This window comes from Elgaria multicarinata, chromosome 11 (assembly GCF_023053635.1).
Source record: "Elgaria multicarinata webbii isolate HBS135686 ecotype San Diego chromosome 11, rElgMul1.1.pri, whole genome shotgun sequence".
NCBI lineage: Eukaryota > Metazoa > Chordata > Lepidosauria > Squamata > Anguidae > Elgaria > Elgaria multicarinata.
In genome coordinates this window covers 45,584,415-45,721,310 of record NC_086181.1, presented here as the reverse complement: position 1 = coordinate 45,721,310, position 136,896 = coordinate 45,584,415, and the positions used below count along the sequence as shown (strand labels likewise).

The following is a 136,896-nucleotide window of genomic DNA, read 5'->3' as shown; positions in this document are numbered from 1 at the left end:
CCGTCGTTGCCCGTAGAGGCACAGGCTCCCTCCGTGGCTCAGAGTAGCTTTCCATCAGCTTAGGCCAGGGAGGAACAGCTGCAGTTGTTTTGGCCTAAAACTTCCATGATCCCCTGCCATCAGCGACGCTGGCTGGAGCTGATGGGGGTTGTAGTCCAAAACAACTGAAGTCACCGTTTTTTTAATTTCCATTTGTATTTTAGTTGTGTTTTATTTTACTTTAGTTCTTTTTTTTTCTTTACTGCACCCAATCCCAAAGTTCTTCAAGAATTTAAAATAATAAAAAATTAATACAGAATAAAACTAGCCAAGATTCAAACCATAGAAATAATTATACTAAACTGAAAACCAGCGGGATAGAAAAGTACTAAAATTACTGTCTAATAATATTTAAAATAACTAAAAAGAACTAAAAACATCCCTTTAAACAGGAGGTGCTCTCAGCCCCTGAGGGAGCCTGAGTCTCTACGGACAATGACGGATCTGTCATCGTCCCCAACTGCAGACCTCACCCTTTAGGAAGCCTGTAACCCCCTTCCAGAACAGGGTGACTGACACTTAACCGGATAGATGAGCCACCCACAAACAGTATTTCTGTCTTGTCTCGATTGAATCTCAGTTTATTGGGCCCTCATCCAGCCCACTCCTCTGCCCCTGCGCTGGTTCAGAGCTTCAACTGCCCCACCTCTGTTTAGCTGAGAAGGAGAGGTGGAGCTAGGTGCCATGGGACATGCCTCAGCCCGTGCTCCTGGTTAACATCTCTCGGTGGTTTCATGCAGATGTTGAGAAGCTTGGGGGTCAACTACAGCCCTGAGGCACCCTGTAGCAAGACTGCCATAGGACAGACCCATTATCCCCTGCCACCACCTTTAAGGGGCATTCTAGGCCGGAGCGGAACGGTTGCAATACGCGACTTCACATCCCAACCCAAGGCAGCCTTCCCAGAGGGATAGCCTAAGAGGTCCAAGAGAGTCCATGGGGTTGCAGGTCCTTCTCCTGGCAAAGGACACAAGCAGGCTTGCACGTCCCTCACCTGGCTCAGGTCGACCTAATTGTTTCATAGCCTAGTCATGTTTTATTGGGTTGTGCCAGGTGGCACAATTTTGGGGATTGCTTCAGGCAGCAAAATACCTTGGGCCAGACCTGGACTTAGAACTGTGTTACACACAGCCTGCATCCCCTTTATGGGATACCTCAGGTTAGCCATGGTGCCCTTCCAAGCACTGGCGGTCCCTCCTTTATGGAGAACGTTATGGTCTAAGTGCCGTAACTTAGCGGACTTCTTTGCCTCCTCTTCACAAGGACCGCTGACTTGGGCCTGTGTTACACACAGGCAGCGTTCCCTTCATGGGAATGTCTCAGGTTAGTGAAGATGCCCTAGGAAGCATGGCAGCTCCGCCTTCATGGAGAATGCTACACTTGAAGTTCAGGGATTTAGCTGTCTGGCCTACCTCTTCATGGGGATGGCTGACTTAACTGACAGGCACGTTCACGAACATGTTATTTGGAATTAACAGGACACAGGCTTCTAATATGGAAGGCTGAGTTCAGAATGTATTTAAATAGTTCTCACAGAAAAGAGACATTTGCACTGAGATTGTTTACTTGGCGGTATAAAAAGGCTGCAGTAACTGTTCTCTGGGCGTTCCCTCTCTTGTTGGGGTCCAGCCCACTGCTGTGCTAACTCTCTTTTGCTGTGGGAAATAATTCTGTTGCTAGTGTCTCACTGGTCTCTTTGTCCATGTCTTTCAAATCCACAATACCTGGGGGAGCCTTGTCTGGGATTTGACAGCGCTTGTCAGAACCACACCGGCAGAAGCTCTCTGGGGACCACCATTCCAGCACGCACCCAAGGTAAGAAACCTTTTGAAATCCCTATTGGCTTAGCCTCCTGTTTCAGGTGACAGCGTGGGTCTGGATCCCACTGGACTCCCAGCCCAAGACTTCTGTGAGACCCAGCAAAACAGACTTAGAAAAGTGGGCCTGGTCCATTGGAGGGGCAGATGAGGTTTGACATGGCTGGGCCCAGCGCAAAAGACAGGTCAGTAAAACAGGTGCCTGAGGAAGCAAGTGAGCAGAGCTGTTGCTGACACCCATAGTGTATATGTACAAAACTTATGGGCCAGGACCTGCAAATTCCAGAATGTTTAAAATGTTCAGATTCTGTTTAAGATAACTAGGAAGAAGTTGAATGATTTGTGGCTTAGAGACAGGTAGAAGAAGAGTTTAAATATGGCACATAGCAAAAGGTGCTGTGGAGCCTAGAGACAAGACCTGCGAAAGAAAGGGGAGGGAGTTTTCTCCTGCCAAAGAAAGAAAGAAAGAAATTTTAGGCTGTTGTATATTTAAGCTTCCAACATGATTATTTTTAATGCATCACTAGTATTGAATTGTAGAAGGAGCAGAAATGTCCGTCTCTGAAGAGTTAAATTGCATTTAGAGTTCAAGCAATTAAGAAAGAATCTCATTTTTTAAAAAGCCCACAAAGCAATAACAATGCAGAATCCATGGTAGATTCAAGGGCAGAGGCAATGGATGAGAACATGGTGTGAGCAAAAAGCAAAATCACCCTAGAATATGCCACTATTGTGGTCAAATTGGTCACTAGAAAATGAGTGTCCTAATAAGCCTGGCCAGCTTATGCAGACACCTCATAAAGCTAGCTGATCTAGACTAAAGTTTCAAGATTTTCTTACAGCTACAATGTCTGCTAAAAAAATTACAACTGTTGTAGCCATGTTTCTTAACTAACTGCCTCACTATCCAGACCAACATGCTTTGGTTAAGTCTTTCCTCTTTAAGCAGAAAGCTATTTGTAATAAAGATTTACTCACCACATGAAGCATTTCTTGATGCCCTAACTACGTTGTGACCTTGCTGCAAAGCATGGTGTGTGTGATCTCCTGATTCCTCTTCATGAAATCCAAACTTCCAGCCTGATCACCTGGGGGTCTTGGAATTTGATGAAATCCCTTTTTTGCAATTAAGAAAAGGGAGTATCAAGGATATCAGGGCACACCATGTTTCCAAGGAAGGGCAAGCTCATACCTTGTGTATGGTCTGAGCTATATGCAGTTGATAATGCATAATTACTCTAGTTGGCAAACTTTATGATGTGTGGCCAGCCTCTGGCACTTATGAACAAGATTTTAGTCCTTATGGAACCCTCACGGGTAAACCAGTGACTCTCCCCTTAATAAAATTCAGGCCACCAAACTCCAACTAACAGATGATCAAGTGTTAAGACTATGGTCGTGCATTAATGCGGTAGTTTATTATTATTTACTTATTTATCATATTTATACCCCGCTCCTCAGCCAAAAAAGGCTCTCTGAGCGGCTTACACTTAGCAAAAAAGACAGTCCCTGCCCGCAGGCTTACAGTCTAATAAAAACATGACACATAAGGAACAGGAGTTCAGGAGGGAGGAGAGAGAGAGAGAGAGTCCAACAGGAGCAGGCCATGATGTTTCTTCTGCCTGCTCCTGTCCCCTTGCTCTTTCTTCTTCCCCACAGGGCCAAGATGACAGTTTGCCCTGTGGGGGTGGGGGAAGAGTCCAAAAGGAGCAGGCCATGATGTTTCTTCAGTTTAAGGTTCTCATTCACAGATTAAAGACACCCAGACGAGCCCTGCCACGACCACCGGCCAAAGTCTGCATCTGCATCAAGGTTCTTCAGTGGACAAGAGGACCCTGGCGCCCAGGTGGAAAGGTCCCTTCCAGATCTTCCCGGATCCACACATCATGCTGCAAGAGGGCCGTTGACCCAGACTTCGCCGGTCAAGTGCAGACAGCAACCGAGGCGGCGCTCTCAAGGACAACGCAGGCGATTTCTCCCCGAAGCCGCCAACAGCAGGTGTTGACTGCTTCTCCCAAGACCCAGCGGATCATGCCCCTCTACAAATGTTTAAGGGCCATAATAATGCCCAGCCACTCGCCAGAAACCAAAACGGTTTCATCCTACTGGTAGAGTTGGCAAAAGTCCAGCAAGAGCCAAATGCCAGCTGCACGAAGACAGACTTAGCCAGGCAGCCAATGATGACTGAGATGGCCGCCCTGTTCCAGTACGGTGGTCTTGTTCTTTTTGAACTGTGCTTTATGGGAAATAAAGGAGGGTATAGTACAACTAAGTAGCAGTTGTACTGTAGCAGAAATAGATAAACTTACCAAACTGTTAGATATGTGCTTTAATTGTTTTAAACATTAGCTGTTTTTATGCTGCACCCCCAGAACTCACCCCTTGCACCCCCGTTACACCTCTGCAACCCTAACACACACCCATTCCGGCCCCAGAACCTGTTTTCAACCCCAGCAAACGTGTGGTGTAGAAGTAATGATGAGAGTGCCTCTGAGCATCTGCAGAGTGCTTTCAACACCCACCCTGTATACGCTTGGGAAGCGGCATTCTTCGGCGGACTTCACTTCTCAGTGCCTTTGCAGGGGACTGAGCGGCTCCCTTCCTCAACTATAGGCAGCCTTAGCTCAGCTGCAGAGCATAACCTTTGTCCGCACAAGATCCCAAGTTCGATTCCTGTCCGGTCCAATTCAAAGGGTCTGGTAGCAAGCCAGAGGAAAGATGAGAACTTGCCAGTCAAAACAGATGGCACTGTGCTAAAGTGGATGGACTAAAAAGGCGGTTTCATATGCCTGCATGTTCATTTATTTAGGGTGACCATCTGAAAAGGAGGACAGGGCTCCTGTAGCTTTAACAGCTGTATTGAAAAGGAACTTTCAGCAGGTGTCATTTGTATGTATGGGGAACCTGGAGAAATTCCCTCTTCATCACAACAGTTAAAGCTGCAGGTGCCCTGCCTGCTTTTAAATCTAGTATAGCTCCTGCACCTTTAACTGTGGTGATGAAGAGGGAATCTCACCAGGTCCTCCTTTTCATATGGTCACCCTAAAATAGTACATAATCATAGAATCATAGAATAGCAGAGTTGGAAGGGGCCTACAAGGCCATCGAGTCCAACCCCCCCTGCTCAATGCAGGAATCCACCCTAAAGCATCCCTGACAGATGGTTGTCCAGCTGGTCATTTTAGAGTGACCATATGCTACGAGGTTTGGCAGTGCTAAATGATATTACCCCCATATCCCTGGGTTAAACCATGAAATGGGTCACTTTAGGAATCCTAAACAAGGCATTATTAAGAGAAAACCTTTTACATTATTATGGACAACAGAACAATGGAAAAAATCGGGTTCACTTTGAATGCAACAGCAATGGTTGAGTTAGTTGGTTGTAGGGTTATACTGCTGGTTGATAACTTATATTTTTACATTATTGTAATTATTAGTTTACCTTTATTGTTACATTTACAGTGTTTTTATTTATTGAGATATCAAGATGTATTCTATTCAAATAATGTGACCAAGCCCCAGTGAAAACTGTTCTAATCTCACCACTAAGGCCATATTGTGGATGCTCTCCAAATAGTGTACACATAAAAATCTGCAAACGGCTATGCCCGGAGTAAGACCTTCAATAGAAATTGACTTGTGAAAATCTAGTTTTATTTATTTATTTATTGCATTTCTATACTGCCCAATAGCCAAAGCTCTCTGGGCGGTTTACAAATTTAAGGCAATTCAAAACAAAACAATAGTATAAAACCATAATATAAAATACAATATAAAAGCACAACCAAGATAAAAACAGCAGCAATGCAAAAATACAAATTTAAAAGAGCAAAGTTAAAATTAATTTATAGACTGTTAAAATACCGGTAGAATAAAGAGGTCTTCACCTGGCACCTAAAAGAATATAATGTAGGTGCCAAGCGAACCTCCTTAGGAAGCTCATTCCACAGCCGGGGTGCCACACCAGAGAAGGCCCTGCTCCTGGTAGCCACCTTATATTACATCTCAAGTGTTACAATGTTTTAAAGAGAGCTGCATTTTCTTTCTTAATATTAAATCACACTGAATAGGCCTGAGAAAAGATTGCTTCAGTAACCCAATCATTCCTCTCTTCTTTCTTCACTCTTACCTGGGCGTAACTCCTGTTATTGAAAGATGCCTTTTTTAATGGTCCCTCCTCCTCCCTCCCAATCCCCTTTCCTTTTGTGTCGTGCCTTTTAGATTGTAAGCCTGTGGGCAGGGACTGTCAAGAAATACTTCTGTAAGCCGCCATGAGAGCCTTTATTGGCTGAATGGCAGCATTAAAATGCTTAAATAAATAAATAATGGTGTGCTGCTTTTAATGATGTACTAGTTTTAAATGTTTGAATTAGTTGTATGTATTTTAATGGTGTTTTTATTTGTGTGGTGCCCCGCCTCGATCCAGAAGGAGAGGCGGGTAAATAATAATAATCTCAGTGAGGCTTGCTTCTGGTTAGGGCACGATCCTATTCTGGCAGTTGTAGGACTTTTTTCTGGCTAGAGAATTGCACCTTTTGCCTCCCTGTTTAATCTTTCTTTACTGCATATTTCCCATTTTCTGTTTAGTCTAGCACTAAAACATTTGGATAGGAGCATTTCCCCTCCTATCTACAGTGTTCTTTAGCCATTTGTTTTTAACTGTGTATATTTATTGTTTTATACTGTATGTTTTTATCTGTATGCCGCCCTGACATCTTAGTGATATAGAGCGGGATGTAAATATTTTAAATAACTAAATAAATAATAAAATATTTCTTTTTCTAATCCAGGACCTTTTCCTTTTAAAACAATGGAAAATAATAATTGTCTTTTCTACTGGTCTTGAATGAGGACAGCAAAAAGAACTACCATAAAGAAATTTGTACAGCAACTAAAAATACATGTTGATTTCAGATACATTGAATGTCTCACTTGTTCTTTATTTCAGCGATTTTAACATTAATGTATTTTGTAGGACAGGTTGGTGTTACTTGTGAGCTGTAGAGCTTTTAAAACTTGATTTTGATCTGACTTTTATACTGTTAGTTTTACTCTCCCCTGTGCCTGTTTGGTGCATTCTCTTCCCCTACTTATTGTTTTATTATGATTTTATTAGAATGTAAGCCTATGCGGCAGGGTCTTGCTATTTATTGTCTTACTCTGTACAGCACCATGTACATTGATGGTGCTATATAAAATAATAATAATAATAATAATAATAATAATAATAATAATAATAATAGAACCAGACATGTGGCCAAGGCCACGCCCCCTTGGGGGGCAGATGGGGCCACCCGTTTGGGGGGCAGGCATGATGTTGGGGTGGGCATGTCTCCTTGAGAGCAGCCGTATCGTCCTCCTTTTTGGTTTCCAAAATATGGTCAGCCTATTTAATAGTACTGTAGAAAAGGGAATTGCAGCAGGTGTCAATTGAAGTAGGTGAACTTCCCTCTTCATCACAACAGTTAAAGCTACACTAGCTAGATACAAAAGAGGGCAGGGCACCTGCAGCTTTAACTGGTGTGATGAAGAGAAAATTTCCCCAGATTCCCGATATATACAAATGACACCTGCTGAAATTTCCTTTTCAATACAACTGTTAAAGATACAGGGGCCCTGTCCTCCTTTTCATATGGTCACCCTATCTGTGGTCACAAGCCACGTAAACCAGCACTTTGAATCGCATCCAGAACCAGGCAGCCAGTACAAGTGGGCTAGAATCAGTGTTATACATTCAGATCTTGTACCTGTGATCAATTGCAGTCCCCACCATGCCCCCAAGGAGAGTCGAAAAATTGCAGGCAACTGTGGGTGACCCTATGGAAAGGTCCTCCTTTCCATATGGTCACCCTATGCGAAGTATTCCTGCTCTTTCTAACTCTCAGATCCTATTTCGTGTGGAAAATGTGTTTTTAAACATTTACCCAAAGAGCAAGCCATTTGCATGCAAGCCAGGGAAGCATGACGCAAACTGGCTTTGGGCCTGGATTTGGCCTGGGAGGTGTGTGTGTGTGGGGGGGGGTGAGTTGGGGGTGTAATTGAACTAGGTTGCACTTTGCTACAATGTGAGGAATCTTTTCTGGTTGAAAGTCCTGTCCTAGGATCCACCGCACCTGCAATATGAACTAGGTTGCACTTTGCTACAATGTGAGGAATCTTTTCTGGTTGAAAGTCCTGTCCTAGGATCCACCGCACCTGCAATATGATCAGTAGACTACATTGCAGGGTAGTTGTAAGCCATTCGCACCCAGACACATCCTCCCAGTACCGTGAGGATCATGTCTGGTATTTGCACTGGAATTTGCAGAGCTGGCAGAGGCATTTAAAAAAGCATATATTTTAAAACTGGGAAATATTGGATTCTTCACATGAAATAAGAGCTGACCTCAGGTAGCATCCAATGTTAGTCCAATGTAGAGGAGACCCGTTGTAATGAATGAGACTTAACTTAATTCTCATTCATTTCAGTGGGACTACTGGACTACTCTATGTAGGACTGGCATTGAATACTAACGCTAGAAACAGCATGAACTTCCAGCAGGCCTACCCAGATGAATGTTAAACCAAGAATGTTTAAGATCGGTTTATTGTTATTTTAATAATAATAATAATAATAATAATAATAATAATAATAATAATAATAATAATTTCCTACCCGCCTCTCCCTTTGGATCGAGGCGGGGAACAACATTAGTACAATAATCAACACATCTTAAAAAATTCTTGATTTAACATTGATCTGGATAGGCCTGCCGGAAAAGGCTAGTCTGTAAAGCTGCCTTAAAACCACACGGAGAGTTAATTTTACGAATCTCCTCTGGCAGGCCGTTCCACAATCCAGGGGCAACAGAAGAAAAGGTCCTCTGGGAAACTGATGTCAGCCTAGTTTTGGCTGACTGAAGTAAGTTCACCCCATAGGACCTGAGTGTGCGGGGCGGACTGCATGGGAAGTGGTAATGATTTTATATCCTCTTTTAATTAATTTTATATGTCTGATTTATACTGTATTGTACTAAAGTTGTTACCTGCCTCGATCCAAAGGGAGAGGTGGGTAAGAAACAATTATTATTATTATTATTATTATTATTATTATTATTATTATTATTTCCGAGGATGGCAACAAGGGAGAGGGCCTTTTCAGTGGTGGCCCCTCAATTATGGAATAATCTCCCCGACGAGGCTCGCCTGGCACCAACATTGTTATCTTTTCAGTGCCAGGTCAAGACTTTTCTCTTCTCCCAGGCATTTAACAGCATATGCTGGGTTTTTTAACTGACCCCAGAACAGAATAGTGTCTGTTTTTGTTTGTATTTTATGCTTTTTATGCTTTTAAATTTTGTATATTTGTTTATAATGTTCACTGTTTTTAACTTTTGTAAACCACGCAGAGAGCTTCGGCTATGGGGCGGTATATAAATGTAATACATAATATAATAATAATAATAATAATAATAATAATAATAATAATAATAATAATAATATATTTGGGGGTATTGCAGGCAGCGGGGGAGGGAGGCATGCTACTGGTTGCTAGGGTGACCGTATGAAAAGGAGGACCGGGCTCCTGTATCTTTAACAGTTGTATTGAAACGGGAATTTCAACAGGTGTCATTTGTATATATGGGGAACCTGGTGAAATTCCCTCTTCATCACCACAGTTAAAGCTGCAGGAGCTATACTAGAGTGACCAGATACAACAGAGGGCAGGGCTCCTGCAGCATTAAATGTTGTGATGAAGAGGGAATTTCACCAGGTGCTGGATGCATGCAAATGACAACTGCTGAAATTCCTTTTTCAATACAACTGTTAAATAGGATGACCATTTGAAAAGGAGGACAGGGCTCCTGTATTTTTAACAGTTGTATTGAAAAGGGAATTTCAGCAGGTGTCCTTTGTATATATGGGGAACCTGGTGAAATTTCCTCTCCATCACAACAGTTAAAGCTGCAGGTGCCCTGCCCTCTTTTAAATCTGGCCACTCTAGTATAGCTCCTGCAGCTTTAACTGGTGTGACGAAGAGGGAATTCCACCAGGTTCTCCATATATACAAATGACACCTCTTGAAATTCCCTTTTCTATGCAACTGTTAAAGATACAGGAGCCCTGTCCTCGTTTCCACATGGTCACCCTACTGGCTGCTGCCCCCTCACAGCTCAGCTAAAATCCTGGGTTTCTCCTTTGCTTGCTTTGGGCAATTGCTCTCACTTCGATGTGGAAATGGGGTGCCCGGATGCGTTTAAAGTCAGCGACCCGGAAGTTCCCTGCTCAAACAGCAAAGCGGCCTATTCTACAATTTTCTTATCTCTGTGGGTGGGACCCAGGGAAGCGGGCGAGAATTGCCGCGCCTCCCGCTCCAAATCTCGCGAGATGGAACTGGGGGAGAAAGGGGCGGAGCCTGAGGTGTCATGGCTGCCCCCAGCTGCTGCCCATGAGCTGCTGCTGGGGAAATACTGGCAAGGCAGCTGCAGGCCCCGATCCCGGAAGGTAATGGGCGTCCCTTTCTCTTTGCACCATGGAGGAAATAAGGGGAGCTTATGGGATTTCTCCTGCACTCGCAAAGCACAACCCTGCGTGCAAATAGGTGTTTATTTAACAACAAAATTATTATTATTATTAATTATTATTGTTATTATTATTATTATTATTATTATTATTATTATTATTATTATTATTATTATTGGGCTTGGTGCGTTAGAGCAACTTTCCCTAGCCTGGTGCCTTCCACATGTGTTGGACTACAATTCCCATAATTCCCTGGCTGGAGGATTCTGGGAGATGTAGTCCAACGTGTCTGGAGGGCGCTTGGTTGGGGAAGGGGGCATTAAGAGAGTATAAGAAGACAGGTCTCTGCCCCAAAGAGCTTACAATACAGGAGAAATAGTGGTATGGGGTGGGTAGCAGTGGTGGCCGGGATAAACAGGGAAGTCACATGCAGTGGTTTCATTTCCATGTATTTAAGACTGAGCTACAGTAGAGCATGGGAAGATCTAGGGCGTTGGGCTGTATGAATTATGAACTGTATGAATTATGAACTGTCCAGAGAGCCTTGGCTGTTGGGCAGTATAAATATGAAATAAATAAATTCGTAAAGTTTTAGGGTGACCCTATGAAAAGGAGGACAGGGCTCCTGTATCTTTAACAGTTGCATAGAAAAGGGGATTTCATAGAATCATAGAATAGCAGAGTTGGAAGGGGCCTACAAGGCCATCGAGTCCAACCCCCTGCTCAATGCAGGAATCCACCCTAAAGCATCCCTGACAGATGGTTGTCCAGCTGCCTCTTGAAGGCCTCTAGTGTGGGAGAGCCCACAACCTCCCTAGGTAACTGGTTCCATTTATTTATTTATTTATTTATTTAAGGATTTTTATGCCGCCATTCAGCCAAAAAAGGCTCTCACGGCGGCTTACAAAAGTATTTCTTGACAGTCCCTGCCCACAGGCTTGTCGTACTGCTCTAACAGTCAGGAAGTTTTTCCTGATGTCCAGCTGGAATCTGGCTTCCTTTAACTTGAGCCCGTTATTCCGTGTCCTGCACTCTGGGAGGATCGAGAAGAGATCCTGGCCCTCCTCTGTGGGACAATCTTTTAAGTATCTGAAGAGTGCTCTCATGTCTCCCCTCAATCTCCTCTTCTCCAGGCTAAACATGCCCAGTTCTTTCAGTCTCTCCTCATAGGGCTTTGTTTCCAGACCCCTGATCATCCTGGTTGCCTTCCTCTGAACATGTCCTTTACCTGCAGAAACTTCGCTCCCCTTTGACTCCCCCCATTCTTATGCTGGGATGAATAAAGCACCTGAGGCCCACTCAAGCTGTACTCGGAGGTCTGGCTGGAAGCAGGACAAAAGCTTGCATAAACACTTCCCTAGTAGTGCCTCTTAGAAACTGGGCTCCAGGGGACTCTTTGAGGCGTGTCTGATGGAGGCTGAGCCTCACCTTGATGCTCAGGTTGTGCTGAAACTGGGACAACCAGCCGAGAGTGACGTGGAAACCGGAGGAGTTTCTGGACTTGCTGCGAAGGTGCCGAGGCTAAATGGGGGTCAAGAAGAGGAAGAGGCTGCTGGGGAGACAGTTCCTGGACCGGAAGTTTCAGGAGAAGAGCTGAGGTTAGGGGAGGCCACGCAGCTTTTCGAGGAAGAGCCGGAAGAAGGAAAGAAGAAGGAAGCAGATGGCGGAGGGGAAATGTCAACAGAAGGAGGAGAATATTAGTGAGTGTGGACGTTGTTGTGTTGCACTCCGCTGGATGGAACTCCACACCAGCTTGGTCAGAAGACCTGGGTCATTTGCGCCATTCTGGCAGAGGGAAGAACTGGGAGCCAAGGCCTCAGATTCTCTTCCTGGTGTGGGAGAGGGCAGGGAGGCCGCATTTCTGGTGCAGCGTTGGTCGTGGCATTTGGGCTGCAGCCTGGAAGGGGGTAGGGGGTGTCCCAAGTTTAGGTTGGGAGGTGAGTGACGGTTCACTCTACGAATGACTTGCCTTTTCCCTTCTCTCCTAGCTTCCCTACGTATGACTTCTTGCAGCCTCCCAAGCTTTTGACGGGCTCTTGGGCAGAGTACAGTCACGTTCCGGAGAACTTCCTGAAGGGCTGCAAATGGTGAGTGGCCGGAAAGCCACCTCGTTGGCTTCGTCTGATTGCCTCACCTTTGTCTGGGGGAGAAAAAACATTCCCCGTCGCTATGAATCTTGTTTACAACCTTGTTTCCTGGACATCAGGAAAAACTTCCTGACTGTTAGAGCAGTATGACAACAACCAATTACTCAGGGAAGTCGTATGTTCTCCTACACTAGAGGCAGCTGGACAGCCACCTGTCAGGGATGCTTTAGGGTGGATTCCTGCATGGAGTGGGGGGTTGGACTCGATGGACTTATAGGCCCCTTCCAACTCTACTATTCTATGATTCTAAGTCAATGTGCAGCTCCTGGACCTAGCATTGTTTGCAGCAAGGGTGGCAATGATAAGGATGGCGTTTGAGAGGCAGGACGCCTACCTTGGATCTCAGAGCGGGAGATGCTGGAGAAGCCTGCTATCTGCATTGACGAAGCTCCTGTCCCTCCCGGACGTTACTGGGCTAGGCGTTGTGCAGGACTGTGCAGAAGAGGCCCCGCCGCTGCCTGAGGGGTTTGCAGATTGGCGTTAGCCGCAGTGCACATCCTGTGGCAGCCAGAGACAGATGGTGGGGAGAGGGAGGCGTGAGGTGGGAAACCGGGAAGGTGATGGCCAGGGGAGGCTCAGGAAGGACTCTGCAAAGGCATTCGGTCTTGAGGAGAGGCTCCAAAGCAGAGACTGGATGGCTAGGGAGGCTATGCCAGGCCCAGAGACAAGTGTGGGAGGCAGGGGAATGCAGAAAGAGAGGTGGAAAGGCTGAAAAGGAAGAGACAGTCCTCAAAAATAGAATGAGAGAATTCACAGGGGCAAGGGGTTGGTCTGGAGGGGGAAGAGCAGGACTGGAGCGGGGTTGTGTAACAATCTTATGCCTTGTGCTTCCTTTCCCTGTTGCAACAGGACTTGGCTTGCCCGATTGGTGAAATGATGGCCCAGGCACCTCGTTTGCTTGTCCCCTGCCATGGGAGGGGGGCATGGGTTGCTTAAGGAGGTGGTCCCTCCCCCCACAGCAGGTGGGCATTCGGAGTGTTTACGCCACGCCCCCTCCCCTCTCTCTCTCGTTCCAGGGCTCCCGACGGGACCTGCCTGGTCACCAATAGCGCTGACAACACCCTGCGAATTTACAACCTTCCTGCGGAGCTGTACGCCGAGGAATGGGGCGCTGTGGCTGAAATGGTACGAAGTGCAGGCTGTGTGCGGGGTGGGAGGGAGAAAGAAAGAGACGGATGTCTCCCTGCCGCTTCAGGCTGAAGTCACCCTGATGCAAACAGTGAACGTCCGTTTTACAAATCCTCAGTGCACTTTAACCCCTGTGCTGAGGGCTGAAACACATGTTGCTCACTTAATGTGGAGGAGCAAGGGATAAAGCTTCCTTTGCTGCTGCTGCCACCACTGCAGGGACAATAAATAGAAATTGTATAGAATGTATTAAGACCTTTGCTATTGCGTAACCTCAGATACAGAAATGTTTCTAATATTTCTATCTCTGCACTGCCTGTATCAAGTCTGCAAGGAGGTGGTTGGCACGGGTTTGGTGGCAGTTGGAGAATGCTTCCAGTACTTGGAGGAGGAGGAGGAGGCCTGGTTAAGAACATAAGTGCCATGCTGGATCGGACCCCATTTTGGGTTATTAAGGACGGCAGCATGTGAACCGATCCAGCCGCACGGGCTGTCATTTAAAGAGGAGTCCATATCCCAACTCCTGATCTGTTTGTATGTTGCCAAAGAAGCCCCTTCTGCAATGTGCTCGTGTCAACCATGGGGAGACGGGCTGCTTCCTGTCTTTACTGCAGAGCAGAGAAGGATTCTGGGACGGACTTATTTATTTATTATTTAGAATATTTATATACCGCTCCCCATTGAAAAATTTCGGAGCGGTGTACAAGATAAAATGAAAAATAAAAACAGAATAAAACAGTGAAAACAAAATTTAAAAGAAGCCAAAACAGAGATTCAAAGCTGCGTATTAAGGAAAGGCTTCTTGGCCGAAAGGAGTACAAGGTTGGCGCCTGCCTGACCTCCAGAGGCAGGGAATTCCACAGGAGGGGGGCCACCACGCTGAAGGCTCTTCCCCTGGTGGATTCCAATCGGAGGATGGATCTAGGTGGAACCACCAGGAGCAGGCCCTCGGATGACCTCAGTGACCGGGCAGGTTCATAGAATCATAGAATAGCAGAGTTGGAAGGGGCCTACAAGGCCATCGAGTCCAACCCCCTGCTTTAGAATCCTCACTAAAGCATCCCTGACAGATGGTTGTCCAGCTGCCTCTTGAAGGCCTCTCGCGTGGGAGAGCCCACCACCTTCCTAGGTCACTGGTTCCATTGTCGTACTGCTCTAACAGTAAGGAAATTTGTTAGAGCTAAGGGACTTGCATGACTTCACCAAATACAAGTCCTCCTTGGTAAGGAACGTACTCCTGTACGGCAAGGGCCTGTGAGCAGAGAAGAATCCAGGCTGGCTCTCCAAAATGACCTGTGTCGGAGTCCTCTTCTTCTGAAGACAACCCCAGAAGCGACCTCCACGCCAGGCATGTCACTCTGTTCTCTCCTCCTGCACAGAGCCCCGTGCTGCGCATGGCGGAAGGAGACACCGTCTACGACTACTGCTGGTTCCCGTTGATGAATTCTTCCGACCCGCAGACTTGTTTGTAAATCCATCTCCCCTCCCTCCCCCGGTCCCAACCTTTTCCTGCCTCTCTCTTTCCCCCAGCCGAATGGGATTAAGAAAGAAAGCTAAACCGTAGCAGGTTCCGGCTTTGAATAGCCTTTGAGAGAAGTCAGTAGCTGAAAGTTGGGCAGCTGGCTGTAAGAAATGAGCTTCTAGACCCAGCTGGCTCCAGGTCATGGAATTTGTCACGTAATCCAGGACCCTAAATTGAGGGTGGACCGAATATCGCTAACTGATAGGGGTTTGGGTGTGGGTGTGTTGCGTTTTGTTCACCGTGCATTAAAAAGGAAAAATCCTGTGCTAAGGAAGTTAAATTTTACAGCCTGTAAAAATGGTGCAATTGAGGAAATCTACATATTTGTTCTGCATCATTCTTGGGGCTCACCTACACCAAGCAGTGACGATGAAAGCGATATATAAAAGGCAGGAGCCACACAACTGCTTTATGGCGGTACTGAAGTGCACCAACAACCGTTGGGGCCCATTGGCACATTTACACCAAGCAGGATATCTATCTATCTATCTATCTATTTATTTATTTATTTATTACATTTTTATACCGCCCAGTAGCCGAAGCTCTCTGGGCGGTTCACAGAAATTAAAACCATGAAGAACATAATAAAACAACCAACGATCTAAAAACACAAATGCAAAATACAGTATGAAAAGCACAACCAGGATAAAACCACGCAGCAGAAATTGATATAAGGTTAGAATACAGGATTAAAACAGTAAAATTTAAGTGTAAGTTAAAATTAAGTGTTAAAATACTGAGAGAATAAAAAGGTCTTCAGCTGGCGACAAAAGGAGTACAGTGTAGGCGCCAGGCGGACCTCTCCGGGGGGCTCATTCCACAGACGGGGTGCCACAGCAGAGAAAGCCCTGCTTCTAGTAGCCACCTAGGGAGTAAAAAATAGCCAAAGGTAAGGGTGGAACCAAGTAATCTTGTACAGTAATATTATTAGTAAAAGTTTTATTGAAGTGCCAGGTGCCTGCGCGTTTCGAACGCGGTTGCATTCTTCCTCAGGGCTTTATAACATTCGTGAAGTTGTCTGTAGAAGCTGCTAGCACGAATGTTATAAAGCCCTGAGGAAGAACGCAACCGCGTTCGAAATGCGTAGGCACCTGGCACTTCAATAAAACTTTTACTAATAATATTATTGTACAAGATTACTTGGTTCCACCCTTGCCTTTGGCTATTTTTTACTCCCCTACGTGCTTTTGCACTAGTAGCCACCTGCCTCACTTCCTTCGGCAGGGGCTCACGGAGAAGGACCCCTGTGGATGATCTTAAGGTCCGGGCAGGTACATATGGGAGGAGGCGTTCCTTCAAATAACCTGGCCCCAAACCGTTTAGGGCTTTGAATGTTAGTACATATAACACTATGAAAGGGGTATGAAAGCTGTATATGGAATGCGTCTTATGGGCCCCAACAGTTGTCAGTGCACTTCAATACTGCTACAAAGCAATAGCGTAGATCTTGCAGTGCACTTCAATACTGCTATAAAGCAGTCATAGAATCATAGAACAGCAAAGTTGGAAGGGGCCTACAAGGCCATCGAGTCCAACCCCCTGCTCAATGCAGGAATCCACCCTAAAGCATCCCTGGCAGATGGCTGTCCAGCTGCCTCTTGAAGGCCTCTAGTGTGGGAGAGCCCACAACCTCCCTAGGTCGCTGATTCCATTGTCGTACTGCTCTAACAGTCAGGAAGTTTTTCCTGATGTCCAGCCGGAATCTGGCTTCCTTTAACTTGAGCCCGTTATTCCGTGTCCTGCACTCTGGGAGGATCGAGAAGAGATCCTGGCCCTCCTCTGTGTGACAACCTTTTAAGTATTTGAAGAGTGCTCTCATGCTTCCCTCCATCTTCTCTTCTCCAGGCTAAACATGCCCAGTTCTTTCAGTCTCTCTTCATAGGGCTTTGTCGTGTGGCTCCTGCCTTTTATATACGGCTTTCATGCCACTTTCATAGTGGAATATCCTGCTTGGCGTAGACCAGCCCCTGGTCTGCTGCTGAGGGAGATTTTTCTCGGTGCTGTACAGGGTGCCCATACCTTGACGGCTGGAAATGCCCACTCGGGCCCTGCTTCTACGTTGAAGGCGCGTTGACTGCGTGCCTTCAAGGCTGTCCTCTCAGCCTTGAGAGAGAGAGAGAGAGAAGTTTGCTTTTGCTAAAATATATGAGCTTTCAGGCTACTGGATTTTGGGCTGGGTAACATGTTCAGGGCAGCGCAGTCCGTGGAAGCTGCAGCGTCCTGGCTTAGGTGTGGAGAGGGAGAGGGGGGGGCTGCTAGCCCTTTCATGTCCACCTGCTCCTTTTAGTGCTCTTCTTCCTGGACTCGTCCAAGCCCCTGCCGTCCCTGATGGCTCCTTCCCTCCGGCTCTCTCCCCTTGCAGCATTGCCAGCAGCAGCCGCGACAACCCCATCCACATATGGGATGCTTTCTGTGGAGACCTGCGGGCCACCTTTCGCCCCTACAATCACCTGGTGAGTGCACGTGGAGTGGGGAGAACCGGCTTCGTCGGGTAGGTGGCCGTTCTCCTCCTGGGATCAAAGCCCGGCTGTTAGCTGTGTTTTCCTCCATTCCGAGCCAATTCCTCCTGGAGCTGTTTCCCCGCTGACTCTGCTCTCTTGCTGCAGGATGAGCTGACCGCCGCTCATTCGCTGTGCTTCACTCCAGACGGCTCCCAGCTTTTCTGTGGCTTTGACAAGACCGTGAGAGTGTTCGAGACGTCGCGCCCCGGCCGGATGTGTGAAAATAGGCCCACCTTTGGTAAGCCTTGGTTGAGTTTCAGAGTTTGTGGGTGAGTGAACGCTCCCACCTCTGTTTCCCTTTGCAGATGACGTTTCTTTTGGGGCGGCTTGATTGTGTGTGTGGGGGAGCAAAAATCCTTTGAAGGAGGGGCCTCTTCAGCCCCACTCTGTAGCAACACCCCTCCTCCTTCTGTAGGCCTCAGTGGGATCAATAGCATGCAAACGATGATGCTGATTAGAATATTTTAACATGAATGTTGTGTTAGCTCTCTGTATAGCAGGGGCGCATAACCTCTTCCTGCCCGTGGGCCAAATTGCATTTCAGAGTAGCTTTTGGGGGCCGCATTCTCATAGTGGGCGTGGCCAAAAGCAAAGGGGCGTGGCCAAAATACCAGCTTCTTCTTATTATTATTACCGTATTTCTTCGATTGTAAGACGCCATCGATTGTAAGACGCACGCTAATTTCAGTACCACCAACAGGAAAAAAAAAACCTAAGACACATCCGCGATTCTAAGACGCACCCCATTTTTTGAGATGTTTATATGGGGGGAAAAGTATGTCTTAGAATCAAAGAAATACGGTATTATCATTATTATTATTATTATTATTATTATTATTATTATTAAATTTATTTATTACCTGTCTCTCCCTTTGGATCAAGGCAGGGAACAACATTAGTACAACAATACAGTATAAATCAAATGCACACAATTAATTAAAAGAGCATATAAAACCAATACAATATCATAATATATTTATTTCTGACTCGCCTCTCCCTTTGGATTCGAGGCGGGGAACAACGTTAGTACAATACAGTATAAATCAGATACATAAAATTAATTAAAAGAGCATGTAAAACCAATATAATATCAAAATAACAATCAAGATTCTTGGTTTTAAAATTCGTCTGGTTAGGCCTGCTGGAAGAGACTATACATGTCTTAAACTCGGAGAGAGAGTTAAGGTGATGAATCTCCTCCGGCAGGCCATTCCACAGCCTGGGAGCGGCAGAAGAAAAGGTCTTCTGGGTAACAATTGTCAGCCTATTTTAGCTTATAGTTCTTTACTGCCTGTCACTAACCGTTTAGAAGCAGGAGGGGAGAAAACTGCACAAAAGCTTGGGAACCATCTAGTGATTTGGGGGTTGGGGAAAAGGGGGTGGGGCTAAAGTAGGGTAACCCTATGGAAAGGAGGACAGGGCTCCTGTACCTTTAACAGTTGTATAGACAAGGGAATTTCAGCAGGTATCATTTGTACATATGAAGAACCTGGTGAAATTTCCTGTGTCACAATAGTTAAAGCTGCAGGTGCCCTGCCCTCTTTTAAAACTGGTCACTCTAGTATAGCTCCTGCACCTTTCACTGTTGTGATGAAGAGGAAATTTCACCAGGTTCTCCATAGAATCATAGAATAGCAGAGTTGGAAGGGGCCTACAAGGCCATCGAGTTCAAGCCCCTGCGTAGTGCAGGAATCCACCCTAAAGCATCCCTGACAGATGGCTGTCCAGCTGCCTCTTGAAGGCCTCTCGTGTGGGAGAGCCCACAACCTCCCTAGGTCACTGATTACATTGCTGTACTGCTCTAACAGTCAGGAAGTTTTTCCTGATGTCCAGCTGGAATCTGGCTTCCTTTAACTTGAGCCCGTTATTCCGTGTCCTGCACTCTGGGAGGATCGAGAAGAGATCCTGGCCCTCCATATATACAAATGTCACCTGCTGAAATTCCCTTGTCTATACAACTGTTAAAGATACAGGAGCCCTGTCCTCCTTTTCATATGATCACCCTAGCATGTGGTCACCCTAGGCGTGGTCTTCTGGGGGATCTCAGATGCTCCGATCCATCCTGAGGCCTGAAGTGATAGATCCTTGCCATACCGTCATCTCTTGCTTTAACATAAATGGCAGGCATATTTGCAGTGGCTTCCAGGTCCCTTATTTTTTGTCTACAAATATTCCAGAAAACCAAAGTGGAGTCAACTATTTCTTTTTAACTTAAAACACTTTCCTCTCCAAACGTTCAGAATAGATTACCAACCATTGAGCAATCTCACACCGTGTCATAAAAATCAGTAAGGCAGAAAGCAGCAGCAGATGGTGCAACTAAAAGCCAATTTTGTCATTAAAAACAACAACACAAAAACACACACTGTTTGCCGTTATTATTAATTTTATTTGTGCCCCTCTTTCTACCTAAAAACGACACCCGAGGCAGATTTCAGAACAAATAAAATGAATTAAAACCATAAAACAATACGTTAAAGCGCCATAAAAACTTACCAATTACAGGTCATTGTTAAGTTATATTACGCACATCGGAGTTTTTCTCACTCTCAGCCCTGAAACAAGTGATGGGAAATTCAGGACAGATTGGACTATCAAAGGCTACTAGTCCTGATGGCTACTTTGCCAACTGGCTGTACATCAGGAAAAACTTCCTGACTGTTGAAGCAGTAGGACAATGGATCCCATGACGTAGGAGGCTTGTGGGTTTTCCCACACTGGAAGCCTTCAAGAGGCACCTGGACAGCTGCCTGTCAGGGATGCTTTAAGGTGGATTCCTGCAATGAGCAGGGGGTTGGACTGGATGGCCTTATAGGCCCCTTCCAACTCTATGATTCTATGAACTCCAGGAACTCGCTACCACAAGATGTGGTGATGGCCACCAATTTGGATGGCTTTAAAAGAGGTTGGATAAATTCCTGGAGGCAAAGGCTCTCAATGGCTACTAGCTCTGATGGTTGTGTGCTATCTCCAGTATTCGAGGCAGTAAGCCTGTGTGCACCAGTTGCCGGGGAACATGGGTGGGAGGGTGCTGTTGCACCATGTCCTGCTTTGTTAGTCCCTGGTCGACAGCTGGTTGGCCACTGTGAGAACAGAGTGCTGGACTAGATGGACCCACAGTGTGATCCAGCATCAGGGCTCTTCTGATGTTCATGTATGTATGTATGTATGTATGTATATAAGAGCACGCAACCCAACAGTTACAGATTAACGGCCTCCTTAAATAAAGCGGACTGTGCCTGCTTCTGGCAGAAGGACAGCAGAGTGGGAGCACATAAGAACATCTAGCCTCCCTTGTACAGAGTTCCCCAGCCCAGGACCAGCCACCAAGAAGGCCCTCTCTTGGTCACCCCCAAACGTGCCTTTGAGGTCAGCAGTCTCAAAAGAGAGGCCTCTCCAGAAGGTCTTAAGAACCAGGCAGGCTCGGATGGGAGAAGGTGGTCTTCAAGACCTTGCATTGCTTTGGGAAAGCTTAAAGGGGTGTTTATTGCTATGCCTTTTCGGGAAGGTCATTCGTAACAGTAAAGCATACGAGCCAGGCCGAACCAAAGGCCTTTCTGGTCCAGCGTTCCGTTCGTGCAGCGTTCCAAACAGCCGCCCACCCTGGGGCGGCGGAACAGGCCATGCGTCTTGACACAGTGGATCTCATGGGGGAATGCCGTGGGTGCTAATCCCAGCTCTCTCCTCCCGTCTCCCAGTGAAGAAGCAAGGGCAGAGCGGCATCATTTCCTGCATTGCCTTCAGCCCCGTGCAGCCGCTCTACGCCTGCACTTCCTACTCCAAGACGGTGGGCCTCTACTCCCGGGCCGAGGGCGACCTCCTGGCCTTGCTGCACGGGCACCATGGGGGTGTCACCCATGCCCTGTTCTCCCCGGACGGCTTTCGCCTCTTCACCGGCGGCCGCAAGGTAAGTCCGTCTCTTTGGAAGGGGGACCGAGAGCTAGGAGGAGCGGAGAAGGGTCTAATGGGCTGGCCGGCACTTAGCCAACACAGCGTGGGGTGGGTGGGTGTGGATCAGGCCCCAGCCTTGCCTCCGCTTCCGGCTCAACCCGACAAGCACGGATGCCGGGCTTCTTTCACTGAGGCAGGCTAGGAACGGGAGTCCAGGGCCGCCATCTCCTTTAGGTCCGGGGCAACCAGCTGTGACGGCCCTTCTCCTCCCAGGACACGGAGATCCTCTGCTGGGACCTTCGACAGCCGGGTGATGTGCTCTTCTCCATGTGCCGGACAGTTGCCACCAACCAAAGACTCTATTTCGACTTGGATCCGTGAGTGCTCGTCGGTCCTTCCGGCCCAAGCCCAGCGCTGGGATATATTTTCCTTGATGCTCCTTACAAAATGTGCCCAGGGGGAGGTTGGTGTCGAAGAGGGGTCGGATTTGAGCTTCTGGGTTCCCTAGAACCCATCGAGGTCATGCCATGAAGCTGATGGGTGGGAGATTCCGGACGGATCAAAGGAACGACTTCTTCACGTGATGCAGAGTGAAACTCTGGAATTTGCGACCACAAAATGTAGTGATGGCCAGCACTGTAGGTGTCCTTAAAGACGCACTGTGCAAATTTATGGAGGATAATGGCTCCTATCCCCAGTTGCTGGAGGACAGCTGCGTGGCCACTGCGTGAACAGAGTGCTGGACCAGATGGACCCTCGGTCTGATCCAGCATCAGGGCTCTTCCGATGTTCTTATGACGTGTACCCCAGCAACTGTCAAACCAATATTGGAAGCAGTATAAAGCTACAATGACTAGCACCCATTGACTGTCATGTTATGTCACAGAATCATAGAATAGCAGAGTTGGAAGGGGCCTACAAGGCCATCGAGTCCAACCCCCTGCTCAAGGCAGGAATCCACCCTAAAGCATCCCTGACAGATGGTTGTCCAGCTGCCTCTTGAAGGACTCTAGTGTGGGAGAGCCCACAACCTCACCAGGCAACTGATTCCATTGTCGTACTGCTCTAACAGTCAGGAAGTTTTTCCTGATGTCCAGCCGGAATCTGGCTTCCTTTAACTTGAGCCCTTGATTCCGTGTCCTGCACTCTGGGAGGATCGAGAAGAGATCCTGGCCCTCCTCTGTGTGACAACCTTTTCAGTATTTGAAGAGTGCTCTCATGTCTCCCCTCAATCTTCTCTTCTCCAGGCTAAACATGCCCAGTTCTTTCAGTCTCTCTTCATAGGGCTTTGTTTCCAGACCCCTGGTCATCCTGGAATGCTGGACTAGAGAGAAAGGCCGTTGGTCTGATCCATCATGACTTTTCTTAACTTTTTTTTTTAATGCAAAAGCTTTCGTCCTGCCCGTGAGAAGGCAGCCCAGAGGCAACGATCTCAGCAAGGCTTTGGGCAATCTCTGTGGGAAAGGAGGGCCCATCTCTTTAGGGAAGGTCCCTTTTCGGAAGTGCCTTGTGCTTTGAACTTGGCCTGCAAAGTCTGATGCGGGGGGAGACAGTTTGGGACAGGCGGCGGGTCTCTGGGGGCCTCGGAGGCCTGTGCCCACTTTGCCGCCCCGTGCAGCTTGATGTCTCGTGTTTCCTTCCGCAGGAGTGGGAATTATTTGCTGAGCGGAAACACGGAGGGGCTCGTCACCGTCTGGGACACCACCCAGCCTCCCAGCAGTGACCCCTGCCCTGTCCTGCAGCCCATCTTGCAGTTCCAGGCCCTGCAGGACTGTGTCAATGGGATCAGGTACTCGTGTGTGTGTGTGTGTGGTGGATATTCTGAGATTGGCGCCGCGGTCTAGAACCCTGCGGAGGGAGTGTAACCTTGAGGCTTGCAGGCTATGGATTGTTACGGGAAGGAAGTCGGAGCTGTTGTGTAGACACACACTGGTAACAGACAGTCCTGAAGTCTGCGAAAAGGCACATAGTCAAGAAGTTGTCCTCCAGATGCGTTGGGCTACAATTCCCAGAATCTCCATATTGGCTGGGGGATTCTGGGAAGTGTAGTCCAACACATAAGTGGGACTGGAGACCAGCACACAGCTCGAATTGTGGATTGTGCCAGACCACTGTCCTGCACATCTGCAGCGGGAGGCCCCGACTTGTGTAGCCGGCCAGCCGGCCTGCTGCTCCCAGGGCCTGAGGGTGCCTCTTAGCTGCCCTGCCCTGTTGTTGTGCAGGAGATCTGCCCCTGCCCACAGCCGCTGAAGCAGGGGTGGTGTTGCTCGGTTGGCTGCCCATTGGGGGGCCTGGGTTTGGGAGTTGGTGGGTAAGCCCACCCATTTTTCTGTCCTGACCTTCTGACCCCTTTGCTCAGCCTCCACCCCAGCTTACCCTTGCTGGCCAGCGCCTCCGGCCAGCGCAAATTTCCAGACCTGTGGGACAGCGGGGATGAGGAGGCGGAAGGGGACGTCCCGTCCAGTCGCCGTCAGGCCCGGGGCGACAACTCCCTGCAGCTGTGGTGGTGCTCCGTGGCTGCTGGAGCGGAGCTGCCCAAGACGGTTTCGTGACCTGCCACCTCCCTCAACGGAGCCGTGAGGACGAACACTGCCTGGGCCCCCTGCCTGGGCCGTGATGCCAAAAGCCGCTGACCAGGGGGCTGTGCTTACACTGCCATGGAGTGTGTGTTGAGGTGCCTGTGAGATATGCTGGTATTCCGGCATGTTCCAGGCCTTTGCCTGTGTCAATGGTGCCAGGCGTGTGTGTGTGTGTGTGTGTGTGTGTGTGTGTGTGTGTGTGTGTGTATGTCCACTTGTGTGTTCGTGGGAAGATCGTACCAAAGAGAGGGTGTGCATTTGTGCGAAGCTACAACTGAAACATGGCTGGTACTCCTTGCTGCTTCTTGTTTGTCCAGGAACGATGGAGCTTTGTACCCCAAATTTCCTAGTCCTTGGCTACTAGCTTGACAGCCAGGTATTACACGCCCTGGCTGGAAAAAAAAGTAGAAGCAAATTGTGTGTATGTGGGGTGTTGATCTGAATATTGTGTCCTGGAACTGTGCGTGTGTGTCCTTTTCTTGAACTAAGTGAAGACCATTGGTTCTTTCAGGGTTTTTTAAAAAAAATGCTTTCTCTTCTCTGCGATGTAAATAGTTTATTTTTATTTTTCTACTCACCTGCCTGGCAGGTGGGCTGTGGTGCTGGCTGGCCTGAGGGAAGGCAAAGGCTTCTGCCGTGGAATTTCTGAACCTTCATCTTCAGTATCTATTTCTAGACTTTAAAAAAAATACATTCACTCATCTTGTACTAGATGTTTAATAAAAGATTATTACGTTACAGTGGTGTTTTTCTAAGAACTTCTTTCTAAGGGGGCACTGGAAAATATATCACGTACATTTTAAGAAACATTTGAAGACTTTTACTTACCCATCCTACAGGGCGTATTTAACATTTTTTTTAGGGTAAACAGCCTTGTTTTATACAAACATTGGCTGTAAAACACTGTATTTAAAATGGATCCCGCGGAATGAGAAATGCAAAGAACTTGAAATAGTGGTCTTTTAATTGCAGGTTTTCAAGTTACACAAGACTTTGTCAGGCAGAGGGGTTGGGGAATTGGATACTGCTGATCTTTGCTTGCTTTACAGAATCATAGAATAGCAGAGTTGGAAGGGGCCTGCAAGGCCATTGAGTCCAACCCCCTGCTCAATGCAGGAACCCACCCTAAAGCAGCCCTGACAGGTGGCTGTCCAGCTGCCTCTTGAAGGCCTCTAGGGTGGGAGAGCCACACTAGAGGTCCTGAGAATGATTGAGGAAACTGAAGCAGAAACTGAACGGGGGTTCACACCAGGGATGTGCTGATGAAGTTCAGAGCTGCCCGTGTTTTAAATTTGCGAATCTGGATTAGAGGAAGGGAGCAAAGTCTTAGCACTCTGAATTGTTCTGTGTGTTTTCTGTTTTTCCCTGACCCCATTACGGAAAGGGCTTACGTAGCGCCACAAGAGGGCAGGCTCTCCCCATACATGCCTTCCCTGCTTGTAAATCTTGAGTTCCACCCTTGGGTGCTGTGGTGGGAATGCCGCCTCCTTACCCTGTCCGCTCTCTCTGGGGAGTTAGTTCAGCCAATTTGTCTGCTGTCGTCACAAAAGGGGTTGGGGCACAGAAGGAAGAAATTCTGCATGTGTGGGATAACCCCAGAAGTCTTGCGCGGGGGTTGGGGGAAGATATTCAGGGGAATTTTTAAAGGGTGAACAAATGCTAGGACGTTCGGGAAACCATGGAATAAGCTGACTCAACTGCTCGTACCAAACAGGGTTAGTTTGTCTGCACTCAGAATCGAAGTCTCTTTGCATCTCCCTGAACGACCGTTGAATAGCCACCCTGATGCCCTCCAGATGTGTTGGACTACAACTCCCAGCATTCTGTCTGGGGGTTATGGAATTTGTAGTCCAAGACATCTGGAGAGTGCCAGGTTGGGGGAGGCTGATTTAGTGGATTACGTGTGTGTGTGTATGTGTGTTTGAGAGAGAGAGAGAGAGAGAGAGAGAAGGGATTTGTGTAATAAACTGAACTCCTTAGTCCTTTAGAATGGCTCAAAGAGGGGACCAAATGGGTTGGCACAGAAGGGGAAGGATATTCCAGGATCCCTGGGTTCCCTGTGATGGATGGGGTGGTGGTCTCCTGCCTGCGCTCTCCCCCTTTCTATTTGCAAATGGCCTCTTTGTTGGCTTCCCCAAGGTATCTGGTTGGCCATGGTCGAAAACAGGACGTTGGAATAGATAGGCCTCCGGTCTCCAGGAGGCTCTTCTTACACCTCAGAAACGGAAACAGCTTATATTTACAGTGATGATGATGATGATGATGGCGATGCTTTTTCTCAGTTTCCCTTCCAGCTTCCAACTTTGCTTTATTGGCAGATAAGGCAACCCTACGGACCTTTTACGGAGATGGTTCGTTCGTCCCTGCCTGCTCAACAGCCCTACTTCGCTCGCTCCGCCTCTCCCGGGGTTCCCCTTGCTTAGAATCTTAGAATCATAGAATAGCAGAGTCGGAAGGGGCCTACAAGGCCATGGAGTCCAACCCCCTGCTCAATGCAGGAATCCACCCTAAAGCATCCCTAACGGATCACCTTTGTGTTTGTAGCCGTATCTGCAACGCTCAGAGAGAGGAAGCGAGTAAGATTTGAAGCACCGTACACAAACTAAACTTTCCTGTTACAGAGTGACTGATGAAGCAATGAAACGTGAATATTTATTTATTTATTTATTTTATTACATTTTTACACCGCCCCATAGCTGAAGCTCTCTGGGCGGTTCACAAAAATTAAAACCATAATAAAACAACCAACAGATTAAAAACACAAATACAAAATACAGTATAAAAAGCACAACCAGGATAAAACCACGCAGCAAAAATTGATATAAGATTAAAATACAGAGTTAGAACAGTACAATTTAAATTTAAGTTAAAATTAAGTGTTAAAATACTGAGAGAATAAAAAGGTCTTAAGTTGGCGACGAAAGGAGTACAGTGTAGGCGCCAGGCGGACCTCTCTGGGGAGCTCGTTCCACAACTGGGGTGCCACAGCGGAGAAAGCCCTCCTCCTAGTAGCCAATACAATACTCCTCCTAGTAGAATACAATCCGGAATAGTTGTTCCACTCCCTATGGTGTTTTTATAACAGCAAATATGTGCTTTACAAGAATATGTCTCACTTTGTGCAGGTTTTTTTTTTTTACTGCAAACATGTTGCTTGACAATTATATATCATCTGTGCATTATATTCATAGTAAATAAGTACCTTTGATATTTCTATACAGCCTAATAGCCGGAGCTCTCTGGGCAGTTCACAAATATTAAAACCATTCAAAGTATAAAACAACAGTATAAAACCATAATATAAAATACAATGTAAAAGCTCAACCAGATAAAAACAGCAGCAATGCAAAATTACAAATTTAAAACACCGAGTTAAAATTTATTTATAGGCTGTTAAAATGCTGGGAGAATACACCTTTTTCATGTATAAAAAATTCTATAACAATTTACGGTCATACATATACTATAAGTGTTGTGACAGTAAAGAATTAGATGTTTAGCTAATTCAGTTATCCGGTTGTACAGGTCTATATTCACACTATCAGTGTAACGGTCTCCTGTTTTGTGCTTGTTAATGGTGCGGGCTCCTCTCTGTCGCTGCGCTTTTGGCAAGGATTTGGATGTGATATTTTGAGGTCCTTCCAACTCCGGGACATTTCTGTAAGTGATGCTGAACAGCCCCTTTTGACCCCTGGCGCACGATCCTGGTGCACGTGGAAATGGCCACGATCCAGTTCTGACGCTGCAGGCGTCCAGTTTTCAGACTGATTTGGGGGCCTTCCCTGGAAGCTAAAACTTACAGTTTATGTTTTGATTTGTCCTTTTCCAAAAGGTGTCAACCTGGCGCACAGCAGTTAGAACAACCAAATAAAAATATTTAAGGCCGTCAGAGCCAGAAAGATAGTCGAGTGAGACCACAAAAAGCCTCAAATAGCAGCATAAATCTATCCAGTGTTTAACGGTTGGACAAGTGAAATCAGGGGCCTAAAATACAGCCAGGAGCATCCAAAAACAGCTGCGGCGTCACCAAAGCAACGATCCTTTCTTCTTGTGACCACCAGCAGTGGGAGGACCTGGGGTCGGCGCTCAGGGGATTTGTGTTAATAGGTGGGCAGGTTCAAGGGGGGCCAGGCAATCCTTTTGGATTATCTTGATCCATTTCAATCTGGCTTCAGGCCTGGTTATGGGACGGAAACAGCTTTGGTCGCCTTGGTGGATGATCTTCGCCGGGAACTGGACCGGGGGACGGTGTCTGTTGGCTGGTTCTGCTGGATCTTTCAGCGGCGTTCGATACCATCGACCATGGTGTCCTTCTGGGCCGCCTTGTTGGGATGGGTCTTGGAGGCACTGTTTTACAGTGGCTCCATTCCTTCCTGGATGGATGGACCCAGAAGGTGGTGCTGGGACTCCTGTTCGACTCCTTGAGGGCCTGTGGAGTCCCTCAGGATTCTGTTTTGTCCCCCATGCTATTTAACATATACATGAAACCGTTGGGAGAGGTTATCCGGAGTTGTGGGGTGCGGTGCCACCAGTACGCTGATGACACCCAACTCTACTACTCCTTTCCACCCAGTTCCAAGGAAGCGGTTTCTGTGCTAAACTGTTGGCAGTAATGGACTGGATGAGGGCGAACAAATTGAAGCTTAATCCAGACAAGACAGAGGTGCTCCTGGTCAGGCGAAAGGCAGATCAGGGAATATGGATACAGCTTGTGCTGGATGGGGTTACGCTCCCCCTGAAGACACAGGTCCGCAGCTTGGGTGTACTTCTGGATTCAGCCCTGAGCCTGGATGCCCAGGTTTCGGCGGTGGCCAGGAGTGCATTTGCACTGTTCAAGCTAGTGCGCCAGCTGCGCCCGTTCCTAGAGATGTCCGACCTGACCATGGTGGCACATGCCTTAATTACATCCCGATTGGATTACTGTAATGCACTCCTCGTGGGGCTGCCTTTGAAGAGTGTTCAGAAACTCCAGCTGGTTCAAAGAGCTGCAGCCAGATTGTTGACCAGGGCTGATTACAGGGAGCAGAGAACAACTCCCCTGTTAAAAATGCTCCTCTGGCTTCCAGTCTGTTTCCAGGCACAATTCAAAGTGCTGGTTATGACCTATAAAGCCCTATATGGCTCAGGTCCAGGTTATTTGAAAGACCGTATTCTCCCCTATGAGCCTGCCTGCGCTATGAGATCTTCTGGAGAAGCCCTTCTTTCAGTCCCGCCATCTTCACAGGCGCGCTTGGTGGGAACATGGGAGAGGGCCTTCTCGGTGGCTGCTCCAGCTTTGAAACTCTCTTCCCAGGGAAGCTAGACTGGCTCCCTCCTTGATGGGCTTTCGGAAGCAGGCTAAAACTTGTTTGTTCAAGCAGGCCTTTGGAGAATAATCTGGGCCTCCATCTATGTTAATGTCTTATAATTTTGTTGTGTATTTTAAACGTTTATGGTTTTGTTCCCCCCACCCCACAATGTATGTTTTAAACTTTGTAAGGCCGCCTTGAGGCCCAGCATTGGGCAAAAGGCGGGATACAAATAAATAAATAAATAAATAAATAAATAATAATAATAATATAATTTAGCTGCTCACATGTCATGCTTCATGCGCATCTTGTATTCCATGTGAGTGGTTGCGCTCAACTTGAAATGCATTATTGGCCCCTCCAGTTATTTTTGCCACTCAAGAGCTGAATATTCGCTCTGCAAAGACGGAGGTGCTGGTCAGAGCAGCACACGCTCATCTTGATGGTGTGAGATCCTTCTTTTATTTTTAGTCTGCTTGTAAAAATGCCCTGCGTTCACGGATTCTGCCCTAACCTGCACGTAAGTTGAGTGCAAGGGCCTTCTGGTAAAAGGTTTTCGGGAGAGCAGGTTCTGGTCTCGCGCTCCTCCTCTATCCTACTGGCCCTGCGCGTGCGTGCACACACACACACACACACACACACACCACTCCATTGTGGTATAAATAGTTACTGTTAATGGCCCCAAAGTGAATTTTTGCACGGAGAGACTGTTGCCTGGCAACCATGTAAACTGAACGGGCCCTGGTGAGCGAGTGCGTGGCTTGCCTGTGTAGAGAGGAATATTTCCTCTTGTGCGTGCCGGAGCGTGATCAATGCCTCGTCCGGCCTGCCCACAAAGCCCGGAACCATGTCCGTAATAAAACAGTTAAATATAAATGCGGATTAGAACCCCCGCCTCTGTCTGGCCTAGCTACAGCGGTGTGGTCAGGCCTTACTGCCGCTCGCCCCAACCTGATGCTCTCCGGATGTGTTGGACTGCAACTCCCATCATCCCCAGCTGGTATGGCTCATGGGAGTTGCAGTCCAACGCATGGGGAAGGCGTCTTAGTTGCGTCCAAGTGATGCCTGTTGCTTTGGCGTGAGAGTCAGGCCTTCATTCAGGGCTTCGTCTGACTCAAAAGTGCCTCTGAGTCAAAGTGCCTCTGAGCATGTATGGAGTACATTTTTGGACTAATTAACCACTCCTTGTCTTAGTTGCATCCAAGTGATGCCTGTTGCTTTGGCGTGAGAGTCAGGCCTTCATTCAGAGCTTCGTCTGACTCAAAAGTGCCTCTGAGCATGTATGGAGTACATTTCTGGACTAATTAACCACTCTTTCTTTACTTTAGGCTTTAGCTGAATAGGGATTCCAGGAAGACGTGAAGCCCGCAACCTACAGTTTCAGAAACAATATTATTTATATTTTTATCTCTTCCCCCCCCACCCCAATTTCCAAATTGCACGGGGTTCACACCCCAATTCCCCTTTTTAACCCTCCTAACTCTGTGAGGTCGCTTATGCTAAGAAAAAAGGACCACCCAACCCAACATCCTTCAGAGCGTGTCCTTAACGTGCTTAAAAAGGACATTATGTTGGTGCTTAAATAAATCCTTGCGTGTCCTTGATATGGGAACACGCTCTGTCTGGTCCTCTCTCAACAGTTCACCTTCCTTTTTCACTTGTGTTGCCCTACATTGGGAGAGGCGGCTTTGCTTCCTATATGGGGCAAAAGAACAGGTGTGAGGAGAAGAACCCAGACACCAACTAAGACAGGGAGACATTTTTCTCCCTCTCCCATAATACTAGAACCCAATGGGGGTCACTTCATGTGGGAGATTCAGGGCAGATCAAAGGAAGCCCAGAGTTCAAAACTACAAGATGTGATGGCCACCAGTTTAGACGGCTTTAAAAGGGGGTGGATAAATTCTGCTGGAGAATAGTAGAGTCATAGAATAGTAAAGTTGGAAGGGGCCTCTAAGACCATCAAGTCCAACCCCCTGATCAGTGCAGGAATCCACCTTAAAGCATCCCTGACAGATGGTTGTCCAGCTGCCTCTTGAAGGCCTCCAATGTGGGAGAGCCCACAACCTCCCTAGGTCATGGTTTCCATTGTCGTACTGCTCTAACAGTCAGGAAGTTTTTCCTGGTGTCCAGCCAAAATCTGGCTTCCTGTCACTTGAGCCCCTTATTCCACATCCTGCACTCTGGGATGATGGAGAAGAGATCCTGGCCCTCCTCTGCATGACAACCTTTCAAGTCCTTGAAGAGTGCTATCCTGTCTCCCCTCAGCCTTCTCTTCTCCAGGCTAAACCTGCCCAGTTCTTTCAGTCTCTCCTCATAGGGCTTTGTTTCCCAGATCCTGATCCTCCTCGTTGCCCTCCTTTCAATCCCCTCCAGCTTGTCTGCATCAATGGCTACTGGTCATGGCGATGTGCTCCCTCCAGTATTCGAGGCAGTAAGTCTGTGTGCACCAGTTGCTGGGGAACATGGGTGGGAGGGTGCTGTTGCACTGTGGTCCTGCTTAGTTGGTCCCCGGCCGACGGCTGCCTGGCCACTGTGTGAACAGAGTGCTGGACAAGATGGACCCTCTGTCTGATCCAGCAGGGCTCGTCTGATGTTCTTAAATAAATTCCGCTAGTGTGGGGGAACTCAAACAGGGCCGGCGTCCAGGATAGGCATGAATGGGCACTTCTTGAGGGTCCACACCCCAGCAGGGGCAAACTAACAAGAGCCCCCTGGAACTGTTGCTGTCTCTTCCCCTTTGCAACCTGCTTGTTCACCTGCCTCTTGCTCCAGCCCAGACAACACAGGTGATGCAAAGCAGGAGTAGACGACACGGCCTACTCGCTCCCTGGCCCTCCGCCTGTCAAGCAAGCAAGGGGTGGCCATAATTTATTTATTTGTGGCCTTTATACACTGCTGAGTGTAGTATTGTATATTAATAGTTCACAATATTAAAATACAATATTAAAAACACAACGTTAAAACAACTTTGGTGAAAAGAACTCGAAGGAGCAGCAAACTGAGCGGCATGGTGAGTTTATTTACAGCCCGGGGAAAGCCTGGATGGAGACGTGCCTGTTTTAGAAGGCGTTTAAAGGACGTCACGTTTTCTGCCTCCCAGACTACATGAGGGAGGGTTTTCCAGGTGATGGGGGCAGCTACCGAGAAGGTCCCGGCGTCCAGGTATTTCACGACGACATTCCCTTCATTTCGGAATGACCAGCAAGGCCACCTCTGCAGATCTTAAAGGCTGCCTGGATATGCATAAGGAAAGACGCTCTGCTAGGTTTCCTGGTCCCAAGTTGTTCAGGGCTTGATAGGACACTAACATCACCTTGGTCGTGGCTCGGTCACTAACTGGCAATCCAAGGAGGCGGAGGAGCTGGTGACAATACTGATGCAAAGGTAGGCACATTAAGGGTTGTTGAAGGGGTCTGGGCCAAGAGGCCTCCAAAACCTAAGCCCAACCATGGGGGAAATGCCTGTGGCAGGCAGCCTCCCGTCTGCAAGAGGGCTCTCCTGTGCATCCTCACTCTGCCCCCCTCTTCCCCACGGCTGCTGGCCCTGCCTCAGCATGTTCCTCCACCCTTTGCAATATCACACTTTCCTCACTGCCCAGCAGGGCCTTCTCAGCTCCAGGGCCTCGTGTCTATGCGCTGTGAGCAAGTGCGTGTGTGCGCACGTGCGCGCACATGACGGAAGGACACGGGCAGCCTTCCCCAACCTCGTGCCCTCCAGCAGTATTGGACCACAACACCCATCACCCTGATGGGAATCGTCATCCAACACAACCAGAGGCCACCTGGGCCAGACTTACACCAAACAGGACCTAACACTTCGAAAACTGTATAGGGAGTGTGTCCTGGGCCCAAACAGTTGTCAGAACCATTATAAACCGTTACAGAGCAGTAGTGTAGCTCCTGCCCAGATTGAGGAAGACTGGGCTGACTTGCGGGGTCCAGAAGCGCTGGCACGGTTTTATCTGCTGGGTCGCTCTTTGCTTAAACGTCTGGCGTTGTTCCTCATCAGAGTGATGCAGTGACCGAGTGCAGATCTGATGAACTTTTGTGATGTGCCATTGTGAGAGAGCTCGAGTGTGGGGTGCGTTTCCCATAACTTGTCCAGTGCAGCCCTTCTATGGGTGGAATTCGGTTTCCAGACCATGTGATTATTGGCTGCATGTATGGATCCAGAGGGGGATAATTACTGTGGATGGGGTTAAACCAGAGTAAATTGAGTGTGTGTGTGTGTATGTGCCCTGGCTTATGAAGGTGGTCGTATATCTACTTCCTATGGAGATTTTCAGACAGAGGTGAGACGGGAGCCGAATATCGTCATGTGTTAGGGTTCACCGAAACCTACAAAGACTTCTTCCGCCTCTTGAGATTGCAATTTCTTTCCCTGACAGTTATCCTTCTACTAACATGCTTTCAGACATTCAAAGGAGATAGAGGAGAAACCTCGCTGCTTTGCTGTTGATGCTCATGAGTGAAGTGGGAAAATTCTAGCCTGCGATAGCCGTCGTAGGGATGGAAAGCGTCTTGTATCGGGGGCCGACCGCAAGAATTGAGAAGTTGCGGTGTGAGATACACTATTTTCGGAGAGTTGTGCCTCTAATTGGCAATGTTACTGCACACACTGCACACACTTATTGAAAGCCAGCTAGAGAGGTCCTGGGGCTTTTCTGACTTTTCTCCAAGGAGTCACAGATTTGGAACCAACAAGCTTCCGTGGTGACCTTCCAGACCACTCCACCCTTCCTATAGGACATTGCCTTGTACCCAGCCAAGCTAGCTGCTCACCAAAACTAGTTGTATTGTTTATTCTAGCAGGGCCCGGCCCTACCATTAGGTAGAGTGATGCGGCAGCCTCAGGCGGCAAATCTTGTGGGGCGGGGAGTGGCAGCAAGGTGTTGGGATTTAATTTTAACTTGCCTGTTTCAAATTTGGATTTTGAATTTGTATTTCTGCCCTGCTGCTGATTTTATCCTGGTTGTGCTTTTTGTATTGTATTTTATATCATGGTTTTATACTGTTTTACACTCAGGGGTAGTAGAGGAAGCCAGCATTGAAGTAAGATTCAGCTGCCAGGCTGGCCAGGTTATGTATTATGTACGTTTTATTTCCCTTCTATACCATCCAATAGCTGAAGCTCTCTGGACAGTTCACAAAAATTAAAACTTTAAAGTAGGGCATGAAATATAAACTGTGTACATGGAATTCTAGGGGCAGGGGGACACTCTGTCCTTTGCTTCAGGTAGAAAAATGTTTTGGGCCAGCCCTGTTTTCTAGCCTTCACCATAGAATAGTAGAGTTGGAAGGGGCCTATAAGGCCATCAAGTCCAACCCCCTGCTCAATGCAGGAATCCACCCTAAAGCATCCCTGACAGATGGTTGTCCAGCTGCCTCTTGAAGGCCTCCAGTGTGGGAGAGCCCACAACCTCCCTTGGTAACTGATTCCATTGTCGCACTGCTCTAACAGTCAGGAAGTTTTTCCTGTTGTCCAGCTGGAATCTGGCTTCTTGTAACTTGAGTCCATTATTCCGTGTCCTGCACTCTGGGAGGATCGAGAAGAGATCCTGGCCCTCCTCTGTGTGACAACCTTTTAAGTATTTGAAGAGTGCTCTCATGTCTCCCCTCCATCTTCTCTTCTCCAGGCTAAACAGGCCCAGTTCTTTCAGTCTCTCTTCATAGGGCTTTGTTTCCAGACCCCTGATCATCCTGGTTGCCCTCCTCTGAACACACTCCAGCTTCTCTGTGTCCTTGAATTGTGGAGCCCAGAACTGGACGCAACACTCTAGATGAGGCCTAACCAGGGCCAAATAGAATCATAGAATAGCAGAGTTGGAAGGGGCCTACAAGGCCATCGAGTCCAACCCCCTGCTCAATGCAGGAATCCAAATAGAGAGGAACCAGGACCTCACACAATCTGGAAGCTATACTTCTATTAATGCAGCCCAAAATAGCATTTGCCTTTCTTGCAGCCATATCGCACTGTTGCTCATATTCAGCTTGGCCATGATGGGAGTTGTAGTCCAACACATCCAGAGGGTGCCAGGTTGGGAAAGCTGGGCTATTCTGACTGATACTTGCTCTCCAGGGTCTTGGACAAAGAGAGATTTCCCCCCAACATCTTCTACCTGGCCCTTTATAGCTGGAGAGGCTGCCATGAGCTGAGCCTGCAATCTTCTGCCTGCAGAGCAAGAGCTGCCTGCCCCCGAGCTGTGGTGGCTGAGGCGGTCTTTCTTTTCCTCCTCTCCCTCCAGTTGTTCTGTTTTGTGCTTATGCATCATTAGGTGCTCAGGACTGGCGCACTGTTTTTTGGGCACAGCGGCTGCCAATCTTTTATTTTGATTGTTGCTTGGCTATCCCAGCAGGGTCCCCTTCTTCTGCTACCAAATCTGAAACCTCATTAGTAAGCATGGGAGGAATATATATATTCTCTCTCTCTCTCTTTCTCTCTCTCTCTCATAGTGGATGGAAAGGGTTGGATTCAGACTTCGCCATGCTTAGAGTAGACCCATTGAAATCAATGTGACTGAAATTAACTTATTTCAATGGGTCTACTCTAAGCGTTTCTGCATGTAACAGAGAGGTGTTGTTGTTTTTTGCTAGTCCTTGCAATGATGGGGTGTAGGATGTATTTACAAAGGTCGTTCTTCACTGGAGTAGCGATCCGGCGTCTGAGCTGCACTGCTTCAGGCTGCAGGCCTGGGCTTCACATCGCTAAATTCTCCTTCATATAAAACAAATTCCCTGCAATAAGAAATCTTGCATAAAGGTTCCAGTTTAGCCTACTTCCTGAGATGCTATATTTCTATGTGTAAGGAGGGTTTTTTGGGCGGGGGGGTGTCAAGAGAAGCATCCTACCATGTAAGCCCCAGCATGTATTTGGAAGTGGTAGAGGAACAGATTTACCCACTTGGTGAGCGCAAGACCATACTGTGCTTATGAAACAGGACTCTTTCTGCTTGCTGGAATTCTCCCCTACCCCAAAAAAGATGTAGGGAAACCTGGCTTAGCGCCGAAAGTATTTTGTATCTTAGAGTAAACATGTTTTGTTTTCTTGAATATCCAGCCAGAGGGGGGGGGGGAACTGTGTATAATTTGAAAGCTTGGACCATCATAGTTTAAAAACAAAGCAAACAAACAAAAATACCAATTGGTCTTAATAAAATATATAGTCTTGATTTTCCACTGGAATGTTATTTTTGTTTTTTTAAAAAAATACAAAAACTCTACACAACTGCTTAACTTGTTCAGCCCCCTTTTGTATTGGGAGAACGTTAAATCAGATCATTTGTATTCCACCTGTACATGAAACTGGGCATGTTTAGCCTGGAGAGGAAAAGATTGAGGGGAGACATGATAGCACTCTTCAAATACTTGAAAGGTTGTCACACAGAGGAGGGCCAGGATCTCTTCTCGATCCTCCCAGAGTGCAGGACATGGAATAACGGGCTCAAGTTAAAGGAAGCCAGATTCCGGCTGGACATCAGGAAAAACTTCCTGACTGTTAGAGCAGTACGACAATGGAATTAGTTACTTAGGGAGGTTGTGGGCTCTCCCACCCTAGAGGCCTTCAAGAGGCAGCTGGACAACCCTCTGTCAGGGATGCTTTAGGGTGGATTCCTGCACTGAGCAGGGGGTTGTACTCGATGGCCTTGTAGGCCCCATTCCAACTCTGCTATTCTATGATTCTATGATTCTATGAAACATGGCATAGAGACACGGTTCAGCATCTTTCCAGATGTGTTTTTCCTCCTTTTCCCCTTGACCAAGTTTCTAGTCCCTAAGACTGCAAAGATAAACTTGAAAATGTATGGGGAACTGTGACTTCTCAGAAGTCAAACCAGCATTAAGCAGTTGCTTCCAGTGTTTTGTAGGGTGGGGCTTCAGTGCCTGCGGGAACTACATTTATGCAAATGAAACCAACCAGTGGCCCTGTTCAGAAGACACCTTAAACCATGGCTTTAACCACAGTGAATAAGGCTTATTGCTTTATTCACTGTGGTTAAAGCCATGGTTTAAACCAGCCTTCCTCAACCTGGGGCGCTCCAGATGTGTTGGACTGCATATCCCAGAATGCCCCAGCCAGCTGGCTGGGGCATTCTGGGATATGCAGTCCAACACATCTGGAGCGCCCCAGGTTGAGGAAGGCTGGTTTAAGGTGTCTTCTGAACACAGCCTATGTATGTTTTGCATATATATATATATATATTCAAAAAATGCAAAACATTTGTATATCTAGAACAGCCTGGGATATAAATCAACTGGATGAATGATTCAAGTTGCTTGTGAGAACAAGGAAAGCGAGAGAATAGAGACCTAGATGGCGTGTGTGTGAACACCTCCCTGTAGCCAATTTCTTTCGCTGGCTACCTTACTGGGCTGTTGCAAAGATTTCAACAAAGAGTCCTTTGAGCGGTTGGAAAACATCGCTACGAAATTTAAACTGCGAGCATCTCGAGGGGTTGACCTTTGAAGGGGGGGGGATTCTAAATGATGCTCCCCCAGACTGTGATTTTCTTTGGGGTGGGCGTCTCAGCCCACCTCATTCTAAGTGCCCGGCTTCTGTCCTTCCTCAATCCTGCTCAGCAGAAGGAGAAATGCATTAAACATTATTCCACCCACCCTCCTCTCCCCCACATGCCTATCTTGCTCCCCTGCTCAGCATCTGCTTTGGCCCAAAGCAAGAGGGAATGTGGGGGGGGGGAATTGTCTGTCTCAGTGGGGGCAGCATGTTTTACCCTGCTGTTCTGGGCCCGCTGGGAGCTCTTGCAGCCCAGTCTCTGGGCATATTCATTGGCAATTTGCATCCAAATAGCCAGACTTCCTAAGGTGAACTCAGGTAAAGGAGGATGCTAATCTCTCAGGCTCCTGGCAGAGAGGCTGGGAAGCTGAGGTTTGCGTCAAGGGAAGTGGTGTCCAATGGTTAGAGCTGGCTTGAAACGAGAGTTGGGTTTTTATTTCTAGCAACAGCAGGGATAGATTTCAGGCCTACCATTTGGAAAGCTTCTCAAGGAATTCTACCCTATACGTCTAGCTGTGTGGGGTGCTTCCATGAGGAAGCAAGTACCCTCTGCATATGGTCAGAGGCACTTCCATTTTATTCACATGTTCTGGAGGCTGAGCCTCAGCGCAAATACAGACCCTGATTAAGCCAGCGTTTAAAATTATATATGTTTCTTCTTCCTTCTTGGCATGTCCTTTAGAGAACCCAGCGCTCTGGCCTGAAAGCTCCTGCCCCTGTTAAATTTTGGAGACTCCAAACCCCAACTTGCTGCTAGAATGCTGCACGTCCTGCTCCCTTGCCGCCTGAAAAATTAACGTTTCGTGGCTTACAATGTCCTGGCCATCACAATATCTTGATTTTCTAACAAGCGAGGTGCTGGGCTTGAAACCGTCTTGTTTTAACCGGGATAAATCTTTATGAAGGGCGGTATATGTGTAATTTGTGTAACATATAAACGACTTCAAATACATAGGACCAGCCCTTTTCTTTGCTCAGACAAAGCATTGTCCTCAATCCTAAAGGTGTGTTGTTGTGGGTTTTGTTTTTGGAGGGGGGGGTTGCTGCAATTACTGGGGTGGGGGCACATAGCTGGAATCTTCTGTCGTTTGTCACACTTAGAATCGTAGAGTTGGAAGGGGCCTATAAGGCCATGAAGTCCAACTCCCTGCTCAATGCAGGAATCCACCCTAAAGCATCCCTGACAGTTCTGAGCTCTCTGATCAGAAACGAGATCCTGGGGCTGGGCTCCCCTTCTGGTTTTGTTTAATTTTATATATTCTTTAATTCCTGTATCTTTGTTTCTGCTACCTTTGGGGTCTTTTCCACTCTTCGCCTCTAGATGGAGCCCTTTTGCCTCTTGAACCTGCTTCACCTTCATTTCTCCCAGGCATTAGAGACCTGTTTGTGTGTGTGTGTGTTTTGAGGGGAGGGGCTCTATTTCTTCCTCCCCAGACTAATAAACATCTACAGAACTCTTGCATTTCGCAGCCCCGTCTAAAATCCCCACCAGTAGTTTCCACACACCATAAACCTGAACAGCTGCCAAATTTCCTTCAGATAATTACAGAGAGAAACTTTAAAAAAGAATGCTCTTTATTTTAGCCTTTGATCCCACCCTGTTCCAAGAACTTGGGACAGATTACTGTTTTAAACTGCATTCCCCCCCCCACTCCCTTTCTCTTCCTTGAAGTGTTCCAGTCTGTCCAAAGTCATGAGATCCAGAAACTTGACTAAAACAAAACTGTGAAAATGGATATACCCAAAGATAGCATGTTCTTGGCCCGGGGGGTGGGGGGTGGGGGCAGAGTGGAGAGAGAAAGCTAGAAGGACAATGCATTTTGACACCAAGTAAAAACATGGCTTTTTAACAAAGCCTTTAATGGTTAAATTCACTAGGATGGCACACTGTTTAAACTGTTTTAATTATTTTTAAATTATATATTGTTTTAACTTGGTTCATGGTTTAATTTGTTTTTAGCTGTGCATATTTATGGTTTTATACTATTATTATTATTATTATTTATTTATATATACTGTGTCCTTTTATCTGTACGCCGCCCTGAGATCTAAATGATATAGGGCGGCATACAAATGTTTTAAATAAATAAATAAATCTACTTATTCTATGGGCAGCAGTCATATTGACTGCTGGACCGTGTGTCATCACAATAATCTAGTAGTGCAGTATTATTTTTTCAAAATTTTAACCTTCACTTCCCACTTGTTGGGGTTTCAGTGGCTCCATTCAGAAGACACCTTAAACCACGGCTTTAACCACGGTGAATGAGGCTTTTTGCTTTATTCACCACGGTTAAAGCCATGGTTTAAGGCGTCTTCTGAACACAGCCCAGCTTTCTGGCTTAACCACCGTCGTTAAAGCCATGGTTTAAGGTAGGGTGACCATATGAAAAAGAGGACCGGGCTTCTGTATCTTTAACAGTTGTATTGAAAAGGAAATTTCAGCAGGTGTCATTTGTATATATGGGGAACCTGGGGAAATTTCTTCTTCATCACAACAGTTAAAGCTGCAGGTGCCCTGCCCTCTTTTAAATCTGGCCACTCTAGTGTAGCTCCTGCAGCTTTAACTGTTGTGATGAACAGGGAATTTCACCAGGTTCTCCATATATACAAATGACACCTGCTGAAATTCCCTTTTCTACGCAACTGTTAAAGATACAGGAGCCCTGTCCTCCTTTTCATAGGGTCACCCTATTTAAGGTGTCTTCTGAACGAGGCCACTGTCACCCATGAACTGAGAATGCCTCCTAGAACAAGCACTCTCCTGCCGCAGCAGAGATAAACTGGTATTCGGAGTAAGCTCTTTTGGGGCGGGGGGAGATTGTCCTATTACCAAGTTTTTAATTGAGAAATCATACGTTTCTAAGAAATTCTAGGCTCCCCAGAACTCAGTGACCTAACTCCTCTGCAGTTTGTCCTTGAGCAGATACTTGCAAGATTCAACACCCTCTGAATCTTCAAATAGGCTACTAGTCCTCATGGCTGTAATGACAGAGTAGAAAGTGTGTGAGCCCTTTCTGCTGCAGCCTCACCAGTTAAGCTAAGGCAGAGGCTCTCACTGAGGTCCGCTGCTGATCTGCTGGCACCTTTCAAGTGGTCCGTGGAAAAGTCACAGGACAGTGCAGGGTACTGAGCCCTGCATTTGATATATATTTTTCTGACAATGGAGGTGGATTTCACATAACGTTGCCCACACAAAAATGAGCATGACAATTGGATTACAAAGGCAAGACTATGGGTATTAAGCTATCAGTTGTGCTTTGATTTATAGAACAAACAAAGAAAACACCCATGATTAAGAGTGCAATCCTATGCATGTTTAGACAGAAAAATGGTCCTACAACTGTAGGGCTTTTTTCTATCTAAACATGCATAGGACTGAGTTCTAAGTGGTTAGTTGAGACTTCTAGCAATTTTCAAGTGATCTGCAAAATTTAGGGTGACCATATGGGAAGGAAGACAGGGCTCCTGTATCTTTAACAGTTGCATAGAAAACAGAATTTCAGCAGGTGTCCTTTGTATGGACGCAGCACCTGGTGAAATCCCCTCTTCATCACAACAGTGAAAACTGCAGGAGCCCTGTCCTCTTTTGTATCTGGCCTCTCTAGTATAGCTCCTGCAGCTTGAACTGTTGTGATGAAGAGGGGATTTCACCAGGTGCTGCATGCCTACAAAGGACACCTGCTGAAATTCCCTTTTCTCTACAACTGTTAAAGATGCAGGAGCCCTGTCCTCCTTTCCATAGGGTGACCCTAAAAAAAGAAAATTTGAGAACTGCAAGGCTAAATTGTCTTGAGTAGGATTTCTGGCAGGTTCAGTACTACTATGGCTTGTGTACGTCTCTCCCACCTGCACAATCCATCAGAAACAAAGTAAATATTGCAAAATGAGCACACAGATGTAGATCAGCTTAGTTTGCATAATTCATGCAGGTTGCAACACGGGGTGCAGAATTGTCATCAGTCATTAGTAAGTGCAAGGCGTACACATTCTTGCACAAATGTTGTTCCCTGCCTCAATCCAGAGGGAGAGGCGGGTAATAAATAAATAAATTATTATTATTATTATTATTATTATTATTAATTATTATTATTATTGTCTGATTTCTGTACAGGGCTCAAACTGCTTTTATACTGATACAGGTGAGTAGTTACAGCCAAGAGGAAATGATGTAAACCTGTGGGGGTGGGACTTGAATATTTATAAATGCTTACGCACCTCCAAAGGGTAATGCTTATAAAGTCAGAGGCTGGCACCATTGAAAACAAAATAAAAAAACCAGGACATTTAATATATACGGAAATAAGCAGATAGATTATAATGACATGAACACCTCTCTTACCAGGGTAAAGTCGAATAAAATCGTTACAAGAGTTATAACAAAATATTTTAAACTGAAAAAACACCTATAAAATGTTTAATAGCTCTGCTTGATCCCTGTTTCTAACAGACTGGTTTTCTGCACTGGGGATGCCCCTCACTCCTCAATCAGCAGAAGGACTTTAGGATGCGGGCAGGGATTTTTGTGTGTGTCTAAACATGCTTAGGATTGCACCCTTAGTTACCCTTCAGTCTTCAGTGCTAGTGTAAGAGACTAGGGCCGTAGCTAGACCTAAGGTTTATCCCAGGATCATCCCGGGTTCGCCCCTGCCTGAGCGCTGGATGCCCTGTGTGGCACTTAGATGAACAGGTTTGACCCCAGGACAATCCTGGGATAAACCTTAGGTCCAGCTACGGCCTAATACTAGTGTGGCTGTGGGATTTCAAATGACAGGATGTCATCTCTCCCTTGCTCCGATGGTGCTACCACTTTAAAATAATAGGGGTGCAAGTCTTTTAGCAGGATTTGCTCACATGCTTTCTCAATGAGGACTAGGAACTTTTTGATATATATATTTAAATGGAAAACAGAGATTATCCCTATTTTTGGAATTGTGTTTTGTTTCCCCTGTAAATTCTTAAACATTTTCTTCTTTCTTACCCAGTTTCCTGAAAACGAAACAGAATATCCACACTGTAAAAAGATTCTGAAAATGAAGCCGTATCCATTAAGTTACAATCTAGTTTCAAAGCTGGTGGTTGATATTTCATTTCATTTCCTTCTAGTATCAATGGCATTTGTAGCATCCAATGGCACGACGTTCCACTGATTAATTCTTGCACGCTATGAGGAAGCAAAGCAGCGTGCTTGATATTCGTTAGATATGCAAACCAAGCACTATTACAGATTAAAATGGTGTTTCTGCAGATTTGCAGTGCTTAGATTCCAGAAACGAAAGGTTTGTCACAAGTCACACCCACCCACCCCGTGATATGAAAGATAGGTTCCCCCTTTCTTATTAAGTATTGGGGTGAGGAAGCTGTGGTTTTTCGCTCTAGAACGGAGAAGCTCTGATGCTCAAAGGCATTGTGACCTTTTTAATTATTTTCTTGGTCTGGGACTTACATCAAAATTGCATTTCAAAGCTATGCCTTTGCTCAAAATTAAAACATCAGGCCTTGATGTGTGTGTGTGTGTACCAGTTGATTCATTCTGGGGAGAATTTTGGAATTTTACCTTCCATGTGAGACAAGAGAGCACATTATTTGGTGCTTGTCGCTAAGACAACGTATCTCATTTAGGACGCAATCCTATGCGTGTTTAGCCAGGAAAAATAGTCCTAAAATTCCCAGCCTGGCTGGCTGAGGAATACTGAGAGTTGTAAGACTTTTTTTCCTGGCTAAACACGCATAGGATTGCACCCTTAAACTCATAAGTCTGTATGTCTTCCCAATGGAACTCCAAACCATGCATAATTCTCCTTTTATTTTACCGAGATTGATTGGTGTAAAAGGATATGTATTTTTTTTTGACCGGGCCAGCCCTACTGTTAGACAGACTGAGGTGGTCACCTCTGTGCAGCTGATTTCAGAGTCACGGAAAGGGAGCACATGGTTAGCTACTTAATTTATTGGTTTTGAGTTGTTTTGTTCACAGGAAGCGGCACTTTTGGGATTTTTCTGCCAAAATAACTTGGCCAGCCTTGGAAACTATAAAGTTTGACTTTGGTGTGGGGTGCCATTGACTGCTTCACCTCAGGCAGTAAATAACATGCCTTCAGTTGATCCTAGCTTTTATGGGTGGCTTCATCTGGCAAAGAGTTCTGTGAATCTCAAAGGTTAGCATTTGTCTCTACCAACTTGCATCAGTGCTACCAAAATATTTTCTCTCTCTCCTGTATCTCTCTTTCTTCTTGATCTATTAATTTATGAATAATCTATAGCCATTTTAGTATACAAGCTGCCATGTCTACAATAACGCTCTTGAAATAAGGAATGGGTTGCATTCATACTTCAAGTAGACCCACTGAAATCAGTGGTATTTAGGTTAGTCTTTAGTAACTTAAGCCTCATTGATTTCAATAGGCCTCCTCTAAGCGTGAGCAGGGTTATTTCCAGAAGAGGTTTTCTTGTTGTGCCTTCCCTTGCCTTGATCATGGCATTTCACAGGGCATCCAGATGGTGATGCCCTCCACTCCGGATCCTCCTATATATTTTTACCACTGCCTCTGTGTTTTTATTTTCTTACTGCAGAAAAAGACGGAATAGCTGCGTAACGCCGTCTAATTGGTACTGCTAGGAGCCCTAATTTTGGAACCACCCCAGGTCTGGATCCGACGTCTCGCAGGGGTCTTGTGATGTTAGCAGCCACCGTATAGGCAGCCACTCAACAGGTGTGGATTCTTCTTGGCACGGCGGTGCAGAGATGGGGAAAGGAATCTCTGTGGGATTTCGGCTTCTTGGGAGATTTGCCAAGCAAAATAAAGCAACATTTCGGGGCCCAACCCAATGTATGCCTAGACAGAAAAAAAGTCCTGTAACTCCTGGGAGTTACAGGACTTTTTTTCTGTCTAAACGTGCATTGGGTTGGGCCTTTAGCCGCACACCCTTCTCTGACACTTCAAGGTCCCAGGAAACCAAAACCTCCAAATCCTTTAACCCTCCCAAATTTTAGTTCTCAAATAGGATCCTTTCCGGGGCGGGGGGGATGGATGCTTGGGAGCAAGACAGCCCTCCAGCGCAGCTCCTAACAATTTCAACGATGGTGCTATATAAATAAATAAATAAATAAATAATAATAATAATAATAATAATAATAATAACCTACGCAGGACAATTTCCTGCTGGATTGGGCCCATGATAGATCAGATCTCTATTAAACAGCTGAGTTGCCCTTTTCACCATGCCCCAATCCGGCCACCTTCCCATAGGCCAGCCTTCCTCAACCTGGGGCGCTCCAGATGTGTTGGACTACAACTCCTAGAATGCCCCAGCCAGCTGGCTGGGGCATTCTGGGAGGTGCAGTCCAACACATCTGGAGCGCCCCAGGTTGAGGAAGGCTGCCATAGGCCCTTCTCCACCAAAGCACATCCCTGCCCCAGCTTTCCAACCCTTGTATACATTTTCTTTTTCTTCCTCTTCGCCTCATCACCCAACAGTTCCTTCTATATATAATTATGCTGACTCCATTAAAAAAAAACCCAGCCTCTCCATTAATCTACCTCCATTGCATTCACCTGGGGGAGAAAGAGCAGGAAAAACAGCTCAACATTATTATTATTTTCAATTTCCCCTTTTCATATTTTTTTTTTAAAGCAGCAAAGCAAACAACCAAATTCTGCCCCCCCCCTTTTTGGTTTTGTTTTGTTCTTCGCATTCTCAACAGAGAGGTGGTTAAGGGAGTCGAAACTGGAAAATATCTCTTTTTCTGCAAGCGAAGCTACTGGCATGCAGTTGACATCTTTCTTTCTCTCTCCAGTCTTTTCCTCTTTCTCTCTCTCTTTTATTCCTTTTTCACTGGAGTTGTGTGTGTGTGTTTTTCAAATATGCAGGAGGCTTCAATCCAGAGTCCGTATCTTCTTTCATCTCCTGACTCCAGCTCCCTGAATGCGTTTTGAGTGTCTCTTCATTCCAGTATTTCACATTCACCAATTCTTTTCTCCTCCCTTTTTCTCTCTCTCTCTGTCTCCTAAAAAAAAAAAGGGAAAAAAATCTCCCCACTCCTTATTCTCATTATTTCGGCTTCATCGCTGGAGTTATTCATTGCTCAGCTTTTACAAGGGGGGAGGGAACCAAAACCCCAAATCGGACCGAGAGGAGGAATTAAAAAGGGGGGGAGGAGAGGGGGGGTTTAGTGGTTGCAAATGAATTCTCCCTCTGCCCCCCTTTCTTCTGTCTTACACACTTTCCCCCACCTCCCTTCAGCACCCCCTAAGGATCTCAGAACAGAGGGACCTACACATCCAGGGGGCTAAGTGAATGCAATTTCTCCCAGGCGTGCCTGTATTTTCTTTGGTGTTTTTTTCTCCCCGTTTTTAACCCCCCCCCCCAAAAGCAAAACAAAACAAAAAAAGAAGATGCAGTTCTTTCTTCCAAGATTGTCTCCATCTTCTTCTCTGGATCTCTGTAAGAGCTTCAAACTTTCCGGATCCGCGGGAAAGCTTCTGCAAAGCTGAGGATTTATAAAACTTTACTGACCAAAGGAATGAGATATATTCTTTCAAATCTGTATTGTGCGTGCTTCTCCATTTTCCCCTGGTTTCCGAAGGAGCATTTTACTTAACTGCCTCTTGGAATTTGAGTGTGTGATTGTCAAAGAAGGAAAACAAAGAGAAAGAAGAAGGGAAGGAGAGAGAAAGAGAGAGAGAGAGAGAGAGAGACTGTAGGAGAGTTGGTGCTCACCCCTTTTTTATTTTTTATTTTTAAAAAGGAGTTGTTTCTCTCCTGCAGTTATGGCTCTGGGAATCTCCTGGGTTGGATTTTATACAGGACTGTTGTTCTCTTTGCTGGAACTCTGGTTTATAGAAGGACTGAGTCTAGAACCCATCTACTGGAATACCTCAAACAAAAAGTAAGTATCTTGGACAGGGTGGTGTCGGGGTTTCCTTCCCTGCCCCCCCCCCCAAAAGTGTACCGTGTGTTGGGGTTCCATGAGTGTGCAATGCTGTTTGTCTTTGTAAAAAAGAAGGAGGTGGGGGTCGGGGGGGGTCAGGAAGAAATTTGGTACAGAAGAACCTATATGCCTGTTTGTTTTTTTAAAATCTCATTTGGATTCTCTAGTTGTAAATCCTCCAAGCAAACACAAGAGCGAGGGTAGCCTAGTACCAACATTTTTGGTGTTGGTACTAGTGGTCAGTTTCAAGTGAAACAGACCAGGAGGAAGTCTAGTTTCACACTAGCTGCTAAAAAATTTAATACATTTCCTTTTTGCAAACTTTTGGACTCTCCAGTCTCCTCCTCCTCCTGTGCTTGGATTTTAGGTGGGGGGCAAGAGCAAAACTCAATGAGAATATTAAATTCTTGGGTTTGCATCCAAGCACTACTTTACAATATATATATATATATATATATATATATATATATATATATATATATATATATATATACCATATATCCAGAATGAAATAGTTTTGATCCCAAAGTGGGGGTGTGTGATTTCTCCTCTCCTCTGCCCGGGGAGAGTTTATTTGATGACTGGCTACAGCTAGTTATTGTGGTTATACGTGGTTCTACAGGAAAAAGAGGTAATGAATTTGGAGTGTGTGCTTGTGAAATATTACTTTGACAGTATCTTAAAATTAGTTGTCAAGTGTCTGCCTAATACCTTGATGCTAAACACATTTATTTGAAAGTTGATTTTAGTGGCACTCCCAATTAAACATGGAATGTAAGCAGTCCAGAGAGAATTTACAGTCTGTGTGTGCGTGTGTGTGTGTGTGTGTTGAACACTTACAAATCTTGGTCAGTAGAGTGGAAATGGAATTATGAGTTTGTGTTTTGCTATCATGGCCTTTCACAGAGCAGTTGCTATGAAAGATCCACACACTTGACTTTATTGCTTGTTTAAAAAAGCATGGAGTATATGTAGAGTTGTGAACATTGTGGTGCCGCGTAACTTCCACTTTGTGACTTGGGTGGGTCTGTGTAGATCATATTCTGAAACTATCTACAGCTTGTGTGAATTTTTTTTTTTAAATCATAAATCCCTTTGGGCATAATCCATTGGGACGTTCTCCTTTGCAAACCCCATAGAAATGACGGTAGCTACATAAAAGCAGGATAATAACTTCTTGGTAGTTCTTTTCTTTAAATGTACACACACACACAATTTTTCCAGATCAGACTTTAATAGGTCAAATGAAGAACTTTTTTTTTCTTTTTCTTGCTTCTCCTTTTCTTTAACTGGAGTTTCAGTGGCTGTGAGTTTTCTCATGAGGTAGTAAAGGTGTTCTTGTTATGGGATGAATACACACACACACACACACACACACATCTTTCTCTTTCTGTATTTATGTCTCGCACACTTACACACACAAGCCTCTGCTTGCGTCCAGAACTGAGTCCCATCTGTTAATAATTGTGGCTAAGCCCCCAATAACTTCTGAAAATCAAGTCCTCCTTACACATTTTTTAAAGGGGTGTGTGTGAGAGAGAGAGAGAGAGAGAGGAGGAGGAGGAGGAGGAGGCTGAATTGGAATAATTCATATAGGATTTGAGATTACATCAGTTTTCAAAAACTGATAGTATCGTTGGGGGGGGAATTGCAAGTTTTTATGGGGAAGGGGAAGAGGAGGGCATGGTGGTTGTTTGTCAGAAAAATCTCTCTCGTACATTAAAAAAAACATCCTGTGATTCATAAGTGATACAATTTGCACTCTGTCGCCATGTGAGGAAACGCTTCCTAGCAACAGAAATATATATTAGCGCTTAATAGGCCTGTTTGCCTAAATCACGGTGTGAGCGCGTATCTGTGTGTTTTTCTCTTTCCTTCCCTCACCTTAGCAATCTCCTCCAAAGGGAAGAGAGGAAATAATATTTTCAAACCGCGCATTCACACCCCTTTCACTTTTTGACGGATGTACACATCTGATCATTAAACTTACAAGAACAGCAGAGGCGAAAACAGCTGAGACGGGAAGGTTCTCTCTTTGAAATATTTGAAAAATAAAATAAAAGTGAGAACCTGGATGGAACAGGCCTGATCGACTGATTTGCTGAGTGGCCCTCCAGTTTCTCTCTGATTTGGGGGCACAATCTGGAATGAAGTCCCATTGAAATGAATGGGAGTTGGGCAAGCACCCTTTCTCACACACCTCCCGAGGCAAGCCCCATTGAAACATTGAAATGAATGAGAGAACCTTCCAGTGGATCGTGTCCCCCCAAATACTGCTGTGTGTAGAGGTTGCTTTCTTGAATATTTAACATTTCTGCCTGGTTGAGTCCCAGCAGAGGTGTTTCCGTTGTGTTGGGAATCTCTCGTTGTTGGCAACCTTGACGATTTTGGAATTTGGTGCAGGAATCGTCACTTCTTCAGATCTGTATAAAATTTAGGGAGGTAGAATAATGTCCACTCTCTTACCTTTGCTGTCCCTTGACAAATGTAGGAGTTGCAGCACACACCCTTAGAGCCATTCCCCATGTGGAATCAACCCCATGGATTGTTTAAAATCAAGCAAGCGAAGATTGCTTCCTAGAAAAGTTATTTCCAGAGAACCCACACAAAGCTTTTTAAATTGATCTGACCAACTCAGCAAAGGGTAGGAGGCTTGAACTACAGGGCATGCGATCTGTGCATCTTCATTTCACATCCCTTCCGTTATACTTTTACTTCCCTCTCCCACCCCTCCGAAGAAAGGGATGGATTGGAATGAGACCACGTATGGAGTTTCGTTTTGAGTTGTGCTCATCTTTTTATGGCATCTGGCAGGGTGGAATTACTGCTTCTGCTGCGTTCGCTTGGTGTGAATTGGGAGTATTTTCGTGTGTGCCTGTTTGGGGTTTTTCCCCCCAAGAAGTAAGTCTGCAATAGATTAATCAACTTAAAAGCTTTTTAGTTGATTAATTGGTTGCCCTGGCTGTTTAAAGACACATGTTGATTTTCAAGACTATTATTGATTTAGCGTGTTATTTGTAAACAGGGAATAAAATCTACCTTAAAGACAGCCTTTCCTTCCAACAGTAGTTTTTGATGATTAAACTGTAAGTTACCTCACACTTTCTTTCTTTCACATCTCAGTCTATTCCTAGTTTAGTGATTTGCAAATGTATTTAGATGTGGAAAGTGAATGAGTCGGTGAAATGGCCACCTTATCAAAAAGGAAAGGTGCCTCTTTCATCCTCAGGTAGGGCACACCCAAGATGATAGAAGGGGCGGGGTGGGGATGGAAATCAGGAAAGGTGGCGATGTGGCAGAAATCATGTCTGCGATGTGGCAGAAATCATGTCTGCGATGTGGCAGAAATCATGTCTGCGTTTATGGACGCCTGAGCTGGGTGCAACCTTTTTTCTACATAATGGATTGCTGATCTATTCCTGATCACTTTGCTTGCTTTTCAGGAAGGAGTATACTTTACAGTTTTGTCCTCACAATCAGCTAGCAAAGTATATTAGCTTGAAAGACAAGGTGACTTATCTGGGGGAAGAGCAAGGATCCAAATCGGAGGACTTCTAGATCCGTTCCCAACCCGGCTACTTTTCTGCCACACCCTACATTGATCTCTGTGCTGGGTGGATCTGCATAGATTATTGCATGCTTTTAAAAGCATGAAATCCATATGTAGGTAATTACCCATGACAGTTTCGCACATGTAGTTTCCTCTATACCAGACTTCCCCAACCTGGAGCCCTCCAGATGTGTTGGACTACAACTCCCATAATCCCCAGCCAGGAAGACTGCTCTACATATATCTCTGATGTTCATCCTCTGTCTAGGTCAGCCTTCCTCAACCTGGGGCACTCCAGATGTGTTGGACTGCATCTCCCAGAATGCCCCAGCCAGCAGAGCTGGCTGGGGCATTCTGGGAGTTGTAGTCCAACACATCTGGAGTGCCCCAGGTTGAGGAAGGCTGGTCTAGGTCATGGCTAGCGTTCAATGTCACAGGTTTACCCAGCAAAATAGAGGTTTCCTCCGATTGCACATGACCACCGTTATATGGCGTGCATTGCTTTCCCCCCTATACACCACTCCAAAAGAAGTTCAGCATCTCCGTCCCCCTTCACCGAAGATTTCGCCTTAACTTCCACCCCCTAGTCTTGTACGCTGTAGTTAATGTCGATCAAAATCCGCACCTCAGAAGCCTGAATGATGTGAGCAGTAAAAGAAAAACAGGCCCTTATTAGCTGCGCCACCGGTGAATATTCTAGACGGCCCAAATAAGCCAAGTGGTAGCGTAGCGCCGGTACCCACAAGCCGAAATGATGCAACGACGACACAGATTTAGCAGACGCTGAGCAATGTTATGCTGGTGTTGAGGTGATGGGTTGGCCACTTTGCCACCCGGCAACTCAACCCGTGTTTAATTTGCCACCACAAGACTGTGGTGCAAATACTGGGTTCCTAAATGCTGGAGCTTTCTTCCATTTTTAGGCATTTTAAAAAGCAAAATTCTAGCCCTTATTGCTGTAGAGACAGGGTTAATGGAGGAACTGTAACTCAGAGATCTAGTGCCTGTGTTGCATACAGAAAATAGTGAAATCTCTGGCATGTGCAGATCAAAAGTCAGGTAGCAGGTGAAACCGAAGACATTTCTCTCTCTCTCCTGGAGTCTCTGCCTGCCGGATGAGGCATTCTTGGGCTAAGGCAGGCAAGTGATCGCATCCTGGTATAAGGCAGTTTCCTGTGGTAAAGAGGCACACTGACTTTAGGGCACACAACTCTGAAAACGGCCAATCGTGGGTTGAGTTGCAATTGGTTTTTCAAGCCGAGCGATCGACTTCCGGCGCTGCGACTGGAAGACGTGGCTTAGATATTTTGCAAAAAAGACCTGTCATGTTATGCTGTGGATCTTTAAGCTCCGGTGGATGAAATGTGGATAAACAGCTCTGTCGGAGCACCGTCACGTCCTGTGAAGCAGGCCTCGGTTATGCATTTTTATTTATTTATTACATTTTTATACCACCCAACGGCTGAAGCTGTCCGGGAGGTTCACAACAAGAGCTCTTTAGTCTGCACCCCAGAATGCTGAAAAGAGCCACATGCTTTGAAACCTTTTGGTCCATTCATCTTTGCCCTTCTCATTGGTACCCAGTTCTCTGAGCATCCTCCGCTGTATCACAGTTGGAGCAGGAGGGCAAATCCACGTGCTACAGACTTATATCTGTTTTATTACCAGTTGAACCGTCATGGTCTTCCCCCAAAGGATCTTGGGGACTGTAGTTTGCTGGAGGTGGTGAGAGAGCAAGGCTGCTTTAGAGACGTCTCGCCTCCTTCTCAGGGTTCTCGGGAGTGAGGGTGTGTGGCTTACATGGGTAAAGAGATACAGCCAAACGGATTTGGCAAAAGATGGTGGCAGCAGTTTGGCCTTTAGCAGGCCTAGGTGGCCACTGAAAAGGTTCCGGAGGATTGTGGAGCCATCAGGCTTCAGCGTTATAGAGAACTCTTCTAAGATGGTTGCCTTTTAGGAAGTCAAAAGCAGTGCTAGGAACATTCATTTAACCATATTACCATGTGAACCGTCTCCCCTGAGAAGCCTTTTGTGTTTAAGGCAGAAGTGCCATGGATGGAAGTTGCCACTCAAGGTTGCGGGTGAGGGACCTGCCTGTGTAAATATTTCCCTCGGAAACAGAAGACAGATGCTTTTTTTAGCCCAGCGTGGTCACCAGGACAGCTACTGGGGTGCTTTGGCTTCAAGCAGCATCGCCTGCTGTGGGGTCCTACTAAGGGGGGGGGGGCTTGAGCAAATTGTGTGTGTTCTTTTTCTCTCTCTGCCTCAGTTTCCCCCACTGGAAATAACCACAGCCTGCATCTCGGGCTGGGTGGTGAGAATATTGAAATAAAGAAGATCATAAACCACCTGTAGCCATATCTGTTATCGGGCCAGGTCCTTTGTGCGAAAGAAGCAGGTTTGCAGGCTATGCCGAGATCTTTTCTGTTCCTTTGAATGGAGAATTCCAGGTAACTAGGAAGTTCTCGCGTTTCTACCCCTTGCTTGAAGTTGATCCAATAAAAGCGACCCCCGTACCTGTTTGGGCTGGCAGCTGACAAAACTGCAAACCAGAAATCAAGCAGAGCACACCAGCGGTTTGACTCCTTGCAAAACATTTTCTTCCTCTTGACACTTCGGGAGTTGCCTGTGATTCCTTGGCAAGCGGATGTCAGCTTGTTTAAGGTGTTTGTCTTTATCTCTGTCAGACAATTCTGCATGAAGAGGAAAAAAAATAATTCTTCACCACCAAAAACACCACCACCCTTTTGCTGAAATGTGTCATTTTTGATATGTATGAATCCCACATCATGAGTGCAGCAGTGTTCCTGGAGTAAGAACAGCATCTGTCTTTTAGATTGCTACGACCAGGTTTTTTGTTGTTGTTGTTGTCTTCTGCAAATGTAAGGCCACACAATGTGATCTTCCTTGACTCTCCGCCTTACAGGAACTTCTCAGGCCCTGGCGGTCCTTCATCTTCCTCTGTGCTGTTTCTGGCAAAGTGTAATTTGTCCCAATGGTAGCTTTATAGTCTTCGGTTCTGCCAACTAATCTCATAGAGATAGTTTGGGCGCGATAGATCCTGCCCCAGTGTGTGTGAGGAGGTCAGTCTGGATGACCTTTAGAGCCTTTCGGAGACCTATAATTGTTTAGTACTGTAATCTTTCTTCAAAAGCTGTTGAAAACTGTGGTTTTGAGATGACTTTAAATGCTAGCCACGCGGTTTCCCTTCCTTTTGTAAAAACATGCTTTTTTGAAAGAGGGGGGGAGGGGGGGAATAGATTTCCTCCGCTTTTTCTTAAATCCTGCACTTCCTTCTGTCTTATATTCATGACAGTCAAACCCTCCTCACAGCATGAGGCACAAGGCGTTGAAATGGAGGGAGGGGTGTCTTGCTGTTTGGACTCTCTCTCAAAATTTCAGTTTCTGGTTTGTTCGATTCCACTCGTCCTTCTCATTTCTGGTTTCTAATTAGCTGTAAATGTGTTGGGCTTTATTTTGGAGAGGGGTGGGCATAGGTCAATGGCAGAGCCTCAGCGCTACATGCAAAAGTTCACAGGTTCGGTCCCTAGCGTCTCCAGCCGAAAAAGGTTGGGTAGCAGGTCATGGGGGAAATGCATCTCCGCCCGGGACCTGGAGACCTGTTGCCAATCAGAACACACAACTCTAGTATGGATGGACGAATAAGCTGGCCTGGGAATGTCCCTGGCTTCTCCGGGTGATGGATTTGGTGAGATCCATTTCATCTGTGGTTTGCTGATTCTCAGGTGTTTTTCGTTCCATCGTCTGCTCATTGATGGAATCAGAATTTTTTAAAAACGTGGATGTATGAGAATGCTGTTCCACTTGTGCAAATATGCACTACTGAAAGTGTGCATTAGCTCTTGCACAAGTGTGAACTTGCACAAATCCAAACCCATTTGAGTCCACTGCAGGTTTCTCTATGGTTCCTAGGTTGGACTTACGAGCGTGATGGTATGTCTTTCTGTTTCGGTCCTCCTTCCTTGTATATGCAGAGCTGGTTCTTCTGTTATCCATACTTCACACCTGAGTTCAGTACACGCATGGCTGACACCTAGAATATCTGCGAAGTGGTGGTAAAGAGTCCCTCCGAGTGTGCAAAGTGCCTTTCCCTGACCGCTTAGTAAGCACAACCTATTTCCACACAGTCATGTTGGTTTAGCAAATTCATGGGCTGTTTAACCCATGAATTGGTAGAGCCCTGCAGGCGAGAGCAAAGCATACTGCCTCCTGCATACTAGCTTCTTCCATCTTCTTTCATCAACAACTCAGAAATGCCCCAATCCGGGGTTGTTTGACGGAATGTCTGAAGCTGGAACTCAAGGTTTGCAGGGCCTTCTCTGCTGTGGCACCCCGGCTGTGGAACGAGCTCCCTAAGGAGGTTCGCTTGGCACCTACGTTATATGCTTTTAGACGCCAGGTGAAGAACTTTTTATTCTCCCAGCTTTTTAACAGTCTATAAATAAATTTTAACTTGGTGTTTTAAATTTGTAATTTTGGTGTTTTAAATTTGTAATCTTATCTGGTTAATATTGTATTTTATATTATGGTTTTATACTGTGGTTTTATACTTTGAATATTTTTAATTTTTGTGAACCGCCCAGAGAGCTCCGGCTATTGGGCGGTATAGAAATGCAAGTAATAAATAAATAAATAAATAAATAAAAACAGGTTGTTGAGGAACAACTAATTTATTTATTATATTTATTTATTTATTGCATTTATATACCGCCCCATAGCTGAAGCTCTCTGGGTGGTTTACAAAAGTTAAAAACCGTGAACATTAAAAAGGATACAAAATTTAAATCCATCAAAACCATAAAAATGACAGTATCCATTTAAAAACAACAGTTCTGGGGTTTGTTAAAAACAAACGAACTTAGCGTTGTTAAATGCTGTTAAAATGCCTGGGAGAAGAGAAAAGTCTTGACCTGGCGCCGAAAAGATAACAGTGTTGGTGCCAGGCGAGCCTCATCGGGGAGATCATTCCACAGTCGGGGGGCCACCACTGAAAAGACCCTCTCCCTTGTTGCCATCCTCCGTGCTTCCCTTGGAGGAGGCACTCAGAGGAGGACCTTAGATGTTGAGCGCAGTGTATGGGGAGGTTCATGTCAGGAGGGGCGTTCCATCAGGTATTGTGGTCCCAAGCCATGTAGGGCTTCATAGGTTAAAACCAGTACCTTGAATTGGGCTTGGAAGCATATAGGCTGCCAATGCAAGCGGGCCAGAATCGGTGTTATGTGTTTGAACCTTCTGGTTCCAGTTATCAATCTGGCTGCTGCATTTTGCACAAGCTGCAGCTTCCGAACCGTCTTCAAAAGCTGCCCCACGTAGAGCACATTGCAGTAATCTAATTTGGAGGTTACCAGAGCATGGACAACTGAAACTAGGTTATCCCTGTCCAGATAGGGGTGTAGCGGGGCCACCAACCGGAGTTGGTTGAAAGCACTCCGTGCCACCGAGGGACAGAGATGGTTCTAGGAGAACCCCCAAGCTACGCACCTGCTCCTTCAGGGGGAGTGCAACCCCATCCAGAACAGTGCTTGAAGCCATAGTTTGTTGTTGGGTTAAAACTCTGGGTCATTTGTTCCTCAACAACCCAGACTTCCAGGTTCGCACGTTGCATCAAGCAACCCAGGAATGGGGCGTTGCTGGTTGTCGATGAAAGCGGATGCAAAGCATAAACAGTGAGCAGGCAGGAGGCAGTACGAGCTCCTCCACAGCTCAAAAACACCATGGGCTGCCCTTGCATGCAAACTGGGTCAGTGTTTTCCAGGGCAAATGAATGTGAGCCTTAAGGCCTGCTTTGCTTTCTCAGAAATTTAAGTCACTACTTGGGTTACGGGAGTGGGTGGGGGTAGACAGGACAGGAGATCCTTAATACTGTTTTTAGAAGCCTATTGTGGCATGATTTGGCAAAGATGGGGAGGAGGGAATTGAGGAGGCTTCTGGATTTCATTAAGGTGTCCTTGTTCTGTTCCCATCTTTTATTTAAGCCTTGAGTGTGATCCTCCAAGAAAGCAAGCAAACCATTTCCAATTTTTATGAACTCTTACATATTCATCTCTCCTCCTGCCACCCCCCACCCCGCCTCCACTCCCATCCTCCCCGCCACACACATACCTTCAGTCCCTCAGGCCATTGGGATAAATGAGATATTTGAACATTAAAGTGGTGTGTTTTTTCCCTCTGGAGCAATCGAGCAAAACCGGTTTGTGCCTCCTGTTTTTAAATAAATAAATAAATCTTCCAAATTTCGACATCAACATTGAATCCTTCAAATGTCTCTTTGGCCTGATGAGTAGATATTTATGCAAGGGGGGGGGGATTTTTTTTTCATTTTTTTTTTCCAGTCTTCGGAGTGTCTTTCTGAAGGTTGCATTTCTCGTAGGCGTCAGGAAATGTGTCTCTAAAAATTAATATTTCCACATTGGTTATTACTGTTGCAACATTTCATATGCCATTGCAAAATATTACATGGGATTGGGTGCTACGATCTCAGCTCAATGGCCTTTTTGAAACCCGTACGGCACAATTACACAGGTTCACGGGTATTTGTAGCAGCTGTGCTCAATGAACCAGTGTGATTAATCGACTAACATTTTAATCACAGATTTAAATTTGCTGGCAGTCTATTACTTAATCGATTGAAAATTACATAATAAATTGATTTTTTTTTAAAAAAAAAAAACACTTGAACGGTGAACAGCCCTAATTTTCATGGTGTTTGACAGCGTGTCTGTGATGTGGGTTGTTAACAAGACTTCAGATGGAGTAACAGAGGCATGTATGTAAAAGAGATGGCATAAACATGGCCTTTGGTTGCCCTTTTTGGCTCTGTTGACTGATGATCAGGCCCAAGAAATGTTGACATGGGGGAAAAAATGGTACATTTTGTATTGTGGTGTTTGAGTGCCATTTTCTTGGTGAAAAGGCAGGGTATAGAATCGTATAGAATCACAGAATCGTAGAGTTGGAAGGGGCCTCTAAGGCCATCGAGTCCAACTCCCTGATCGGTGCAGGAATCCACCCTAAAGCATCCTTGATAAATGGCTGTCCAGCTGCCTTTTGAATGCTTCTAGGGTGGGAGAGCCCACGGCCTCCCTAGGCCATTGGTTCCATTGTTGTACTGCTCTAACACTCAGGAAGCTTTTCCTGATGTCCAGCTGGACTCTGGCTTCCTGTAACTTAAGCCCATTAGTCCCGTGTCCTGAAGTCTGGGATGATCGAGAAGAGATCCTGGCCCTCCTCTGTGTGACAACCTTTCAAGTCCTTGAAGAGTGCTATCATGTCTCCCTTCAGCCTTCTCTTCTCCAGGCTAAACATGTCCAGTTCTTTCAGTCTCTCCTCATAGGGGTTTGCTTCCAGATCCCTGATCATCCTCGTCGCCCTCCAATGAACCCCCTCCAGCTTGTCTGCGTCCTCCTCCTTGAAGTGTGATGCCCAGAACTGGTCACAGTACTCACAATGAGGCCTAACCAGTGCCGGTACAAATTAAATACACAAAATAAATAAGATTCCTGCTTTACTGCCATCCCAAACCTTCTGCTTCTAATTCACCGCCAATGATGGAAAGGTCTACTGCGTTCCTAGTACGCAAAGTGTTCCCAACAGTTAGAAAGCGGTTTCTCTTGTCCACTTGAAATCTGGGCTTTGGTTTTGGGCTGCAGTTTAATGCCCTTATTTCGTGTCCTGACAACAGCAGACATGGAGATTCCTCTCTTCCACAACAGATCCCTGTCTTAAGGTGATCTTTCATATTCCTATGGGTTGCTATCAAGTTCAGACAAGTCCAGAGAAGCAGGAGCATGTTCAGAGGAGGGCAACCAGGATGATGTTCAGAGGAGGGCAACCAGAATGATCAGGGGTCTGGAAACAAAGCCCTATGAAGAGAGACTGAAAGAACTGGGCAGGTTTAGCCTGGAGAAGAGAAGATTGAGGGGAAACATGAGAGCACTCTTCAAAGACTTGAAAGGTTGCCACACAGAGGCAGGCCAGGATCTCTTCTCGATCCTCCCAGAGTGCAGGACACGGAAGAATGGGCTCAAGTTAAAGGAAGCCAGATTCCAGCTGGACATCAGGAAAAACTTCCTGACTGTTAGAGCAGTACGACAATGGAATCAGTTACCTAGGGAGGTGGTGGGCTCTCCCACACTCGAGGCCTTCAAGAGGCAGCTGGACAACCATCTGTCAGGGATGCTTTAGGGTGGATTCCTGCATTGAGCAGGGGGTTGGACTCGATGGTCTTGTAGGCCCCTTCCAACTCTACTATTCTATGGTTCTGTTGTTCCTTCTCAGCTTTCCCTTCATCATTTCCTCTTAAGTCCTCTTCTCCACTCCTCGAAGCATTGTTTGTTGTGGCTCTTTTTAATTTTTATTTATTTGTTACATTTTCTTCCTCCCCTGCATTGGAAGCTCTCTGGGCGGTTCACATCTTTTTGAATTATTTCCATTTACGTCCCAAGAGGAATCAAAAGCCAGTTCCTTATCTGGGGTTTTGCTGGCTGAAGCAAGTCCTTTGCAGATGTTTTCACAGGGGCTGGCAACATTAAATCCTTTTTTTTTCTTCCTCCTGTCAAGGAAAAATCAGGATTCTGTTCTTTCAGATCAGCAGGATTTTGCATTCAGGTGGATTTTCACAAGTGGCGTGCAAATCGGTTTTTTGCCATCTCCTGTGAATCTTCGATGCCACCACCACCCCTCCTGATTTTCATTCATTTATTCAATTCTTAAGTGCAACTCTCCCCTGCTTTAAAGGGCTGTGCATTCTCCCTTCTTCTTGTAAGAGAAAGGATGACTCAACTCTGCCCTCCAATTTATAGCACTAATGGTACAGAGAAGAAGAATGTAGTACCTGATCGGGACCGGTCAGATAAGAGGAGCCACTGAAGAGAATATCTTGTCATATTTCTGAATAGCTTATTCCATTTATTTTTCTTTAATTGAGCTTCCCCCCGCCAAAGAAGAGCTTTTAAGAGCTTGTAACACAATGAGCTCTATGGTAGTAATCATAGAATCATAGAATAGCAGAGTTGGAAGGGACCTACAAGGCCATCGAGTCCACCCCCCTGCTCCATGCAGGAATCCACCCTAAAGCATCCCTGACAGATGGTTGTCCAGCTGCCTCATGAAGGCCTCTAGTGTGGCACCCCGGTTGTGGAATGAGCTCCCCAGAGAGGTCCGCCTGGCGCCTACACTGTACTCCTTTCGTCGCCAGCTGAAGTCCTTTTTATTCACTCAGTATTTTAACACTTAATTTTAACTTAAATTTAAATTATACTGTTTTAACACTGTATTTTAACCTTATATCAATTTTGCTGCGTGGTTTTATCCTGGTTGTGCTTTTTATATTGTATTTTGTATTTGTGTTTTTAACTTGTTGGTTGTTTTATGATGGTTTTAATTTTTGTGAACCGCCCAGAGAGCTTCGGCTATTGGGCGGTATAAAAATGTAATAAATAAATAAATAAATAGTGTGGGAGAGCCAACAACCTCCCTAGGTAACTGGTTCCATTGTCGTACTGCTCTAACAGCCAGGAAGTTTTTCCTGATGTCCAGCTGGAATCTGGCTTCCTTTAACTTCAGCCCGTTATTCCGTGTCCTGCACTCTGGGAGGATCGAGAAGAGATCCTGGCCCTCCTCTGTGGGACAACCTTTTCATAGAATCATAGAATAGCAGAGTTGGAAGGGGCCTACCAGGCCATTGAGTCCAACCCCCTGCTCAATGCAGGAATCCACCCTGAAGCATCCCTGACAGATGGTTGTCCAGCTGCCTCATGAAGGCCTCTAGTGTGGGAGAACCCACAACCTCCCTAGGTAACTGGTTCCATTGTCGTACTGCTCTAACAGCCAGGAAGTTTTTCCTGTTGTCCAGCCGGAATCTGGCTTCCTTTAACTTGAGCCCGTTATTCCGTGTCCTGTACTCTGGGAGGATTGAGAAGAGATCCTGTCCCTCCTCTGTGGGACAACCTTTTCATAGAATCATAGAATCATAGAATAGCAGAGTCGGAAGGGGCCTACCAGGCCATCGAGTCCAACCCCCTGCTCAATGCAGGAATCCACCCTAAAGCATCCCTGACAGATGGTTGTCCAGCTGCCTCTTGAACGACTCTAGTGTGGGGGAACCCACAACCTCCCTAGGTAACTGGTTCCATTGTCATACTGCTCTAACAGTCCGGAAGTTGTAAGTATTTGAAGAGTGCTCTCATGTCTCCTCTCCATCTTCTCTTCTCCAGGCTAAACATGCCCAGCTGTTTCAGTCTCTCTTCATAGGGCTTTGTTTCCACACCCCTGATCATGGCTGGAAGACCAATAATATGCTTCAGGTGCGCCACATCTGCTCACAGGTGTCGCGGAAAGCACATGGCGCTTCGACATGTGACCGTAAATCCACCTTCCTGTTCAGCCCTCAACCGCTTTTAAAAACTGGTTTCCTGCCCATTTAAAAACCGCATTACGTTAATTCTCCCCTATGCACACAAATGGTGCAAAAGAAGGGGGGAAAGCTATGAGGTATGGCTCATATGTGTATGAATATATATGTGCGTGTATATATAGGCTGCATTCTGTGCTCCGCCCTGCTGTTCCTGTTTAGGGAGATTATATTTTGGTTCTCTTTGAAACTTTTGGCTCAGGCCCTGATGGAATTTGCCACAACTATCAGCGATCGTGTTCTACAAAGGGTTTGGGGTTTCCTCTCTTTCCTTTCTCTGAGTGCTTTATATGTCCGTTCTTCCGCCATGTTTGTACTTAAATATCTGCTGATGTGCCCAGTAAATCTAAGCTTTCTCCTTTTATTAAAATCGACAGTTCCATGTCCTGGAGCCAAAAAAAAAAGGCTCAGCTGGCTATGCGACAGCGTCCCTAAAGAATCCTCTGCTTGCAACATTGAAATTCCCAATAAAATTAAGGTAGCAAATAATTGAACGGCGCTAATCAAAGTTCGGCAAAAAAACACTGCCGATGTGACCTTCGTGTGCAAGTATTGCCACCTCCTAGGAAGAAGATCTCCCATGCTCCCCTCTCTTGCACATTGGCGTGACCATGGCAGTTAGGGTTGAAGAGGCGGAAAATCCAAAAGACCCCCCCCCCTTCCTTCCCTGTAATTAACATGTGGCAGCAATGCTTGGTTGCACTGTTCCTGTTCATTTCAGTGGGATTTAACAGGAAAACCTGTTGCAAGGGGACTGTGTGCCCTTGCTAATTATTGGGAAAGGGGTTGTGTGTTTGCGGAGGGGGGGGCATGTTTCAACGTCTGTCTTAGGCTGGCCCCAAGTACGGAGCAGGTGCACGGGGCAGAAAGGTGTTTACAAATCACTTAGGTGGACAAGCTAAGTCATGTGCTACCAAGGTGGAGGAAGGGAAATTCCTCCCCAGGTTGCACACAATTAACTGAAGAAATTCCTTGCCACATTTGTGTGGTGGCGATTGCTAGCTTAAAGGCCTGTTACAAGGATTAGCCAAGTGCAGGACAGATAGGTAACAGCGAAGAATGGAAACTGCAGTTTCACAGTTTCTCTCTGATCACTTGAGTCAAATGGTTTTGCTGCTTCCACTATGCCTTCCTTGTGACATCCAGATGTTCTAGAGACATCTGGCCGCTGTAGGAGACCAGAGTGCCAGATTCTACACGGCCCTTTCTTCTGATCCAAGGAGGGAATTTTTAATCTCATGTCACTGCCTAATTCAGCTCTCCCCAACCTGGTTTCTTCTGGATGTGTCAGACTACGACTCTCACAATCCCCATCAGGATGTGCCAGTGGTTGTAGTCCAACACATCTGGAAGAGACCAGGTTGGGGAAGGCTGTCCTAGATTGGCTTAGGATAGACTTCTCCTAAGTCTCTCCTAAGTCCCCCCCAAAATGGCAGCAGTCTTACCCTGAGCATTACTTTATTTACTTACAAAATATCTCCGCTTAAGCAGCTACCAGAAATCATCTATCGTATTTTCAAGAAGTACAGTTTGTTTATTTATTTATTTATTTATTTATTTATTGCATTTCTATACCGCCCAATAGCCGGAGCTCTCTGGGCGGTTCACAAAAATTAAAACCATTCAAAGTATAAAACAACAGTGTAAAACCATAATATAAAATATAATATAGAAACTCAACTAGATAAAAACAGCAGCAATGCAAAATTACAAATTTAAAACACCAAGTTAAAATTTATTTATAGACTGTTTAAATGCTGGGAGAATAAAAAAGTCTTCACCTGGCGTCTAAAGGCATATAATGTAGGTGCCAAGCGAACCTCCTTAGGGAGCTCATTCCACAGCCGGGGTGCCACAGCAGAGAAGGCCCTGCTCCTGGTAGCCACCGGCCTCACTTCCTTTGGCAGGGGCTCGCGGAGAAGGACCCCTGAGGATGACCTTAAGGTCCGGCCAGGTACATAAACATATAAAATTAATGTGATACAGTTGCACCAATTGAAACTAGCAGCTTAAAAGATGGAATATCTTTTCACTAAAAGCTTGTTGAGAAAGGATTAGCTAAACTCGTCTCCCAATACAACCCAACTGGAAATGTGGTTGGGTGCTGCTTCACTCCACCCACTGCCCCAGAGGTAATGGTTCTTGAAGCCCCCCGGAACTGAAGGGGGGAGGACATGAAATCCTATCCATTCTCTTGTGTGCTATCTCCAGTATTTGAGGCAATAAGCCTGTGTGCACCAGTTGCCGGGGAACATGGGTGGGAGGGTGCTGTTGCACCCTGTCCTGCTTGTTCATCCCTGGCCGACGGCTGTTCGGCCCCTGTGTGAACAGAGTGCTGGACTAGATGGACCCTGGGTCTGATCCAGCATCAGGGCTCTTCTGATGTTCTTGAACTCCGGTAAGTAGCAGTGGCTCAATTGTAAACCCTTAAAAACAGGCGTCAGCTGCCCAGTTTGCTGGGAATTTTTACCAAGTGAGCCGGAGCACTGGTTTCCCCCTCCTGGTCTTGATTTTGGGGCAGGAAGGGGGTGTGCAAATCATCTGGGCATTGTGTCCAATTGGTCAATCATCACCTATTGTGCAGGAAGAATGGTGGAAAAGGGGCCCTTATTTGTAACCTGCCTCAGCTTTTCTCCATATATATATATATTTGCCTCCTTGCTCTCTGCCTTCCAACCTTTGTGTGATTCAAGACACCCCTTGGAAACCAGAGCAGGAGGGGGGTCTGGGGGCTGGCGGGCGAAGCGCCATCTTGTCACCTGTGCGACATGCGTCTCGCAAAAGAGCAAAGGCCCCAGCCACCGATCGATGCTTCCGAGGCACTTAAAAATCAGTCCCCTCTTGTTAAATCAACAGGCAACTGTTCGGGCGACGGGAGCGTTGCCACGCTAATCTATGCGGGCTTGTGCGCGTTTCGGCGACAGATCCGTGGAGGCGCCTGCGAAAACCGGGAGCTGGAAGGCCGTGTTTTTGGGAGAGGGGGGTGGAAAACGTTGGGCTGTTTTCGCAAGCAATGTGGTGGGAAGCCCTTCAGCCTGCACGGCGTCGCTTCTGGTTTTGACATTGTTGTGGGGCGGAAAGTAGAAGGCAGGGGGCTTATTTCTGTCAAGAGCACGTTCTGGGCCTTGTGGGTTTTATGCTCGACAGGCGGACATGGTGCGACGCAAAGAACCCCGATGTGCCACTTGTAAAAAGTGCTTTGCGCTGCAGGCTTGAAGTACAGCAGCCCTGTGGTCTCTGGGTGTGTCAGACTACAACTCCCAGCATCCCCTAGCCAGCATGCTGGGAGTTGTAGTCCAACACACCTGGAGGCAAGCATAGATTTGTCCTAGATTTGGCCAGGACAGTTACTGTGACTCAGGAAACATTTTAATTCTCCGTCCGAGCCTCAATGGGTAGAATTATGTATAACATCAGTTCGGTTTTGCCTTTAATTTCGGTGCAGGTAACCACCGGATGGGCCTGGGTGTAAAACCGTCATAGAATCATAGAATAGCAGAGTTGGAAGGGGCCTACAAGGCCATCGAGTCCAACCCCCCGCTCAATGCAAGAATCTACCCTAAAGCATCCCAGGGCCATGTCATGTCCAGGGCCATCTCTGTTCTTAAGCAGGGCGAGGGGACAGATTTGGGGCTCTCGTTAAAGGGAAACCATTGTCAATTCTTGCTATTTTTGCAACAAGGGGGGGCACAGTATTTGGATTTTCTGCCAGGGGCATGAAAATATCTTGCACCCAGGGAATGGGGTGTCACTAGACGAGGCCAGGGAGCACAGCCCTGAGAAGGTAGACCGGAGAATACGCAGCGAGGCTTCCTGAGATAATTTTGCTGACAAGCAGACAGGGCTGGCTGGTGGTGCTCCTGTTAATTAGGTCATGCAATTTGGAGCAGTTTGATGTTAAAAATGTTATGCGAGAGACCGTTCGATCGGAGTTTCAAGAATAAACGAGGAGAGGAGTTTATGAAATGTGAATGCAGGTGTGCTCCGTACACTGCCCCCCCTCCCAGGGGCCTTATAGTAACATATAATAAAAAGAACCCCTTATGTCTTGTAATTTTATATCTGTCCAAGATTGTACATATAAATACAGTTTTCAGAGTTTGCAGCCCTGCATTAAAGCGCATTGTTTGGCCTGATGCGTGAGCTGGAAAATCGCAGTTTCAAAGATTGCCAGGTGGAGGAGTTTGGGGGTGGGATTTAGCTATGGGGTTATCCTTTGACCCACCAGGTATTACTACCAGGTATTACTACCACCAGCCTGTCACCCCATATATCTCGGGTTTGGAGGCTCAGAGACCAGGCCACGCTATTCCTTTCCACTTACCGACATGGGCACAAGTTTCTGGAAAGTTCTCCTGTGCAACTCACAGTGAACAAATAAATTCTTGACTTAAAAAATAGAAATGAAACGCACCAACAGAAGCTTTAATGGGATGCAAACTCACACACCACCCAACGCTCTCCTGTTATCCTTTTATTGTAGTTTTATTTTTATTTATTTTTTTTAAAAAATATGTTTATCCTGCTTTTCTCCCACTAGGGAACTCCGACTGGCAAACAGCACCGAAAGAAATAATCCAAACATTATCAAAATAAGATAATAAAACAACAAAATCCAGACAACAGGAGTCAAGAAAAAACCCAGCTCATCCCGTTTAAAAAGAAAACAAAAATAAACACAACAAAATCTCTATTTTGTCTTCCCGCCACAAAGGCGTTTTAAAAGAGTGAGTCAAGCCTTTATCTGGGGCTGTGGTGGGGCCACATAGGATTCCCTAAGGAGGACATCCCAAATGCAGTGCCACCACGAAAAAGGCTCCGCTCCTTGAGCGCACCATCAGGGTGGGATGGAAAATCTACAGCAAGGCCTCAGTTGCTGAATAGAGGAGGACATAGGTGGCAGAAGGAAGCGTTGCTTCCCCTCGGCCTTCTAAATCAGGTTGTTGGAATCTCTAATCTGGAGTAACTCGGGTGTAGATTTGTATACATCTATGCAGGCCATCCCAGTGTATGAATCATGGGGTGCAATAATTTATTCGTTACCCCCCTGGGCCAATATACTGCACCCGTGGAGCCAGCGTGGTGTAGTGGCTAAAGTGTTGGACTGGGAGTTGGGAGATCTGGGTTCTAATCCCCACTCAGCCATGGAAACCCACAGGCTCACAGCCCAACCCTACCTCACAGGGTTGTTGTTAGGATAAAAGAGAGAGCAGGAGGATTATGTATGCCATCTTGGGTTCCTTTGAGGAAAGAAGGCAGGATATTTTTTGTGAGCCGCCCAGAGAGCTTCGGCAATTGGGTGGTATAAAAATGAAATAAAGAAATAAATAAGATATAAATGCAATAATAAAATAAATAAACGAACCCTGGCTTCCCCCCCACCTGCCCTCTTCTCAAGTGGCCATTTTGCATCTGGCTCCCACTGGAGGATCTGGGGGTTGTATTTATTTATTTATTAAATTTATATACCGCCCCATAGCCGAAGCTCTCTGGGCAGTTTAATCATAGAATCATAGAATAGCAGAGTTGGAAGGGGCCTACAAGGCCATCGAGTCCAACCCCCTGCTCAATGCAGGAATCCACCCTAAAGCATCCCTGACAGGTGGTTGTCCAGCTGCCTCTTGAAGGCCTCTAGTGTGGGAGAGCCCACAACCTCCCTAGGTAACGGGTTCCATTGTCGTACTGCTCTAACAGTCAGGAAGTTTTTCCTGATGTCCAGCCGGAATCTGGCTTCCTTTAACTTGAACCCGTTATTCCGTGTCCTGCACTCTGGGAGGATCGAGAAGAGATCCTGGCCCTCCTCTGTGTGACAACCTTTTAAGCATTTGAAGAGTGCTCTCATGTCTCCCCTCAATCTTCTCTTCTCCAGGCTAAACCTGCCCAGTTGTTTCAGTCTCTCCTCATAAGGCTTTGTTTCCAGACCCCTGATCATCCTGGTTGCCCTCCTCTGAACACACTCCAGCTTGTCTGCGTCCTTCTTGAATTGTGGAGCTCAGAACTGGACGCAATACTCTAGATGAGGCCTAACCAGGGCTGAAAACTTCCTGACTGTTAGAGCAGTACGACAATGGAATCCGTTACCTAGGGAGGTTATTCAAGATGCAGCTGGACAACCATCTGTCAGGGATGCTTTAGGGTGGATTCCTGCATTGAGCAGGGGGTTGGACTAGATGGCCTTATAGGCCCCTTTCAACTCTGCTATTCTATGATTCTATGAATAGAGAGGAACCAGTACCTCACGCGATTTAGAAGCTATACTTCTATTAATGCAGCCCAAAATAGCATTTGCCTTTCTTGCAGCCATATCGCACTGTTGGCTTATATTCAGCTTGCGATCTACAACAATTCCAAGTATCCCTTGGCTGAGCCAAGTACTCGTTTTAACTTTTAACTTTTACAAAAGTTAAAAACATTGGACATTAAAAAAAGTACACAACATTTAAAACCATTTAAAAAAAAAACCCAGTATAAAACAGTATCCATTTTAAACCATTTTTGTAGCAAAAAATCAAAGTGGAATTGACACGCTCGACGTATGTCTGTGACTGCCTTAAGATTTAGCCATTTAGGGGTTTAAAGGCAACAACCAGCATCTTCCACTGAACCCGGAAATAAACAGGTAACTGAGCAAACGGAAGCAGGTATGCGTGCTTCAGCTGAATCTGGAAGTTGTCTGAAAGCACCGGTTTGGGCCAATTGAAAACTCTGAGGGAGGCAGCAGCAGATGGAGTGTGCATTGCAGGAGTCCAGTCTGAAAGCTACCAGAGCATGAATGTCCCTGGCCAAGTCTGCTCTTTCCCGGAGCAGGCCAAGCTGGTAAAAAGCACTCTTAGCGTGCTTCCAGACCAGCTATTTGTTGTGCAATTGCCCTGCCTCATTCATGGCATCTTACCTGGGGGATCCAGACAGAGTTGGAACCCTCCCATGTTTTCCCACTGCTGCTTCAGTCTTTTTTACTGCAGAAAATCCGTTAAGGAGGGGAAGACAGAATAATTCCGCAGTGTCTCTTGATTGGTAGTGTTATGAGCCCTCTGTTTCGACCCCCCCCCTTAGCCCCCGTCGCCACTTGAGCGTCTAGAAATGGCACTGATTCAAGGAGCGCTCTCAGGCTGCAGCCCTGCTTAGTGGGGAGTGCTACCCCATCTAGCACAAGACGTACACACATAGGGCGTTATTATCAGATGAGCGTTTTATTGCATGCTCATTGCTGGGCACTCACGGATTTTCGCAGGTCCCTCTCACTACCACAACGGCCTCCTGCCCTTTCTAGCAGGGCGGGCGCTGCCATAGAGGCAGCTCAGGCAGTGGCTTAGAGCGCCAAGGTAAGGGGGCGCTGAATGGCGCGCCCGGGAGCCGCTCTCCCACAGCGGCTCTGAGAGGGCAGCTTCCGGGCATGCCGTTCCAAAGCCGCTTGCCTGCCCGCCCTACCACCCCAGTGACCTGGCTTCGAAGCCAGGAGCGGCTTCCGGCCGGGTGCTGGCTTTGAAGTCAGGACGCTGTGGTGGGGGAGTGGGCGGGCGGCTTCGGAATGGGTGCGCCTTTCTAAAGCTGGCTGGCCGGCCGTCCCCCCACCCCAGCGTCCTGGCTTCGCTTCAGCTGGGCGGGCGAGATGGCACCCTGCGCCCAGGTACGCTGGAGGTGGGGTGGGGGTGGGGGTAGGCAGCTCACCTGCCTAGGGTGCAAAATAGCCTGGCACTGGCCCTGCTTTCTAGCCTTCTTCGCGTGACAAAAAAACACCCCAGTAAGTCCAACTTATTCTTGAGACGGAACTTGCCACTATCTCCTACTGTGTGTTGGAGAAGCAGTGGGATCAAAACAGCCCCGTGAATGGGCCACGGTGAACGTTGTTTACTTCCTCTTTCAAAAGAGGAAGTAATGAGGGACAAACGTGGGGGCAGAGAAGCGACGGTAAGGAAACGCGATTCCCCCCCCCAGGTGATGACGCTCATAAACCCCAGATCAAGTGATTTCTCTGACCAATAGTACTTTTGTCTAATTTGGATTACATTTCAGTCTGTTCTCTCATCTTTTGTCCTTTTCCTGCCACCATTTAGTGGTTGCAGCCCTTAAAACCCAAGAGGAAGAAACCCAAATGCTCAGTGGTGAACCGGCAAACCTCGTCTTGACCCTGCAAGGCCCGTTGGCCAAGTAAATCACATTAACCCCCAAGCTACCACGGCACATGATAGGAGCGGTTCGGGGTGGGGGTGGGGTGTTCTAGTAATGTTCTATGTGTGAACCCAATCCCCAAATAACTCATGCGTGCCAGTTAAAGATAGAAACGAATGCGGAGTGTGATGGGGTAAGACTGCCAATTGGAATTCGCCCGGCTGCCCTCTTAAACCAAGCTCTGAATTCGGATTACAGATTTGAAACGGTCCATTTATTTCCCCTCCTATCTTAAATGGACAGGTGGTGACCAGGCAACCAATAATTTGCCAGCAGAATCGATAGGGATCTGTGTGCTCAGGTACTTTCAGATGTCAGTCCATCACGGTAAAATATGTCCCCAGAGGGGTGCGGAGCGCAGAGAGAAATTACCTTTTTTTAGGAGGGGACGTGGGGGGGGGGCGGAGTGCAGATACCAGCCTCAGTTTGTGCCAGGCCGTCTCCGACATTCCTTCACCCTGGAACCTGGCAGGGTTTGAATAGTTCAGAAGGACTCAGACCAAAGACATGAGAGAGTGGCCTTCAGTCCAGAGCGGCCAAGGACGTCTTGCTGCTATTTTTCGTTATATTTATAATCCTTCCAGATGCCCACAACTGCCGACAAATTAATAATTCAATGCAACACATAAAACTCCACAAAAGTCCCCACCAAGAACACAACCTTAAAATGCAATAGAAATAACCTCAGCGATGATCTAAGTCACGGGGTATCCGTCCATTTAAACTTTCCTGGCAGTTTTCTCTTTGTGCAATAAAAGCAGATTGCACCTGGCATTAGCAGATTTTCCTATCTCTGGTGGATTACTTACTCACCACTCAGAGAGAGAGAGAGAGAGAGAGAGAGAGAGAGAGACTAGGAGCTTGTGCAGAATGCTGCAGCTCGGCTGTTGTCTGGAGCTGCCCCTTTCCAGCCTGTAACTCCCTTGCTGAGGGAACTGCACTGGCTGCCTATTCGCTACCGGGCCAGGTTGAAGGTTCTTGTACTTGTGTACAAAGCCCTAAACAACTTGGCACCAGGATACCTGAGAGAGCGCCTTCTCCCTTACCAACCTGCCCGGTCACTGAGGTCATCCGAGGGCCTGCTCCTGGTGGTTCCACCTAGATCCATCCTCCGACTGGAGTCCACCAGGGGAAGAGCCTTCAGCGTGGTGGCCCCCCTCCTGTGGAACTCCCTGCCTCTGGAGGTCAGGCAGGCTCCAACCTTGTACTCCTTTCGGCGCCTCCTGAAAACATCTTTATTCCAAGAAGCCTTTCTTTAACATGCAGCCTTGGGTTCTGTTTTTGCTTCTTTTTAAATTTTGTTTCAGCTGTTTTATTCTGTTTTTATTTTCATTTTATCTTGTACACCGCTCCGAAATTTTTCAATGGGGAGTGGTATATAAATATTCTAAATAAATAAATAAATAAATAAATAGGAGCTGCCCCTAGAGCTAAGTGCATTTCTGTTTGGGGTGGGTGAGTTTGGCACAGTAACCAGAGTCCAAATACCAGGCTGTTTCTGTATATGTGTGCGTGCTTATTTTTGCCATGCTTCTGTGACTGCATTGCATAAAATGTGGGCTCTGATAATGGATGCCAAATGTACAAATTAACACCCTGAGAACCCCTCCCTTCCATTTTCTTCTTAAAAACAAGATGCTAGCCCTTTTCACTGTGGAGATAAGCTTCAGGACATGCAAATGTATGCAAAGATGTAATTAACTTGCATCGTGCTACGTAGGTTATTGGATCCATCCTTTGTTCATGTAGACTCATGTAGTTTACACCTCCCTGGTGTCGTATTTTGAAGCAAAACCTGTCTGCTGAGCCTTCCGCATTGCAGCAGGGGTGGCCGACTTGTGGCCTTCCAGATGCTGTGGCCTTCCAGATGTTTCGGCCTACGACTGCCACCCGTCCTAGAGGGTCGGCAACCGGAGTCCCTTGTGCCAAGCCTGGCCCCTAAAGAGGCGCGTTGCTTGGTCATAACTTGTTAGCAGAATACTTCAGCAGGAAGGTGTTGAGGTGCTGTCTTGTCACCCCAAAGAGTAAGTAGCTGTTGATTCAGAGCAGTTGACAACACCCTATTTCTCAGAAGAAAGAGAGTGGAAGAAGTATAAAAGGGTGGGTGGGGAGATCCCTGCCATTATTTCATGCTCAGCTACTTACTGGAAGCTTACTTCAGGTTTGTCAGGGCGCTTAGCTCCTGATTTGCAAAGTGTGAACGTGCCTCTCAGCAGTGCTACTCCTGTTCCCTACGTAGCCGGGCAAAACAACTGTACCTCTCTGTCTTCCCCTCAGCCTCCTGCCAGCATCTCTCTGCGTTTTGCAAAATGCAACCATCGCATCCACGCCTCTGAGATCTGCTGCTCCTGTCAAGATCAGGCATGCCATCACCTTGTCCCACCCCCAGCCTCACTTCCTCAAAGGCCTTCATCATCACTTAAACCTCTTAAGGGCTTAGAACCGCACAGAAAGCAAGGGACGGCCCACGTTGGGCATATATGCCACCCAGGCAGCGTGGAGACGCTCCTGCCTGGTCCCCAGGGCCAGAAATTGGCCAGAGGAGAAAGAGAAATCTCTGAGAATCTTGACCTCTTATTCCTGAAGCACCTTTGCTTGCTTCTGTCCGCTACTTTGCTGCCGCCCGAATTCTCCCTTCCACCGTCCCGTATCGAATTGGTGCTGGGCCGAGACATTTTCGGGCTCGAGGTGGGGTGCCCAAAGTATGCCCTCGCCCGGGAGGACGTCCCAGCGGATCTATCCGTGCTGCTGTCTTTTAATGGGGCTGACCTTCTCACTTTGCTATCGCTATGTCTCGCGTTGATTGTAAGGTCTCTGGGGCAGGGACCATGACCTATCCGTATTCTGTACAGCCCTTTGCCTCTGCGAGCGTTAAGCAAATGTTAAATAAGTTTTGCCAAAGAATATGTTCTTCTTCCAGGAAAAGAAAGGGTTCTTATGTATGGGAAGTATGCAAACAATTAGTCTTGGGACAGAAAACGATGAAACTGGGGTTGTGGTGGGCGTGGGGGAGGGTTCTTGTGTTGTACACCCTTGTTTTGCTGGGTGGGCCCAGTGAATTTTTGTTCCAGAGCTCAGACGGAAGGAGCAGCCTATTTGCACGTGTAGGGAGTCAGTCTTTGAGACTGGGGTGAAAGAGGCTGGGCGGTTTGGGGCCTGGGCTTTTGCTTTGGACCGCTGGGCTTGTGCAAGAGGCCGGGGCTCGCCTGCACCCCCTAGGCCCATCTGTCTTTTTCCATCTGAAAACTCAATGGAATAAGCCAACGCGCAGAAGAAATGTTGGGAATGTTGCCTCAGGAGCTGAGTTGGAGGTGGGGAAGTTGGAGGTTGGGGAGGCATGTTCGGGCTAGGAAAATCCCAGGGATTTTGCGCAGGTGTGTGCGAGAGAGAGAGAGAGAGGTGTGCTAAAGAACAAAGCAAAGGTGGTGCCAGGGTGATGGCATCATTCCCTCCCCTCCTTCCTAGCCCATGCCAAAAAACTCAGCCCTGGAACTTCTGCTCACGTTCTGAGTCAGAACCAGGACCGTGGGACGAAGCAGGCAGGAAACGCAGCCTTCACCTCCTATGGCATCGTTTTGTGGGGAGGCTGGCCGAGGGGATTACATTTGGGACGCCTACGTGGTAAACACAGGGGATGAATGTCAGAGCAGAGCAGTTCGGGGACAAAATCAGGGGCGGCTGAGATCCCTAGAATCATAGAATCATAGACTAGCAGAGCTGGAAGGGGCCTACAAGGCCATTGAGTCCAACCCCCTGCTCAATGCAGGACTCCACCCTAAAGCATCCCTGACAGATGGTTGTCCAGCTGCCTCTTGAAGGCCTCGAGTGTGGGAGAGCCCACAACCTCCCTGGGGAACTGATTCTATTGTACTGCTCTAACAGTCAGGACGTTTTTCCTGATGTCCAGCTGGAATCTGGCTTCCTGTAACTTGAGCCTGTTATTCCGTGTCCTGCACTCTGGGAGGATCGAGAAGAGATCCTGGCGCTCCTCTGTGTGACATTTGAAGAGTGCCATCATGTCTCCCCTCAATCTTCTCTTCTCCAGGCTAAACATGCCCAGTTCTTTCAGTCTCTCTTATAGGGCTTTGTTTCCAGACCCCTGATCATCCTGGTTGCCCTCCTCTGAACACGCTCCAGCTTGTCTGCAACCTTCTTGAATTGTGGTTCACCGAGAGGCGTCTTGAGTTACATGGGTCCCTTCTTTCCGTTCACCTCCTGCATCCTCTGAGGAGCAGAGGGCGGTGAACACGAGAAACCCCCTTTTATTTTCACAGCAACCCTGTGAGGTAGGTTAGACTGAGAGTTGGTGACTGGCTTCTTCGTCGCCCGGTGAGATTTATGGCTGAGTGGGATTTGAACGCAGGCCTTCCAAGCCCCAGGTGAACGTAGCCACCGAACCACGTTGAGTTTGGGCAAAGCGCTGTGAAAAGTCAGCCAAATGGTTTCTCAGAAAGGATGGGGAGTAGGGTTTATGTTGGAAACTCGTATTGGCAGGGGAAGAGGGAGTTTTGTATGTTTTTTTTTTTTTAAGACAGACTGCAATTAACTCAGGGATTCATTGGGGATTTGGGGTTTTGCCTTGTCAGGTGAGAAGAGCTATAAATATTTCTCTTGTCCCAGCAGCTAAAACAGAGAGATCCCACCCCTTTCACCTCCCCCCACTCCCATCCAGGGAAGCCAAAGGCCAAAGGCCCCAGTTTCTCCCCATCCCATGTTAATTATTTCTGGAAGATGTGAACCTCACAGAGATCCAAAGTCAGTGGCTTGGAAAAACTTAAAAAGCTGCTTTAGTGCAGCTGAAAGAAATACCAACTCAAAAGGACCCAGGAGTCCTGAGAACACACACGCACTCCGCCCACCCTCCTCTCTGCTTTTCCAACACTTTATGTGCTCCTCTCCAGAGGCAGCTGCAGCTGAGCCTCGGGCAAGGAATCCTATCTCTACAGCCGCCCACATTCAGGACAATAACCCAAGTTTTAAGTGTGTGCAACTGCATTCAGCCACATCCCTCCCTCTCTCCCTATGTTCATCCCCCCCCCCCCGCCCCTCCTTTGCTTCTCTTCCATTGTCTGTTTTAGATTGTAAGCGCTTTGGGGACAGGGACCTGTCTGTTTTTTATCTATGGGATTCTGCATGATGCCATCTGCGCTGGTAGTGCTGCAGAAGTAAATACTCATGAAATGTCAAGCAGCGCTGCCTACCCATGTCGAAAAACCATCCCTCCCTCGCAGGTGTCGGCTCGGGAACCCGTTCTGAATGCTAACGCTAACACGTGAAACAGTGTGTCTCTGAGTATGTGCAGAGCGCCTTTCTCTCACCACGAACTAATTTTAACCGGGCCACATACGTCTCTGGGAAAAAGACGGTGACTTGGAAGCCAGAACTCAGCCTCGTCACTTCTTTATGCTTAGAACGAAGGCCCTTTTTCCAAACCCGGAAGGGGTGCAGTCATGGACGGAGTAGACGTGGAACCAATTTGCTGCACCCCAGAGGCAGCTGCACCGCTCCGCGCCCAACGCAGGGCCTCCTGCACCCAGCGCATGCACCTTCCCTTGCCAGGGGCAGCTGCATGCCTGCTCGGAACAAGGGCCCTGTGTGTGATGTGGGCCTCCTTTCTGTCTTGGGGCAGGCGAGGTCAGGGGGAGTTAATTATTTCATTAGGAGGAAGGTGCGGGGTCTGCCGCCCCAGCCCCACCACCCTGCAGGACTGATAGGAATCAGAAAGCGTCTCACTCCAACAAGCTGGAATGGGACGCAGAGCAAGCCGCAGGGTCACACTGGCAGGGGAAGACGGCGGAGGGGGGCGTGGGATCTCTAATATTTAACCAGGAGGAGGGCGACGAAATTCCTGCGTGGCCTAGGAACGAGGAGCTGGAGAAAGGCATGCTGGGTGGAGGGATATCTGGGCCTCTGTAACGCCTGTTGCTGGTTTCTTCAAGGGGAGTGTTCCCTAGTGGTTGGGTTTTTTGAGAGTAGACGCTAGTAAATTAGAGCGAGGGGAGAATCTTGCTGGCTGGGGGATTCTGGGAGTTGTAGTCCACCCCATCTGGAGGGGCACCAGCGTGAGGAAGGCTGGTCTAGTAGAATGTGTTGTGTGTGAGAGTGTGTGAGTGTGTGAGAGAGAATATTTTGTATTAGAAGCAGGACTCCTGGGTCCTCTGGTATGGCTCAGGGAGGAGAGCCAAATGGCCCAGCACAGAACTGGAATTAGATTCCAGGACTCCTGGGTTCCCTGTGGTGGGCGGAGGAGGAGAAGGAGCCTCTCCGGTCTCCTTCCTGCCCCCTCTCCTCTTCCATTTGCTCCTTAGCTCGTTTCCTGAGCTGTCGCTTTCCATTCCATCTCCTCTCCCCACCCCAATTCCAGCTGAGCCCATGACCCCATTACAGGAGGGGGGATGGGGGAGTGCAAGGGGAATGGGCCGTGAGTGGGGGCAGAAGGGGAGGAGGGGGGTCATTCCCCTGCAGGGCACGAAGCAACAAGTCCTCTTGCAACAAAAAAAACAGGCCCATGGGGGGGGATACCCCCACCCCCAGATCTGGGGCCTGGACCAAGAGGCTGCAACTTCTAGCTGCATCCTGGACGTCTCATCACCCGCATTCTTTGTCCCCTCTCCAGGCCCTAGAGATGTGTGTGTGTGTCCCCCCCCCCCTCCTGCACTCATTCAGACTAGACGGCCCCTCCATCACCAGTTGGCATGCGTTGCTATGGCGACTGTAGCCATCCAGAAATACTCTTGGGCTGGGAAAGGGGAGCAGGTCCTAGATTTGTCCACCTGTGTGGACAGGGGTGAGGCCCGCTTGGGGTCTAATGTGCGTGTTTGGTTTTTTAAGGGTGGGGTGGGGGGCTTCCTTTGGATAGAACTAGGGAGGAAGGGCCTTCCATGGGTGGGTGGGTGGGTGGGGGATAAAATTCATGGGAATTGGCTCCCCTCCTGGATTTTCTGGGGGCAGAATGGTCAAGGAGGCCTAGGGTTATGGGGCAGAGCTGGGTGCCAAGACCCCCAGGGTTCTTTGTTTGGGAGGGGGAGGCCTGCCCTGATGTCTGGGTCCTGCAGAGTCCAGCTTATTTTCCTTGGGCTAGCTGGGTAGGGGGCCGAGGAGGAGAGCCAGGTCCTGGAGGGGGGAGAAAGGATGTTTTACGAGCAGAGAGCCAAGATGGGCAAGTCCTCTGGTAACACACGCAGGGCTAGCCAGGCTTGTGTGTGCCCAGATGTGTGCGTCCTTCTGGATTCCCTAGATGGGAATTGGGGTGCACTGGCTGCACCTTGAAGCCAGGACTCCTGGGTTCCCCACACACATTCCCCCCCTGCTTGCTCCTATGCAGCCAGTAACCTGGCCTGTGTCCATATTGCAGAAGCGCTGTCTGGTATGCAAGTTTGCTACATCAGCTGGTGTTGGTTCTGTGCCGCTTCCGTATGCGCTGTGCATTGTGTGTCTAAGTTTGCCCCAAAGTCCTGTTTTTCACAGACTGTTTCCTTTTGTCATGTTGGTGGGGGGGGGGGAGAGGGGGACCTTATGCCTCCGTTTCCTGGGAGAGGCGTCCATTTCCCGGTGGCCTTCCTCGTGTGCGAGTGTGTGAGCTCATACTGCCAGGTTGGCGTGAGTGCTGGGTGTGCCTTACGTGTGTGTGTGGGGGGGGGGGGGGCGACTTTGCCAAGTCTCCGATTTGCGGTTTGGAATAGTTGTCAAGTTAGAAGCTTTGGGTTCATCGGGGAAGCACGAGGGCCTCCTTTTCTGCCCGCGGTCGATATTTCTTAATGTGTTTTCCTTTGACATTCCGAACAGTGAAATAAAATGGACTTTATTTTTAGCGCTTTGCCAGGACTAGATTGAAGGCCAGTGGTGTGGCAAACCCACCCTGATGGAAGAGAAATGGATGAGTTAGCTCTGAAAGGACTACATTGTTTTTAAGGGGTGGGGGTGTGTGTTTAAAATTGATGGGCCATTGTTGAAAGAGAAGGCGATAGCCTTGGTGGTGTTTAAAGGGCTGTGAGTATCCCCTTGCTTGAAGGGGGAGTGACCGGCTACTGAAGAAGACAAAACTATACTAACATATAGTAGGGTGACCCTATGAAAAGGAGGACAGGGCTCCTGTATCTTTAACAGTTGCATAGAGAAGGGAATTTCAGCAGGTGTCATTTGTATGCATGGTGGAATTCCCTGTTCAGCCCAACAGTTAAAGCTGCAGGAGCCCTGCCCTCTTGACCAGATGAGGGCTGGGCTCCTGCAGCTTTAACTATTGTGATGAAAAGGGAATTTCACCAGGTGCTGCATGCATGCAAATGACACCTACTGAAATTCCCTTCTCTATGCAACTGTTAAAGATACAAGAGCCCTGTCCTCCTTTTCATATGGTCACCCTACATATAGAAATCTTAATAAAATGGCACAAACGTGGAGTGAATGTGGCGTTTCGGCATTGTGTCATGGGCCCTAGCCAGTAAGCCGGCCTTGTAAATAACCTTCAGAAGTTAGTAGCCTGCAAAAAGAAAGTTACTAGCCGTCTAGGAGGCCAATACAATCTTTCTCACCCCATTGCTCTCCAGATGTCATGGACTACAAGTCCCTTATGGGGGAATTGTAGTCCCAACACATCTGGAGGGCCCCAGGTTGTGGGAGGCTGATGTGCACATCTGGGTGCTATATGCTGTTGTTATTACCACTGCTTTACATAGGGTGACCCTATGAAAAGGAGGACAGGGCTCCTGTCTCTTTAACAGTTGTATTGAAAAGGGAATTTCAGCAGGTGTCATTTGTATATATGGAGGACCTGGTGAAATTCCCTCTTCATCACAACAGTTAAAGCTGCCCTCTTTTAAATCTAGTCACTCTAATATAGCTCCTACAGTTTAACTGTTGTGATGAAGAGGGAATTTCACCAGGTTCTCCATATATACAAATGACACCTGCTGAAATTCCCTTTTCTATGCAACTGTTAAAGATACAGGAGCCCTGTCCTCCTTTTCATAGGGTCACCCTAGCTTTGCAGCCATTCTCTTTCCCACTTTCACAATGGTCCTGCAAGGAAGACTGTTAATATTTACATTTTGCAAGGGGTGGATTTGGGCTGGGCTCCGACTGATTTAGCTGCGTCTGACCCATGATACCTTCCTGCGAATTTACAAAGCCTGCTACCCACCTTGAGGGAGTTTTACCCTTAAAGGCGGCCTAAAAACAACGTTGTATAAATTAGGGTGACCCTATGGAAAGGAGGACCGGGCTCCTGTATCTTTAACAGTTGTATAGAGAAGGGAATTTCAGCAGGTGTCATTGTTAGACATGCAGCACCTGGTGAAATCCCCCCTTCATCACAACAATAAAGCTGCAGGAACCTTGCCCTCTTGACCAGATACAAAAGAGGACAGGGCTCCTGCAGCTTTAACTGTTGGGATGAAAAGGGAATTCCACCAGGAGCTGCATGCTTAGAAATGACACCTGCTGAAATTCCCTTTTCGATGCAACTTAAAGATGCAGGAGCTCTGTTCTCCTTTTCGTATGGTCAACCTAGTATAATTAAAAAATACATAGACACCCTACCCAGGGCCAGGCTCCTCAAGGCTTGAGGACAGAACCCAGGACTCATGTGCTGTCTTTCACAGATGCACTCCAAGCCCCTTGCAGTCTCCCCCCCACCTCCGATTTCAGAAGTAGGAGAAGGACCCAGGAGTCCTGGCTTTCATCTACCACTGTGCTATAACCCCCGCAGGCCGCAGCCCGGCCCCTTCTTCCCCTGTGCTATTATCTCATTTGGCAGCTGATCTGTCCCTGGGGGCTCTGGACAGGCGGCTTTGGGGTCAGATGTCAACAGGTTTGAATACAGGGCTGGAATCCTTTGTCGGTGACCAAGGGACGGAGGTCCTGCTGGTTTTTGGAATGGGGGGGGTGAGAATTGAAATTAAAAGCAGATGCAAAGACACAAGAGAGAGAGAGAGAGACAGAGAGAGAGGCATAATCAACTTCTATCAAGACATTATAGCTTTTTATTGTTGCTGTTAGATTCAATTTTAATCTGCTAACTTTTAATAGGATTTCACGTGTGCAAGTGTGTGCGCGATTTGAGAATATGTTAAATACCTTCAAATGTCAGGACATTTTAAACTAGGACTTTTGCCCAGTTAAAGAAATCTTCCTTGTTTATCAGTTAATCAATTGATTAAATTTGCATAAAGCAAAAAAAGAAGAGAAAATGGTGAGAAGGCTTTCTTTGGTGTTTTTTTAATGATTCCCACATGTGTCATAGTTGGCATTATCTTAGACCAGAGGTGGGAGTTTTGTAGCCTTCCAGATGTGGTCGGATTCCAACACCCATCGCCTCAGCCAGCAGGGATGATGGGAGTTGAACATCAACAACATCTGGAGGACACAAATTCCCTACCCCCATCTTGTTTTTTAAATACGGGAAAGGAGAGGGGGGGTTGGAAGGGGGTCACTTTTAAGATGATTCTTGACAAGCCCTGTTTATATAAATATTTGTATTACAGTTTTTAAAAATGCTTTACAATTTATCGGGGCCACCTTTTCAGTTGTTTTTAACTTTTTAAATCTAACCAATTAATCAAGTGTTGCAAGCCCTAATTTAAACACTCGGGTAGAAGAATTGAGAAAACTAGGAGGAATGTTGGTTTGTAGTTTGAAAGAGGGGCCCAAGTGCTTAAGGTGGGTTTCTCCCACACACACACACACACACACTTGTATCTGCTGAACATGGGCTGATTTTGTGCGTGTGTGTTTCAAATACTGCCACACCTATTTGAGCAGGGGCGAAAATGGTGCAAAAGAAGTGTGTGTGTTTGCGTGTGTGTGTGCACACCAGTCTTCCCAAATCTAGGAGTGCTGGGCTGAAAACAACGGAATGAAATTGAATAGGGATAAATGCCAAGTTCTACATTTAGGAAATAGAAACCAAAGGCACAGTTACAAGATGAGGGATACTTGGCTCAGCAATACTACAAACGAGAAGGATCTTGGAATTGTTGTAGATCACAAGCTGAATATGAGCCAACAGTGCGATACGGCTGCAAGAAAGGCAAATGCTATTTTGGGCTGCATTAATAGAAGTATAGCTTCCAAATCACGTGAGGTACTGGTTCCTCTCTATTCGGCCCTGGTTAGGCCTCATCTAGAGTATTGCGTCCAGTTCTGGGCTCCACAATTCAAGAAGGACGCAGACAAGCTGGAGCGTGTCCAGAGGAGGGCAACCAGGATGATCAGGGGTCTGGAAACAAAGCCCTATGAAGAGAGACTGAAAGAACTGGGCAGGTTTAGCCTGGAGAAGAGAAGATGGAGGGGAGACATGAGAGCACTCTTCAAATGCTGAAAAGGTTGTCACACAGAGGAGGGCCAGGATCTCTTCTCGATCCTCCCAGAGTGCAGGACACAGAATAACGGGCTCAAGTTAAAGGAAGCCAGATTCCAGCTGGACATCAGGAAAAACTTCCTGACTGTTAGAGCAGTACGACAATGGAATCAGTTGCCTGGTGAGGTTGTGGGCTCTCCCACACTAGAGGCCTTCAAGAGGCAGCTGGACAACCATCTGTCAGGGACGCCTTAGGGTGGATTCCTGCATTGAGCAGGGGGTTGGACTCGATGGCCTTGTAGGCCCCTTCCAACTCTACTATTCTATGATTCTATGATTCTAGTGCCCTCCAGAGGTGTTGGACTACAACTCCCAGCATCCCCACCCATGTGGGGGCGGAACCTGGGAGTTGTAGCCCAACACCTCTGAAGGGCACCAGGTTGAGGAAGACTGATGTAAACCACAGGAAGCAAAATCCCTTTCAAACCACGTACAAGACATCCTTTAAAATGATGTTTTGTCTAACTCTGTAGCCTAAATGGAAAAATGCAGGGAGAATCTGGCTTGGAATGGTGCACCGCAGAGGAAGGACCTCGGTTGCCACAGTAGGTTGCCAATTACAATTTGGGGTAGCCGGATGAGTTTCGTTTTTTTCCGAGGCGCCGTTTTACTTGCTTCCACGGTGCGTGTTTGAAAAAATATTCGTATTTCTAAATAAAACAGAAGTGTGTCCAGCTGTTCACCGGTTACAGGAGGTGAACATTTCACCTTCTTCATTTTTTCCAGGCCCCTGTTTAGCACCAGAGCCTTCTTTCGGTGTCTGGGTTCAGCCTTGGAGCGTTAGTAGCCGTGACTTTGAGCATATGCAGAGAGCGCTCCCGCTGAATGGCCCCAGAGGAGTTCCAATGAGCAGCTTGTGCATTCAGGAAAGCGCAGGCCTGGGGCCCAGGCCTGTTTCGTTTTCGCAATTAAGCACCGGACTCCCCTTCTCCCTGGGAACCCAGGCATGCTGGCAGTAACAGCTCCAGGTTTTGGGGGGCCCTTCAACAAAATGCCCTCACTGGATACCCCTCCCTCAATGTGTTTGCCATCACGGCTACCACTTGCTTGCTCCTCAGACAGTGAGCCGGTGAAGAAGTCGGATTATAGTTCATATTCACTGCCGGGGTCACCTGGGCCGGAGCGAGAGGCAGGTGAACAAGCAGGTTGCAGTGAGGAAGAGGAGAAGGAATTCTATGGGGGGGAATCCGCACATCGTACCGAGATCGCTTCTAAACGACCCCAGTGCGGCGTGAAAGCGATCGTGTAACTTGCCTTTGGAAGAGCCGACGAAGAGACATCTTTGCCGCCACCCGCCGCCACCCACAGACCTTCTCACCGACCGGCGAGGAGAGCTCGGCTGAAGAAGGCGGGGTGGAGAGCGGAAGAAGCTCTCCACCCCGCCTTCTTCCCCCGAGCTCTCCGTCCCAGCCGGCGAGGAGGTCTGCGGGTGGCGGCGGCAGCGGTGGGAAGGATGTCTCTTCGTCGGCTCTTCCAAAGGCCAGTTTCACGATTGCTTTCACGCCGCACTGGGGTCGCTTAGAAGCGATCTCGGTACGACGTGCGGATTCCCCGGGACTCTTTGTCAGTGAGTCCCTGCTGGGCTATGGACCCTCAGCATGCCTACCCTGGACACCGGCCCTCCATCCTTAGCCGCCTCCCTTCCTAGAAAGCCCTGGATTCCTGGCTTCCAACCAGTTGGGCTTGAACCCTCTAGCTCCTCCCAACCCCCCACAATCAACATGGAAAGAGACTTTAGGAACCCAGGAACCCTGAACCCATTGCCATGTACATGGCAATGGGTTCAGGGTTCAGGGGGTTGGACTCGATGGCCTTGTAGGCCCCTTCCAACTCTGCTATTCTATGATTCTATGTACTTGCTCCGTTTGGCTGATTTAAGAACATGAGAAGAGCCCTGCTGGATCAGCCCAAGGGTCCATCTAGTCCAGTCTTCTCTTCACACAGTGGCCAACCACCTGTCAACCGGAAACTCACAAGCAGGACACGAGTGCAACAGCACCCTCCCACCCATGTTCCCCAGCAACTGGTGCACACAGGCTTACTGCCTCTGATACTGGAGGTACCACATAGCCACCAGGACCAGTAGCCGTGGATAGCCTTCTCCTCCAGAGATTTATCCATCCTCCTTTTCAAGAGGATGGTGGCCATCTCTACATCTTGTGGTAGCGAGCTCCATAGTTCAACTCTGTGTTGTGTGAAGAAGTCCTTCCTTTGATCTGTCCTGAATCTCCCACCAATCAGCTTCACGGGAGGACCCCAATGGGTTCTAGTATTATGGGAGAGGGAGAAAAATGTCTCCTATCCACATTCTCCCCACCATGCATGATTTTGTACACCTCTATCATGTCTCCACTTCCCCTCCTTTCTTCCAAGTTAAACAATTTCAGTTCTTGTAACTTTCTCTCGTAGGGGAGATGCTCCAGCCCCTTAATCATTTGAGCTGCCCTTTTCTGCCCTTTTCCCAGCTCTACGATATCATTTTTTAGGTGCTGTGACCAGAACCGTACGCAGTATTCCAAGTGTGGCCGCACCATGGATATGTATAAAGGCAGCATGATCCTGGCAGTTCTGTTCTCAGCCCTTGTTCTAATTTGCGGCTTGTGCCCCTGCAGGTTCCAGAACGAGGGGGGCTATGTCTTGTACCCCCAGATCGGCGACCGGCTGGACCTCATCTGCCCGCGCTCGGTGCCGCTGGGCCCCTTCTCCACGGAGGACTATGAGTATTACAAGCTGTACTTGGTCCAGACTGAGCAGGCGGAGCGCTGTGAGATCCTTCGCACCCCCAACCTATTGCTGACCTGCGATCGGCCCGAGCATGACATGCGCTTCACCATCAAATTCCAAGAGTACAGCCCCAACCTCTGGGGCCATGAGTTCAAGACCAACCAGGATTATTACATCATCAGTAAGTGCCTTTTCCTTCTTTTTCCTTCTGAAACCTGAGATCTTTAGGGTGTATCTTGGACCCAGGGCCGGTGCTTCCATAGAGGCCACTCAGGCGGCTGCCTAGAGCGCCACGGTAAGGGGGGCGCTGAACTCCGCACCCGGAAGCTGCTCTCCCACAGTGGCTCTGAGAGGGCGGCTTCCGGGCACCCCGTTCCGAAGCCGCCCACCCGCCCCAGCATCCTGGCTTCACTTTGGCTGGGCGCCCACCCAGCCGAAGCGAAGCCGAAGCGAAGCCACGCCTGCCCCCCCCCACTCCAGCGTCCTGGCTTCGCTTTGGCTGGGTGGGCGCCAAAGCAAAACCAGAACGCTGGGGTAGGGGGGCAGGCGGCTTTGGAACGGCACGCCCAGAAGTCGCTCTCCCAGAGCAGCTTCCAGCCGAGCGCGCCGTTCCGAAGCCGCTCGCCCATCAGCCCCCCCCACCCCAGCGTCCTGGCTTCGCTTCGGCTGGGCGGGCAAGATGGCGCCCCACGCCCAGGTACGTGGGGGTGGGGGTGGGGTGGGGTGGGTGAAAGCAGCTCACCTGCCTAGGGCGCAAAATAGTCTGGCACCGGCCCTGCTTGGACCACATTCTACACTTGAGCGGGTGTTTTCGCTCTTACTTGTATAGGCACCGTGGCGGTCTCTAGCACAGCTGTCCCCCAGATGTGTGGATGACAACTGGGGCATTCTGGGTGTTGTCCTCCAACACATCTGGAGTGTTCCAGATTGGAGAAGGCTGCTCTAGCAGGTGGGAAGGCGAATTCAGAAGAACAGGATGACATGGCAAAAAATGGGACCTTGCAAGATGGTGAGAGAAAAGGGAAAAAACCTTTCAAGTGAACCAGGGGAAGGGCAGGGTCTTGATGATGGCACATTGGGCCCCCCAAACCCCGCAGTTTTGCTCATGCGGGGTTGCGCCATGTTATCCCCACATGCAGGAGCAAGCGCAGTGTTTGTATGGATCATCATTGGGAGGGGGCACCATTTCTGCCTGTCCCCCCCTCGAGAACTTTCTGAAAGGGAGACTCTTCTCCAGGTGGACGGCGACCAATCAGGGGTTGCCATTCGCCTGGCCATTCCTCCGCTGCAACCCCATTGCTCAGCAACAGATGGCAATGTGTTGTCCCCGCTACACTCCAGACAAAAAAGTCGGGGTAAGTCCCCAACATTTTTGTTTCAGAGCTTTGGGATGAAGCCCCGGGGTGGGTGCACTGTGGCTTCTGCATCATTGCCGCGCCACTGCACACCCACCCCAGGGCTTTCATCTAGAAACCTCCAAATTAGATTACTGCAATGCACTCTACGTAGGGCTGCCTTTGAAGACCATTCGGAAGCTGCAGCTCGTGCAAAATGCAGCAGCCAGATTGATTTTGGGAACCAGAAGGTTCGACCATATAACACCTGCTGTGGTCCGTTTGCACTGGCTACCTGTATGTTTCCAAGCCCAATTCAAGGTGCTGGTTTTGACCTATAAAGCCTTACACGGCTTGGGACCACAATACCTGACGGAACGCCTCTCCCGACGTGAATATACCCGGTCACTACATTCAACATCTAAGGTCCTCCTCCGGGTGCCTACTCTGAGAGAGGCTCGGAGTGTGGCAACGAGGGACAGGGCCTTTTCAGTGGTGGCCCCCAGACTATGGAACGATCTCCCTGCCGAGGCTCGCCTGGCGCCAACGCTGCTATCTTTCCAGCGCCAGGTTAAGACTTTCCTCTTTGCCCAGGCATATGGCGGCACATCTTAATCACCCACATGTTTAGTTTTAACAGTTTTTAATGCTGTTTGTATGTTCTGCGTTTTAGAATTTTAAATTTTGTATACTCGTTTTTATCTCAGTTTTAGAATTTCTGTAAACCGCCCAGAGAGCTCTAGCTATGGGGGCGGTATATAAGTGTAATAAACAAATAAATAAATAAGCCCCCTGGGTAGGTTTATGTGCCCCGGTCCTACGTGGAATTTAGTTCTTTATTTATCTTAACCCACCAAACTGTAGTTCAAGGCGTCTGACAAAAATTAAAAACCAATGCAAAATGAAGAATCAAACCACATTGAAATACGATATGGTCATACGTTTTAGAAGAGGAGCAGTAAACATACTTTTTATAACCTGACAGCTGTCTCCAATTCAGAGCTACCCATGGCTTTAGTAATGAGAAGCGGTTTCAAACTAGATCCCAGGTGAGGCTGTTTTGGGGAGGGCATTTAACAGTTGGGGTGCCACTGCAGGAGAAGCCCTGTCCCTGGCCGTCACCTCCAGAGAAGTGGAGGCCACTCCGTGCTGGGGCTCAGGAGAGGACCTCAGTGAGCAGGCAGGTTCATACAAAAGGTAGTGGTCCTTCACAAACAAAGCCCTATGAGGAGAGACTGAAAGAAGTGGGCCTGTTTAGCCTGGGGCTCTTCCACACGTCGTTCTCGGGGCGCTTCCATCCGCCCCCAGTGCACCCCGAGAACGAGCGTGTAACTTGCCTGGTGAAGAGACAAGGAAGACACATCCTCACTGGCGCCGCCACCCAGCTTCCTCTGCACCGGACGGGACGAATAGCTCAGCGGAAGAGAAGATTGAGGGGAGACATGAGAGCATTCTTCAAATACTCGAAAGGTTGTCACACAGAGGAGGGCCAGGATCTCTTCTCGATCCTCTCAGAGTGCAGGACACGGAATAACGGGCTCAAGTTAAAGGAAGCCAGATTCCGGCTGGACATCAGGAAAAACTTCCTGACTGTTAGAGCAGTACAACAGTGGAACCAATGACCTAGGGAGGTCATGGGCTCTCCCACACTAGATAGGGTGACCATATGAAAAGGAGGACAGGGCTCCTGTATCTTTAACAGTTGTATTGAAAAGGGAATTTCTGCAGGTGTCATTTGTATATATGGAGAACCTGGTGGAATTCCCTCTTCATCACAACAGTTAAAGCTGCAGGTGCCCTTGTCCTCATTTGAATCTGTCGCTCTAGTATAGCTCCTGCAGCTTTAACTGTTGTGATGAAGAGGGAATGTCACCAGGTGCTGCGTGCATACAAATGACACCTGCTGAAATTCCCTTTTCTATGCAACTGTTAAAGATACAGGAGCCCTGTCCTCCTTTTCATAGGTCACCTTAACCCTAGAGGCCTTCAAGAGGCAGCTGGACAACCATCTGTCAGGGATACTTTAAGGTGGGTTCCTGCACTGAGCAGGGGGTTGGACTCGATGGCCTTAGAGGCCCCTTCCAACTCTACTGTTCTATGATTCTATATCCCACTCCCACGCCATATAGGGCGGCTATGTAGGTCCGAACCAGCGATTTGAGTTGCACCCGGAAGACAGTGAAGTCTGTCCCGAAAGGTGCGTGGCACGTGTGCGAAAGAGTGATGGGTTTTGCACAGTCCGTGTGTGCTTGTGCTGTCAAGTTGCTTCAAGTGCCTGCTGACACCTTTGCCAACGCCATCTTCCTCTACCTTCCCACTCCACCTCGCTGCTGCGTCTTCCCAAACTTACTTGGGGTGGGGAAAAGGGAGGCGACCGCCCACCCCTGGGGAAAGGCAAGGGTTCCAAGGTGGGCGTATTGCAGTATTCCTCAATACTGGAGCCCCTGCCACGTCTTCGTCCTTCTCCTGCCCCAGGTAAATTTGGGGGCTCGTGGGTGGGTGGGAGGAAGAAGGCGGGTGCATGGGCCGAGCGCAGCCCTGCTTGACCTGACCCCACGCCCGCTCATGAGAAATCCATCAGAGGCACCGACTGTCACCAGCTCCTTTTTTATTTACTCTCAAAGCCCTAGTTATTGGTGATGGTAATGATAGTTATTTGAAGCCTGTCATGCGGAAGATGGAGCGGGGAGAGTCATTCTGTGTTGCACCTCAAGGCAGGGCGAGAACTACTGAGGTGTGGCTTTGCTTTTTCTAAACCCTTTTGCTCTTTTTTAATTAGGATTTTTATTTTCTGAAAATTTGGTCAACCATCTTAGAATCATAGAATAGCAGAGTTGGAAGGGGCCTTTAAGGCCATCGAGTCCAACCCCCTGCTCAATGCAGGAATCCACCCTAAAGCATCCCTGACAGATGGTTGTCCAGCTGCCTCTTGAAGGCCTCTAGTGTGGGAGAGCCCACCACCTCCCTAGGTCACTGGTTCCATTGTCGTACTGCTCTAACTGTCAGGAAGTTTTTCCTGATGTCCAACTGGAATCTGGCTTCCTTTAACTTGAGCCCCTTATTCCGTGTCCTGCTTCAGAAGAGTGGTACAGAAACACAGTAAATAAAATAATTTTGCAGGGCGGCAAATTTTGCCCCAGCGTTAGTAGAAACGTTCTGTTTGGGAAGTGGCGGGCTCTCCTTTGCTGGATGATTTGGAGCAGAGCCTGGGCTCTGGGTTCTGCGGCTGCATCCTGCGAAGCAGACTCGATGATCTCCAAGTCCCTTCCAGTTCTTTATATGTTAATAAAGCACCATCCATGTACATGATGGATTACAATGAAGGGAGACGTCCCTGCCTGAGCAATTTCCAATCAAGAAAACGAGGCGAGGGAGACAGTAAACCACAGAGGAGGGGGAAGGAGGTGGACGTGGACGGTAAACCGAGGGTGAATGTACGGTTGCTGACGTTCCACGCAACTCAGAGTGAGTGACAGGAGGGGCCAGGTGATGATGTCAGTGGCTTCACCGAAAAGATGGGTTTTGAAGATCATCCAAACCTGGATGATCTTCCTTGGATGAAGATCATCCAAACCTGGTCACACACACACACACCCCAGTGAGTCATCTGGCTGCCATGTTGTGATCCAGTTGTGTTTTTCCTTCACGTGTTAAGGGCAGCCCCACGTATAATGCTTTGCAGTAGTCTAATGCTCGCTCTGCCCCTTCCTGTTAAAAGGACACCGTTTAGGAAGCAGACCGGAGCCCAACACCTCAGGAGAGCCATGGGGACAACTGGCCATTCTGATTTAGCTCCTTTTCAGCCCCTCGGGATAGGGGTACTTGTGGGACACCGCCCCTTTTTCTTAAAAAAAAGGAAGAATAGAGGGATTGAGTCCCGCAAGACAAACCCCTCTCCCGTCCTCTCTTCCCACCCTCAGCATCCCTGTGACATCAGCTCTCGCTGCCTGGGGTGGCCCTTCAGCCATTGCCATGGCAACTGTCTCCCAGCAAACCTGTCTGAGCTAGCGACTTGGCTGTATCACAGCATCCATGTTGTAATCAGCCAATCTCGCCCCCCCCCCAAAAAAAGCCCCAGCCCCCACTCCGCTCTCTTTCCATAGTACTGGAGGTGTCAATACAGTCCTCTGCCCCCCCCCCTTGCTGGCCTGAGAGTGGGTCTATAAAAGCGCCCCCCGCCCCAACCCACCCCACTGAGCCAGGTTTGGCTGTTCTTGAGAGGCAGCTAGCTTTTCTGGGGTGGGGGGGATGTGGGGTAAGGTCAGCCCCTTTCCCCACTTCTGGACGTGCAATAGGGGTTAGGATTATACGGGCCGGGGGGGGGGGGGTACTGTGCGGGCTTGCAAAGGATTGTGGGAAGTGGTTTTTCAATTCTCACGCAGGCACATGCTCCATAGACATTCTCCTCGTTCTGTCTTTTCTCCCGTCTTCAATCCTATCCGCTTTGTAGCCTGGTATATGCCCCTGGGCAAGGAGACACTGTTGAAAGCAATCCGGTCTTTTGCCCGCCCTGCCCGCCCAACCACTGCTTCTTCCCAAACACTGCCATTTCCAGTGGGGCACACAGGGAGGGGAAGGGAGAAACGGATGTGCATTTATTTAATTTAATTTGTTTTTTTTACCAGGGGATGCAATCCAAGGTCATGGCTCTACTCACTGGGCAAGGCAGCGGCTGCCTGTGTTTTTTTCTTCTTCTTCTTCCCACCCCCTCCCAATGACTCTGCCTTTCAGAGGCGGCTGATGTGAGCACCCCCTTCAGGAGCGCCAAGGCAGACGTGGTGGGTTTTGGTGCTGGCAAAGGCATCGTTGACCCAGTTTCTCCCCCCTTCAAGTGATTTTATGCCCAGCCAAGCATGAGGGGAGTGCGCTAGACAGCTGAGCGGAAGGGAAGGCGGGGGGCAGCACGGGTAACGGGATGGGGGAAGAGAGATGGGGCTGACGGGGGCCGTCCAGGACAGGAAGTGATGGAAGAGGAAGGAGACAGACGAGGGCTGTAAAAAGTTGGCCTTAGAATCATAGAATCATAGAATAGCAGAGTTGGAAGGGGCCTACAAGGCCATCGAGTCCAACCCCCTGCTCAATGCAGGAATCCACCCTAAAGCATCCCTGACAGAGGGTTGTCCAGCTGCCTCTTGAAGGCCTCTAGGGTGAGAGAGCCCACGACCTCCCTAGGTCACTGCTTCCGTTGTCGTACTGCTCTAACAGTCAGGAAGTTTTTCCTGATGTCCAGCTGGAATCTGGCTTCCTGTCACTTGAGCCCGTTATTCCGTGTCCTGCACTCTGGGAGGATTGAGAAGAGATTCTGGCCCTCCTCTGTGTGACATCCTTTTAAGTATTTGAAGAGTGCTCTCATGTCTCCCCTCCATCTTCTCTTCTCCAGGCTAAACATGCCCAGTTCTTTCAGTCTCTCTTCATAGGGCTTTGTTTCCAGACCCCTGAAGACCCCTTCAGGAGAGGCTGCAGCTCAGGAGCGTAAGCAAAGGCTCCAGAGCTCAACTTGCACCCTAGGACCTCTTTTAAGCCTCCTTGATTATTTTTATAGAAGGGTGGAGTAGAAATAAATAAACAAAACATAATTCTTCCCGTGCCAGGAGGAAGGTGCCTCTGAGCATGTGCAAGGCACGGGGGAGTCACTATAAAACGATGGTGGTTAAACGATACGGGGTGCACAGCAGGAAAGGGGAAGAAATGGCACGGTCTGTCCGTGACACGTTGACGAGTTTGGTTCACAGCGGATCCTTCCGGAGGGCACCGGGCAGGCTGCGGCCTTCATTTCGGCGGTGCTGAGCGTGTCCGTCTCTCGGGCCGGTCCTCCCTGCAGCCTCTTTCAAGGTGGCCCCCACACTGGCCGGGCGCGTTCTTTGTGAGGGCTCAGCCGAGCGCGTCTAACCCGAACCGACGGGCCCTGCTTCCCAGCGCCCACGGCAGCTGCCGGCGAGAGACTCCTGCGCTGAGTGCACGCAAAACATCCCCCCCAACACACACACACATGCTTTTTACCATTAGGGCCCACTTCCCCTTCCAGAGTGAGAACCAAGGGTCCAGGTTGTAGGTTTGCGGAGACCAAATAAGTCCCCTTGGGAAAAGAGTCCGGAAAAGCTGACGCCCGAAAAGGAGAGCGTCCCTGCTTCACCCATCAGGATGCCCTGAACAGGTGGGGAAGCCCCATGGTTTTTTTTTTTAAAGCAGGGGTCCCAATGCAGCCCTCTGGGGTTCCCCAGGTCATCCTGCCCCTCGGCCCTGGACCCCACCTCCCATTCTAAAAAGTTGAACCACTAAGGTTTAGTGACTGGCAGGGAGATCTTGGGGGGGGTATGCAGTGTGGTGTAGTGGTTAGAGTGTTGGACTGGGAGTCGGGAGACCCGGGTTCTAGTCCCCACTCGGCCATGGAAACCCACTGGGTGACTTTGGGCCAGTCGCAGGCTCTCAGCCCAGCCTACCTCGCAGGGTTGTTGTTGTGAGGATAAAACGGAGAGGAGGAGGATTATGTAGGCCGCCTTGGGTTCTTTGGAGGGAAAAAAGCCAGGATATAAATGCAAAAATAAATAAATAAATAAATTGGCTCTGCCCCCTTTTTGCCTTCAGCAGCCCCATGCACCATGGGAACGCGCCCCACCCCGACAATCTCTGCAGAATGAGAAGGGTTTCTGTGCACCCCTGTTTTAAAGGGTGTTCAGGAGCAATTAAGCCACACAAAGCGATCTTGAGTACCTTTGTCCTAACGTCTTCTGGACTGAGAATGTGAAGTATGTTTTTAAGTGAAAGGGTGTCTAATGTTTTTTGCCAGGCCTGCATCCTTTTCCAGGTGCTGGGGGGCCCAGTGTCCCAGCAGGGTCCGCAAGTGATGCCAGCCCTGACCCTGACACACACACACACCGTCTAAATGTCTTTTACACTGCTCTGAAGCCATTTTAATTTCCCACAATGCTGATGATTGTATCCTGGGCATTCTGGGAAATTATACTGATGGCTTCTGAGCTCTGTTGATGCCCGAACTCTGCCTGGACTCACCCAGAGAGGAGGGAGAACACCAGCGGGCTTTTTGCCTGCCCAGGGGTTGGCCCTGGGTTTTGCTTTGAGCCTTTCTTGTGGGAAGGGAGCCGTGTGAATTCTAGCATTCCAGCACCCGGCTGGATTTCCACGGCTTTGCCTTTTTCGGAATAGGCCAGTGAAAAGCTTAAGCCTTCGAGGTCTGCAGCAGGAGCCAAAATGCCCGATCTGCTGGGCCCAGTTGTATGAGTTGTACGGCCTGCTTCTCCTCCACCGGCTTTGCGTTTTATTTATTTATTTATTGCACTTATATACCGCCCCCATAGCCAGGGCTCTCTGGGCGGTTTACAGAAATTCTAAAATTAAGATAAAAATGAGTATACAAAATTTAAAATTCTAAAACACAGAACATACACACATAAAGCATTAAACACCGTTAAAAAAAACTAAACATGTGGGTGATTAAGATGTGCCGTCATATGCCTGGGCAAAGAGGAAAGTCTTAACCTGGTGCCGGAAAGATAGCAGCATTGGTGCCAGGCGAACCTTGTCAGGGAGATCATTCCAGAGTCTGGGAGCCACCACTGAAAAGGCCCTGTCCCTCGTTGCTACACTCCGAGCTTCTCTCGGAGTAGGCACCCGGAGGAGGACCTTAGATGTTGAACGTAGTGACCGGGTATATTCACGTCGGGAGAGGCATTCCATCAGGTATTGTGGTCCCAAGCTGTGTAGGGCTTTATAGGTCAAAACCAGCACCTTGAATTGGGCTCGGAAACATACAGGCAGCCAGTGCAAGCAGACCAGAGCAGGGGTTATATGGTCGAACCTTCTGGTTCCCAAAATCCATCTGGCCGCTGCATTTTGCTCGAGCTGCAGCTTCCGAACCATCTTCAAAGGCAGCCCTACGTAGATCGCATTGCAGTAATCTAACTTGGAGGTTACCAGAGCATGGACAACTGAAGCCAGGTTATCCCTGTCCAGATAGGGGTGTAGCTGGGCCCTGTTTGTAGAAGGCACTCCATGCCACCGAGGTCACCTGAGCCTCAAGTGACAATGATGGATCTAAAACAGCCTTCCTCAACCTGGGGCGCTCCAGATGTGTTGGACTGCATCTCCCAGAATGCCCCAGCCAGCTGGCTGGGGCATTCTGGGAGTTGTAGTCCAACACATCTGGAGCGCCCCAGGTTGAGGAAGGCTGATCTAAAAGAACCCCCAAGCTTTGGATTAAGCGGTTCGGTTGCTGGGGTGGGGGGCTGCTGGGTGCCCCCACCTTTGGCTGCGGGTTGGTTTAGACTAGCCTTCCCCAACCTGGCGCCCGCTCAGGAGTGCTGGGCTGCAGCTGCCCTCATTTCATGGCTGCCAGTGACACTCATTCCTCGGCCGGTGTGATCCCGCTCCTTCTGCAGATGGCAGGAGGACTGAGAGGCGGCGAGTTTGGGGCTGGGTGAGACCAAGCTGAGGACTTCACAGCTAATTCTGCTAAGCGCCACGCGACGCTCGTCTGCAACTGGACAGATTTGGGTCAGCTGAAGCAGGGCCCGTCGGAGCGCCCTTTTCCTCGTTGTGTCTCTCCTGGTTGGGTTTGGGCCAAATCTTGCCGCGTCCTCTCACCACACACACACACACACACACACACACACAGATCCCGGCTCTTCCTGAGGGCCACAAGTGTTGTCGGGACTACTATGTCTGGGCAAGCCTGAATTTGGGATTCTGTTGTCCCACGCCGAGGCCTGAGGGGTGTCGGGGGAGGCTTCTTGCCTGCCTGGACACCTGGGTTCTCTCCGCAGCTCTGGCAGGCTTAGGCAGAGCAGGTGCGCGGAGGAAAAACCGACCCTTGCTCATCGCTGCAGTGGCTGGCTTATTAACAGATCACGAGGGGAACTTTGTCTGTGCAAACATTAAAACGTCTTGTTTAAATATTAAATGACCCTGCAGAGAATCCTGCGGCTTTAGAGGGGTGGGGGGAGACCAAGGGGCTGTTGATGGGAACCAGGGTTGCTGGGCAGGAGTCAGCTTGGAGTGGGGAGGGGGTCACCTCTGCATTCTCCCCCACCCCGTGGCCTAATCCTCAGAACAATCCTCTTAATATCAAGGTCTGCTTTTGCCCATCTGGGGCGATTAAAGGAATCGAAGCTGGTCCTTTGAGGCCTGAGGTCTTCTTCACACACACACGCACACACCCCACACGCCCAGACGAACAGGGAAGCCCAGCACCGAACGTATCCGCCCGGCCCTTTTGCCTGGCACAAGGCATTTTGAGGTCCTATGCAATAAAATTAAAACAAGTATCATCATGTGTCCGTAATGGAATATATATATATATATATGTGTGTGTGTGTGTGTGTGTGTTAAAAACCTGTAGCAAATAAAACCATGACAGTTTTAACAATTAAAAAGTCCGGGGAAGGTTTTAAAAAAGAAAGAAAGAAATTTGCCTGGCGTTGTAAAGTTAGCAAAGTCGAGACAAAGCGAGTTTTCGTAAAAGGGCTGCCGCCCTTGACAACCTCCCCCCCCTCCCGTTGCCACTCATCTATTTCGCTTCTGCCGGCAGTAGCGCCACAGAGAGGACCCTCAGGTGATTTCAGGTGTCCTTCAGGTACCCTGATCCGGAGCCATGCAGAACTGTGTACGAAAATGGGCCAGCGGCTTAAGAAACAGTGAAATGCCCTCCCACCTCTTGGCCCTGAAGTATTGGGGAAACCTGTTTTTTTTACAAGCTGGAGTTTCCAGTGTTCAAGGGCCGCCCTCCGAACAAGGCATGGCAGTAGTCCAACCAACGACAAGAGCTCATCTCTGTCTCTCTCTCTCTCTCCTTCCTCCCACACAGCAACGTCAGATGGGACCAAGGAAGGTCTTGAGAACATGAAAGGGGGCGCCTGCCTCTCCAAGGGCATGAAAGTCGTCTTGAAAGTCGGACAGCGTAAGTGGGCAAAGGGGCAAAGGACGGGGTGTTGAAGTCCTGGCCTCTCCGCGAGGCAGGAGTGGGATGCATTTGCGGCGGGGTCTGTGGTGCTAGAGCAGTGCATTCTGGGAGCCAGACCTTCCTGGGGGCAGGGGGGGGAGAGTGGAGGCAGGTGGGCTGGGAATGAGGATTTTCACGTCCTTTGGGAGAGGCAAGAGTGGGCCAGCTACCACGTGTCCAGGCACCGCCTCCGCTGCCAGGACTCCTGGGTACTTGGATCCTTTGCTTTTTTGCTGTGCAGCCTCCGTTTGGGAACTGCACACCAGTGAGGCCTGGGGCACTGGCTGGGTGACTTGGATGAGCCAGTGGCTCCCCAGTCATTGAGAAGCCATGGGAAAGGGATCTCACACAGGGAAGCATTGAGGAAGAGGAAGGGGAGTTCTCACCCTTCAAGTCCCCAGACTGCAGTCCACGTCCCCCTTCTTTTCTCTCAGCCCTCTTTCCCAATTCCCCCACCCCCACCCCACAGCCTGCATATGAAACCCTCCTCCCCTCGCCCAGCTTAAAGCTCACCAAGTCAACCCCTCTGGACATCTCAAGTCTTGGGTGCGATTCCTATAAGCTTGCAAAATGGGAAAGGTTGCTTTGAGTGACAGGAAGCCGGATTATGGCTGGACGTCAGGAAAAACTTCCTGGCTGTTAGAGCGGTATGACAATGGAACCAATGACCTAGGGAGGCCGTGGGCTCTCCCACCTGAGAGGCCTTCAAGAGGCAGCTGGACAGCCATCTGTCAGGGATGCTTTAAGGTGGATTTCTACACTGAGCAGGGGGTTGGACTTGATGACCTTGTAGGCCCCTTCCAACTCTATGATTCTAGGATTCTGTTATTTTATACTTTGAATGGTTTTAATTTTTGTGAACCGCCCAGAGAGCTCCGTCTATTGGGCAGTATAGAAATGTAATAAATAAATAAATAAATAAATAAATAAATTAAAAAATTTTGAGTGACAGCTGCAGTAGGGGCCATCAGTTGTTACCATCAGTTGTTACATCCGAATTCCGCCCCTCGCCAGGTGTGAGCTCAACTTCCCCCCACCTGTGACCTCATGTCCTGCTGCTTCACCCTATTCAGAGTGCTGACCTGTTTCCCCCCCTGAGGTATTGCTGGCTCCCCCGCCCCCTTTCACAAAATGTAAAATTACAAAGAAAAGGTCACGTGATATGCCTTCCCCCCGCCCCCCATTCGAGGCACACAGAACTCTGCATGCACCTTCCCCGCCTGAGGCGAGATTCTGTGTGGCTCGAAAGCTGGCTTGCTTCTGCTCCATCATGGAGCTGCTCCCATTGGAGAAGCTCTACTGTCAAAACTTCATTATCGTTTGTCAAGCCAGTGCTACAGTGACGGTCACCTCTTTGGGGCGTACGGGAGGGAGAGAGAGAGAGACGACCAACGTTTTGTGTCCAAGGCTTTGGGCATCTTTGCCTCCCTGTCCCTTTTGGGGGGGGTGTCTCTCCTTCCCTCCCCCTCCCCGCCGGGTCTCCTCACCTCTGCGCTGCCCCCCCCCCCCATTTGCCCACCACTCTCTCTTTGCCCTTGACCTCCCAGATCCCAACACGGGCTCCAAATCCCAGAAGTCCATTCCAGATTCACCGGCTGAGAAGGAGCGAGGGACGTCGGGTGCCGCGGAGCCCAACAAGGAGATGAACCCAGGTAGGCGCCTCCCTGCACTACTCCACACTCCCCATGTGCCCCCCCCCCGATGCCTCCTTCCTGCCTGAGATTCCCCACTGGCCGTATCCCACCCACCCACCCCCAGCACTCTTCCTCTGTAGCAGCAGGCCATGAAGGGGAATTCTATCCCCCTCTGCAAACCTTTTCTTGCATTACTGCAGGACCTAGAGAGGCCCAGAGGGGTGGGTTGGGGGTCTTGGCCGGAGACCCCGTTGGGGGGAACAGTCGAAGGGCCTAGCTACGGCACCTGCGCCTTCTGGCTCCCCCCATTTCCCAAGAAAGAACCCAGGCGTCCTGGCTCCCATCACGCCTCACCTCGCCTCCACCCAGAGAACCCAGGCGTCCTGGCTCCCAGCTTGTCCGGCTCTGCTCACGAGGCAGAAAACGGGCCCCGGGGAGGCGGGTGGGGCAGAGGACGCAGGGGGCGGCACTGGAGGGGCTTCACCCCACCCCACCCTCCAGCCTGGGTTCAGATCCAGGCAGGTAAAAGTGAAAAGGTGCCGCAGGTGGGGCTCCTCGTGACGTGTGTGTACGTGTGTGTGTGTGTGTGTGTTGTGATCCTGTCTCTCTTCCCAGGAGAACGGAGCCGGGAGCAGGGGCCCGGGGTTGATCTTTATTGGGAGTGATGGTTGAAATGAACCCTGCCGGGCTGGGCCAGGGGAGGCATCAGGGAGGCAATTAGCTCCGTTAACCGGAGTCGACAGACGCTAACGAGCACCTTCCACCGCTCCTCGGAAGGGTCTGTGCCAACAGGTTCTCAGCAATTCATAACCTCCGTATACAGGTCAGGCGGAGGGGATCGGAGGAGCTGCCTGGATCTGGGCCCGATCCACCTGGTCCAGGCCTACTGGACGGCCGGCCTCCCAGCCTCTGGTTGGCAGAGGTGTTTCCAAGCCCAGTCAGAGGATGAGAGGACAATAGGCCTGGCCCAGGTGGCCTGGCTGGGGGTTCAACCCAGGACCTCACGCATACTCCGGAGGTGGCCTCCGCACCCCCCACGCTGCCCTGCCAGAGCCCCCCATGGCCTGGTCCACATTGAAGGGAAAAGCTTACAGGCCCTTCTGTTGCCTCTCCGAACGACCCGTAAAGTGTGTGTGTGACGGGGGGGGGGGTGACAAAAGAGAGCCTGAAAGTGACACTTCCTGGAACTTTCAGTGATAGTGAGGAGGGGGGAGAGCAAATGGCAGTCTGGAGGGTGAGGTGTGTGTGGGGGCTGGGATAGCTAAGACCCAAATTCACGTGGGGAGGCGAAGGTAAGTTCACTTGACAAAATCAAATGTTTCTTTCCTGGACCGAACATATCAGGCTGCAGGCGGGGGTTGCATGTTGTATGCTCTCTCTCTCTCTCCCCCACCCCCTTGCATGCAGAAAACTAGCATGTCAGGAAAAGGTGCCCCTTCGAATGAGGTGAAAGAAATGGCTACGAGGGAGAGGGGCCTTTTTGGTGGCAGCCCCCTGGTTTTGGACGACCCTCCCCAGAGAGGCTCAGCTGGTGCCCACGCTGTGGTCTTTTCGGCAACAGCTGAAAACCTCTTTATTTTCCCAGGGCTTTTAATCCTTCAGGTTTTGTGTGTGTGAGAGTGCATTTCTAGGGCTGTGAGCTGGCTTTTACCCTGATATTTACTTTGGTTTTATTCTGTTTTAAGTGTGTGTGTGTGTGTGTGTGTTTGTATTAAGTTTTACAATGTTGTTTTATGTTTTTACATTTTCGCTCGTGAACCTCCCAGAGAGCTTCTGCTATTGGACAGTATAGAAATGTAATCCCATACATCAGCCTTCCTCAACCTGGGGCACTCCAGATGTGTTGGACTGCTGGCTGGGGCATTCTGGGAGTTGTAGTCCAACACATCTGGAGCGCCCCAGGTTGAGGAAGGCTGCCATACATGCTTAGGCAGGGGGAAAAACAAGTTCTAAAATTCTCAGTATGCTGTGAATTGTAGGGCTTCCCCCCCCCCACTGTCTAAATGTGCATGTAATCGCACCCTAAATAATGTTAAAAGGTTCATCCACAGCTTCTCCCGTCTTGCTGTTTTTCTCCAAGCGGGGAGGCTTTTCACAAGAGACCCCACAAACGCGCGACCCCCGTACCATAAGCCTCGAGTGCTGCCATCTGAACCTTTTGCTTTTGCCCCCCTCCTCCCACAGGCCCTTGCGAAATTTAGCCGCCCCCCCCCTTGTGATTTTTCACTGCTCTATCTCCTGGGCAAGTGATATTGGCCCCGTTCAGAAGACACCATAAACCAGGGCTTTAACCATGGCAGTTAAGCCAGAAAGCCAGGCCGTGTTCAGAAGACACCTTAAACCATGGCTTTAACCATGGCGGTTAAGCCAGAAAGCCAGGCTGTGTTCAGAAGACACCTTAAACCATGGCTTTAACCATGGTGGTTAAGCCAGAAAGCCAGGCCGTGTTCAGAAGACACCTTAAACCATGGCTTTAACCATGGTGGTTAAGCCAGAAAGCCAGGCCGTGTTCAGAAGACACCTTAAACCATGGCTTTAACCATGGTGGTTAAGCCAGAAAGCCAGGCCGTGTTCAGAAGACACCTTAAACCATGGCTTTAACCATGGCGGTTAAGCCAGAAAGCCAGGCCGTGTTCAGAAGACACCTTAAACCATGGCTTTAACCATGGTGGTTAAGCCAGAAAGCCAGGCCGTGTTCAGAAGACACCTTAAACCATGGCTTTAACCATGGCGGTTAAGCCAGAAAGCCAGGCTGTGTTCAGAAGACACCTTAAACCATGGCTTTAACCATGGTGGTTAAGCCAGAAAGCCAGGCCGTGTTCAGAAGACACCTTAAACCATGGCTTTAACCATGGTGGTTAAGCCAGAAAGCCAGGCCGTGTTCAGAAGACACCTTAAACCATGGCTTTAACCATGGTGGTTAAGCCAGAAAGCCAGGCCGTGTTCAGAAGACACCTTAAACCATGGCTTTAACCATGGCGGTTAAGCCAGAAAGCCAGGCCGTGTTCAGAAGACACCTTAAACCATGGCTTTAACCATGGCGGTTAAGCCAGAAAGCCAGGCCGTGTTCAGAAGACACCTTAAACCATGGCTTTAACCATGGTGGTTAAGCCAGAAAGCCAGGCCGTGTTCAGAAGACACTTTAAACCATGGCTTTAACCACGGTGGATAAGGCTTTTTGCTTTATTCACCATGGTTAAAGCCATGGTTTAAGGTGTCTTCTGAACGGGGCCGCAGTGGGGAACTGGGTTGGGAAGGGGTATGTGATAGGACAATGAGACTTCCGGGACGCCTCTGCTAAACCCTCTTTTCCTCCCCCTTCCCCAAACCAGGACCCCCGACCGGCAACACCACCGGGAAGGTGGGGGGAGAGAACGGCCCCCTTCCCCAGTCCAACGTGCCTATCATCGCGGGCGCCGCCGGGGGAGCGGCCTTCGTCCTGCTGGTGGCGGCGGCCGTGACCGGCGCCCTGTGCTACCACCACCGCCGGGCCAAGCACAGCGAATCCCACCACCCGCCTTTGTCGCTCAGCACCCTGACCAGCCCCAAGCGGGGGGGCGGGGGCGGCGGGGGCAACAACAACGGCTCGGAGCCCAGCGACATCATCATCCCGCTCAGGACTTCAGACAGCGCCTTCTGCCCCCACTACGAGAAGGTGAGCGGGGACTACGGCCACCCCGTCTACATCGTGCAGGAGATGCCCCCCCAGAGCCCCGCCAACATCTACTACAAAGTATGAGGGGCGGTCGAGGGCAGCACCGCTCCCTCCGGCTGCACCTTCGACCCCCGCGGCGGGGAGAACTCGGCACAAGCAGGGCGGCGGCGGCGGCCCTCTCGCTCACCCCCGGATGCGGCACTCACGGGGCCGGGGCGCAGCTGCCTGGGCGCGCCCTCCCACCCCACCCCAGCAATCGGGGGGGGGGGGATAATGCAACTTGGACCCTCTTCTGCCCAAAAAAGGAAGCAAGGACTCTCTCTCTCTCTCTCTCTCTCTCTCCGCCCTGCGGACTCCTTCCGGACTCCTTCCGGGGGATTTTGGCCTGAGGAGGATGAACAGAACGAGGGATGCGGACCCCTTCCTGTCGGACATGAGTGAGCTGAACAGAGACAACAGCACCCCACCCACTCACCCATCCCACTCTGCTGAAAAAAGGGCTGGGTCTGGACTACGCCCGCCCTCAACGCATGCCAGTTGATTTCTCTGTAGAGTCCGCTGCGGCTAGATAGATTCCTTGAAGGTGGATTCCTGCAACGAGCAGGTGGGGGTTGGACTCGATGGCCTTGTAGGCCCCTTCCAACTCTGCTCTTGTATGATTCTACGAGAAATCAACAGATGTGCGTTCTGGGGGTCAGGGGGTGCCCCATTTCACACAGTTCTGCTCCAGGGATGCCCCCGTTTCAGCACAGAATGCACACTTTTCCATATGCCTCCATCAGCCAAAGTGAATTTAGGTTTTAAAAATCATCATAATTTCAAGCCTAGTTTCCACACACAGACAACACACAAATATCCTTGCAATAGCTTGAATTCATTTCCTTGCCTTGTTGGGTTTTTTCCCCAACCCTCTATCCGAGGTCCATGCTGTTGTTTTCTCTAGATATTTTGTAGGGGAGTGGAGTGGGGACACACACACACACAAAAAAAAAAAAACCAAGGAGGTCAAGGGTTGGATTTAATGTTATTGCCTAAAAAAATATATCGCTCAAGATTTAAGATTTGCCTTCCACCAATTCAGCCCTAACATGTGTCTTTCAGAGAGGACATGTCAGACATTTAACTTTGGGAATGTTGAATTCTTGCACAATTTCGATATTCCGCCAAGCTCAATTCGGGCTCTGCGGTATATCCGCCCCACATCCATTCCTGTGGGCTTCTTCAGACTCCGGGAAGGAGAGCATCCCAGAATAAGGCTGGGAGAGGCTCTCTTCCTTTGCCCACCCACCTCCCCGCAAGCCCAGCTCAGCAAATGCTCCCGTGCAGAGCTGTTGCTGGCAAACTCTGTGCCTCCTTTTTCTCGTTTTAGATTCCGTTAGGGAAGGGGCTAAGGAGGTAGCCCCCCCACCCTATTCGCTCACAGCCTCATACCACCTCTGTTACCCCCTGGGCACGTCTGCATTTCACGGCTCATCATTGCCCCCCCCCCCCCCAATGCTCTCCTGATCTAGTGGCCCTAATCCGCCCTTCTGCGGATCACGGTCGGTCAGGATAGCGCAAAGGAGGCCCATGTCTCTGCCGACGTTTGGATCGGGGTTGCTCTGGCACCAGCAGAATCCACCGCTTGGACTCAATACTTGGACGAGGATTCGTTGGCTGTTTATCCAGTGGGGGCCATTTTGGGAGCCTTTCGTTATTTAGTTGCTAGAAGAAGAAGAAGAAGAAAAAGCCAAGCAAAATGGCCGCTGCTCCCCATCAGACCATGCTGAGAAGACAAGCGCAGGGGGGGGGGAGGGGGGGGGGCTGGGCTGCGTTTCCCCCCGAGGTTTTTGTCGTCTCACTTTGGGGAGAAGATGGTGACTGTGAATTCCCGAACGGCCACATCCGGTGGATTTTAAGAAGCTGCGTTATCGTGTGTGACATTTAGTGGAATGCCAAAAGCGGCAGGACTTTGTGTGTTAGACTGGGGGAACGTGGTCAGGTTTTCCTGTTTTGGCAGGAAAACAGAAAGAAAGAAAGAAAGAAAAAAAGGGGGGGTAAAACTGTGGTCTTTTTCAGCTTTAACAGAAGTTGTTTTTTTGGTTTTTTTGAGAGTTTCTTAGCTTTGTCGGTGGAATTTTACTGTTGGACATTGTTGATTATAGAAGTTCATGTGCAGCTTTAGTTTGGACTCTGCTTCTTTCTCCCCCCTCCCCCCTATTTAAAGATAACCTCACCGAAATCAAACCAGCTCCCCCCTCGCCACCGTTACATATCTACAAGGGGGTTGTGGTGCCCCCCCATGGACCTAGCCGTACGCCCGGGGGTGATGTTGCACCTGTCGCTCAGGTGTAAAAGAGGGCAGGGGGTTCAGTGGGGGCAGAGCGCGCGCGGAGCGCGTCTCGATTCCGGAAGTGCAGTTTAAAAAGGGAGAGAATCTGACACGAGGGAATCGCTGCCCAGGCACATGACAATGGAAGCAGTGACCTAGGGAGGTGGTGGGCTCTCCCACGCTAGAGGCCTTCAAGAGGCAGCTGGACAACCATCTGTCGGGGATGCTTCAGGGTGGATTCCTGCATTGAGCAGGGGGTTGGACTCGATGGCCTTGTAGGCCCCTTCCAACTCTGCTGTTCTATGATTCTAAGATCCTGAACATCTGGGTTAAAAATAGAGGGGCACAGCCTCTCTGGACCTGGAAGCCCCGCCTACACCTGTAGGGAGGGTTTTGGTTACCTGATGTCAAGAGGAAGGCACTCTGCACGTGCTCAGGGACTGAGGGCTAGTATTAAAAACTGATTTCTGTGTGAAATGACTGGAGCCTGCCTGGAGAGGCTTGGGAAAAATAAATTCTTTAGGCAAAATGCTTTAGACGAAACCGTCTGCAAGTAGCAGACGTCTCCTACTCCGTTATCCCGGAGCCCAAGTTCATCCTAAATGGAAGCTGGCAGTTCCGGGGGGCGTGCCCCCCCCGAGTCTCTCGGTTGCCCCCGCTTAATCGTTTCCTGCGTCTCTTTCTGGCCCAGAATGGCCCGGCCTGCCAGTTCTGTGCCCCACCTGACCTTGCACGCCCCAACTGTTGTCTCCTTCTCGAGTGGTTGGATCAGCAAACTTGGCTTTCCCTGTGATGGATTCTGACAGCGTGCGGCACTGCAGCCCCCCAGGGCCGTGTCTGTCCCATGTACCAGAGATCTAATTGAGGACTCCCCGCCCGCCCCCCTCCAACTCCGTTCCCATGTATGCACACGCAAAGGGGAGCTGGAACGGAGTGAGAGCCTTGTGGAGGGAGAGCCGGAGAATTGCCACGCAAACAGCAGCTTTCTCAAAACAGCGCAATCGCCCGACACTCAGCTTTGTTCAGATCACGGCGTGCCCCACACCAGTGACAGGTTCTCCCCCGCCCGCCTTCCCCCCCACACTTGCTACCTCCGCAATCTCTCCCCCCACCCACCCTTTGTATATATCTGTGCCTGTCTGCTGCCATATCCAGATACCTTGTCAGTATTCGCATGAGACAAGGACTCGAGAGGTTATTTTGGGAATGGGAGCAAGAGAGCGCGTGTCAGCACAGCCAACGGGGAGGGGGTCCTGTGCCCCGACAGAGATGGGGGGGTGGAGCAGAACCTGGCACTGGGGGAGAGGAGCAGCTGCCAAAAGCCGAGGCCTTTTCTGCCTAGGCCGGACCGACTCCTACCCACGGACGCATCCGGGCAAATTGTAGCGAGCCAAGGGACTATTTCATCTGTTTTTAAAGATGCATTTTCAACTGCGGAATGGGGAGGAGGACAGAAGATCGGTTTTTCCGTGCCCCAAGGGAAAGGGGTCCCCCAAAAAATCAGCTGCACTCGGATTGCCTTTTCCTCAGGGAAGGCGGATTAGACAGAATTCTCACATTTACCTTCTTGCTCCCAGAACTTTACACACCCATTTTTTTAAAGAAAACAAAACAAAAACATCGGCTTGCAACACTGCCGGTTGTACGCCGCCGCGTTGGGTGCAGAAATCCCGTCCCGCCGAAGCACTGCCTCAACCGTTCACGTTGTTATGTTAAAAGTTTGCTAACACAGCGAAAGGTTTGTTTGGGGCTGGTTTGGTTTTTTTTTAAAAAAAATGGTGCCCCCCCCCCTTGAAGAATATTTTTAAATTCGGGGGGATGGGATTGCCTTCCAAAGACAGGCCCGCAAACTTCGGGGCACTGGGGTGGATGTATCCCCCAAGATGGGGGATACTTGGCTCAGCAATACTACAAACGAGAAGGATCTTGGAATTGTTGTAGATCGCAAGCTGAATATGAGCCAACAGTGCGATACGGCTGCAAAAAAGGCCAATGCTATTTTGGGCTGCATTAATAGAAGTCTAGCTTCCAAATCGCGTGAGGTACCAGTTCCTCTCTATTCGGCCCTGGTTAGAACTCATCTAGAGTGTTGCGTCTAGTTCTGGGCTCCACAATTCAAGAAGGACGCAGACAAGCTGGAGCGTGTTCAGAGGAAGGCAACCAGGATGATCAGGGGTCTGGAAACAAAGCCCTATGAAGAGAGACTGAAAGAACTGGGCATGTTGAGCCTGGAGAAGAGAAGATGGAGGGGAGACATGAGAGCACTCTTCAAATACTTAAAAGATTGTCACACAGAGGAGGGCCGGGATCTCTTCTCGATCCTCCCAGAGTGCAGGACACGGAATAACGGGCTCAAGTTAAAGGAAGCCAGATTCCAGCTGGACATCAGGAAAAACTTCCTGACTGTTAGAGCAGTATGACAATGGAATCAGTGACCTAGGGAGGTGGTGGGCTCTCCCACACTAGAGGCCTTCAAGAGGCAGCTGGACAGCCATCTGTCAGGGATGCTTTAGGGTAGATTCCTGCCTTGAGCAGGGGGTTGGACTCGATGGCCTTGTAGGCCCCTTCCAACTCAGCTATTCTATGATTCTATGATTCTGTGTAAGTCGTGCGAGAAACGCGGTCTTAGCCTTGCAGCTACGGGTCGGCGTGTGCCGGTGGCAGGGTTGCGCTGGATCGAGAGCCAAATCTCGCCCCTTCCATCGAACTCCCCAGGAAAAAATGGTGGGATGCCTTCGCCCACCCCAGTCTTCTCCAGCTCAGCCCGAATGCTAGGATGGATGCAAAGGGGGACGGCGGATGAGTGGAAGGGGAGTCGTGCCCACGGCGCAGGGGAGGAAAGAGCCCATTAGCTCAGCAAGCCCAGCCGCTTGGCCGGGAGCCAGAGGTCACCTGGGGTCACTCCCCAATTAGGTCATCGTTTCTCCTCCTGTCTCCACACTTGGTACAAGGCCCTGCTAATGAGCCGGCGTTTGGGGGTCCCTGGGCCAGGATCTACTGGGAAAGACGGAGGGGGGGGGGTTCCTTCTTCCTGGCCCGCTATTCTTGTGACAGTGGTGGTTGCCAGGGGGGGGGCAGGATTCCTGGGTCCTCCTCCTCCCTGCTTGCTGGTTAGTTTACCTTGCTGGGGCCCAGCGGAAGGCCAGGGGTGGGGGGGTTGGTTTACATACGACAAAGGGAATTAATCAAAGAGGCCCCGGAACCGGAATCCCTCGAGTTGGGACGCCAAAGGGCAGAACGGACGCAGTTTCCCCAAGCGCCCACGATTTTCCTGCTTTGGGCGAAGAGGAAATCAAGACGCACCCACAGGCAGGGCCTCCCCGCCAGAGCCTAGGAATGAAGCCCGTTTCTCGTGCCCTGTAGTATGCTAGGAAACGCTGCAGTGCCCCCTGAACATGTGCCAAGCGCCCTCACTCCTGAGTCGCAGGCACCGGGCCCCACGTGCCTCAATATAGGTCACGGGAGTTGCCTTCTGGGGCTCCACGTCAGTTCTCAAAAGTGTTGCTGCGAGGGAGTGACGGGGCGAGACAGTCCCCTGCGCGACACCCGGACGTGAGCTCTCACAAACGCACACTTCGTAGCGGCGCTGGGGGGCACCGACGCCGTCACCACTGCGTTGGGCCGCGGCCTTTTGAATCTCACCCTCCACCACCTCCCCTGGCCCCATGGCCCTAGCAGTGGCCTCGGGAAGCAGCAAGCCACAAAGGCACAGCCAGGGGCCAGGTAGATGCGGCCACCAGCCTGGGGTTGATCCCGGACAATATTCAAGCTGGGCTTCACTGTAGGCCGACCAACTGCAAAAATGGGGCACGAGGCTCCTTCCTGTCGCTTGAACGTTCAGGGCGTGTGTGTGTGTGTGTGTGTGTGCGTGCATTGGGCAGGTGTTGCTTGTCTTGTTGCGGTCCTCAGAGAAGCTGCACTGGTCAGAATTCCCTCCTCCCGCACGCTCCTTGCGGGCAGTTTCCTGGCGTGAGGATCGAGAAAAGGGGGAGGATCTTTTGGAGGTTAGGGAAAGGAGGGGGAGCCGTCCCTCTCTGGGGTGGGGGTGGGGGGAGACTGACGTTTTGCGGCCTGAGAAGGGGGGCAGAAACCGACGCATCGCCATGCGCCTGGTTCTTTTCCCAGCCCCGGAATGACCAGGCAGCCAGGACTCCTGGGTTCCATCTGGGAGGAGTGAGGCGTGTAGCAACGAGAGAGCCAGCGAGCCACAAACTATGGTTGCTTTGGGAGGGGCGCATGGGCCTCGTGGCTTCGAGCAGGGCGTCCGAACCCCTGGTTCTTCCCACAGCTGTGTGCAGGCTCAGTGGACACCAGGGATTCCTCGGGCCACTGCCCCAGACAGGTAGTACGGGTCACAGCGCCCACGCCGGCCTTTGCGGCTGCCACGTGGCACCGGCCTAGCGTGGGCGGCAGCCCCGTCTGGCCTTTTGTCCCCGACAAGATGTGCGCCTGGTCGGAGTAACAAAGCGGACAGGAGGGCAAGACGGGTTGGAGCAGGGCCCTGTCACTCTCCGCCCACGCAAGCGGTGTTTTCCCCATGCGTCCGGCACGGTTCCTTTGTCGACGTGCCCGGCCGTCCGCCCACCCGCCTGTAGCGCCAATGCCACTACCGTACAACCAACCTGGGGGCCCCCGAGATGTGCAGGGCAGGCTGAACAATGCTAGGAGTCACCATTCAACACATCTGGAGTGCCCCAGGTTGGGGAAGGCCGCATATCGCCCTCCTGTATCGCAAACCGTGGGCTGAGTGCTGTGCAGTCACGCCCAGATCGCTGGCAGATTTGCAGTAACTTGGCCCTGGGTTTCTGATTTCTAATTGCTGAATAACATCAACGCCAAAAGGGCTCCCACGCCCCTCCACACACGTAAAATTATGAGGTTAGAAGGATCCCTGATTTGTAGCTGTTGGTCTTGCCGGTGTGGTTCGGTGGGCGTGGCGGTGGACAGCTCGTGCAACGCGGCACTGGCTTAATCAACGGACCCAACGTTTTTCACCGGGCTCTGTTGGTGGACCTCAGGGATTTTGTAAAAAAAGAAAGAAAGACACACACACATACAGGTGATCCTGCAAGCCTGAATTTTGTCCACCCCTGCCCTGTGGGACCTAGAAGGTCGCCTGAGCTCATCCACAACCCTGGCGTGGTGAGAATGGGCAGCAGGAAATAAAATCAGGTGGCAGGAAGATGCCAGCAATTTCTTTCTTGCTCTCCTTACGTCGACCCTCTCCATCTGCCCATTCCTCCTTTCTGTCTCATTACCTTTCTACTTTTTCATCCTCATTCTCTCTTCCTTCCCTCCCTCTCTCTCTCTGGGTGCTTCCAGACGGAGTGCTCCGAACCAGACAAAGGAAGTTCTACAGCTCCTTAAGGGATTTTCTGCAATAAGAAAGAAAAGCGAAAGAAGCAGTGAGAAAAACACTGGAGGGGTGGCAAATGGAAGACCAGTGGAAGCGCCCCCCCCCCCGATAAAATCCCGCAAATGAGCCAGGGCGATTGCAGGATCCAAAGCCTTGCCTTGGAAGCCCCCTGTGAGCCCTTTCTTCAGAAACATTTGATCACCCTGTCCTCTTCTAATATCGGTGAAAAAGAAATATACACCACCCTTCATCAAGAATCGATTCGAGAGGCGATGTGCAATAATGCAACTTATGCCAGCTGGGAATGATGGGCGTTGCAGTCCAGCACATCTGGAAAGCACGAGGTTGGGAAAATCCACCTTTGTGTACCCCCACCCCAGAATCCTTTGCAGCTTGGAGGGGCTCTGTGGCGGGCAGGTCAAGGTGCAACAGGTTAACCATCCAGGGAGCTTTGGCTGTGGGGCGGTATAAAAATGCAATTAATAATAATAATAATAATAATAATAATAATAATAATAATAATAAGCACCTAAACCGCCTGCTGAATCGGATTCAATGGCCCGTCCCAGTTTATAATGCTGGCTGGCCAGATGCCCACGGGAAACCCACGAGCTGTGCAGGGGTGCACCAGCAACCTCCCATCCTTTGATCCAAGCACCTTGTATGCCAATTCGGATGGCTTTCAAAGGGGGTTGGATAAATTCCTGGAGGAGACGGCTATCCATGGCTACTAGCCCTGATGGTTGTGTGCGATCTCCAGTATCCGAGGCCTATGTGCACCAGTTGCTGGGGGGAACATGGGTGGGAGGGTGCAGTTGCACCGTCTCCTGCTTGCTTCTCCCCTGATTTGGATGCTTTCTCCTCGTTTTTGTTTGGGGTCCCTGGTCTACATCTGATTGTTGATCACCACTGTGTGAACGGAGTACTGGGCTAGATGGATTCTTGGTCTGATCCACCAGGGCTCTTCTGATGTTCTTATGAGGCAGAGTGCCTCTAATCATGGAAGCTCTATTGAGCTATCGAATTTGTGTAGAAGTCCTTCCTTTTGCTCATCGCACTACAAATGAGAAGGATCTTGGAATTGTAGATCGCAAGCTGAATATGAGCCAACAGTGCGATATGGCTGCAAGAAAGGCAAATGCTATTTTGGGCTGCATTAATAGAAGTATAGCTTCCAAAACACATGAGGTCCTGGTTCCTCTCTATTTGGCCCTGGTTAGGCCTCATCTAGAGTATTGCGTCCAGTTCTGGGCTCCACAATTCAAGGACGCAGACAAGCTGGAGCGTGTTCAGAGGAGGGCAACCAGGATGATCAGGGGTCTGGGAACAAAGCTCTATGAAGAGGGAGAAAGAACTGGGCATGTTTAGCCTGGAGAAGAGAAGATTGAGGGGAGACATGATGGCACTCTTCAAATACTTGAAAGGTTGTCACACAGAGGAGGGCCTGGATCTCTTCTCGATCCTCCCAGAGTGCAGGACACGGAAGAATAGGCTCAAGTTACAGGAAGCCAGATTCCGGCTGAACATCAGGAAAAACTTCCTGACTGTTAGAGCAGTACAACAATGGAACCAGTTACCTAGGGAGGTTGTGGGCTTTCCCACCCTAGAGGCCTTCAAGAGGCAGCTGGACAACCATCTGTCAGGGATGCTTTAGGGTGGATTCCTGCATTGAGCAGGGGGTTGGACTCAATGGCCTTTTAGGCCCCTTCCAACTCTGCTATTCTATGATTCTATGATCACTGACCAATTTTGGGGCGTGACCTTGACTTCTTAGTCCTTATGAAGGAAGGAGAAAACTTTCTGTTTGCTTCCCGTTACATGTATGTTCGCCCTCTGCCGGGCCTGCGTCCCACTCCCACTGCGTCCCACTCCGCACGCCCCCTCCCCCCCATTTCCATCCTTGGGGCTCAAATCTAGCTGTCCGTCTGTCTCCCATACTCTTGCAGATTTGCCCACCTCCCCTTGAAGGGGTTGGGGCCCTCCTGACAGACGGGTCCTCTCGAAAGCAACATGCAACAGCTGCCGGCCAGGCTTGTCAGGGGGAGAAAGAGGCCTTCATCAATCACACACACACACTCCACGCTGGGTCCTGTCCCCTTGCAGCTGGGATGGGTCAGGCTTGCTTTTGAGAGAGAGGAACAATGCCGGGCCCTCCCAAAGGCAGGGAATGGGGTGGGCTGGGGGGTGCACAGGAGAGGGGACAGGTCTAATGCAGCCAAAGGGGGAGTGGGATCTTTCCCCCCCCCCATGTGAGTGTGGGATCCTTCCCCCCCACCCCATGTGGGTAATGATGGGGAAGGCTTTTCCCTCTGGGTGTCCCCCAACTCTAAAACAGGGGACACACACACACATCTCCCTCTGGTGTACGCTGTACGAACTACACACCAATACCCATAACGCCACACTGACCCCTGGTGGATCCCTGTGGTACAGCGCTGCCTCTTGAAAAGGGAGTGATGCCTAAGAGTTAGATCTGCGTGTGGTTCGTTTGGGTTTTGCTCCCACCCCCTTCCCCTGGAGGAGTGGGTGGGGGTATTAACACAAGATGGGGACGCGGGGGTGGGAAATGGGCAATTCGTGATGGGGGAAAGAAAGGCAGATTTTATGTATGAGACTATTGTACAGGAAAAGGTACAAAGGGTATTGGTTAGGGTGACCCTATGAAAAGGAGGACCGGGCTCCTGTATCTTTAACAGTTGTATTGAAAAGGGAATTTCAGCAGGTGTCATTTGTATAAATGGGGAACCTGGTGAAATTTCCTCTTCATCTGGGCAGTTAAAGCTGCAGGTGCCCTGCCCTCTTTTAAATCTGGTCACTCTAGTATAGCTCCTGCAGCTTTAACTGTTGTGATGAAGAGGGGATTTCACCAGGTTCTCCATATATACAAATGACACCTGCTGAAATTCCCTTTTCTATGCAACTGTTAAAGATACAGGTGCCCTGTCCTCCTTTTCATAGGGTCACCCTAGTATTGGTGGAGGGGTAAGAGATAACGGTGCCCCCATCACACACTCTGCATCACCATTCACAAACAACTTAAAGGTATAGGAGGTAAAATAGGAGGAAGAAAGACTTTTGCTTCTTCTTCTTCTTCTTTTTTTTTTTTTTTTTTTTGCATTTTTTCTATGGACTCTGCCACCCCACGCAAATGAGGCGGGGGGGGGGGTAGTCACACACACACACACACACACACACACACCCCAGCCCTACAGCCTTGTGCAAAAACTATGGCAATGGTGGGCTTGAAAGGGGAGAAAAGAAAAATCTCCCATAATAAAGTCCCGAATATGTTAATTTCTCCACGGCCTCTCTGCAAACACAGGTTGCCTTTGTACACACCAGAAAGTCAAGATGGATTCATTTTAGATATTATTTCTGAGCCTGGAAGATATAACCCCGGCTTGAGAGGGATAGGCAGGCAAATACTCCAAATATTTAATTTTTCCACCAGTGGTTTCCATACCCCCAGGAAAAGGGGGGGGGGAGAGAAAGATAGAGAGACCAAAGGAAAGGAGTGTTTTCCCACATGCATTCATTTCCACACCGCCACCTCCCCCCCCCCTTGAAATTTTACATCTCTATTCACGACCACCACACCCCACAGGGAGGTGTTCCTATCACTGGCCATCGCCCTGGGCAACGGCAACGGTAACCATGACAACCTGTTGCCCAGCGACAGGAAGCACACTGTGCCAAAGAAGAGGGTGGCTTTCCTTCCCTAGTTGCCCCCCCCTCTCACCCCTGGCCCGGCCATCCCAGTGAGACTGCAAGAACAGGGGAGGGGGGGGGGAGGGACCCCTGAAGCTAGGACTCCTGGGTTCTCTGGGAGGACAGCGGGTTAAGAACCAGTAGGCTAGGAGAGGGTGTGTGTGTAAGGCAGCCGGATGCATCCGTCAAGGGCAGGGCGTGGTTGTGCGTAGAAGAGGGAATTTTGGAAGATGCCGCTTCTCTCCCTTCCGCCTGCGGAGGATGGCCCAACTGCCCTCCTCTGCCTCCATCTTACAGGTTTTATCCCTGGATCTGGGAAGGAAAACAGGGCCCTGCAGAGAGTGATGGAGAGGAATCAGCAGGAAGGCAGGACGCAATCTTTTTTCAAAGTGGAAGTGGGGAGGCGAGGAAGGGATGTTCTCTTAGGGGGCAAAAGGCCATATAATCCAGCCCCAGTCCAAACATAGGGCTCTCCACCTGCCCCACACCACAGCGTGGGGTAGACAACCCCGTCTGCTTTGTGCCGCTCGTTGCTTCCAGTAGTGGTGGTCCTCCGGATTTGAGAGGGTCCTCCGCCTGTGGTGGGCCCCCCGTGGCCGGCCTACCTGGATGCAAGGGCCCACGTTCCAAACCACGCTTTTAATCTCCCACAATCCCCCTCAGCAACGATGGGTGAAAACAGTGGTTCGAAACAGCCCGCCTGGCACCGCTCAGAGTGCCATGCCGTGTGGGTGTGTGAAAAACAGGGAGGGGGTACAGTAGACATCAGCATGGGTGCTGTAGTAGCTGGTGTGTGGGTGTGGGTGTGTGTTGGAGGTGAAAAGAAAGAATGGAAGAGGAGCCGCTGGATCAGAGCAAGGACCCCCCCCCCAACCGAACCTCAAAGGGCCACACACAAAGGCATCTGAATAGAAGTCTTACATCCTTTTATTTATAGCATTTATTAGTCACTTCTCTGCATATGTCAGCAAAGTGATGTACATAAAACACCGACATTAAACATTTACAACGCTAAAGAGTCAACATATTTAAACACACACGCCAGAAATAAGGAGAAGTGAAAACCGTTCTGCAGCCTAAAACCCAATCATCCTTGAAAAAGGAATGCGGTACAGCGATCATCGATCGATCAATCGATGGATCAATCGGGAGCCTCACTAAAAAGACAGGCTTTCACCTCTGGCTTAAAAGTCAGCAATCGTGTGCCTTGTAGATGTGTTTGTTCCAGAAAAGAGGAGCCACCACGGAGAAGATCCTGTCTGTGCTAGCACACCTCATTTCACCAGGTCAGGGCACTGGGAAAAAAGGCATCAGAATTATGTTTCTAAAACCCAGTACTCTGCTAAAGTGGTTGTTTCCACCTTCCTTTGGAATATTGTGTACGGTTCTGGTCACGACACCTAAAAAAAGGATATTGTAGGATTTGCGGGGTGGGTGTGTGTGTGTGTAGAAAAAGGCAACCAAAATCATCAAGGAGCTGAAGCAACTCTCCTACAATGAAAGGTTACAAGGTCTGAGACTCTCCAGCTTAGAAAAAAAAAGGCAAGAAAAGGGAAATGTAATAGAGGCGTACAAAATCATGCATGGTGTGGAGAATGTGGATAGGAAGACCTCTCCCTCCCTCCCTCCCTCCCTCCCTCTCTCTCTCTCTCTCTCTCTCTCTCTCTCTCTCTCTCTCTCATAATGCTAGAACCCAACAGGGTCATCTCATGAAGCTGAATGGCGTGAGATTCAAGACAGACGTAAGGAAGGATTTCTTCACGCAGTGCATAGTTAAACTATGGAACTCACTGCCACAAGATGTAGTGATGGCCACCAATTTGATTGGGGTTGGATAAACTCCTAGAGGAGAAGGCTATCCATGGCTACTAGTCCTGATGGCTATATGCTGTCCCCAGTATCAGAGGCAGTAGGCCTATACACACCAGTTACTGGGGAAGATGGGCGGGAGGGTGCTGTTGCACTCAAGTCATGCTTGTGGGTTTCCCACCGGCTGCTGGTTGTCCAGAAGGCTAGACAAGATGATCCAGCAGGGCTCCTCTTCCATTCTTTCTTTTCACCTCCAATACACACACACAACAGCTACTACAGCACCCATGCTGTACCCCCTCCCTGTTTTTCACACACCCACACACCGCATGGCACTCTGTGCAGTGCCAGGCGGGCTGTTTCGAACCACTGTTTTCACCCAGCGTTGCTGAGGGGGATTGTGGGAGATTAGAAGTGTGGTTTGGAACGTGGGCCCTGGCATCCAGGTAGGCCAGCCACGGGGGGGCCCACCACAGGTGGAGGATCCCCTCAAATTCGGTGCCAAGCCTGCCCCCACCCCCACCACCACACGCACCACAACACTGGCTCGGGCCTCGGTTCACCGTACCTCCGGAAGCCCCCCCCCCCAGTTCCGGCGGGCTGCTCCGCGTTTCTTGCCACCTGCCTCTCTTCTCGGTTTTAAAAATAAAATAAAAGGAAAAATCTCGACGAAATTCTGTCAGCGAGAAGCAAGCTGGTTTCCCCCAAAAGGTCAGGCAGCTGCTTGTCAGACGGATCAGAAATAACCATCTCTTATTTGGGTTTTGCTGCCATGTCGGGGGAAGAGCTCCAAAATACCACGGAGACTCAAAATTAGCCAGGCAAATTGCTTTGAAAAACGGCTTCAGCGCTGGGAGAAGGTTTCGTCTTTTCTTTCATGAGGCATCTCAGCCCGGCTACCTTGGTGTGTTGCTGGTCGGGAACGACTCGGCGAAAGCCCCCAGTGGGGCACGTGCCACAGCGGTGCCCCCTCACGGCCTGTCCGCTCGCCGCTCAACGCTGCCCGTGATATATGGTGTGGGGCTGAGTTTCAGCTACTTCTGGGGCGAGGATAGTGCAGGAAAGGCTTCAGACAAGGACGTCAGCTTGTTCCATGAAAAGCACACTGTACACACTCAGAGGCACTCTTGCGTTGGCACATGCTTAAGGCCCTGAATATGGGCTTGGGGGCCGAACCCCTATTTGAAATTACGCGCCCCTCCTCTCCAAGAGAACCTGTTCTCCTTTCCTTAGCCAAGGGGGATCATTCAGAAAGGCAAATGGCTGGGAAAACAGACAGACAAGTTCCTCATCACACGTCTCCCCGGTGGCACGTCAGCCGATCCATTCTTTGCCACCTCTTTCTCAGAGGTGTTAATTGGGACGGATCAGGGTTGCGTCCGTGTGCGCCTGAGTCTGTGCGGGTGTGTAAGAAGGGAAGCAGCTGGTAGAGGAACGGAAGCGTGAAACTACATCAGCATCTGTATGGAGGGGAGAGAAGGAAAGTGGGAGGGGGACAGTTAGCTCAGGGAGTTGTGATGTATGCCTGGCCCAGAACTGCTGAGCTCCCGGAGGTGACCAAAACACCATCTAGTCCAGCCTTCCTCAACCTGGGGCGCTCCAGATGTGTTGGACTGCATCTCCCAGAATGCCCCAGCCAACTGGCTGGGGCATTCTGGGAGTTGTAGTCCAACACATCTGGAGCGCCCCAGGTTGAGGAAGGCTGATCTAGTCCAACCCTGTCCCAAGTCACTAGTCCTCAAGGCTGTAACGCCCTGCTTTAAAACGGGCAGGACGTGCTTCATGAAATCGCAGGAGCCAGTTGGGTATCTCTGAGCAGCGGCCGAGTGGAGTGTGTTCTATTGATGAACAGCTGAGATGGAGATGGACCCCCACCCCCAGACCATCTAGCCTAGTACTGTCAACACTGACTGGCAGCAATGGCTCTCTGAGTTTTCAGACTAGATTCTTTCCTAGGCGTAGATGGAGATGCTGGGATGATCAAACCTCGATGCAAAGCAAGAGCTGCACCTTTGAGCTCCCCTTGATTAGCAGAACTGGGGTGGGGGAAAGCAAACAAATCCATGCAGATTTGCATGTCAAATATGGGTCACAGTTCCCCTCTCCCCCCCCCCCTTAGAACATCTTAACAAACTCCAGTTAAAAAGAAGGATCAACTTTAGGGTGACCATATTTTGGAAACCCAAAAGGAGGACAACATGGTTGTCCTCAAACTTTTTTAAAAAATCCTAAAACTCAATGGATGGACAGAATTGTTTCAAACTTGGTGTAGCTAAAGTCCTTGTTAAGAGCAATCATGGTGCCAAGTTTCATCTCTATCTTTAAAAATAACATTTTTTTTAAAAAAAATTAAATCTTCAAATTTTAAAAAATTCCTAAAAATCAATGGATGAACAGAACTGTTTCAAATTTGGTACGGCTAAATCTCTACCTAAAAGCTATCATGGTGCCAACTTTCATCTCTTTATCTTTAAAAATGACGATTTTAAAAATAATGTTAAAACCTCAATTTGTAAAAAATTCCTAAAAAATTAATACATGAACAGATCTGTTTCAAATTTGGTATGACTAAAGCCCTTCCTAAGAGCTACCATCATGCCAAGTTTCATGTCTTTAGCTTAAAAAATGACGGAGTTATAAGCATTTTTGTTAATTCCCATTTGAGCTGCTCTTTGGAAAAAATCCGGATTTCCCCTCCCCCTCCTGGATTTGTCATCAAAAACCAGGGCAAATCCGGTCATATGGTCACCCTAAAAGTATTCAGGAACAGAAATAGAATCTCAAGCATCCATCTCACTCTCCTGCCAACTGCAGCCACCCCCTACCCAATGCCCAAGTACCAGTGTGTGTGTGTGTGTGTGTGTGTGTGTGTAGGGGGGGTGTAGTACAAAAATGCAACTCCGCCCCCCTTCCTACACATAATCCCAGCCCATACATACAATCTCATTATTTGTATTTATAGCCAGACACGGCAATACGGCCAGGGTGTGGGTGTGAACCAAACGTTTTCTTGCATCTATTTCAGGCCTGTCAATCCTACCACTAGTACGGGCTCTCACTGTCGCTGGGATCAATGACCCTGATAGTTAATGGTGCTTTAACTGCCCATGTGCAAGGAACTCTGGGACTGGTAGTTCTTCAGAGAGAAGCACATCACGTCAGGAAGCACAAATCCCGGTTCCTCAGCACAACCACGCCTTCCCTGTTCTAGAAAAGGGGTTCGGGACGGCAATTGAGTACCTTGGTGTGCCGTAACACTGCTTCTTTGATTGACTTCAGCAAATTTCACATGGTCTGGAAGACAGGGACACAGATTCAGGGAAATAAGTTTCCAGAAATATCCTCAGGGTTTTTTTTTTCATGGGGTTCCAGCACCATGTACATTGATGGTGCTATATAAATAAATAAATAAATAAATAAATAAATAAATAAATAAATAATGGACCAGGCGGCCCTGGAACTCCAGGTCCCAGTAAACTGTACCCTCCCTACCCAGTGCTTTGGCCCTGATCCGTTCCACCCCCAAAACATTCCATCTTCTGCAACTACTCTCTGCGTCCAAAGACGCCGGGAGCAATTCCAAACCCACTGACCCACCCCCGCAGAAACCCAGCAAAACACAAGAATCTCCCGACAACGGCAAAATTGCACGGTTTAGAAGCAGCAGCAAAGCGTTTAGCAAGTGCTGATGAGGAGAATGTTCTCTGTTAGTGGTATTTGCCTAGCTGTTTAAAAATATGCATTTTCCAATGCCCTTGATAGGCTAAATGTTTTGAAAATAAAGTAACAGCTACACTCTATTCTCTGAAATTCTCCCTCGCTCCAAGCTATTCCGCTCTAATGAACCTTCTCTCATATTCTGCCTCCCACTAGAGCAGAACCAGGGACTTCCTCCGTCACCTTGGGAAGCGAAGCTCTGATTGGTTCCAAGCCTACGCTTCCGATGGGTTTGCAAGCCGGCTTTCTGATTGGCTGAGAGCTGTATATATACACGGAGGGTGAGCGCCAAGTTGAGTTAGTCCTGAACCTCTTTGGGCCAGCTGGGCTGGCAAGACAGATAGGACCACACTCGGCTGTTCTTCAACGTGTTCCTAGACCCCGTGCTCCTTTGCCCAATCCTCAGCGTACCTTGAACTATGTTGGGGGGGTTCAGTTGTCACCTGTAGGATCCAGGCAAGCTACTAAACCCCACAGCCTGGTTTGATGGATTTGATTTATTACATTTCTATACCGCCCCATAGCCGAAGCTCTCTGGGCGGTTTACAAAAGTTAAAAACACTGAACGTTAAAAAGTCTACAAAATGGACTTGGCGAAGATGAAGGTGATTCCAAAATCCTGCTGTGCAAAAAAAAAACATCAGTCAGTGGGGGTCCCTTCGCACCCCGCTTCCCACAGCTCCAAACATCTGCCCTTGCTCAAGGCCTGCCCCCCATCCTGTACCTGTTGTGGGCTCTCCCACACTAGAGGCTTTCAAGGGGCAGCTGGACAACCATCTGTCAGGGATGCTTTAGGGAGGATTCCTGCATTGAGCAGGGGGTTGGACTCGATGGCCTTGTAGGCCCCTTCCAACTCTGCTATTCTATGATTCCATGATTTTACCCTCTGGCAAAGCACCTGAAGAGCCAGTGTGGTGTAGTGGCTAGAGTGACGGACTGGGAGTCGGGAGATCCGGGTTCTAGTCCCCATTCGGCCATGGAAACCCACTGGGTGACTTTGGGCCAGTCACAGACTCTCAGCCCAACCCACCTCACAGGGTTGTTGTGGTGAGGATAAAATGGAGAGGAGGAGGAGGATTATGTATGCCACCTTGGGTTCCTTGGAGGAAAAAAGGTGGGATATAAATGCAATAATAAAATAAAAATAAATAAAAATAAATAGCCCCCCCTGCAGCGGAAAGGATGTCCCCGTAATCCTTTCTGGCACTCTCCGAACCCAGGAGGGCAGCTTTGACTCCCGGACAGTCCCTGCAGTAAATTCAGCTGACCTGACGCATGCGTTACCTCCTCCCTGTCTTCTCCCTACAACACCCCACAAAAAAAAGCGGGGAAAGAAGCAGCAGCGACAGATTGTAGAAGGGCGCTGGGAGGAGGCACCAGAGTTCCTTCGTGCTTCTGGAAACTGGTGATCTCAGCAAACCTTTGGAACAAAGAAGACGTCCATCACTATGTTGGTAGAGGTGGTGGGATGGGGTTTACTAGGGAGGGGAGGTTCCTAGAAACCGACTTTTATTAAAAGAGGGGGGGATATATATATACGGTTTTTAATTTAAAACTGACATCAATCACGCACCGGGGGAGAGATCAGCAAATGCCTTCCCATTCCCACAGTCCATGCTTGGTAGAAGGAACGTAGAACAGCTGTAGGGGAAGTAAACAGCAGTGGAGGCACAACACACACAGAGACACACACACACACACACACACACACACACTGTTTCTCCATCCAAGACCCCTCCCCTCCATGAAAGGGGACCTGCAGTGGAGGCTTGGGTTATTCTTGTTAGAATTGTGGGTGAGGGACCCCCCCACACAAAGGGTGGAGCCTAGCTGGTTACCTCTATAGAGAGTAAATGCCCCCACGCCCCGCCCCACCCCACGCCATCCCATCTCTCTCTGCCCCCCAACAAGCCAGGGCGTGGAAGTCTAGGGCAGGCCTGGCTCCGTGGGCTGCTGTGTGACCGCCGGCTTGGCTGCCATTGTCTGTGACCACTCATGTGTATTTAAGTCGACTGTACGTGGTCCAGGTGATTCGGGAGGAGGCTGTTTATTTTCAGCGGAGGTTGCAAAAGAGCCACTACAGGCTGTGCGTGTACACCTGTGGGCAAGCCTGCGCCCGGTCTGAACACCTCTGGTGCAGCTCCGAGAGTGCGGGGTATTGGGGTTGGCACATGTGCGCACTCGTGGCAAATGTCCCCTTGATGTGTTTCAGCCACCCTGTCGGCGCCGATTCCTTCAGCCCGCCCAACCCAGGCCCAGGGCTCGCGTGAGGATTAAAATCCACATGCCTGATGGCAAATACAGGACCGGCAGCCAGAGTTATTCTGGATTAGGTCATTAGCAGCGCGAGGGGGTGATTGTTCAATCCTGCACGGGTGCATACATGTCTTCCCGTTTCAGCCTGAGGAATTGCACCTGTGTGTGAATTTCTCTGCGTCCGGGGGTGAGAGACTGGGCGTGTGTGTGTGTGTGTGTGTGTTTACACATGAAATCCTATGCGCTAATAGACATGTGTTTGTGTTGGTGGCATCTGTGCACCTATGGGCTTAGGTCTGTCTTTTGCAATCTTCCCTTGTCTGTCTGTCCATCCCACCTACAGGGGCCGGCCTGTTCTTCACGCCCCCAACAGACACGTCGCCTTCCAGGGCGTGTGTTGCGTGAGAGGTGTGTGTGTGTGTGGGGGGGGAGAGTTGACACCCACAGAGGTGCCAGCTTCTCTGCTTCTGGCTGTGCAATTTCACAGCTCCGTGTCGTGACGCGCCGCCCTACATCTGGGCCTTCGGCCTCTCCGGAGAGCCATGGGGGAGCGGAGCTACCTGGGAGATCTTGAATGTGGGGTGGGCGGATTTGGGGGGGGGGGGGAGCGCTTCTGATGAACTTTATTAATCCCCAGACACCATTGCACTCTACTTTGGAGAGGAAGAAACACGTATCAATAGTCCCTAATTAAGACAAAAGGAGCGGGAGGAACCTTTGATTGCATTTCCATTTAAAGTAACACTAATGACATTTCCCTTTTATGTATAAACTCTGATCTCACCTCGTTTGCATGGCTGGCTCCCCTGCTCCCCCCCCTCTCCCGGTTCTTGCTCCCCCACCTACCCCACCACACACACCCCAGGGCAGTTGCACAGCCGGCCAGGTGGCGGCGGCGGCGACGTGTAAAGGCCCCATTGCAGAGGAAGCAGTGTGGGTCGGCCTGTGATACCGACTCGGCTGGGCATAGAAGCCCACACAGAGGTAAAAAGGTCTTCGGTGTTGAGTTTAAAAGAAACAAAGAATTCCCAGATTTGGCGGCAGCAAACCCACAAGGCTGTTATCCTAATGAATCATGCCTAGGTTTGTGTGCTTGCTTTCTGACGGCACCGTTTCGGCCTCTCCGGCGTCCGCGCAATGTGAAAATAATTCTTCTGTTTCTTTTGGGGTTGCGTATTGACGGACGTGTTTTTGTTGGTTCTGGAGTACGAGAGCGGTTGGAAACCCGAGGAGAGCCGGGTGAACAGGGCCGCGTCGGAACAAGCGTTCGAATGACCCGGAGACCTCGGAAAGGCGGCTAATTTGTTGCATCGTGCAAAGCAAAGCAAAGCTTGCTACGGAAAAACCCAGTTTGTGTTCAAAACTGAGCCCACTTTGCCTGTTTTGCTGCTGCAAAATCTGCCTAGTTCCCCCCTGTGTTCTCTGGATGCTTCTGCCTCCACTTTCTGGGCTGAGGTCTGACTCTGGCTTGCAAGGATGTCATGTCTCTTATCTCCAGGCTTTGCTTTCCTACTTCTCCTCGGGCCACAGATTTGGACGGCTTTTAGAGATTTAGACAAATTCATGGAGGAGAAGACTGGTCATGATGGCTAAAATTACCTCCAGTACCGGAAGCAGTAGTTGGGGAACAGGAGCGGGAGGGCGCTGTAGTGCTCATGTCCCCCTGCTTCTTGGCTTCCCATAGTCCAGCTTTCCCCAACCTGGTACTCTCCAGATGTGTCGGTGTGCTGGGAATTGTACTCCAACACATCTGGAGGGCAGCAGGTTGGGGAAAGGCCGCCATCGGCATTTGGCTGGTCACACAAAACAGGCCTTTGGTCTGGCTCGTCTTCTGACGGTCCATTTTTCTTTCTGCATGTGCACAGCTGTGCATGTCTTCTTGTACGAAGGGATGTTTGCTAGGATAGCATTTCCTGGATAGGGTGTTGCACACGATGGTAAAGATGACAGGAGCTGGTGGCCATCTCTTGGCACCAAACTGGGAAAAACCAGCCCAAGGACTGAGAGCTGATGAGTTCATAATAGCCGCTTCCCCAAATCTTTCCCCTTTTGCCCACTAAGCTCCCAAGAACCCGAGTTCCGATTTTCTGCTGCTCTAACCATTGGGCATCACTTGCCTCCCAAGGAAACCAGGAGCCCTGCTCTTGTCCATTCCCGCTTCCTCTTCAGCTCGCTCAAACTGAGGAGGCGGCTTTCCCTGCACAGCCTCTTCGGGCATTTGGCGATGCTAGGTTGACCACATCTCCGTCTCTCTGCGCCTTTGCCGGGTGGGTTACTATGGCAGTCGGACACATTCCAGCGGCCGACGCCGTGGTGCTGGCGGAGAGGAGAGGCTGTGTGATTTGGGGAGAAACTGGCACACGGGGAGAGGAACAGAGCCGGAACGGAGCGGCCCCCAAGGAGAAGTTAAATATTGACGGATTGAAAAGTTCACTCCTTACAAGCGGAGAAAATCAGTCATGCCTCCTGGAGCTTGCACTGTGAAAAGCGTTTTCTGGTGGGAACCTGTCTAGAAGCCGGCTAAAGCGAAAGGCCACCCGGACATAAAGCAAAGAGGACAAAAGAAATGAGATTGGCCGATGAGCCAAGAAAAGGGTTGTTTTTTTAAAAAAAAAAATATATAGATATATATGTGTGTGTGTCTCTCCCCTGCGCCTCGATTGATTTAGCATCAGAAAGGTGTGCCAAATCTAAGAGGCTCATGTAAAGGTCATCCCCCGCGCTCCCTCCGGCCTTGGCTACTCCAGCCATCTGCCTTTGTTTGTTCCCCGCGCCCCCCATTCGAAGCCTTCCCATCTCAGTAGGGTGCTGCTGGTTTCGTTCCAGCTGGATTTCAGCTAGAGGTCCGTACAGGGCTTGGGGCCAACCGATTCACCCTGATCAGGAAAGGCAGCCATGAAAACACATTGTCCGCTGAGTTGTTTTTAAAAAGTAAATCTGTCTCTGCCCTGACTTATTCTCGGGTGTTCTCAGCAGGGCAAAAAAACATTTAAAAAATCCGTATTAATATACTTCCAAAGACATTTCCCAACTTGTGGGAACAGGCGCCCTCTGGATAATCCCAGCAGAGCCCTCCGAAAGAGGAGGCACGGAACAACTCTTGCTCCCTCAACTCTCCCACACCATAGGCGTGCGCAAGGGGTGTGCCTGGTTTTCCCCAGGCACACCCTAATGTCTTGAGCAACCCTAACGTCTTGTAAACCGCCCAGACAGCTTCGGCTATGGGGCGGTATATAAATGTAATAAATAAATAAATAAGCGCCAAATTAAGGGGGCCATTGAGAAAGGATCCAGAGGGGGATCCAGACGCAGTGGGAATGGTTCACAGGGTGCTCTCTGACGGCTCTGCCGCTGCACTGAAGGACTGCTGTCCCTGAGGGAGAACGGCAGCAGGAGCGAAAAGGAATCTCTCTGCCGGGAGCCGCACCCCCTCGGCCACTAGGTCTCTGCTGGAGCTTATGACACTTATGAGTATTCAATAAATGTTCACCTTTTAAAAATAAATAATTCTTGGGCTCTTGGGCTGCCGTCTTCCCTCACCCCTGCTCACGTGAGAGGCACGGCCTACCCTTCTTTCTACTAACTCCCCTTCCTCCCGGAGTACGGCTTTTATACCGGCTTGCCAGGAAGTCCCGCCCCCTTTCCACCAGTCTCCGCCTACCTGCTTCCTCTCAGCTGTTGCCAGCTGCTTCTCTTCTGGCATGCGGGGCGGGGTGAGGGGCTTCCGGTGCAGGGCTCCAACGTGCCTGGGGTGTAAGGAGGCATCTCTGGGCATGGGGACGAACCTGTCGGGCTTGGCTGTGGCGCGGGAGCATGCTAAGACTGCCCCTTGGCCTTCCGCTTGGAAAATGGATGTGTGATTGAACAGGATCCCAATTATCCTGCCTCCCACCCTCACCTCCCAATGCAATCCTGGCCATCCTTCCCCAACCTGGTGCCCTCCAGGTGTGTTGGACTACAACTCCCATAATCCTCAGATGGCTGGGGGAATACGGAAGTTGTAGTCTGACACATCTGGAAGGTGCTGGATGGGGGATTAAGGGAGTTGTAGTCCAACACATCTGGAGGGTGCTGGCTGGGGGATTATGGGAGTTGTAGTCTGACACATCTGGAAGGTGATAGCTGGGGGATTAAGGGAGTTGTAGTCCAACACATCTGGAAGGTGCTGGCTGGGGGTTATGGGAGTTGTAGCCCAACACATCTGGAGGGTGCCGGGCTTGGGAAGGCTGATCTATATCCAGCATCCTTTCCGGAGGACCACAGGCAGCACCCACCACCTGCATTGAGCAAAGGGACCCCCACAGCATCGCTCCTATTTTTAACTTGTGGGGATTCTAGCTACCCTGAAACAGAGTCACGTTTGCTGGGGGGGGGCTTTGCCCCCTACCCGTTCCACGGCCAGCTGGCCACCATTTCCTGGGGATGTTCTTCGTGGGCTTTCTGCTTCTCCCATATCGCTGCTGAACGCCTCCACCTCCTCTCCACGCAGGAGTTGTCTCCCCATCCCAGAACGTCACCCCAGCTGCACCCAGCACCCCCCTCTCCGCCCCCCCTCTCACACACATCCCCCTCTCCATCTTTGCCGTTCACACTTCTCCACATCCTGCCATCTCGCCCGTTTTTTCCTCCCTTTCTTTCGCTTCTTCTCGTTCCTCACACCTTCTTCTGTGCTCCTGGCTCCCTGTTCTCACCCCCCCTCCAGCCTCCTCCCCACCCCCACCCCCATCCCCGCCTGGTCTCACCCCCCCCCCCCCATCATTTCTCCCCCGCACCCTTCTGATCTATCTTTGGCTCCCCATGGAAACACAGATACAATTTGATTTCATTTTTGTTGTTTGTGGCGCTGATTGGGGGAATCGGACTTTGCAAAGAAATTAAAAAGCAAAAACTCTGTGTGTGTGTGTGTGCGCGCGTGTCACAAGAGAGGGGCGTTACCGTTTTCTTTTCTGAAGCAAGACTTTTCCCCTCTTCCATTTGTCCTGAGTTTGTACTGCTTTTTAACAAGCGTTTCCCCTTTCTTCTGAATCTATTGCTGGATGGGTGAAAAGAGTCATCTTTATTACTTCTAGTTTAAAACGAAACACCTAGCACCTGTCATGCATAATTCCAATGTGATTTAATCCGGCTCTCCGGCTGCAAAGCGGAGCCAGTGTGGCGTAATGTTTAGTACATAATGAACTGGGAGTCGGGAGATCCGGGTTCTAGTCCCCATTCGGCCATGAAAACCCACTGGGTGACTTTGGGCCAGTCACAGCCTCTCCGCCCAACCTACCTCACAGAGTTGTTGTTGTGAGGATAACATGGAGAAATGGAGAACTATTGCAAACCGCCTCAAGTTCATTGCAAGAAGAAAAAAAGGTGGGATATAAATGCAATAATAAATATCCTGAACACCCACCCACATCCTACCCAATTTAGACCACAGAGGCCCATTAATAGAGAGCAGGTAGGGCAGGTTACTTGACAAAACAGTTAAATTGGGAATAGGTTACTTGACTGAACATAGAATCATAGAATCATAGAATAGCAGAGTTGGAAGGGGCCGACAAGGCCATGGAATCCAACCCCCTGCTCCATGCAGGAATCCACCCTAAAGCATCCCTGACAGATGGTTGTCCAGCTGCCTCTTGAATGACTCTAGTGTGGGAGAGCCCACAACCTCCCTAGGTAACTGATTCCATTGCCGTACTGCTCTAACAGTCAGGAAGTTTTTCTGAGGTCCAGACGGAATCTGGCTTCCTTTAACTTGAGCCCGTTATTCTGTGTCCTGCACTCTGGGAGGATCGAAAAGAGATCCTGGCCCTCCTCTGTGTGACAACCTTTCAAGTATTTGAAGAGTGCTGTCATGTCTCCCCTCAATCTTCTCTTCTCCAGGCTAAACCTGCCCAGTACTTTCAGTCTCTCTTCATAGGGCTTTGTTTCCAGACCCCTGATCATCCTGGTTGCCCTCCTCTGAACACGCTCCAGCTTGTCTGTGTCCTTCTTGAATTGTGGAGCCCAGAACTGGACGCAATACTCTAGATGAGGCCTAACCAGGGCTGAATAGAGAGGAACCAGTACCTCACGTGATTTGGAAGCAATACTTCTATTAATGCAGCCCAAAATAGCATTTGCCTTTCTTGCAGCCCTATCGCACTGTTGGCTCATATTCAGCTTGCGATCTACAACAATTCCAAGATCCTTCTTGTTCGTAGTATTGCTGAGCCAAGTATCCCCCATCTTGTAACTGTGCATTTGGTTTCTATTTCCTAGATGTAGAACTTGGCATTTATCCCTATTAAATTTCATTCTGATGTGTTCTGTTCATCTCCCGTCTTTACCTGCCTGAACCTCAAGGCGCTTCTCCAGGTGTTCTCCACGAGACGAGGCGGGTGACAACAAGACAGCAGGCCTTTTTCAGTGGTGGCCCCCCCACTTAGAGAACGACCTAAACAGAGAAGCATACCTGATGCCTACTTATGCAGTTTTGGGCACCAGGTAAAAAGGCCTTTTTGTTCTCTGGGGGGATTTTAGGGATAACTTTTAGACCCTTGCGCTGTTGCTGGTTTTACTATTGGCATTATTACGTGCCGATGTCAGTTTTATTTTGCTTTCATCTGACTCGTTTTATAGTCACTCTTTTGTTGTTAACTGGTATTTTATGTTTTTAATTTGTGCACCGCCCAGAGAACTTTGGTTCATTGGACAGTTTAATAATGCAAATTAAGGAAATAAATAAACCAAGCGGTCCCCACTGGACGTTTTCTTGGGGAGACAACTCTGTTTCCACCTGCATTTCGTCTCTTTCATGGCTGCTCCTGATGCCCAAACAGGGGTGAAGGAGAGCGGTCCTACCCTGAGCCCCACGGGGCATTAGCAGGTGTCTTTATTTATGCGATAGCTGTGACACCACAACAGAAATGAAAAGATTCCCTTGTATTTGTCCTGCAAACACGAATAAGAGTCCAAACTTAATGACAGGTGTCACTCAAATGCTGACGCCTGCAGCCACTAGGGTTGTGATGAAGAGGGGATTTCACCAGGTGCTGCATGCATGCAAATGACACCTGCTGGAATTCCCTTTTCGATACAACTGTTAGAGATACAGGAGCCCGGTCCTCCTTTTCATAGGGTCACCCTAGGGTTGGGTAGGGTGACCATATGAAAAAGAGGACAGGGCTCCTGTATCTTTAACAGTTGCAGAGAAAAGGGAATTTCTGCAGGTGTATATATGCGGAACCTGGTGAAATTCCCTCTTCATCACCACAGTTAAAGCTGCAGGAGCTATACTAGAGTGACCAGATTTAAAAGAGGGCAGGGCACCTGTAGCTTTAACTGGTGTGATGAAGATTGAAGTTCACCAGGTTTGCCATATATATAAACGACACCTGCTGAAATTCTCTTTTCAATACAACTGTTAAAGATACAGGAGCCCTGTCCGCCTTTTCATATGGTCACCCTAGGGTTGGATAAATTCCTGGAGGAGAAGGCTCTCAAGGGCTATGAATCCTGATGGCGATATGCTGCCTCCAGTATCAAGAGCCTATATTCACCAGTTGCTGGGGAACATGGGCGGGAGGGTGCTGTTGCACTGTGCCCAGCTTTGTGGGTCCCTGGTCGGCAGCCGGTCGGCCGCTGTGTGAACCGAGCGCTGGACTAGATGGACCCTTGGCCTGATCCAGCATCAGGGCTCCTCTTAGGTTCTTATGTTAGGGCTGACTCCTTGTTGGAATAAATAACATTGAGCGGACGAGTTGAAATCCAGCAAACCCCTTTGCTCACGGCTGTGTTGCGCGGCTAGAGTCCCTGTCCTTCTTGGAAGGGCACTCCGAGAGCCGTCCCAAGCTGCTCTTGGATTCCGGAAGCGGAGGCTGCAAGCAGATGGAATCCCACGCCAAAGCGAATGTCACTGAGCCCCCCCCCCGCCTGCCCCCCCCACGATGTAGCCGCTTGCTGTGTCCCAGGGAGACAGAGCAGTTGTGGGACCCAGAGCGATGGCCGCGTGTCTTTTGCCGCCTCCCCGTGGGCTGATTGCAAAATGTGCCAGCTGCAGTCGGAAGCATGGCTCCGTTGCGCTGATAGCACCGCAGTCCTGTGGAAGAAGCGCGGCTCCTCCCGCTCATGAGTGCATGATGCCATCCAGCAGGGCGTTCTCCTGCGCACGCCCCATTGAAATGAACGGCAGCTTCTCAAGCGCATGCCGGATGGCTTCTCTCTTTCCGTCGCCTCCTCTGCCGGTCGCCCAATTTTATTTATTTTATTAATTTATTACGTTTATATACCGCCCCGTAGCCGAAGCTCTCTGGGCGCTTTGCAAAGGTTAAAAAACAAAGGACGTTAAAAACAGGTATGCAAAAATTTAAAAGCATAAAAACAGCAATATCCACTGAAGACAGCTAACCTCAACCCACCCGAGACGGTCCCTTTGTCCGGATTCCACGCTGATGCCGGCATGGAGCAATTCCCCCACATCTGTGCGTCTCGCCAGCTTGCCGTCCCAATGCCAGTCACGGGTTGACGCGGGTTAATGTAATTGATTACCGAGAGACGGACCTTATTTGAGGGCCATTTAGTTAATGACGCCTGGATGGAGGAAGGCGCGCTTGTTAATTGCAGCTCTTGGATGGCAATGCCAGAAGGCCCCAGGTGCTCCTTTTGCCGGAGAGTCATGGCTGCCACGCTCAGGCAGTGAGAGGTGGAAGCCACCGGCAACCGTCTTCCTGGCCCTCCGGCCCTGTTATGTATCAAGCCCCTTATCACCCCCACCCGGTGAAAAAGGCCAGGGAAAAGGTGGAGACGGCGTGCACCTTTAAAGGAGCGCGCAAGCGGAGGACCGTTTCTGGTTGCCGCTGATATAACGGTGTTTCTGCATTTCTGGGAGGAGCCGGAGTAAAAGCACTTGCTGGAAATGGGGCGGCTTGTGGGGGCAAGGAACACTGGGGTGTAAAGTTGGTGGAGTTCAGTTGATGGATTTGGCTCTGGAAATGTCCACACTGCCGTGCAGCGAAACCCAGTAACCCGTCTCCCACCACCACCTCCTCTCAAGGTACCCTACCTCGCAGGACTGTTGTGCGAATCAAATGGGATCCAGTGTACCGCATACATTTTAGCCCATCCCCATAAATACATGCAAAGCTAGTGAATTTGCATACTATACAAGTTGCAGATTTTTTAATTTATTTATTTATTACATTTATAGCCCGCCTTTTTTCCTCCAAGGAACACAAGGCGGCCTACATAATCCTCCTCCTCCTTCCCATTTTTATCCTCACAACAATAACCCTGTGAGGTGGGTTGGGCTGAGAGTCTGTGTCTGGCCCAAAGTCACGGCTGAGTGGGGACAAGAACCCAGAACGCTTTAGCCACTGCATTGTGCGGTAAATGGTTTCTCTCCCCTCCTTGGAACTAGGGTGACCCTATGAAAAGGAGGACCGGGCTCCTGTATCTTTAACAGTTGTATTGAAAAGAGAATTTCAGCAGGTGTCGTTTATATATATGGCAATCCTGGTGAAATTCCCTCTTCATCACACCAGTTAAAGCTGCAGGTGCCCTGCCCTCTTTTAAATCTGGTCACTCTAGTATAGCTCCTGCAGCTTTAACTGTGGTGATGAAGAGGGAATTTCATCAGGTTCCCCATATATACAAATGACACCTGCAGAAATTCCCTTTTCTATGCAACTGTTAAAGATACAGGAGCCCGGTCCTCTTTTTCATATGGTCACCCTATTGGAACAGAACCCTGGCTCCTTATTTATTTGTTCATTATTTGTTTATTTGTTTGTTCTTGCTTACCCAAGATGGCGGCCTCTGGCTGTTTTAGTACAAATCAGGGACAACAGAGGCCCTCTTTGCTGTAATTGTACTTTATTGATAGGATGATTTTGGCCATCTTTGAGAAGGAGAGGCGATCCCTCTCAATCCAGGGCGTCCGGCTCTTGGTCCCAGTTGGAATTTGGCTCTCGGGGTTTCGGCCCTCCGCTCTTCTTCGCGACCATGATTTCACTCACTCCCAGCAGCGTCACGGCCATCTGGGTGGCCAGTACAATGCCCCGGCGCTTCACCAAGAACGGATCCAGCAGGCCTTCCTTAGCGGCGTCGATGGTGCCGGCCTCTTCCGTGCCCAGCTTGACGCCAGTGTTCTGCGTCCCCAGCTGTTGCTGAATCTCCAACTTCGCCATCACCTCGTTGACCGGGAGTCCTGCGTTTTCAGCCAAGGTGGCCGGCAGGGTTTTCAAGGCCTGCGAGTACTCCAAGATGCCGTACTGCTCCGATCCGGGGTAGTACATCCCCAGGGTGTGGAGCCTCACCGACAGCGCCATCTCCGTGGCTCCGGCGCCGGGCAAGAGCCGGGCGTCGCTGCCCAAAATCTTGTAGACGTTGACCCCGTCGCGGATGGCTTCTTCCAGGCTGTCCAGCAACTCCGCGGTGGCCCCTCTCAGCACGACGGTGGCCACGGGGCAAGTGGTGCCGTCTTGGCTGAAGACCACCACGTTGGTGCTGCCGATCTCGCTCATGTAAACGCGACGGCAGTGCCCGATCTCTTCGGCCGCCGGCGGGGCCACGTTGAGCAGCAGGGTGGCCCCCACCGCGTTGCACAGGCGCTGCAGCTCCGAGCGGGACGTCAGCCGAACCACCATCACCCTGTACCTGTTGGCGTAGAAGAGCGCCAAATCATCCACCTTCCCTCCGACCACCACCACGTTGACGCCTGCCTTGGCGATGGCCAGAACCTGCTGCTCCATGAGCTCCTCTTCGCCCCTGTTGAAGCCCCTCAGCTCTGAGGCGCTTTGGAACATGACGGTGTTCCTGGCTTCCAATCCGGATGGGCCGAAGGGGCAACAGTAAGCCACGATTCGGCCTCTCTCCACGCGCCTGACGACCCCTTCGGCCTCGGTGGACACCACCAGTCCTTCCACGATGCAGGAGTCCATGACGCCGCCCCCTGGGATTTTGCATAGGCAGATGAGGTCTGGGTTGAAGGTGGTGCGGTCGGGGGGCATCACCAAGACACAGGCCTTGGCCACCAGTTTGGACAAGAACTTCTGGTAGCCAAAGACCTTGCTGCCCACCACCCCCTGTAAGGCCCACAGCGCCTCGTCCACGTCACGTGGGTTTTTCAGGACGTGGCAGGCCAGGCCGGGGAGCAAGCGCAACACCTCCTTGCAAGCCATCTCGTAGCCGGACCGGATGTTGACCACCGGCACCCCTGACCTCAGCAGCTTCTCTGCATTCTCCAGCAGCGCCCCGGCCAGCAGGACGACAAAGTTTGTGCCGTCGCCGGTCTCCTCCTCTTGCGTTTCGGCCGCCGTGCGCAGCAGGCACGCCACCGGGTTCTCCAGCGCCAGCTCGCGCAAGATGGTGGCGGCGTGGGAGGTGTGGAAGGTCTGGCCGAGGTGGCTGACCACCAGCTTGTTGCGGCCCAGCGGGCCGTAGCAGGTGCGCAAGCAGCGCACCAAAACCTTGCAGGCCGTGAGGTTGCTGAAGAGCGTCTCCTGGATGCCGCTGAAGTACTTCATGCCCGTCTTGAGCATCTGGGGAAGGCCGGGAGCCACGGGCACGTGGGCCGCCATCACCTGTGGAGAACAGAGGCCGCGGCCGGCACTGCTTGGAAGGCCCCACTGGCAGCAGGACGGGGTCCCAGCAGTGTAACCGTAAATGATAGCAACCCCCCCCCCATTGCACCCCATTTACTCTGTCCTGCCTCCATTTCTCTCCCCTGTTCTCTTGTGCCATTTTAAGTCCCTTGGAGCAGGGACTTGGGGCCCTGGCTTTTGTACATGGATGGTGCTATTTAAGCTACAGGGCCAGCCCGAGACATTTGGGGTCCTTCCAGATGGAGGCCTCCCAGCGGTACCATTCATTGTGCAGCAATTGCATCTTGTTTACCCTCTCCCCCCACCCGCCGTGGTAATAGGAAAGACGGAAGAAGCGGTGGGAAAACACAGGAGAATTACAAGAAGAAAGCGATGTCATCTGGACCACACGCCCCCATGAAGAAACTGTGTGAATGACGCAAGGCGACGATGCTATAAAAGCCTCACCTGGCGCCACTCCCCCATTCCATTTTCAGAAGCTGACTGGACAGTTTCATCTTACCTCAACCCTGGCAGTGGGGCAGGGTCCCCCGCAGCACTGAGGGCAGCACAGACCAGCTTAGGGGGCGCTGGGGATAACATGGGGGCAAAAGAAGAGCCCCCCGGATCAGACCGAAGGTCCATCTAGTCCAGCACTCTGTTCCCACAGTGGCCAACCAGCTGTTGACCAGGGACCCACAAGCAACAGCACCCTCCCACCCATGTTCCCCAGCAACTGGTGTACATAGGCCTATTGCCTCTGATACTGGGAGCATATGATCATTAGGACTAGTCATCATGGATGGCGTTCTCCTCCAGGAATTTATCCACCACCACCCTTTTAAAGCCCTCCAAAGGGGCGGCCGTCACAAGGGCTATGTCTAGACGATGCCTTATCGTCCCGGGATCACCCCGGGATCATGCCTGTGAGTCCACATGATGCACAGGGGATCCCGGGGGACAGGGAGGGACGATCCCTCCATTTCCACAGGATAACCGGGATGGCTTTTAGCCTGATTTTCCCTGCGGACTCAGGATCGTCCTGAGGTGTGGGCGGCCGTCCCGGTTTCGACCCGGCTCCTCGTGAGTAAACGCGAGGAGCCGGGAACCGGGCATGGGGCACAGAGCTCTTCAGGCGCTCCATGCTCGTCGGGGTTGGGGTGGTGGGAACGGGATCGTGTTGTTGTTTTTACCTTTTAATTTTCGCTGGAGCGATGCCCAGGATGTCTCGTGGCCCGTGTGGACTGAGGGGGAGGCTCTCACGATCAGCATATCGTGAGATCCTCCCCTTCCCCTCCCTTGGTGTAGACATGCCCTAGGTCTTGTGGTGGCGATTCCCAGAGTTTAACTATGCACTGGGTGGAGATGAACTTCCTTTCATCTGTCCTGAATCTCCCACCAACCTGCCCCACACAACGCACCAGCGTCCCTCGCCCCGTCACATCTGCTACCCGAGGTTAATTCTGCCACATGGTAGGGCCAGCCCTGAGAAATGAACAACAGTCTGCCCTCCTCTCCATGGCCCTGGCTTCCTACAAATATGGCCGAATGAGCCACGGCTTCCTCGAAGCCTCCGGCTCAGCCCTCTTGCCTGGGGTTGAAGATTGCCCGGAAATCACATGCTCCGACTTGGCGGGCCCTTCTTTGGCTTCATCCTGCTGCCCCAAGAGCTAACTTACTGCAGCGAGGCGAGAAGAGACCGGCCAATGTGCCACAGGGGATGCCAGGACCGTCGTGGCGGAAGCGACCGGTAAACGGCTGCTCTGGTTGAGGAAGCGAGCGGGTGATGTCACAGTGGGGCATTCCAGTGGGCAGGAAGGAGCAGGAGAAAGACCTTCCGGTGGAGGTCCTCCACTGTGGAGACCCAGCGGTCAAGTTCTTCACTTCCGCACCGTCCACGTTACAAACACAGAAGTAAATTACCCCGGTTCACTTCGCTGCACCTGCACCTACAAAGGTGAAGTTCTTTACTGCCGGAGTTAATTAGAGGCGAGGTCTGCCTCCTCCAACCTGGTACTGTCCAGATTGGTTGGACTGCAGCTCCCATAATCCCCCAGCTAGCTACGCCGGGATAATATGGGAGCTGCAATCCAACTCAATATTATTATTATTATTATTATTATTATTATTATTATTATTACCGTATTTCTTCGACTCTAAGACGCCATCGATTGTAAGACGCACACTAATTTCAGTACCACCAACAGAAAAAAAGCTTTGATTCTAAGAAATAATAAACGCACCCGCGATTCTAAGATTCACCCCGTTTTTAGAGATGTTTATATGGGGGGAAAAGTGCATCTTAGAATTGAAGAAATACGGTATTATTATATTTATTTGTATCCTGCCTTTTGCCCAATACTGGGCCTCAAGGCGGTATTACAAAGTTTAAAATATACATTTTAAAACATAGGGAAAGAAATGTAAAAAAAAAAAAAAAGTTTAAATTACACAACAAAATTATAAGTCATTAACATAGATGGAGGACCAGATTATTCTCCAAAGGCCTGCTGGAACAAAAAAGTTTTAGCCTGCTTCCGAAAGCCCATCAAGGAGGGAGCCAGCCTAGCTTCCCCGGGAAGAGAGTTCCAGAGCACTGGAGCAGCCACCGAGAAGGCCCTCTCCCACGTTCCCACCAAGCGCGCCTGTGAAGAAGGTGGGACTGAAAGAAGGGCCTCTCCAGAAGATCTCAAAGCACAGGCAGGCTTATAAGTGAGAATACGGTCTTTCAAATAACCTGGACCCGAGCCATATAGGGCTTTATAGGTCATAACCAGCACTTTGAATTGAGCCCGGAAACAGACTGGAAGCTAGTAGAGCTGTTTTAACAAGGGAGTTGTATGCTCCCTGTAACCAGCCCCGGTCAACAATCTGGCGCACTAGCTTTAACTGTGCAAATGCACTCCTGGCCACCGCCGAAACCTGGGCATCCAGGCTCAGGGCTGAATCCAGAAGTACACCCAAGCTGCAGACCTGTGTCTTCAAGGGGAGTGTAACCCCATCCAGCACAAGCTGTATCCATATTCCCTGATCTGCCTTTTGACTGACCAGGAGCACCTCTGTCTTATCTGGATTAAGCTTCAATTTGTTCGCCCTCATCCAATCCATTACTGCCAACAAACACCGGTTTAGCACAGAAACCGCTTCCTTGGAATTGGGTGGAAAGGAGTAGCAGAGTTGGGTGTCATCAGCGTACTGGTGGCACCGCACCCCACAACTCCAGACAACCTCTCCCAACGGTTTCATGTAAATGTTAAATAGCATGGGGGACAAAACAGAATCCTGAGGGACTCCACAGGCCCTCAAGGAGTCGAACAGGAGTCCCCCAGCACCACCTTCTGGGTCCATCCATCCAGGAAGGAATGGAGCCACTGTAAAACAGTGCCTCCAAGGCCCATCCCAACAAGGCGGCCCAGAAGGACACCATGGTCGATGGTATCAAATGCCACTGAGAGGTCCAGCAGAACCAGACTCCCCCGGTCCAGTTCCCGGCGAAGATCATCCACCAAGGCGACCAAAGCTGTTTCTGTCCCATAACCAGGCCTGAAGCCAGATTGAAATGGATCAAGATAACCTGTCTCATCCAGGAATCCCTGGAGTTGGGAGGGAACGTCAGGTTGGGGAAGGCTGGACTAGCTAGATATAAACATGCTCATCCCATCGCAGCATTGCAGGTCTGTCCCCCAGGCGTGTGGGTTCCTCGCGGAAGAATTTCCCCGCTCCTTAACACGGGAAGCAGTTCACCAGGTTGATCTCCCTGTGCAAAACCGATTAAATCGAAGGGGCCGTTGTGAGTTCCCATTCAATCCAGTGGGGAGAATTTGCTCGTGGACGGTATGATCTCTCCCGCCTCCGGGGTGCAGGAGGGCTGAGCTGCAGGAATTGGTTTCAAAAAGGCTGTTGATTGACTAGGTCAGGCTTGGAAGAGGTTGCCTTTATGGTTGTATGGTTTTATTACAGACTAGCGCATGGATCTGGCCGCGCACAGGTTGGAATAACCCTTAGTTTAATACTGCACTCGTTTCAAGTAAACATGCAGCGCTGTCAGAATAGGACACACTATGCTCACCCCAGAGCGAAGTCATGTCCACCGGCACCCCTGTGGATGGGTCCTGCCATGGTGTACCCGAATAGTTCTCTGAGGGAGGGATCTGTTAACTCCATTCCCCTAAGGGAAGGGTTGTGCCATAGTAGGGGGAGGGGGCATTTGTATAATTCTGCCCTGCCCCCCCCCCCCAGCTTCATGCTGTGTCACCTCTAAAGATGTGCACTGTTTAGGGAATTCTGACACCTAGTGACTGAAGAGGTTACTGCACAGGAACCCTTTAAATTAATCAAGATTAATTAATGCAAATAATCCCAAAATGAACACCCCTAAGGTCCCTTTAGTATGCACGCCACATTTCAGGTAATGAAATGGTTGTGGTGCTATGGACAGACAGACAGACACCTTTTATTATTATTATCGATTTATTGTGCACTGCCTTGGGGAGGTATACTAATACTAATACTAACTTCAGGGACATCAGGGCCTCGCTTCATTCCCCCCCCACCCCCCCATCTCCCCTAGAGCTAACTGACATCAGCTGTCCTGTGGGGAAGAATAAGGAACGAAGGAAGCAGGAACAGGCTGAGGGAACATCAGGGCCTGCTCCAGTTGAATTGGCCGTCCCCAGGAAATGAGAGGCAAAGCAGGGCTATTCCACCAGCCCTGCTCAAAACCTACGTTTTCCTCTTCCCTCCCCAACCCCCTTTCCTTGTGTGCTGTGTTTTATCAGATTGTAACCCTTGTTTTACTCATAAGCCTCACAGGGAACCTTTTTTGAGGGCTGAGGCGTAAAAATACTTTAAATGTTGTTGTTTTTTACTATGACTAATCATCTTCTTGTTGGGAGGAGCGCGTATCAATAATATGGAGATGCCCCCAAGAACTGGCACCATTTTGGAAACAGCTGGATTAGATGCTGTTACGTCTTCCTTCTAATCATTATTTCTCAAGCTGTCACTTTGCAAAGGAACTTATTTGAACAAAGACACCATCAGGTCCCCAGCGTTATCTTCTCCAAGGGCAACGGATTGGGTGGTACAGTCTGTGCTGAGCCTCCCACCGCTCTGTGAAGGAGGTGTTCAGATGGGTAGGCCGGACAGGCCCCGGGGTTTGTGGCGTCTTCGCCACACTCTGGCAGAAAAAGGCGGGTTTTTTTCCCTCTTGTAATGGGATACTTAGAAAGTCATCACTGGGTAATTTGTCTAATGATGCCCCTTGTGCGAAGTCTTTAATGACTTTGGTAAAATATCCCTTCATTTATCCAGGTCATGTGGATTTCTCAACAGCAGCTGGGCTATTTAGGATACAGGATTGTCGCAACTATATGGCTGAACCGCGTGCTGGCTGTTAAAGAGATTGCTGCTCACACATACACCGCAACTCATTTCCCTCTGCAGGAACAGGGAGGTGACTTTTAGTCACATGAAAAGGACGTAGCACAGTTGTATCCAGCAATACACATGTATATGTGGTGGGCGGTGAAGAGGGGAGGGGCTTGGACGCACTTGCGTTGGTGCGGGCTCAGTCAGTGGCCTCGTTTGTACGTCGTGAAAACCCACGGGCTGTTTGAACCACGGGTTGCCGGGGCTGGGTGTGAGCGCTGCCTCCCATGCACTCACAACTTCCACTTTGCATGTGCTTTGCTCAGGGCCGGCGCTGCCATAGAGGCAGCTGAGGCAGCGGCCTAGAGCACCAAAGTAAGGGGGGGCACCGAACGGCGTGCCCGGAAGCCGCTCTCCCACAGTGGCTCTGAGAGGACGGCTTCCGGGTGCGCCGTTCCGAAGCCCCCCCCCCCAACCCCAGCGTCCTGGCTTCGAAGCCAGGAGCGGCTTCCGGCCGGGGGCTGGCTTCGAAGCCAGGACGCTGGGGCGGGGGGCAGCTTCGGAACGGCGTGCCCGGCTGGAAGCCGCTCACCTGCCTAGGGCGCAAAATAGTCTGGCACCGGCCCTGGCTTTGCTCAACAAGCCTGGGTACATCCGAACCAGGCACTCTGGGTTATTGAAGGTTAAATAACCCATGGTTTGTTGCGGGGGATGAAATTGATAAGGCAATCCCTCCAGTCTGTTTACGTCACATGTCTCAGCCTTGGGCACAGCGACTGTTCTCGCTCTCAGCGTGTGCTGCATCCCTAGAGCTATACAGTTTTGGCCCTCTATGTGGAAACAAACCACAGAAACGCTGGCTCAGATTCAATCTAGGCAGGAATCCCCATTTCACCACTACCCCTGCCCTTACCGTTTAGGGGGCTTCCTGGACCCCTCACAATGCTGACCTCCTGACCCACCCACCCAGCCCTCTCTGTTAAAAGAACAGGGGGCACACAACCTTTGGCTGCTCTTTTATGCCCTCACTTTCTTTCCAGATGTTGCCCGGATGCATTTCTAATTTCTGCCTCTATCCCTGGATCTCCTGTTGCTCTGTCTTTCACATGATGTTTCTGTGATTTGTAACAAAAGGCTTGGTGTGT

The 136,896-nt window shown here is 49.4% G+C and overlaps 3 protein-coding genes across 4 annotated transcripts; 2 read left to right on the top strand and 1 right to left on the bottom strand.

The window, feature by feature from the left end:
- Nucleotides 1–10,248: 10,248 nt before the first annotated feature.
- Nucleotides 10,249–24,867, top strand: WRAP53 (WD repeat containing antisense to TP53). Its single transcript, XM_063138105.1, has 11 exons — nucleotides 10,249–10,343; nucleotides 11,596–12,061; nucleotides 12,350–12,448; nucleotides 13,525–13,633; nucleotides 15,016–15,104; nucleotides 17,521–17,611; nucleotides 17,765–17,897; nucleotides 21,358–21,566; nucleotides 21,824–21,927; nucleotides 23,196–23,339; nucleotides 23,910–24,867. Exons 2-11 carry the CDS (start codon nucleotides 11,772–11,774, stop codon nucleotides 24,100–24,102), a joined length of 1,461 nt encoding a protein of 486 aa, XP_062994175.1. The 5' UTR covers nucleotides 10,249–10,343; nucleotides 11,596–11,771; the 3' UTR covers nucleotides 24,103–24,867.
- Nucleotides 24,868–46,647: 21,780 nt separating this feature from the next.
- EFNB3 (ephrin B3) lies at nucleotides 46,648–99,857 on the top strand. 2 transcript variants are annotated; one of them, XM_063138106.1, is made up of 5 exons: nucleotides 46,650–46,821; nucleotides 82,983–83,275; nucleotides 94,249–94,341; nucleotides 95,931–96,035; nucleotides 99,350–99,857. In XM_063138106.1, the coding sequence occupies exons 1-5, from the start codon at nucleotides 46,703–46,705 to the stop codon at nucleotides 99,754–99,756; spliced, it is 1,017 nt and encodes a 338-aa protein (XP_062994176.1). In that variant the 5' UTR covers nucleotides 46,650–46,702; the 3' UTR covers nucleotides 99,757–99,857. The 2 variants fall into 2 exon arrangements, with proteins under 2 accessions (XP_062994177.1, XP_062994176.1); XM_063138107.1 differs by lacking the exon at nucleotides 95,931–96,035 and having other exon boundaries at nucleotides 46,648–46,821.
- Nucleotides 99,858–128,722: 28,865 nt separating this feature from the next.
- On the bottom strand, nucleotides 128,723–130,378 carry LOC134406595 (T-complex protein 1 subunit theta-like). The gene has a single exon (XM_063138100.1). It carries the CDS (start codon nucleotides 130,376–130,378, stop codon nucleotides 128,723–128,725), a length of 1,656 nt encoding a protein of 551 aa, XP_062994170.1.
- Between the last annotated feature and the right edge of the window lie 6,518 nt (nucleotides 130,379–136,896).

Bases quoted from the DNA above. Each gene is read 5' to 3' on its own strand.
- LOC134406595 (XM_063138100.1), bottom strand. From the start codon at position 130,378: ATGGCGGCCCACGTGCCCGTGGCTCCCGGCCTTCCCCAGATGCTCAAG.
- EFNB3 (XM_063138106.1), top strand. From the start codon at position 46,703: ATGGCTCTGGGAATCTCCTGGGTTGGATTTTATACAGGACTGTTGTTC. The intron at 83,276-94,248 runs GTAAGTGCCTTT...CCTCCCACACAG, and splicing joins CCAGGATTATTACATCATCA to CAACGTCAGATGGGACCAAG. The intron at 96,036-99,349 runs GTAGGCGCCTCC...TCCCCAAACCAG, and splicing joins CAACAAGGAGATGAACCCAG to GACCCCCGACCGGCAACACC.
- WRAP53 (XM_063138105.1), top strand. From the start codon at position 11,772: ATGGAGGCTGAGCCTCACCTTGATGCTCAGGTTGTGCTGAAACTGGGA. The intron at 17,898-21,357 runs GTAAGCCTTGGT...CCCGTCTCCCAG, and splicing joins TGAAAATAGGCCCACCTTTG to TGAAGAAGCAAGGGCAGAGC. The intron at 21,928-23,195 runs GTGAGTGCTCGT...TTCCTTCCGCAG, and splicing joins CTCTATTTCGACTTGGATCC to GAGTGGGAATTATTTGCTGA.